The sequence below is a fragment of the Chiloscyllium plagiosum genome, unplaced genomic scaffold, assembly GCF_037043375.1.
Source record: "Chiloscyllium plagiosum isolate Xiang-an unplaced genomic scaffold, Cpla_swu_hap1 HiC_scaffold_34, whole genome shotgun sequence".
NCBI classification, from domain to species: domain Eukaryota; kingdom Metazoa; phylum Chordata; class Chondrichthyes; order Orectolobiformes; family Hemiscylliidae; genus Chiloscyllium; species Chiloscyllium plagiosum.
The window spans coordinates 50,866,368-51,010,546 of NW_028270172.1; the positions used below are offsets into that span (position 1 = coordinate 50,866,368).

Here is a 144,179-nt window from a genome sequence, read left to right on the forward strand (position 1 = left end):
GCATACAGGCGTCGATTCTGGACGCTCCGACCCCAGGCCTCATGAAAGTGAAGACAATGGGGTCAGGATGAAGATTCCGCCTGACGTCCACCAGGTTGAAGGACTTGACCAAGTCCCCCAACCTGCTCTCTGACCCCAAACCAAGACTGGGCACTCTGAGGATGCAGTTCAAGTCCCCCCCACCAAGGACAATGCACTGGCCTTCGTCAATGGAGGCAAGATGAGTGGACTCTTCACTGTAGAAATGCGTTTCCCTTGGTCCAACCACAGGAGCGTAGATGCTCAATAAGTGAAGCACCGCAGCCCCCCCAGCCAAACCGTCAGGTGAAGCAAATGGCCTGGCATAGGCTCCCTGACCCCCAAGATCTCCGGCTGAAAATGCAGGGCCAACAAGATAGCCACCCCGCCAGATCTGCGGGTGAGGTGGCTCATGTTGACACTCCTCTTGCCATTCCAGGAGCCAGGTGGCTTCATCTCCTGGGGTAGTGTGTGTTTCTTGCAGAAAGCACACTGCATACTTTCCATCCTGAAGGACCGAGAAGGTTTGGAATCTATGCTGTGGCTTCCTGCTGCCGTTGATGTTGAGGCTGGCTATAGTTGTCTTCATGTCAGCACTATTGTGCAACCACCACCAATATAATTAAATCATTTACATTTACTGGGAGGACAGGGGTGGGAGGGGGGGGGGGCACAGAGGTTCCTCGTCCTCACCAGCAGTGCACCTAGGAAGTTCCTGACTTGCTTTCACTCATTTGCGTCTAGCCTAGGTGCCTGGCGAGCAGGTGGGCCGGCCAGTACACTTGCTCAAAGGAGCTCCAGCGGTTGAATGCCTGTTGGGCTCTATCCCAACGACTTTGAGTTTCCTCAACAAATGCCTAGAGTTCCTCAAGGGGAATGAGGTGGAGCTCGGTGGGGAGGGGGGCACCTGGGATTCAAAAACCTCGAAGGAGATGTGTCTTCGCTTCATCCCCAGTGCCCACCATCAAACCCAAACCCTCCTCCAGGAAGTCACCCTCGGTTGCCAGTCCCTCCCCCACCAAGAATGGGGGCTGGTTTGCACCGCCAACTGGACTTAAAACCCCTACGATACCACCCCCAAGGTCACCGGTGGTAACTTCCTCAGTGCACCCCTTCCCAGAATGCCTGAGATTGGGTCCTCCCCCAAGGCCAAGGCACCTGGAAAAACAGTCTGGGAGAGGTGGGTGAGGATAACACCGTTCTCCCCTCCCTCGCTCGATGACCCAGCAGTATTGAAAATACTATGGTCTGTGCCGTGGCCCAAATTGGTTTCTAGTTCGTCCCCGGGGGATGGTGAAACGGGAGCAGAAGGACCTACTGCAGCCGCCAGGGGTTCAGGCAGGTTAGGCTGCAGTAGGGGGCAGGAGGGAGATGCCGTGGGCTCATTCCTTGGGGAGGGACAGCACCGTTGGAATGCTACCGGTAAGTCTCTCCCCTCCAGGGAGCAGCGCCTCTTCCCCAGAGAGTCATGGGTATTTTATGGGCTTTCCCCTCCCTGCCACCTTGGTGACCATGGACCCTGAGGCTCCTCCCCTCAGCCTCTCCAGGAACACTATTGTCTAGAGGAAAGCAGGGAGAGCCTGTTGTGTCACCTCTTGTCCTGCTCTTGGGATGTCATGTGGTGGTGAGTGGGGCAGGGGCCCCACTTTCTGCCCAGGAGCCAGAGAGACAGTAGTAGCAGCAGCAGCAGAGGCCCCAAGGTCAGAGCCAGGTTCCGGCTGAGTGGGGAATGGCTCGGGAACCTCTGGGGCCAGGTTCCCTTAGAGTTGTCATAGTGGGGCAGGTATTAATCACGTGGTCAGGGAGCAAAGATTCCCAGGGGATTGAAGCCATGGGGAAGGGTTCAGGGACTGGGTCAGGAGGTACGGATATTGCAGTGAGGGTGGTCATTGGGGCAAGGTATGGGCATAGAATCGGGGAGATGGGGTCAAGGATCCCATGCCAGGGTGATGCTGGCGTGGCCACAGAGGCATTTTCATGCTGGGTGGGGCAAGGTGAGGGTCCTATCCCAAGTGGTTCCATCCATGGTAATGGGCTTGGCACATTGTGTCTTCTTCCTTGCCTTTTGTCGAGCTGGATGCTAGTCCACTCTACCCGCCAGAGGCCAAGATACCAGCGGCCCCTGGCTTAGACCCTGCTGATGAGGCTTGTGGTGTTGCCCTGGGGGAGGGGGTGTGGGTGTAGCGGTGCCACCTGCGGCTTGGCTGGGCATACCTCTAGGTGGGGCAGTTCTTTCTGATGTGCCCCATCTCACGGCACAAGTGGCACCACATGCCGTTTACTGTCCAGAGGATGTGGTAGGCCATGCCCTCATGGAGGAGGGTAAATGAGACCTCAGTGACCTCCTCCCAGGCCAGGCAAATAAACACCTGGCATTGGAATGAGTATAAATGTCAGAGGATGGGGTCCTTCAGACCAAGCAGGAGCGGTTAGCCACCTGACCAGATATCCCCCAGTGTTTAAAGGTGGGGGAGAAGGGACTCGCTGGCAATGAAGGGAGTGATGTTGGATGTCACGACCCTCTGGGCAGTGACCTCCAATGCGTCGACAAGGAGGAAAGTCTGCCGATAGTGAGCCCCTTCTCCACAGTCAGGTGTATTGCCAGCTTGGTCCTAAGGAAAAATGCAGCCAATTGGGCTTAGCGACAATGGCCAGTGAGCCGATCACACTAACCATGGTCTTACTGCAAACCTTGATGGTCATGATGAGATGGGGATGGGCCTTAACCCCCCCCCCCCGGCATTTAGTCAGGTACCTGAAGGGTGTTGGGTTTGTAGCAGGGGCTGAAGCAGCCGAGCCTAAGGCAGCGGCTACCCCAGGATAGGTGCGGCTGGGGCCTGTTGTCTTGGAGCTCGCCATGCTGTGCTGCTGGATGGTATACTGGATGCCCAGGCAGCGGCAACAACAGTCTCCGGTGTTGTAGGGCCCCAAGCAGCCACAGCATTCTTAAGTCCGGGGGGGTGGGGGGGAGCGGGGAGCCCAAGGCAAATCCCAGGCAGCAGCAATGGAGGCAGGCCCCAGGTGTAGGCGAGACCCAGGTAGCAGCATGGGCAGGGTGGAGGGGGGCAGGTACAGGCAGCAGCAGCAGTGCTGAGGTGTAGGCAAGCCCCAGGCTGCAGCAGCAGCAGTGTTGGGGGTAGCTGCTTGTGCAGCTTAGCACAGCTCAAAAATAAAGGGAAAAAAACAAACAAAAGAAAAACAAAAGAAAACCAAAAAGGAACAAATATCTCTTTTTGGAAAAGGGGGAGTAGGGAGAAAAAGAATACTCTCCTCCTCCAAAACAGAGTATGGGCGGCACGGTGGCCCAGTGGTTAGCACTGCTGCCTCACAGCGCTAGAGACCCGGGTTCAATTCCCGACTCAGGCGACTGACTGTGTGGAGTTTGCACATTCTCCCCGTGTCTGCGTGGGTTTCCTCCGGGTGCTCCGGTTTCCTCCCACAGTCACAAAGATGTGCAGGTCAGGTGAATTGGCCATGCTAAATTGCCCGTAGTGTTACGTTAAAGGGGTAAATGTAGGGGTATGGGTGGGTTGCGCTTCGGCGGGTCGGTGTGGACTTGTTGGGCCGAAGGGCCTGTTTCCACACTGTAAGTAATCTAATCTTCATAAGTATCAACAGGAACACACTGACTGTGGCATCAGCCAGTATAGAGTCAGTCCCCGAAAACTGAGGAGACCCTAAATCTCCTGGTTATATCCTTTGGTTAAAATTTACTTTACCCCACACTACTGCCTAACAGCAATAGTGCTTATATTTTCCCCAGCACCTATGTCGTGTGTGTGCAGGTGTCACACAGTGAGAGACAACAGATGTACAAACCTTTATTCAATTTTTGCCATCAGGAAGAAAGGAAACACCAGGGCGGCCAGTGACACGCAGTGCCCTTCTCATGAGAAGGCAATACCTAAGTGTGCCCTGGTTATATTTTTTATATTTGCACAAACCTGGCTTGTATTCACTTGCCAAAAAAAGAGAATTTAAAATTGATCTGACTATGGTGATCAAAATGTTAAAAGAATTAAGTTTCTCCATATCCACCCTATTTTCTGTGGTGAGGAAATAGAGAACTGGAAACATCTGTTGGAATTTTATGTGGAGGTAGTGGCCATTCCTCATTCTGTAAAAGCCCACCACTGCTTATTCAAGTCACCCCACAACAACTTATTAGCCATAGGGTCAGTAATTGGCTTACGGCAAGATTTCTGCCTCTATCAGAGGGGAGTTCCTGCCTCCAAGAGGACTGATCAATCAAGTAAAAGTAAAACACTGCAGATACTGGAAACCTGAAACAAATATAGAGAATGCTGGAGAAATTTAGCAGATTTGGCAACATCCATAAAAAGGGAAACTGAGTTAACATTTTGAGTCTAGTATTGCTCTTCTTCAGGACTCATCATCATAAAAATAGAGGTAGTCCTTTCAGGAATGAAATGAGGAAGTATCTTCCACACAATCGGCAATGAAAGTCTGGAAACTCTGTCCAACAAGTTTGTGGCTATTTGTAAAATGTTAAGTTTTAAGAATGAGATACTTCAAATTTTTTACATCATGGAATTAAGGAATACAGAGCAGAAATGGGTAATTGGAATAACAATGGCAATTAACCATGAAACAGTGGCAGCAGATTCAAGGAACTAAATAACATAGCAGGGCTAAATTTTGTGATTTTTTTTGGCCGAGTTCAAATTACACTGAATTTTTTTCAAGGGATTTCCATCTCAAAGTTTCTCCACAGCCAATCGCAGAGACTGCCCTGCTATTGCTGCCATCTTAAAAACCAGTGCCACAGCCACTGTCTCAAGTGTTGCGCTGGCACCATAACTGAGTGGGTAGCACTGCTGCCTCGCAGCGCCAGGGACCCAGGTTTGATTCTACCATTGCCCATAATGTCCAGGGATGTACAGCCTAGGCTGGTAGGTCATGGGAAACAAAGGGTTACAAGGTGGGGAGTGCGTCTAGGTGGAATACTCTTCAGAGGTTCGGTGTGATCCAATAGGCCAAATGACCTGCTTCAACACTAGGGATTCTATGATGGTTCCCCACACTCCAGTGCCATTTCTCTCTGCTGGGCCAATACTCGCCGCTGTCGTGATCTCTCTGATGGGTCACTCTCCTCTGTGCTAGGCTTGCTCTTTCCAAGCAGATGACTCCTATCATAGCTGCTGCATATGCTAGGGAGGCCAGACCCACTCTCACTCTACTGAAGACAACAAAAGGCCTCCAAAGACAAAAAACACAGAAAGAGAGCAAAAGGAAAGCACAAAAGCAAAAAACAAAAGTAAAAAGAGAAAAAGAAAGCAGACAGAAGCAAAACGCCCCAAGCTAGGAACTTGGACTTAGCACCACTGCCCTGCTGCCATCTTGGACAGTTCATAAAATTGCATATCAATGAGGTGAGATGATGCAATGCTAAGGATGCTAATGCATACCAATATATACAAATCAGCCACTCACTGTTCATTAGTGAGAATTTAATCACGTCGTTCAACATCCGGTTGGAAAATGGGGCATTTTGTTCTTATAGAACATAGAACGTAGAACATTACAGCGCAGTACCGGCCCTTCGGCCCTCGATGTTGCGCCGCCCTGTCATACTAATCTGAAGCCCATCCCACCTACACTATTCCATGTACGTCCATATGCCTGTCCAAGGACGACTTAAATGCACTTAAACTTGGCGAATCTACTACCGATGCAGGCAAAGCATTCCATACCCTTACTACTCTCTGAGTAAAAATCTTTGAGGAGAAAGTGAGGTCTGCAGATGCTGGAGATCAGAGCTGAAAATGTGTTGCTGGAAAAGCGCAGCAGGTCAGGCAGCATCCAGGAAACAGGAGAATCGACGTTTCGGGCATAAGCCCTTCTTCAGGAATGAGGAAAGTTTGTCCAGCAGGCTAAGATAAAAGGTAGGGAGGAGGGACTTGGGGGAGGGGCGTCGGAAATGTGATAGGTGGAAAGAGGTCAAGGTGAGGGTGATAGGTCAGACTGGGGTGGGGGCGGAGAGGTCAGGAAGAAAATTGCAGGTTAGGAAGGCGGTGCTGAATTCGATGGATTTGACTGGCCCTCCAACCACAAGGGATGAACTCGGATTTCACCAGTTTCCTCATTTCCCCTCCCCCCACCTTGTCTCAGTCAAATCCATCGAATTCAGCACCGCCTTCCTAACCTGCAATCTTCTTCCTGACCTCTCCGCCCCCACCCCACCCTACTCTCTGAGTAAAGAAACTACCTCTGACATCTGTCTTATACCTATCTCCTCTCACTTTAAAGTTGTGTCCCCTCATGTTTGCCGTCCCCATACTTGGAAAAAGACTCTCCCTGTCTACCCTATCTAACCCTCTGATTATCTTGTATGTCTCTATTAAGATTAGATTAGATTAGATTAGATTATTTACAGTGTGGAAACAGGCCCTTCAGCCCAACAAGTCCACACCGCCCCGCCGAAGCGCAACCCACCCATACATGTACCCCTTACCTAACACTACGGGCAATTTAGCATGGCCAATTCACCTGACCTGCACATCTTTGGACTGTGGGAGGAAACCGGAGCACCCGGAGGAAACCCATGCAGACACGGGGAGAACGTGCAAACTCCACACAGTCAGTCGCCTGAGGTGGGAATTGAACCCGGGTCTCTGGCGCTGTGAGGCAGCAGTGCTAACCACTGTGCCACCGTGCCGCCCTAGGTCACCTCTCAACCTTCTTCTCTCTAATGAGAACAGCCTCAAGGCCCTCAGCCTTTCCTTGTAAGACATTCCTTCCATACCAGGCAACATCCTAGTAAATCTCCTCTGTACCCTTTCCAAAGCTTCCACATCCTTCTTATAATGCGGTGACCAGAGCTGTACACAATACTCCAAGTGTGGCCGTACCAGAGCTCTGTACAGCTGCAGCATAACCTCCTGGTTCCGGAACTCAATCCCTCCATTAATAAAGGCCAAAACACTGTATGCCTTCTTAACAACCCTGTCAATCTGGGTGGCAACTTTCAGGGATCTGTGTACATGGACACCGAGATCTCTCTGCTCATCTGCACTCCCAAGAATCCTACCATTAGCCCAGTACTTTGCATTCCGATTACTCCGTCCAAAGTGTATCAACTCACACTTGTCCACATTAAACTTCATTTGCCATCTCTCAGCCCAGCTCTGCATCCTATCTATATCTCTCTGCAGCCTACTACATCCTTCGTCACTATCCACAACTCCACCGACCTTAGTGTCGTCCGCAAATTTACTAAACCACCCTTCTAAGCCCTCATCCAGATCATTTATAAAAATGACAAACAGCAGTGGACCCAACACTGCTGTTGCGGTACTCCACTAGTAATTGGACACTAAGATGAACATGTTCCATCAACTACAACCCTCTGTTTTCTTTTAGCAAGCCAATTACTGATCCAAACTGCTATGTCTCCCACAATCCCATACCTCCGCATTTTGTATAATAGCCCACTGTGGGGAACCTTATCGAATGCCTTGCTGAAATCCATATACACCACATCAACCGGTTTACTCTCATCTACCTGTTTGGTCACTTTGTCAAAAAAGTCAATAAGATTCGTTAGGCACGACCTACCCTTCACAAAACCGTGCTGACTGTCCCTGATCAGATTATTATTTTCTAGATGGTTATAAATCATATCGCTAATAAACTTTTCCAACGCTTTACCAACAACTGAAGTGAGACACACTGTTCTGTAATTACCAGGGTTGTCTCTATTATCCTTTTTGAACAAGGGAACCACATTTGCTATCCTCCAGTCCTCAGGCACTATTCCTGTGACAATGATGATTTGAAGATCAATGCCAAAGGCTCAGCAATCTCTTCCCTTGCTTCCCAGAGGATCCTAAGATAGATCCCATCCAGCCCAGGGGACTTGTCTATTTTCACACTCTGCAGTATTTCTAATACCTCTTCCTTGTGAACCTCAATCTCTTCTAGTCTAGATGCAAGTATCTCTGTATCTTCCTCGCCAACATTTTCATTTTCTATAGTGAACACTGTCGAAAAATATTTATTTAGTGCTTCCCCTATCCCCACAACTTCCCACTATTATCCTTGATTGGCCCTAATTTAACTCTCGTCATTCTTTTATTCCTGACATACCTATGGAAAGCCTTAGGGTTAACCCTGATCCTATCCGCCAACAACTTCTCATGTCCCCTCCTGGCTCTTCTGAGCTCTCTTTTTAGGCCTTTCCTGACTTCCTTGTACCCTCAAGCACCCTGAGTTTTCACATTTTGTCCTAACATAAGCCTTCTTCTTCTTCTTGACCAGGATTCCACTTCCTTAGTAAACCATGGCTCACGCGTTCTATATCTTCCTCCCTGCCTGACAGGTACATACTTATCTAGGACACACAGGAGCTTTTCCTTGAATAAGCTCCACATTTTTAATGTGCTCATCCCCTGCAGTTTCCTTCCCCATTCTACACTTCCTAAGTCTTTCCTAATTGCATCGTAATTTCCCTTCCCCCAGCTGAAACTCTTGCTCGGTGGAGTACACCTATCCCTTTCCATCACTAAAGTAAACCTGACAGAATTGTGATCGCTGTCTCCAAAGTGCTCACCTACTTCCAAATCTAACACCTGGCCAGGCTCGTTACCCAGTACTAAATCTAAAGTGGCTTCGCCCCTTGTGGGCCTGTCTGCATACTGTGTCAGAAAGCCCTCCTGCACACACTGGACAAAAACTGACCCATCTATAGTACTCGTACTGTCGTGATCCCAGTCAATATTTGGATAGTTGTAGTCCCCCATGACAACTACCCTGCCTCTCTCACTCCTATCGAGAATCATCTTTGCTATCCTTTCCTCTACATCTCTGGGACTATTTGGAGGCCAATAGAAAACTCCCAGCATGGTGACATCTCCTTTCCTGTTTCTAACCTCAGTTAACGAGTCCCCAGACATCCTTTCTACAACTGTAATATTGTCCCTGATCAACAATGCCACACCTCCCCCTCTTTTCCCATCTTCTCTGTTCTTACTGAAACATCTGAATCCTGGAACCTGCAACAGCCATTCCTGTCCCTGCTCTATCCATGTCTCCGTAATGGCCACAACCTCGAAGTCCCAGGTACCAACCCACGCTGCCAGTTCACCCACTTTATTTCGGATGCTCCTTGCGTTGAAGTACACACACATCAAACCAGGTTCTCGTTTGCCAGTGTCTGATACTTGATTTGGGAACTCCCTATTCTCGTCCTCTTCTGTACCTGTTCTACAATTTTGGTTCCCATCCCCCTGCTGTATTAGTTTAAATCCACCTTAATAGCTTTAGCGAATTTCCCACCCAGGATATTGGTACCCCTCTGGTTTAGATGAAGACCATCCTGCTTGTAGAGGTCCCACCTACCCCAGAAAGAGCTCCAATTATCCAAAAACCTGAAACCCTCCCTCCTGCACCATTCCTGTAGCCCTGTGTTCAACTCCTTTCTCTCCCTATTCCTCACCTCACTAGCACGGGGCACGGGCAGGAAACCAGAGAAAACAACTCTGTTTGTCCTAGCTCTAAGCTTCCATCCTAGCTCCCTGAATTTCTGCCTCAAGTCCCCATCTCTCTTCCGACCTGTGTCGTTGGTGCCAATGTGGAGCATGACTTGTGGCTGCTCTCCCTCCCCCCAAAGGATCCCATAAACATGATCATAGACATCACGGACCCTGGCACCTGGGAGACAATACACCAACCGTGAGTCTCTCTCGTCCCCAGAGAACCTCCTATCTGTCCCCCTAACTATCAAGTCCCCAATGACTACTGCTCTGCTCCTCTTCCCCCTTCCCTTCTGAGCAGCAGGTGCCCCACTGCTTTCCACTGGTAAGGCATCCCCCCCAACAGTAACCAAAACAGGATACTTATTTGCAACCACACAAATATAAACTGTTCTACTTACCAGAGGTCCTTTGCTCGCTCCTCCCTCCGTAGCCTGAAGGTAAGAAGTTTAAATATACTTACTGGCCTTCCCGGCAAACACCTTGCACCAACGTCACCTCCTCCCCGCTCTTGCTGCTCTGAAGTGGACAGTTGGCCTGAAGGTAAGAAGTTTAAATATCAGTGGGAATTTCTTCACTCCCAGCCCTTATGGGTTTCTCTCAATTTTCTTGGCAATGCCCATATTTTTCAGGGTTCAGAAGATTCTGTACATGAAATTTTATTTTAATTAGTAACCTTTGTTCTGGCATCTAGTGAATTCTGGGTCTCATCTGAAATGATAACCGTAATCCAGGCACGAATTAGCTCTGCCTTCGATCTCTCGTATTCATAGGCTTCCATTACTGTAGAACATAGAACATAGAACATAGAACATAGAACATAGAAGAATACAGCGCAGTACAGGCCCTTGGGCCCTCGATGTTGCGCCGATCCAAGCCCACCTAAACTACACTAACCCACTATCCTCCATATACCTATCCAATGCCCTCTTAAATGCCCATAAAGAGGGAGAGTCCACCACTGTTACTGGCAGGGCATTCCATGAACTAACGACTCGCTGAGTGAAGAACCTACCCCTAACATCAGTCCTATATCTACCCCCCCTTAATTTAAAGCTATGCCCCCTTGTAATACCCGACTCAATACGCGGGAAAAGGTTCATACTGTCGACCCTATCTAACCCCCTAATCATCTTGTACACCTCAATCAAGTCACCCCTAAACCTTCTTTTCTCTAGTGAAAACAGCCCCAAGTGCCTCAGTCTTTCTTCATACGATTTTCCTTCCATACCAGGCAACATCCTGGTAAACCTCCTCTGCACCCGTTCCAATGCCTCCACATCCTTCCTATAGTATGGCGACCAAAACTGCACACAATATTCCAGATGCGGCCGTACCAGAGTCTTATACAACTGCATCATGACCTCAGGACTCCGGAACTCAATTCCTCTACCAATAAAAGCCAGTACGCCATATGCCTTCCTCACCGCACTATTTACCTGGGTGGCAACTTTCAGAGATCTGTGTACATGGACACCAAGATCCCTCTGCTCATCCACACTACCAAGTATCCGACCATTAGCCCAGTACCCCATCTTTTTGTTATTCTTCCCAAAGTGAATCACCTCGCACTTAGCTACATTGAATTCCATCTGCCACCTTTCTGCCCAGCTCTGCAGCTTCTCTATATCCTGCTGTAACCTGCCACATGCTTCCTCACTGTCAACAACTCCTCCGACTTTCGTATCATCCGCAAACTTGCTCACCCAACCTTCTAACCCCTCTTCCAGGTCATTTATAAAAATGACAAACAGCAATGGTCCCAAAACAGATCCTTGCGGAACACCGCTAGTGACGGCACTCCATGAAGAAACTTTGCCATCAACTACTACCCTCTGTCTTCTTCCATCCAGCCAATTCCTAATCCAAACCTCCAACTCACCCTCAATGCCATATCTCCGTATTTTCTGCAGTAGCCTACCATGGGGAACCTTATCAAACGCCTTACTAAAATCCATATATACCACATCTACCGCTTTCCCCTCATCAACCTCCTTCGTCACCTTTTCAAAGAATTCAATAAGGTTTGTGAGGCACGACTTGCCCTTCACAAAACCATGCTGGCTATCCTTGATCACATTATTCCTATCCAGATGTGCATATATCCTATCCCTTACAATTCTCTCTAAGACTTTGCCCACAACAGAAGTGAGACTCACCGGCCTATAGTTACTAGGGCTATCCCTACTCCCCTTTTTGAACAAGGGAACCACATTTGCTATCCTCCAGTCTTCTGGGACTACTCCTGTAGACAAAGAGGACATAAAAATCAAGGCCAATGGCTCTGCAATCTCCTCCCTTGCTTCCCAGAGAATCCTGGGATAAATACCATCAGGCCCAGGGGACTTATCTATTTTCACCTTTTCCAGGATTTCCAACACCTCTTCTCTACATACCTCAAAGCCATCCATTCTACTTATTTGTGCCTCAGTATTCTCATCGACAACAATGCCCTGTTCCTGAGTGAATACTGAAGAAAAGTATTCATTCAGTGTCTCCCCAATCTCTTCCGCCTCCACACGCAACTTCCCCCTACTATCCTTGACTGGACCTATTCCTACCCTAGTCATTCTTTTATTCCTAACATACCTATAGAAAGCCTTAGGGTTTTCCCTAATCCTATCTACTAAGGACCTTTCATGTCCCCTCCTTGCTGCTTTTAGCTCTCTCTTCAGGTCCTTCCTGGCTACCCTATAACTCTCAATCGCCCCAATTGAACCTTCACGTCTCATCTTGAGATAGGCCGCCCTCTTCCATTTAACAAGGGATTCCAATTCCTTATTAAACCACGGCTCCCTCGCACGACCCTTTCCTTCCTGCCTGACAGGTACATAATTATCAAGGACACTCAATAGTTGCCCCTTGAACAAGTTCCACATATCATTTACACTCTTGCCTTGGAGTCTACTTTTCCAAGCCACACATCCTAAGTCATGCCTCACCGCATCATAATTTCCCTTACCCCAGCTATAATTCTTGCCCTGTAGTACACACTTATCCCTCTCCATCACGAGTGTAAAAATCACCGAATTATGGTCACTATCCCCAAAGTGCTCACCTACCTCTAATTCTAACACCTGGCCTGGTTCGTTACCCAGAACCAAATCCAGTATGGCCTCACCTCTTGTTGGCCTGTCTACATATTGTGTCAGGAAACTCTCCTGCACACATTGAACAAACACTGACCCATCTAACGAACTTGAGCTATAGCTTTCCCAATCAATATCAGGAAAGTTAAAGTCCCCCATAACAACCACCCTATTACTGTCACTCATCTCCTGAATCACCTTCCCAATCCTTTCTTCAATGATTCTAGGACTATTAGGAGGCCTGTAAAAGACTCCTAACAGGGTGACCTCACCTTTCCTATTCCTAACCTCAGCCCAAACTACCTCAGATGGCAAGTCCTCATCCATCGTCCTTTCCACCGCTGTAATACTATCTTTGACAAGCAATGCCACACCTCCCCCTCTTTTACCCCCACCTCTGACCCGACTAAAACATTTAAATCCCGGAACCTGCAACAGCCAATCCTGTCCCTGTTCTAGCCATGTCTCCGTAATAGCCACAACATCGAAGTCCCAGGTACCAACCAACGCTGCAAGTTCACCTACCTTATTTCGTATACTTCTTGCATTGAAGTATACACACTTCAAGCCACTTCCCTGTTTACAGGCACCCTCCTTGGAAATTGATGCCATGTTCCTCACCTCCCTACACTCCAGGCCCTGCACCCTGAAGCTACAATCTGGGTTCCCATGCCCCTGCAGAGTTAGTTTAAACCCCCCTGTACTGTGTTCTGAATGTGACCAATTATGAACAAATTGATGCTTTCCACAGGTTTCTATTCTCTCTAATTAAGTTTCAAGAACTATTATTGTAGGAATTTTAAATTTCAAAACATATACTGGGACTGCCATAGTGTTAAGGGTTTATATGGAAAGGAATTTGTTAAGTGTATACAAGAAAATTTTCTGATTCAGTATGTGAATCTTCCTACTAAGAGAAGGTGCAAAACTTGGCCTTTTAGTAAGGCATTTGGTAAGGTTCCCCATGGTAGGCTTATGCGGAAGTCAGGAGGCATGGGATAGTAGGAAATTTGGCCAGTTGGATAGAGAACTGGCTAACCGGTCGAAGTCAGTGGTAGATGGTAAATATTCAGCCTGGAGCCCAGTTACAAGTGGAGTTCCGCAGGGATCAGTTCTGGGTCCTCTGCTGTTTGTAATTTTTATTAATGACTTGGAAGAGGGAGTCGAAGGGTGGGTCAGTAAATTTGCAGACGATACGAAGATTGGTGGAGTTGTGGATAGTGAGGAGGGCTGTTGTCGACTGCAAAGGGACTTAGATATGATGCAGAGCTAGGCTGAGGAGTGGCAGATGGAATTCAACCCTGTCAAGTGTGAGGTTGTCCATTTTGGGAGGACAAATAAGAATGCGGAATACAGGGTTAACGGTAGGCTTCTTAGTAAAGTGGAGGAGCAGAGGGATCTTGGGGTCTATGTTCATAGCTCTTTGAAAATTGCCACCCAGGTTGATAGAGCTTGTAAGAAGGCCTATGGTGTATTAGCGTTCATTAGCAGAGGGATTGAATTCAAGAGTCGTGAGGTGATGTTGCAACTGTACAGGACCTTGGTAAGGCCACATTTGGAGTACTGTGTGTAGTTCTGGTCGCCTCACTTTAGGAAAGGTGTGGAAGCTTTGGAGAGCGTGCAGAGGAGATTTACCAGGATGTTGCCTGGAATGGAGAATAGGTCATAAGAGGATAGGTTGAGAGTGCTAGGCCTTTTCTCATTGGAACGGCGAAGGATGAGGGGTGACTTGATAGAGGTTTATAAGATGATCAGGGGAATAGATAGAGTAGACAGTCAGAGACTTTTTCCCCGGGTACAACAGAGTGTTACAAGGGGACATAAATTTAAGGTGAAGTGTGGAAGGTATAGGAGGGATGTCAGGGATAGGTTCTTTACCCAGAGAATGGTGGGGGCATGGAATGTGGGAGTGGCAGAGTCAGAATCATTTAAGCGGCAATTGGATAGGTACATGGATGGGTGCTTAAGCTCGGACAAATGTTCGGCACAACATCGTGGGCCGAAGGGCCTGTTCTGTGCTGTATTGTTCTATGTTCTATGTACCTTTGGGAAATAAGGCAGGGCAGGTGACTGAGGTGTCAGCGGGGGAGCACTTTGGGGCCAGCGACCATAATTCTATTAGTTTTAAAAGTTGAAGTTCTAAATTGGAGGAAGGCTAATTTTGACGATATTAGGCAAGAACTTTCAAAAGCTGATTGGGGGGCAGATGTTTACAGATAAGGGGACTGCTGGAAAATGGGAAGCCTTCAGAAATGAGATAACGAGAATCCAGAGACAGTATATTCCTGTTAAGGTGAAAGGAAAAGTGCTGGGTCCACTACTTTTCATTATTTATATAAATGATTTGGATGTGAGCATAAGAGATATAGTTAGTAAGTTTGCAGATGATACCAAACTTGGAGGTGTAGTGGTCAGCAAAGAAGGTTACCTCAGAGTACAACAGGATCTTGATCAGATGGGCCAATGGGCTGAGGAGTGGCAGATGGAATTTAATTCAGATGAATGTGAGGTGCTGCATTTTGGAAAAGCAAATCAGAGCTTTGCTTAAATTCGACTTTAATGCAAGGAGTATAGTGTGTAAGGCAGATGAGCTTAGGGCTTGGATTGGTGCCTGGGAGTGTGATGTTATTGCAATCACAGAGACTTGGTTGAAGGAGGAGCATGATGATTGGCAACTAAATGTTCCAGGATATAGATGCTTCAGACAGGACAGGGAGGGAAGTAAAAGGGGCGGTGGAGTTGCATTGCTGATCAGGGATGATATCACGATTGTGTTAAAGGAGGACACTATGAGTAATGAGGCATTATGGGTGGAGCTGAGAAATAAGAAGGGTGCAGTTACATTTTTGGGGCTGTATTACAGGCCTCCCAACAGTGAGCGTGAGGTAGAAGAACAAATAGGTAAACAGATTATGAAAAGATGTAAAGACAATAGGGTAGTGGTGATGGGAGATTTTAATTTTCCCAACATTGACTGGGATACACTTAACATCAGAGGTCTGGATGGGGCAAAATTTGTAGGAAGCATCCAGGAGAATTTTCTACAGCAGTATGTCAATAGTCCGACGAGGGAAGGGGCCATATTGGGCCTGGTATTGGGGAATGACCTAGGCCAGGTGATAGAAGTTGCCGTGGGGGATTTCTTGGGGAACAGTGACCACAATTCTGTAAGATTTAGAATACTCGTAGACAAAGATGAGAATAGTCCTCAGGGACGAGTACTAAACTGGGCCAAGGCCAATTTTATCAAAATTTATCATCTTTCTCCATTTCAAAATTAGGCAGGAGCTCAGAAATGTGGATTGGACACAGCTATTTGAAGGGAAGTTCTCACTGAAGGGAGGCTTTCAAAGATAGGTTAACGAAAGTGCAGGATAGGCATGTCCCAATGAAGGCAAAGGATAGAAAAGGCAAGATTCGTGAACAGTGGATGACAGGAGAAATCGTACGATTAGCCAAGAGGAAAAGGGAAGCGTACATAAGGTCTAGGCAGCTAAGAACAGAATGGGCCCTGGAGGAATATCAGAAGAGTAGGACCAGTCTTAAACGAGGAATCAAGCAGGCTAAAAGAGGTCATGAAATAGCTTTAGCGAGCAGAATTAAGGAGAATCCCAAAGTGTTTTATTCTTATATAAGAAGCAAGCGGGTAACTATAGAAAGGATTGGTCCACTAAAGGATAATGAAGGAACCTGAGAGAATGGGTGAGATTCTGAATGATTACTTTGCATCAGTGTTCACTGAGGAGGGGAACATGATGAAAATTGAGATTAGAGATAGAAGTTTGATTAGTCTGGATCACATTGACATAAGTAGGGAAGATGTGTTGGTTAGGCTAAAGGTTATTAAGGCAGACAAATCCCCAGGACTGGATGGGATCTATCCCAGATTGCTGAGGGAGGCGAGAGAGGAAATAGCTGGAGCCCTGACAGATATCTTTGTGGCATCCTTAAACAGGTGAGGTGCCGCAGGACTGGAAGGTTGCTCATGTTGTCCTCCTGTACAAGAAGGGTAATAGGGACATTCTGGGTAACTACAAACCAGTGAGCCTGACGTCAGTGGTGGGAAAGTTGATGGAGAAGGTACTGAAAGATAGGATCTATTTATATTTAGAAAAGAATGGGCTTATCAGTGATAGGCAACATGGTTTTGTGCGGGGGAGATCGTGTCTTACCAACTTGATAGAGTTCTTTGTGGAAGTGACCAAGTTGATAGATGAAGGAAGGGCTGTTGATGTTATATACGTGGACTTTGGCAAGGTATTTGATAAGGTTCCCCATAGCAAACTAATAGAGAAAGTGAAGTCACGTAGTGTGCAGGGTGTTCTAGCTAGGTGGATAAAGAACTGGTTGAGCAACAGGAGACAGAGAGTAGTAGTTGAAGGGAGTTTCTCGAAATGGAGAAAGGTGACCACTGGTGTTCCACAGGGATCAGTGCTGGGGTCACGGCTGTTTGTGATATTTATAAATGATCTGAAAGAGGGCAATGTTGGTATGATTAGCAAGTTTGCAAATGACATGAAGATTGGTGGAGTAGCAGAAAGCATAGGAGTTTTTCAAATGATACAGGAGGATATACATAGACTGGAGAGTTGGGTGGAGAAGTGGCAGATGGAGCTCAATCCAGACAAATGTGAGGTGATGCATTTTGGGAAGTCTAATTCTAGAGCGAATTATACAATGAACAGAAGAGCCTTGGGAAAAGTTGATGGGCGGAGAGATCTGGGAGTGCATGTCCATTGTACCCTGAAGGTCGCTGCACAGGTAGATAGAGTGGTCAAGAAGGCATATGATACGCTTGCCTTCATTGGACGGGGTATTGAGTATAAGAGCTGACAGGTCATGTTAAAATTGTACAAGATTGTGTTTTGGCTGCATTTAGAATATTGTGTACAGTTCTGGTTGCCACATTACCAAAAGGATGTGGATGCTTTGGAGAGGGTGCAGAGAAGGTTTACAAGGATATTGCCTGGTTTGGAAGGTGCTAGCTATAAAGAGAGGTTGAGTAGGTTAGGTTTGTTTTCATTAGTAAAAAGGAGATTGAGGGGGGAGCTGATTGAGGTTTACAAAATCATGAAGGGTATAGACAGGGTGGAGAGAGATAAGCTTTTTCCCAGGGTGAGGGATTCAATAACGAAAGGTCACGCTTTCAAGGTGAGAGGTGAAAGGTTAAAGGGGGATACATGCGGCAAGTACTTTACACAGAGAGTGGTGGATGTCTGGAATGCGTAGATTCATTTAAGATGCGTCTGGACAGATGCATGAGTAGGTGGGGAGCAGAGGGATACAGATGCTTAGGAATTGGGTGACAGGTTTAGACAGTAGATTCGGATCAGCTCAGGCTTGGAGGGCTAAAGGGCCTGTTCCTGGGCTGTAAATTTTCTTTGTTCTTTATCCTAGGGAGTGTTGCTGAACAAAGAGACCTTGGAGTGCAGCTTCATACTTCCTTGAAAGTAGGGTCGCAGGTAGATAGGATAGTGAAGAAGGCATTTGGTATGCTTTCCCTTGTTGGTCACAGTATTGAGTTTAGGAATTGGGAGGTCATGTTGTGGATGTACAGGACATTGGTTAGGCCACTGTTGGAATATTGCATGCAATTCTCGTCTCCTTCCCATTGGAAGGATATTGTGAAACTTGAAAGGGTTGAGAAAAGATTTACAAGAATGTTGCCAAGGTTGGAGGATTTAAGCTATAGAGAGATGTTGAACAGTTTGAGGCTATTTTCCCTGGAGCATCGGAGGCTGTGGGGTGACCTAACAGAGGTTTATAAAACCAAGAGAAACATGGATAGGATTAAATAGACAGTTTTTTCCCTGGGATGCGGGAGTTCAGAACTCGAGGACGTAGGTTTAGGGTGAGAGGGGAATGACGTAAAAGGGGCCCAAGGGGCAACGTTTACACACAGGCGGTGGTATGTATATGGAATGAGCTGCCAGAGGAAGTGGTGGAGGCTGGTACAATTGCAGCATTTAAAAGGCATCTGGATGTGTATATGAATAGCGAGGGTTTAGAAGGATATGGGCCAAGAGGTGGGATTCGATTAGGTTAGGATATCTAGTCGGCATGGACGAGTTGAGCCAAAGGGTCTGTTTCCATGCTATACTTCTCTATGGCTCTCTATCACAGTATGCATTGAGTGCCCTCAATTCTTGTTCATTTCATGTCATTTTTACAAAAGCCCAGTTTTGCAGCTTCATAATTCTTGATGGTTCTCCCTGCACATACCAATTTACAGACCTGATCTTTTTGTCTCTTTTTTCGAAGCCTGAGCTATCCAGTACCATGTAAATATTTTGTTTCAAACCTCCCATCCCAGAATCTGGTGCAGAGCTTCAATCACTTTGAATGCCTTTCATATTAACCTCTTGAGTTCTGGAGCTGCTCCTTCAATGGTGTTTATTGTTGTCTCATTGCCTCCAGTTTCGGGTTGGTTCTCACTGCAGTCTGCTCTCCATGTCTGGTTTTCAGCTGCCTACTGTGCACACATTTCCACCAATGTCTTTGCGTATCGGGAAAAATTCTTTTTTTTAATTCTTGGCAACAAAGTTTACTTTAAAGCCTGCATTTCATACTTTGTTTACTTTTGAGTTTTTTTTCTGCTGCCACATGTTTTATCATGCGTCAGGGATCTAACTGCAATTAGTCTCCCAGGTACTAGTTCTTGAGCCCAAGGTACTTTCCATAAGAACTCTTTATTTTCAGCAAAGTAGGTACATGTGTTCTGTTTTGTCTCTTGGAGAGGTTCTGCTTTCTCCAGTTCTATCTACATAAACTGACATCATGATTATATATAACGTTAGCACAATATATTCGGCTGATGTCTTATTACATGAAGCTATTTAAAACATCCAGATTACGTAAAGGATACAAATTCAATGCAAATTATTTTTATCGCTGATGTTCAAATTAAAGAGTCCTTTCTCTACTTTATGATGGCAATCCAATTTGTTGTGTTAAATTATAAAATTGCCAATTGCACTCAGGACATGATATGGGAGTCAAAGTGATGTATTTGTCAAATAATAATAATACCTGACATCAATTAGAATTAAATATTTCGCTATGTCACACTTCATTCAATATCTTCATTCCAATATTGGATACAGAAAACATGCTTCACACCCTAGAACACATTATCTCCAAATTCCATGAGTAGTTCTCAAGGTATTAGCACACATGGTTGTGTCATTTTAGCCTCCAACTTTTTTGATACAATACGTTTAGAGACCTGGAACCGTATACATTGCACATTGCCCACCACAAATGAGCAAAGTAGATCTTGAACAGCTACTCTTGAGGAGCCAAATAAAAAGAAAAATGATGCAGAAACACACAGCAACATTCTAATTCATAATCAGACATCTTTTGGTTGTATGCATTTAACATCAAGTATAATAAGTTTATTGTCATATTTTATCCAAACATTCAGCTACGCACAAACTAAAAACTTTTGTAATGACAAGTACTGATTACGAACCATGAGTATAGAAATGTACAGGAGACAAAATAATGTTCATCTTTAATCTGTTAAGTTTTAGTGCTCTGAATTGCAGTTTTAAATCTGAACATAACATGTTTCAAGTTGCCCTTGAGTTAAAAGAAAGTTTTGAGGAAGTGGACCATAGATTTTCTAATTGTTCAGTCAAGTTTGAATGCACTGTAACTTTTTCCTGTGTTTCCGTTTTTGTGATTCCTTTTTAGGAGTATGAAATATTCAATGGCACTACATCACTTGCAAACTATACCTTGATTGGATTAAAGTTCCAAAGGATCATTGTGTACTTAAAAATAATTAAGGACCATGAGAGTAAAGTCGGAAAAGGTGAGTTCATTTTCAGTATTCTCCAGTATCGTATCTGAAAGGATGAGCTAATCGATTAGCGTAGGAATTTGCAGAATAACTTCCATATCTGTAGCTTTCCAGTCCTTCGGTCCGCTCCGTTTTAGAGGGCCCTTCCTGTTGATAGGGTGTTGCTGATTTGATCATGTTGTTATCTTCCTGGAACTTTGTCTCAGGATAAATAGTAGGAGATATGTTGTCTGCTAAGTGATTGCAGTTTGGAAGATTTTTGGCATCACAAATATTGTCATCAAACTTAGTCATGGGTTTGTAAGTTTGATAGGAAACTTTTGTAGTTGTAGTTATGATCGTTTGTAAAGCCGGAGGGTTTGACCCAGTGCCACCTAATCTGCAGGGGTATTCTCCATTGTAGTAATGACTTGAATTGGGTATGATATGGCTACACTCATTCCTATCTCCATATCCTCCTTTCAATATCTGCTTCCACCCATGATGTTTACTTGGCCCATCAAAGTTTCGATCATGGACATTCAGGGTGCCCATACCGTGATGGGATCCATTAAGTTGCACACACATCTTTCCTGAGTCAGTTTCAGACTCTATGTTACCAGAATCTTTATAAAGGGCGGAATAAGAGTTGGAGCCCATATAGCTAGGCACAGTAAAATCATAGCCACAGGAACCTCGGGGAACATAAATCCTTGGGTTGGAGACCTTCTGAAGTGGGGAGGTTGTTTCCACAAAACTGCTGCTGGGATCATAGGCAGGCTTGAAAGGTTCTGAATTTTGAAATGGTGAATAATGATGTGATGGAATAGGAAAGCTTGATTCTGCTATTATGCCAAATCTGTCTGGAGCTTCCATACAAGGCAAGTGGTGAAGGCTGCTGAAGGGGCCACCACTGTCATGGTATCTACTTGCCTGGAGAAAAGCAAATAACACAATATTAAACTATAATAAGCAGTCAAAGAAATCAAGAGCATTTGTGCTTCACATTTCAAAAGTTTTGCATGTTGAGAGATTGCTAGTAATGCTGCAATTCACTAGTGTATTATTTTTGTTTCTATATGAAGTACATACATTTCTTTCCAGAAATATTCTAGAAATAAATATGAATATGTACAAAACATTAACAGTTTTCTAGCTCATCAAAGCTTTATATTTTCAGTCTTCCTTACTCCCTTATCAATCTGGTGATATCACACTATTAACAAGGATTGCTGTACAACTTGAGAGATACTTTCTGCTATTCAACCATAGGGGTAGAGACAGGAATTAAGACTAACAACAAACTGCAGGATATGCTGAAATCCATCTGTATTTTCTGTTCTAAGTTACTTCCAAATTTCCAAACTCATAAATAGAATAGTCAACTCAATAATAATTGTTTGCAAAAAATTGCTCAATGAAGCTTGATGAAGTCAATTTCCTGTGGGAGAAAACCAAAATGAGCAGAAAGAACTGAAATAATACTTTGAACAGAAATAAATTTCATGATACAGGAGTCAAATTTATTCAACATGGAGTTTGCTTAAGGTTGTGTTTTAAGTTGCTCTTTGTTGCCAGTTATGAGAGAGACAGAGCTGTGCAGGACAATATCCATTGGTGACTAAGTGCCAAACAATAACAGAGCGAGTAAATGGTCCATTGCTCTGACCTATATTTTAGTCACACAAGTAGTGCTCATTTCAGAGGAATTTCAATGGATGAGTAACAAATTAATGCCAATATACTGCTCAGGTCTGTATTTAATTGTCATAGGAAGAGCTGATTTATGAACTTTTATGACAATGGGCATTAAGTACTTTCTGGACTCATGCGGACCCTTTGCACAACTCCAATCAAACCCAGTGCAAATATTATACACACATATCCCCTATTTACAACTCTTACAATAATCCCCCAATAGAAACTTGTGAACCAAAAAGAAAAATCTACAGCCTCATTATGAATACTTCAACATTAAACAACAAAAACAACCATTATGTCCAGTCATTCCATCTGAGCATTTATAAGCTCTAATTGTTTTGAAATTATAAATGTTATCAGTCATTCATTTTGAAAAACAAGTGGTTAGGGGTTAGAAAAGCTATCCAACAACTCCTGCTGCATAGTACTGCCATCTGACTGAACAATTGCTGGAATATCTTAGCCCACCGCAATATTAACACCAAAGTCTGAAAAAACTTTCTTCCGATGAGTCCCCTACCTCTGGTTCCATGTGCCTTTTCTTGTGTGAAAAGTGTGGAGAGGACATTCGTCTCTTAACAGCACTTCTCCTTGCTTCTGTTTCTGATTTACTCTCTGGTCTTGGATGATCATGGACGCCTTTAGCCTGTGTATTTAAGATATAAATTTGGTCAGTCAGGGCTTTACATAGCCCCTGAGCTATAGTATGAAAGAAAACTTTCTTTCCTATTAAAGAGAAACAATTTGTGTTTCAAGTTAGCCATTATTAAGCTGATCTAGTTTCACAGTTTTACTTCATAGTTTCACAGGATCATACATTGTTAAAATGTAGGTTACAACATTTATTGCCATTTTTCAATCTCAATAAATATTAAAAATGGACATGATGTAATGGCAGATCATATTTAACCACCCGATTCAATAAAATGAAACCTGGTCATATTGGGTAAAATTGTTAAATGCATGTTTCAGTTGGTACTTTTATCCAGCAGCAGTACATTTTAGGAAACCACACATATGCTTCCTGTGACTTTTCCAAAGATACGGGAAGTTTGAAAGTGTTGAAGGCAACAGAGTTGGAATGGGGCAATCAAACTAACTGGATTATTCTAGAGAACCAACTTGATCTCAATGAATCAAATGGACTCTGCTGTGCTGCAATGATTCCATGGGCTGACATCAGTCAGGATGACAGCCTGACAGCAGGCTGGAAAGTTGGGAGTAATCCCATTTCAGCCATTGCCTAGAGCCTCACTTCAATTTTGCAGCAACTGCCTAACATCAAGTCTCCCATCCCTTTCAGCGATGAAATGCCACCCTGAAAAATGTTGGTCGGTCACTTGCAGGTTTGGCTGCTCTTCAGTCCCAGCAGTGCCACTGGGAGTGGCTTTCATTGCTAGAACTGAATTTAGCTCTCAGCAGCATTTTGTACTCTCCTCTTGGACCAAGGTAATGTGTTTTGGGATTACTGAGGCTAGACAGGCATACCTTGGTGACAAGAGAGATGCATTGGTGAAGGCACTGGAGAGTTTTTCCATGGGAGGGGCCTTAGCCACTGAGGTGCCCTTGATGGTCCATAGAGTGGTAGAATATTAACAGTACTAGAAAGAGACCCTACTTTTAATCGGAATCCTATGATCCTCAAAATGATCTCTCAACAAAAAAAGCCAGCTTCAAATCTCCTCGCTACTAAGAGAATTCCACAGTATTGGGATTAGGGTAGCCCTCTATCCTCTATAAGATTTTCTTTTTATAGTGTTTTCTTGGTATTAGTTACAACCATTTTATAATTTTAATGCCTGTGATCTATAAAAAAACTGAAATGTGACCAGAAAATTTTGGAAATACTCAGCAGGCTAGTACATGTTTGTGGAGTACACAAATGCAGGTTGTTCTGCTATAACACGCATTTCCATTGATGCGAATCTGCTGTAATGCGATTGATGAACTGGGAACACTGGTTCTAAAGCACAAACCTTCAAAATATGTGTTGGCTGTCATGTGATTATATCGCCAATACTGTAAGTGCTGTTCCTAAAACGTGATTCTTCTATAATGCAGTGTTGCACAAGAACACAACCATTGTATTTTAGATGTGATGTGAAAATAATTTACACTTTTTGATTAAGTCTGAGTTGTGAAGCATTCTTTGGAGAGATTGCTGGTGCAAGACCTAATGGGCTTTCTCACAGTATCTTCGGAAAAGCACCACATTAATTATTTATCCTGTCCCTGTACCATTTATTTTACTATACTCTGTTCCCAGAACAACTCACCATTAAGCCAACATCTACTGAATGACCAGCATTCCTTGTGGCCATACCATCTTTAAAAGGTTCTGTGCACTCATTTAAGCACTGGCATTCTGAAGCTACCCTGCTCAGTCAAGCATGTGTCCAGAGGATGCCAGAAAAAGGGAAGTTGGCACTCTAATTCTGTGCTGCAAAGGAGGGAAGATCTCATCCCAGAGGATTGCTAGAGGAAACCACAGCACGACATGATATTTGTAAAAACATCCAAGGTTACCACCTAGATCAGTGCTATGTTAATGGTTCAGAAGAATGGATAGCAAACCGTAAGAAGGTCAATTACCTTCTCTGCTGAGCCAGGGTAAATGTCTCTCTGCCATCTTACATTCACTCCATATCATTGCTACTGCAGCCACCCCCCTCCAAGGCTCATGCTTCACTATCTCACTGTTGCCTATAACATTTTTCCTTCGTCACTTTCACCTTCTCAACCTCACACTATAAAAATCCTACATGGCCTCTGCACTGCCTTCTCACTAGCTTTGAACTCCTCAATACCTTTCACCCACCATCATCAAGACTAACAGCTGTGCCACCTACGTCCATCTTCCTGAATCCCTTTCTTTCTCTCATTGCAGAGAAGACAGTCAATAATAGAGCAGAGAGAGCCCATATGGGTGAACAGATGCCAGACAGTAGGCTCTTCCTATGAGAGAATTCTGGCCGTCACAGGAAAGGACATAGGACCACTCATTTGAGATGTTGCAAACAACAACCGGGTAAATACGACCATTCATTCTTCTGCAACTCTCTCAATAATCCCTCTGTCAGCCTTACTAATTGCACCACTATTTCCGAACACTGGCTATGATACCTTCTCTCTCTTGTATCTTGCAGATACCACTGGCACATCCATCTGTGGTGAAATGGTTAGCTTCCCCAGAAACTACCTCCTTGATCTCTCAGAACAGGAGTACTAAGACCTTGGAGGAATCACAGGCTAGGCTGCCTCCTGCAACATCCAGTTCCGATACTGATACCTCAGCTGGAACAGTAGCCTTAAAATTTGGGCAGCACAATCTGATGAGCACTTCATTGCGAATGATCAAGGAATCAACCTTCCAATGTCGTGGCACTTAAGAGAACTCTGGAGACCAGGTATCTGGTCAGCCCCAGGCAGTGGTGTTGACAATCAGGAGCTTTGAGCACATGCACAGTAAGGAGCAGAAGTTACTCACAAGTTTGAGATGCAATGGTCCTTATTTCCCAGAAACTGTAGTAGGGCAGTAATTTGTGTGATACAAAGCTATGTCCAGCGCTCTCTATTTGCTGAACAGGCACACACACCTGCACTCCATCATCCCAACCTTTATCTTCAGAGGCCTTTGAGCCCTCTACCTACACCCTGCCTGCCTCCTCCCAACTCTTCATGCTGCTCACGTTAATCAACTTGAATCTGGCAAGAAGACTTTCAATGTGATTGGCTTGCCCAGACACAAACATCCTCAGATCCACTTCACCAAACCTTGAGGTCCACTGGGCTGCACTGATGAACAGGCTCCCTTCACCCCAGATGCGGAACCTGGAAGTACATTGAGATGTTGCAGAAGGGAGAGGAAGAAGAAAACTTATTGAAGGCACTTCAGTGACATGGGTGACAATGCACTGTGTGTTATTTTTCACTTGTTTTATAAATGGGATTAAAATAGCACACTGCAATACAGCAAGATATACATCTACTTCACTGAGGAATGCCTGTCCTGCTGGTTAGCATGATTGTATGACTGTCAACTGGAAGTCAGGGCATGGAGGTAGACTCGAGGTAAGCAGGTACAAGCATAAAGGTAGACTCGAGGTAAGCAAGTGCCAAGAAAGTAAGTCAGCAGACCTCAGCTGCATTTGATTAAAATATTCAGCCGAGTGCCTGTTTTGCTTGCAAAATGTCCCTGCTGCAACGGTTCAATTCTAATTACCAACGCATCCTGTAACGGAAGTCTGAGCTTGCACAGACTCTGCCAGTACATCAGAGAGTTGTGAAGAGTAAGCAGATTCCAAACGTTAAACTCCATGGATGCGGGGTGCATGCAACTCTTACCCGTGGATTGTGCTGGGTGATTTAGTTTGGTCAAACACCAAATGCAAGTGGCAATTTTAATTCACCAGAGGTTAATTTGACATCCAGCTTGTTTGACAGGTTTGGTAAAATAGGTTCTAGAATCATTGAATCCCACAGTGTGGAAACAGGCCATTAGGCCCAACAAGTCCACATCAAGCCTCCAAAGAGTAATCTACCCAGACCCATTCCCCTATCCTATTATTCTACATTTACCCCTAACTAGTGCACCTAATGTACACATCCCTGAACATTATGGACAATTTAGCGTGGCCAATTCACCTAACCTGCACATCTTTGGATTGTGGGAGGAAACCGGAGCATCCGGAGGAAACCTACACAGACATGGGGAGAATGTACATACTCCATACAGACAGTTACCTGAGGTAGGAATCAAACCCAGGTCCTCGGCGCTTTGAGGCAGCAGTGCTAACCACTGAGCCACCGTGCTGCCTGTAGGTTCTAGCAAGGTAAGATTCTATATACAGTGCATGCAGGGAGAATGAGCATGGAAGTATCATGAGTTTGCATCAATGGTATGAAGGACCATTGCAGATTGGGTGCAATGCCATGGATGTCACAGTTGGGCCGATGCACGCATCGGACTATAAGGCCCCACGTGGCTGAGTGGATCTTGCATTGCGATGGGTAAGATCTTTGAACTTAGCTTTCAATAAGTTCCTCAATCTAAATTCCTCTCATTTTCATGAGCCATGGAGGTGCTGGCACAACTTCAATAAAAATTGGCGGCGGCTAACAGATGCCTTTCCCTGCAATGAAGCTGGCTCGGCGGAGAGTGGAAAATTGCAGACTCAATGCCTGAAAACCTATCCTGCAATAACCACAACTGTGGGCACCAAAAAAGTAGAATGGAATCCTGGAATTGGGTTCTGGGAACCATATTTAATTTCTGTACCCTTTATTCCGACACAGATGGAGATATGAAAATTGAAGTCTACATTTATTTATATCAGATGCACAATTTTGCTTTCTAATAAGGAGTCAACTATTAGCAATGAAGGTGGGTAGTTTATGACTTCAGATTTTCTGAATTTCCATGAATCCATTTCACAAGATTCAGAATTTTTATAAATTGGATTACTAGTAGTTTATGCAATTATATTCTTTGTAATTTGGTTACTCGGCGTCTGAGTGGAGTAGAATCACAAGAACATTGTCACTAATTGTTAAATTATTCATAAAATTGTCGACAGCACATTTTCTGCTGGTCAATGTTTTGCATCATAGTTTGTTAACAAAAAAACTGACAATTTTCTGCAGTAATGAAAAGGGAACAGTGCAGGCTTATAGTTCCTAAAAAGTGGAGCCCCAAGTAGACAGGATAGCAAAGAATGCGTTTGGTATGCTTTCCTTTATTGGTCAGTACATTGAGTATAGGAGTTGGGAGGTCATGCTGTGGCTGTACAAGACATTGGTTAGGCCACTTTTGGAATGTTGTGTGCAATCCTATTGGAAGGATACCATGAAACTTTAAAGGGTTCAGAAAAGATTTACAGGGATGTTGCCAAGGTTAGAAGATTTGAGCTATAGGGTGAGGCTTAACAGGCTGGGGCTGTTTTCTCTGGAGCATTGGAGGCTGAGGAGTGATCTTATAAAGGTTTATAAAATCATGAACATCGTTGATAGGGTAAATAGACAAGGTCTTTTCCCCAGGGTGGGGCAGACCAAAACTAGAGGCCATAGGGTTAAGGTTAGAGGGAAAAGATTTAAAAGGGACCTAAGGGGCAACTTTTTCATACAGAGTGCTGTGTATATGGAATAAGCTGCCAGAGGAAGTGGTGGGGGCTGCTACAATTGCAACATTTAAAAGGCATGTGTATGGGTATATCAATAGGAAGGATTTAAAGGGATATGGGCCAAATGTTGGCAAATAGGACTAGATTTATTGAGGATATCTGATCGGCATGAATTAGTTGGACCAAAGGGTCTGTTTCCACATCTCTCTATAACTCTATAATAATTATCAAATAAGAAACAACGTTTGAGGAATTTGATACAGCGATATAATAGACTGAAGCAACACCACAGGTGTTTATTATTGGACTGATATTTCTCATATCAGTCCAATGCTCCGCTGCGCTGACTAAAAATAAGGGGTAGGCCACTTAGAACAGAGTTGAGAAGAAACTTCTTCACCCAGAGAGTGGCGAGTGTATGGAATGCTCTGCCCCAGAAGGCTGTGGAGGCCAAGTCTCTGGATACTTTTAAGAAAGAGTTGGATAGAGCTCTTAAGGATAGTGGAATCAAGGGTTATGGGGATAAGGTGGGAACAGGATACTGATTGAGGATGATCAGCCATGATCATAATGAATGGTGGTGCTGGCTCGAAGGGCAGAATGGCCTACTCCTGCACCTATTGTCTATTGTCTATTGCTGTGGAGATGCCTGAAGCAGATAAAGGAAATTGTCAGGTGGTTTGACAGTCAGTGGCTTCCACAAATTTCTAGTAATCATTTTTAGTAAAATTGGGATACAGACAGATTCTAACTTCATACCTTTAATGCATTGTCCGAGCTGAGCTGTCACTTTTTTATATAACACCTTAAGTTATCTCAGAATGCGATTTGAAAGAAGTTCTGGGATTTACATATTAATGAACCGAAACCTGCAACCCATTCTAAAAGGTGAGAGACTTAACTGCAATCAGGTTTGTTCAATATATTGTATCAGTTGCGTGCATGACATTGTGATCTTTCTCTATAAATTCTGTGTCTTATGATTCTGCTCCACAGTTACCTGACAAAGGAGCAGTACTCTGAAAGCTAGTGCTTCCAAATAAACCTGTTGGACTATGACCTGGTGTTGTGTGATTTTTAATGTTGTCCATCCCAATCCAACACCAGCACCTCCATATTTTCATTGCCAAGGCATAGAATGTAGAAATAGGGAAGTCTCGCTGCAACTTTATAAAACATTGATTACTCCATAGATGGAATACTACGTGCTGTTCCATTGGTCGCACTGTTGGAAGAACATGTTTGCACTGGAGAAGCTGCAAAGCCAAGTCACCAGGATGTGGAGAAGTCTCAGCTGTGAGGAGAAACTCAAGAGGCTGGGTTTGTTTTCCTTGGAGCAGAGGAGGCTGAACGGGGAATCTGATTTGATGTATACAAAATTGAGAAACATAAACAGAATAGGCCGTGAGAATCTTTCTCTCTATGGCAGATGTGTCTAAGACTAGATGCAAAAGTTCAAAGTGAGGAGTAATGGTTTAGAGAATATCTGAGAAGGTTTTTTCATTCAGAGAGTGGTAGAAATATGGAACGTGCTGCTTGAGATGGTGGTGCATTCTGGTATTCCGGCAACATTTAAGAAGCATCTGGACAATTACTTAAAATGCCAGGGCATTGTAGGCAATGGACCAATTATAGATAAATGTAATTAGTGTGGTTTGGTATTTGTTGGTTGACATAGCCACGATGGGTTGAAGAACCTGTTTCTATGCTGTATGACTCTATCAAACTATAAATATCCTTTGAATTCCCTGATTCAAATGGATACTTTTAGAGATTTCCAGGTGGAGAGGAATTGCCCAATAGAATCTTTAGTTTCCTAGGCAATTTTTTGGAGACTATGATGAGGTTCTGTACAGTCCCCAAGCACAACTCCTACCTCTGCTCGAGTAACGACTGACCATCGTAAAATGCAGGCCCTAGTTTCTCCGCATTAAACTTAATCTGCCAAATGTCCAGCCATTCCATCACTCTGTTTACTTCTTCTTGAAGTCTGTCATTATTCTCATTAACAGTTCACAACATAATATTTTATTAATACATATGAAGAAAAGCACTAGGCAATTTCACTGCATGCAAAATCATTTCCTACCACTACCTGTTTTTTTTCTGTCATTCAGCCAAGTTTCATTCATAGGCTTCAATTCTGCATACAAAATCCAGCCAGGGTTGACAGGGTAGATTCAGGAAGGATGTTTTCCCCAGTTTAAGAGTTCTAGAACCAGGGTACACAATCTCAGAATACATTTGCCATTTAGGACTGGGATGAGGAGGACTTTTATCTCTCAGTGGTGGTGAATCTTTGGAATTGTCTACCACAGAGACTATGGAGTTCAGTCATTGACAATATTCAAGACAGAGATCTATAGATTTCTAGATAGTTAAGATGTCTAGGTGCATGGGAATAGGATTGGAAAAATGGCCACAAAAGCTGAGCCATATTACAGCTGAATATGGAGCAGGCTCGGTGATCTGAATGACCTAGTCCTGCTCCTGCTTTTTTTATTCCTGTGTCCACTGGAAACATTTTGAAGTGTTTTATCAGTCACCATTTGGAAATCCACGTACACCATATCAACGACATTATCCTGGTTAGGTCTTCTGTTACCTCATCAAAAAAATTCAAGTTAGTTACACACCATTTGCCTTTTAAAAGTAAATATAAAATATACTGGAAGAGATACTCCACAGATCTGACAGTTTTTTTCTGCAGAGAAAATCAAAGTTAACATTTCAAGTTGTAACCATTCATCAGAACTTAAAAAACTGATTTTGCTTCTTTCTCCACAGACAACTTTTCTGACTACATTTCAAGAAATCTGCATTCTCTAAACCCTTTATAGTATGATTATGCCAATTATGGGGAATCTGGGGAAAATGTAGAAGTTGAAATCCCCCTAATATAATTTCCCTATTATTAGTTTTACACACCTCGGTGAATTGTCTAAACACTTGGTCTTCAATTGCCCACTGATTGTTTGGGGGTCTTTAATACATTCCTATCAAGGTGACTGCTTTCTCTAAACCCTTTATACTGTTTATTAAGTGTGTCCAAGAAAATTTTCTGATTCAGCATGTGGATGTATCTACTAAAGAAAGAACAAAACCTATTCTTGGGAAATAAGGCAGGGCGGCAACTGAGTTGTCAGCGAGGGAGCACTTTGAGGCCAGTGATCATAATTCTATTAGTTTTTAAATAGTGATGGACAAAGTTCTAAATTGGAGGAAGACTAATTTTGACAGTATTAGGTAAGAAATTGCAAACATTGATTGGGACAGATGTTCCAATCCAGTTCAGCTGCAGACCATTCTGCTTGTAGAGGTCCCACCTTCCTTAGAAACAATCCCAGTGACCCAGGGATCTAAAACTTTCCCTCCTGCACCAGCAACTGAGTCATACATTCAATCTGTTATTTCTGTATTCATTAGCACATGGCACTGGGAATAACCCAAAGATTATAATCTTTGAGGTCCTGCTTTTTAATCTATTGCCAAGCTTCCTGAACTCTGGATGCAAGTCCTCATCCTTCACTTTACCAATATTGTGTACCTTGACCACTGTCTAATCATCATATCTGTTAAGGATATCCTACAGCTCCTCAGTGATATCCTTTAGCCCAGCACAAGGGAGGCACCACACCATATTGGAGTTCAATCTGCAGTTGCAGAAATGCCTGTGTATTCTCCAACTATTGAATTCCCTATCATCATCATAATACCTCCTTTTCTTTTCTTCCACTCCTGTATAGTCAGGCTGATTATAACACCAGAAAGTTGGCTGTGTTTACACTCCCTTGATGAACCAGCACCCTCATCAGATTGGAAAACCATTTTATTTCCCCAAGGGACTCCTGCACTATTGACCTGTTCCTCTTTGACTGCCTGCTGGTCACTTACTCCCTTCTTTCCCCCAGTAACCCTGGATTTCTTATCTTTCTCAATAACTAACTGCAACATTTTTGATCATTTTTTCATACAGAGGGTGGTGCGTGTATGGAATGAGCTGCCAGAGGAAGTGGTGGAGGCTGGTACAATTACAACATTTAAAAGGCATCTGGATGGGTATATGAATAGGAAGGGTTTAGAGGGATATGGGCCAAGTGCTGGTTAATGGGACTCGATTAATTTAGGTTTTCTGGATGACATGGACAATTTGCACTGAAGGGTCTGTTTCTGTGCTGTACAGCTTCCTGACTCGATGACTCCAAGATTACCTTTATCCATTGCATGTGCCTACTTGTCAAAGAACTCAATCAAATTTGTCAGATATGACCTGCCCTTGACAAAGCCATGTTGACTGTCAAGTATTAATTATTTTTCTGTAAGTGTACATTTACCTTATCTCATACAATGGCTTCCATCCCTTTAGTTGGGACTGCCTCCTACCCCATCCCAGTCTTTCCTTCCCTATCTTTACATAATACCTTGAATCCAGGAATATTTACCGACCAGTCACACTCATGTTTTTTGATCAGGTCTCGACAATCAATTCCCGTGCGTCCATTTGCGTCTGAACCGAAGCAATTTCATTTCCTATTTTGCATATTTACGTACAAGTACTGCAAACTAATTTATTGCATTCCCTCTTCATCTGCCCCTACCTAATATTATTTCTCACTCTTGTGTTACCATCTCACACAATCCTCTATGCATGTGGCTTCTCTCTTCTAATGCTCCTTTCCGGAAACTTACCCATCCCAAGTTAGTTTCAACTCACCAAGCAGATTTTCTCATGTTATCATCCCAAACTTGCATCATTAACTAGGCACAACATCACAATAAAGCACTTTCTTATCTGATGCTAATCAGATTCTCACATTACTGCTGGGACGCCTTGGGATTTCTGGCACCAGCACCATTTTTAAAAGGCTATTATGCACGCTTCAAGTGCTCGCAGTATGGAGCTGTTCTACATGATTCATGATACTAGCCCTGGACATGGCACATAAAGGAAAATTGATGTGCTGTTTAGCTGGCAGGGATCTGAGGGTCCTGGCGGATTGGACAGTGTAGAGGAGAGCCATCCTTTTTCGCAAGGGTTGGTCAAGGACGCTATGCCTCCAAATCTGGCCAGCAGTTCAGGCAGCATCCGAGGAGCAGAAAAATCGACGTTTCAGGCAAAAGCCCTTCATCAGGAATAGAGGCAGAGTGCCTGCAGGGTGGACCTGGGAGTTGCAATGGGAGAGGGACTCCCTGAGATTCTTGTAGAGAGAGGAGGAAAACTTCTTCAAGGCAGGCTTTTGCCCAAAACGTCGATTTTCCTGCTCCGTGGATGCTGCCTGAACTGCTATACTTTTCCAGCACCACTCTAATTTAGAATCTGGTTTCCAGCATCTGCAGTCCTTGTTTTTACCTATCGAAACCTGGCCAGCCTATTCCCAAATATCTCCCAGCAATGCAGCAGGAAGGTCAATCATGGTCTCTACTCTGCAAGGATAAGTACCACTATCTTCTCTCTGCTGCCTTGCTACATTTCTTCTCCTGCGTCCATCTCCTGAAAAGCTGATGTTCTTCCACTCTTTCTGTCACATGCTTTCTTCACTCATTCTCACCCACAAACCCCTCCCCCCCACCACCCCCCTCCCCCTCCAGACTACTAAACTTGCATGGCCGCTATGCTCTCTATTCACTCACAATCTTTCACCCATCTGCACCAGCAATACAAGCTACTATTGGTTACTGCCCTTGACTAAAGGGAGTAGCTGAGGACTACTGCCCTTAGATTTTGAGAGATGGCCATTTGCTTAAAGCCCATGAGGCGTTCTTGCTGTGTACACTTCTGGTACATGATGCCGGTGAGAGATTGACATAGCACTGTCCAATACTGCAAGATGTCCACCGTCTTAGCTGATCACTGCTGGTAATCATGATAAGCTGCCGGGCTTTCTGTCTGCACTGAACAGCAAGGCAGGATAGAGGTTCTGTGAGTCTTTAAGTCCTGACTGAGGCAGAAAAGCTCAAACAGGCAATTCTGTGAGCATTCAAGCAAGGGCAAAGTAAGTAAATGCTAAGCGAATGAGCAAGCAGTCCTGAGATGTACTCTGATCCAGTCTGTAAAATGGATGCCTGTCTCATGTGCAAAGTATCCTTACAGCAGCATTAAAGTTAAGGTGCTGGTGTATTCCAAATTGTACCACAGAAGTGCAGAATTGCACTCCACTTAGACTGGAGAAGAACTACAGTAATATTATGAGATTGATATGTATCAGATGCCAATGGCCATGGATAGGGGTGTGTGGGGCTGCTGCACATGGAGTCTATCCTAAGATGCTGCTACTGGGTATCCAAGGTGGAGGTCCAGTGGAGAAAATGGTTAGCTGGAGTCATTAGATATCTGCTGTAACTTTCAAGTCAGGAAGTCTCAATATCTACTTTCTATCAGGAAGTAAGTTCAGGGAATAATGAGGTTGATAATGGGTAATAATCCCATGCTATTACTCCTTCATTGTGAAAATCATGTCTCAAAGTTCTGAACTAAGATGTCAAATGACATTTTTTGGCCTCAATCTCAAGAAGAGCTTTGCTCAAAATGACACCCAACTTTCCTAAATTTCTTCTCACAACCTATGTTGTTTAGGGGCTGGGAAATATTCCATCCAATGTGTTTATGATTATTCGATTACTGAAAATTTTGTGTCTAAATATCACTCACCTGGAAAAATATGGCTTTGGTATCAAGTCTCCAAAAGTTTGTGACTGGATAGCCACTGTGACCTCGACAAGTTATCAGTTCCAGTGCTGAGTTGCAGTTCGGACATACTCTTTCTGTGAAGCATAAAACTATACATTAGGATTTTTTGTAATATAGGAATGTGAATTTGAGGGAACCACTACCTTATTTGTGTTTTTCACATTTTCTGGTTCCGTGTTCCTCGTTGAGAGCACTGGCAGCACATTTCCATCAGGTGAGGCTATACCCCAGAAGATTCCAAGATTATTTCCCATGAAATGGATATAAGAAAAAGATAATGTAGCTATTGTGGACTAAATCCCGTAGTGATTTCACTTCTGCACTAAAAATCAATTAAGATTTTAAAAATTAAACTAAGAACTACTTCACCCTATTCATATTCAAATACAGCATGTTGTGTGGCATGCTGTATTTGTTTATTGGTAGCCTTGTCTCTAAATCAGAAAATTTGAATTTTCACTTCCAAATTGGATCACGCAATCTCAATTGCCAATTCATTACAGCAACAACTACTGCAATGTCTTCTCAAACAGCCCCTAAATCAAGGATCCACCTGCTGCCTCATGTAGTGATTGAAGATTTTATGTTCACTTAGGTGAAGAACTGCAAGGGCATTAATTCATTTTGGAATACAATCAGAAATAATAATCATAAAACGGTAATAAAAATCCATATGGGTGCAGGTTCAACTGAAATTTTCAACATTGAAATTGTAATATTTTTATTCTGTAACAAGTATTAAGTAATCTTGATAAGACCAAAGGCAGATAAATTGGTTTGAAGCTCAGGTCTAACTGAATAGCAGAACATTCATAAGCATAAATGGCATAGATGTGTGCACAGGATATAATTCTAAAGTTTGCAGATGGTACAATACAATGAATTAAGTAATGAATGTGACAATAGCAGACTTGAGCAGGACAAGATCAGAAGAACTTAGAGATGCAAATTCACAAATCTTTCAAAGAGGCAGGGCAGACTGAGTAGATAATTAACAAAGAATGAATGGGCATTTGACTTTACAAATAAATGTGTTGAATACAAAAACAAAGAAGTTGTACCAAATTTTTACCATTGTTGAGCATTGTGTTCAATACAGGGCACAACATTTCAACCAAGATATCAAAGCCCTGGGTGGGGTATATATCAGGGCTCAGGGAGCTCTGTTCTGTTGAAGAAATTGGAGATGTTGAAATTGTTAAGGAGAGACTTAATAGAGGTATTCAAATTTATGAAGCTTTTTGATAGAACAAGTGGTGATTTCCTCTGATAAGTGGACCAGTAACCAAATGTTATGAATTTAAAGCCAAAGATCAAGAGGAAAAATAAGAAATTTCTCCACATATTGCATTCTAATTCTCAACAATCCTCTATCTAAATAAATGAAGGAATCAGATTCGACAGAAACACTTGCAAGATTAGTGGTCTATTTTGCAGGATTATGTAGAAAGCTAATGTAAGGTACTATTTTGGATGGCTGTCTCAAAAAAGACGGGGAGAGTCATGGAAGGCTAAGATACCACCATCTGTGCTGTATAGTTATTGATTATTACTTGTGACATGGTAGTGTCCGTATCTCTGGACCAAGAGGCCTGGGTTCAAGTGCTACAAGCTCCAGAGATGTATAATAACATCTCTGAACAGGTTGATTAAAAATATTTTTGAGGGGTGTCTGTCCTTCGCACGTTCTTATGTACCAGAACCAAAGTATATTCTTCAGCAAAACTGTACAAAACAGATTATTTTAGATTACTTACAGTGTGAAAGCAGGCCCTTCGGCCCAACAAGTCCACAACCCACCCAGACCCCTACATTTACCCCTTCACCTAACACTACAGGCATTTGAGCATGGTCAATTCACCTAACCTGCACATCTTTGGACTGTGGGAGGAAACCCACGCAGACACAGGGATAATGTGCAAATTCCACACAGTGAGTCGCCTGAAGTGGGAATTGAACCCAGGTCTCTAGTACTGTGAGGCAGCAGTGCTAACCACTGTGCCGCCCAGGTTATCTGATCATTCAGCTTGTTGTTGTCAGTAGAAATCAGCTATGCAAACCTTTATGCTATGTTTTCCTATATAACTGCAGTAACCACATTTCAAAACTAATTACTTGGCTGTGAGGTCATGTAAAATGCAATGCAAGACCAGGTTTAACCTCCAGCTACTTCATTAGACAGTCTGCTCATAAATGTTCGAGTTGCTGTGAAGTTGTTGCTGGATGTTTCCTTTGTTCTCCAAAGTTCAGTTGACACATTTGATAGCATCAACATCCTGGGGCTTACTATTGTCCAGAAACAGAACTATACTAGTCATATGTATCTATGGTAATAAGAGTAGGTCAGAGGCTATGTAGCTGCTTGTAACTCACCTCCTGATTCCCGAAAGCCTGCCCATCACCGACAACGCACAACCAACAGTGTAATTGAATACTTCCCACTACCTGGATGAATGCAACTCCTACAACACTCAAGACACCATCCAGGAAAAAGTAGCCCATTTGATTGATATGCATGCACAAACATCCATTCCCTCCACCACTGCTGCTCAGTAGCAGCACTCTGTATCAATTACACGATGCACGATTGAAATTCATCAAATCTCTGTAGACATCACCTTTTAAACCCATGACCATGACCATCAAGAAGATTTGGATTTAGATTTTAGTGTCATGTGTACTCAAGTACAGGGGTACAGTAGTACTGTGAAAAGTGTATGATGATCCATTCCTGGCACCATCTTAGGTACAAAGGTAACTAGGTGTCACATCTTAGGTACGAAAATAGAAAATCAATAAAAAAAGTTTAAAAATTCATCACTACAGTTCTTCTTAGTATAAAGCAGAAAAATTAAGAAATAAATTTAAATGTTAAACACTACAGTCCTTTCTTAAGCCATAGGCCTGCAGTCGCTCCATGCTGAACTTTCCCCATGAAGGCTCACTCTCCCCCATCTGGGCACGCATTCGCTTACACTGGGCAAAGTCCTGCCCAGGCTTGTCAACCGCTACGTGATCAATCCCCACTTTGCTCGCCAGTCATGTTGCCACCAACCACCACTTCACTCATCAGCTGCTTCACCGCCGACCACCACTTTACTCACCAGCCATTTCACCACCAACCACCACTTCACTCACCAGCTGCTCACCGCCAACCACCACTTCACTCACCAGCTGCTTCACCGCCGACCACCACTTCACTCACCAGCCATTTCACCACCAACCACCACTTCACTCACCAGCTGCTCACCGCCAACCACCACTTCACTCACCAGCTGCTTCACCACCGACCACCACTTCATACACAAGCTGATTCACCGCCGACCACCACTTCACTCACCAGCTGCTTCACCTCCAACCACCACTTCACTCACCAGCTGCTTCACCGCCGACACCACTTCATACACAAGCTGATTCACCGCTGACCACCACTTCACTCACTATCTGCTTCACCGCCGACCACTTCACTCACCATCTGCTTCACCGCCGACCACCACTTCACTCACCATCTGCTTCACCGCCGACCACCACTTCATACACAAGCCGATTCACCACCGACCACCACTTCATACACAAGCCGATTCACCACCGACCACCACTTCACTCACCAGCTGCTTCACTGCTGACCACCACTTCACTCACAGCTGCTTCACCGCCGACCACCACTTCATACACAAGCCGATTCACCACCGACCACCACTTCACTCACCAGCTGCTTCACCGCCGACCACCACTTCACTCACCAGCTGCTTCACCGCTGACCACCACTTCACACACCAGCTGCTTCACCGCTGACCACCACTTCACACACAAGCCACTTCGCCCCCAACATTGCTTTGCTTGCCAGATGCTTTGCTGCTGATTTCTTCTCGCTGCTGACTGCCAACTGGGCTCATGCTGGGCCCCAGCCACTGTCATGCTCCATCACTGCCACCACCTCCATTACTGAGCTCTCTCCAGAAGGTAAGCAAAAACAAAACACTAAATGCTTAAACAAGAAGAAGAACGTAAAAAAATGAGAAAAGAAGAAAAGCAAATGGAATGGATGCTGACAAGACCACGGAATGGACGCTTGGCACTGCCTACTCCACTGCTGCCATCTTAGATGTGTTTCAGGGCAGCGGATAAAATGGAACACTATCCTGCGCAAGTTCCCTCCTGAGTCACCATTCTGATTTGGAAATATATCAGCACTCCTTCAGTGTCACTGAGTCAAATTCCTGGAACTCTGTCCCCTGCAGCATTGTAGGTCAACCTTGTGGGTTCAAGAAAGTAGCTCAAGTGCAGCTAGGGTGGTTATTAAATGTTGATCTCGCCAACATTCTCCACATTAAAAAAAAGCAAAGTTGGCAATTTATCAATGCCAATGTAATTCAAGAAACAGATCTCAGTCCGGTTTTCCAGTTGAAGAAGATCAAGAAACATTTACATTGCTATTCATATGAATTGCACACCATGGCCTACCAGGAAATGTAATTGGAATCTCTAAAGTTCTGAAAAAAATGGTTAATCAATTGGTGGTCACCTCTGGGATGGATGCTCTGCACAACTGCCCAAACAGAAGAGAAAATTTTGTCTTTTGCTCACTTGATATATAGTAGTTCATCAGGACTATACCTAAATTCACAATCTCTGTTCCTGGTATAAAAACAATGCCATGGATTTTGAAGTAAAAAAATAATATTGAGACTATCAGTACTAATGTGTTTAATGTAAAACTCATATTGTCGATGGAAATTCGAAAGTGACTTTCAGTGGCCTTCCACATGCAGTTAAATATGGATATCAGGAAGTTGTTTTCCAATGTGGCCTCTAGAAAATTTTCTATGCTGGTATCTTACTGACCAACACATCACATAAACGCATGGCATGAAGTTATACTGACAGATTATAATATTAACTGACCTAAGTAGAAAAGTTAAGTTCTGTCCATTACAATATAAGTAATTTTATTACAAGCAAAAACTTCTCTGCCAATGAAAATATATTTTAAAGAAGTAAAATCTTATTCCTTTAAATTTTAGTAGTTGTTGTGGCTTTTAAAAAACTATAAAACTTTTCAATTTTTTTCTGTCGAAACACAGAATTTTGGAGTACAAAAAAAAGTCATTCAGACCATTGTGTACACAGCAGCCATTTTTTGAAAGAAGCACCAAAGAGCATGCTGATAGAATGGTGATGTGGCTAGTAATTCAGAGGCTACAGGTAATGAAATGTGGATTCAAATCCTCCCACAGCAACCAAGGGAATTTAACTTCAATGAATTAATAAATCTAGAATAAATTGCTAGTCTCATCAATATCCATTAATCTGTCAGATTGTCAGTATAAATGTAATTGACTCTTAAGTGCCCTATGAAATAACTTGTCAAGGCACTCAACTATTTCAAATTACTGCAGGAGAAAAGTGTTGTAGAGGCAGAATTGAGTACCTACATTAAAGCAGGTTTGGAGGTGATGGGAGCATTTAATTTGAATGAAGGCATGCAGCTTGGAGTCACTGCTATCTTTCTGCTACTTCCCAAAGTCCGTCTAGAGTGGGAAAGCTAGTGGATAGACGTCCAATCCTGGCACAAAGTAATGCCCAATTGACTTCTGCATCATCACTGGTATTCAACCAATGGTGGGAGGAGCAATCACCATGCAAGAAGCTTGAAAAGCAAATACTGTCAAGTTTGCTTGCTAGGGGTGGGGGACCTTATTCAAAGGGTCTCAGTTTCTAATCAGAGGAAGGCTGGATGGCCTCACTAAAAATCATCACCTAACCTTGCTGGAGACACCTCTACCCCATTACACCTCTACAATAGGTAAGCCACTTCCTCAATCCCCTGTTCCAAGATGGCAGGTTAGGCAGTGTTCGGTCTCTAGGTGGCTGCTCCTCCTTTCTTTCCTTACCTTTTTATCTTCTATCATTTTCTTTTACTTCATCTTCTTCTTGTTGGCAGCACAGAGAAGGTAACATTGCAGAGGAGAGCAACTGGAGCAGGACTCCTGGTTTTGGCAAGCCTAGAGCGGGGACTCCAGGTGTTGCCAAGGTGGAGACTGAAGCAGCAGCTGTGTGGTATGTTCAAAGTGGGAACTCCAGGTATTATCGAGGTAGTAGCAGCAGCAGATCCAGGGACCCTGGTTGTGGTAGGCCTGGAGCTGGGGTCTCTACATTATCGGCAAGGTGGCAGCAACAGCAGAGCCAAGGGCTCCTGGCTACTGGACAAGTGTGGCTCCAGCACAGGGATAAAGTGAGGGCTAGATTAGAATGGTGCTGGAAAAGCACAGCAGGTCATGAAGAATTGGAGGAGCCAGAATCAGGAATTCCTGATGAGGGGCTTTTGCCTGAAACATTGATTTTCCTGCTCCTCAGATGCTGCCTGACTGGCTGTGCTTTTCTAGCACCACTCTAACCTTGACTCTAATCTCCAGCATCTGCAGTACCCACTTCTGACTAGAAAGTGAGGACTGCAGATGCTGGAGATCAGAGTCAAAGAGTGTGGTGCTGGAAAAGCACAGCCAGTCAGGCAGCATCTGAGGAGCAGGAAAATCAATGTTTTGAGCATAAGCCCTTCATCAGGAATGAAGCTGGTAGCCCAAGGAAGCTGAGAGATAAATGGGAGAGGGGTGGCGCTGGGGGGAAGGTAGCTGTGAATATGCTAGGTAGATGAAGGTGAGGGGTGATAGTGATAGGTCGGAGTGGAGGGTGGAGCAAATAGGTGGGAAGGAAGATGGACATCTAGGACAGTTCAAGAGAGTGGTGCAAAGTTGGAAGATTGGATGTGGGATAAGGTAGGGGGAGGGGAACCTGGTGAAATCCACATTGATCCCGTGTGGTTGGAAGGTCCCAAGGCGGAAGATACGTCATCGGGGACACGTTGGCAAGATTGGCCCAGTGACGAAGAAGTGGTGCCAAAACAGTAGCAAATATGACATTGGTGGATACGGTGCAGGGCGGCAAAGGGGTGGAGGCATGGCTGTCATTGGTCAGCTGGCTCAGGACTTATGGTGGAGGCATTGGAACAATTAAGACAACTGTCAATTAAGACAGTGGGAGGAATTTTATGCTGGTTAGAAGGTAAGAAGGCTTGTAAAATGCATCAGGTAGCTTTCTCAGCACCTTTCTAACTTCTTGGACCGCCGTGTGTCATTTTACAATGGGATAGTACGGTGCTGCAGGAGTCAGGAGTCCCACCCAGCCTTGAGGACATTGAGGCTGTTGTGGCCAATTAACAGGCAGTAAAGTACCTCACCTCTCCATGTCACCATTTTACTTACAACAGGAAGAGGCCCATACTAAGTGGACATCTCACTGCTTTTCCTGGATGGGCGTGTGTTGGGTAACAGGATGAAATCCTTTGGCAGTCCCTATGCCCAGCGAGGGCATATTTCCCCCACTATCAAACTTCATAAACCCTCCCTTGACCCATTCTCCACACCTCACCCAGACTCTCAAATGTGACCACCAAAACCTGTCACTCCCCTCACTAAGACTTGCCAACCAGACTTTGCCAATATCCTGGTTTTCTGTTGCTGCTTTCCCTTGTGAACTGAAGCTACTGGCCATCCAACGTTGTAAGGCAGGACTTCCTCGCTAGATGGAGGCCCAAGCCTTGTGCTTAACAAGCCAATGTTAAATCAGTGTTGGCAGCTGGTATCTGCTTTCCCTGTTGACTTACTGAGATGGGAACTTGTCATTTAAAATCCTTCCTCATGTAAAACAAACTGTGTGATAAGTCTTGTCAAACAAAATCTCTGACAAAAACAATCTAATTGTAAAAGACTGAGCCTAATTTCTTAAGAATGAAATTATTGATTAAGATTTGAAAAGATTAACTCCTTCCATCTCTTTTATCTCCTTACCTCTTGCAATGTTATCTTTCTTTTGTTCCCTTTATTTTACTTATTTTGTGTTGAATTCAAATAATTCTGGTTCATACATCATGATTTCAACTTTCATGTCTCAGAGAGGATTCTCTAATCTAACTTATTGTAGGGATACATTTTGCTTGTCCTACTTAGCGTTACACTTCCCCAATGGAAGTGACATGCTAAAAGAGATCTCCAGTAACCATAGCCATTGAAAACCCTCCAAAAGTGTTTATAAGTAGCTGTAAGCATATTGAATGCTGATTGTCAGGTGCTAGTAAATATTTTCTTCAAATGATATTGTTTTAAGGCTCAATATTTATAATACAATACAATATAGTACAATACAGCACAGAAACAGGCCTTTCGGCCCACCAAGCCTGTTCCAATTCCATTCCTTATTGCCCAAGATATGCCGTAAACAACGTTAATGTTCCTGCTTCCACCACCTTCACTGGAAATGCATTCCAATGGAGGAATGCATTTCCACTCTCAGTCTGAAAGATTTTCACCACACACCTTCCCTAAACCTACTCCCGCTCACCTTGAACCTATTCCCTCCTGGTATTGACCTTTCCATCCTGGGAAAAAAGTCTCTGATTCTGATATTGGGCAGGATGCCAAGAATAACACCCCTCCCTGTTTTGAATAGCATCATGGGATATTTTATATTCATCTACAAGGGAAAACAATGCACTGTTTTAATTTATCATCTAAAAGGTGACCCTTTGAAATTCCCTCAATACTGCACTGCAATGTTTTCTCACTTTAAGCCACATACCTCTGATTGAGATTGCTGTTACTGAACTAACACTAATATTTGTTTCTGACCATTTTTCTTTAACCACTGTGAAATTTACTTTGAAACGTTATGATTGATTCAACCAAACTTAGCCCTTTTGGTAATAAAAACAGAAATTGCTGGCGAACTCAGCAAATCTGGCAGCATCTGCGGAGAGAAAACAAATAGAATGTTTTGAGTCTGACGATCCTTCATCAGGATGGGAATTGACTGATTAGGAAAGTAAACTGCATTGTGAGTGTGGGTGGTCACCACTTTGAAATGTTATCAGCATCCGTGACAAAGAGTGCATGTTGTTAACAGTCATAGGTTTTACGAGCATAGCCTGTATCACCTATTTAATAACATACACCGAGTTATAGATATTAGTAAGTAATACAGAGATTTGTGGGTTGGGAAATTGAGGCTGACTGGTCATGTAGGTATAGTATAGCTTGACATTAATGGGAGTGACCTATATGCTAAGTACATATCAAGTATATGCAAAATAATTTTTGGGGCCAGTGCAATGGTATCATCAGGAGTAACAGGATATCCCCAATGTCAAAGATGCAGGGGGTAAAAGTTTTGGCCCAGAGACCTGCCATACAGCAGAGGTTGGCAATTGTCCATTGTAAGCAGTGCCAACTAGGGTGGTGGTAGCTGTTCAGATTAGAGTGGTGCTGGAAAAGCACAGCAGGCCAGGCAGCATCCAAGGAGCAGGAAAATTGATGTTTTGGGCAGGAGTCCCTTCATCAGTGGTAGCTGTTGGCAGTGCACTTACCAGAGATGCAGTGAGAGAACCCAAGACACAGGTGAGTGAGGGCACAATTGAATGATGATTCACTTAAATGATGATTTATTGTCAGTTGAATTCTACAATGAACCACACAGTAAAATGCAGTCCGGCACCATTTGAATATTTTTAAGAATAAAAAGATAAAGCTGAAAGAGTCCTTTTGAAATGTAGTCAGTATTATAACTGCAGGAAACATGGGAGTCAAGCTGTACATAGCAAGCTCCCACAAGTAGCAAAGTGACAGTGATCAGATAACCTTTTTTTGTGATGTTGATTGAGAGATAAATATTGATCATAATGCCTGGGATAATTTGCCTCCTTTGCTTTGGAATCATGTTGTGGATTATTTTCATGTGAAATGGCAGTAAAGCCTCCATTTAGTATCTCACCTAAAAGAGGGCACATCCATAATGTGACATTAGTTACTTATGATTATACATTACCTGCAACCGCTACATAAATTGTTAGCTGATTAAAAAGTGTTTTCACAAGTGGCAAAATCTCTTTCTTACTGCAGTGAGAAAAGCTTGGGACTAGAATAGTTAAAAATGAACCATTTAAACACTAATATTAAACAACCTTACAAAAGGCTTAAGTCTGGTTTGTAAGTAAAATGTGACTCAGAATCAAGCTAGGCTGAAATTTCTATTAGCATTAATGCAAAATGGGCAGATTGGAAAGGATGCTACAACTTTGCAATTGCTCAGCTTGTACTCCTGCCTAAGGCAAATTTCTACCCAGTTTTAAATCAGATGCAAGACAAAGGTTGTAATTACAAACTATCCAAACTTGCATTGTTTTATAACTTTGCTGAAACTTTCATGTGAATGTAGCTGGAACCCATATCTGGGCTCAACAAGACATTGGAAAATTTCCTGGTGAAAGGAGTCTCATTCCACATTTCCATTCATCCCACTCCTTTAGAATCATTTTGGTTTGAACACTCAAACTACACTACACATCATTGGTACTTATATAAAGCCAAATTCAAAGTATACGTATTTGTAAACACATCTAATATGCAATTCTATAATCACTCTCTGAGCATTTTGATTTTTTTTAATAATTCACAACATTGCAAATATTCCCATCCTTTGCCAAATGTGCTTGAGGTAGTAACACAGTGGTATACTGTTGAGTGTGAAGGTTTCTGGGAATATTCAACATCAACTCTGAAACTTGAGATGTCTCATGACTTCAGGTCAAAAATATAAGTCAAAGCCCCTGTTGATCCTAATGTACTGATCATGTTAATTCATGAATCAGTCTATCTCTATGCTGAATGAAGTTAAAAATCACACGACACCAGGTTATAGTCCAACAGGTTTATTTGGAAGTACTAGCATTCGGAGCGCTGCTCTGTCATTAGGTAGCTGTGAAACAGGATGATAAGACACAGAATTAATAGCAAAAGATTACTCTGTCATGCAACTGAAATCATATACTATATTGAACAATCATGTTTACGCTGAATTGCATTTGCATACTAACCAGTCAAAACTGCAAAGGCAGAATTACTGATCCCAAGACTAACAGATCAGAACAACTTTTGAGTCCTGTTTAGTCAAGAATGATGGTTGCCTGACTGAGCACCAACAGGAAGAGACTTCATCAAAATTCCTATCTTCCCATTCCCATCTTCAATAATCATGGGACCCAGCACATATACGTCATTATTGTTTCTAACACCTTATCCACCACTGGTGTTAAACTGACCCGCTAGTAATTGTGAGGATTGTCCTTACATCCTTTCTTGAGAAAGAGTATTACATTTCCAATCTATAGCCCATTGGCTTCTTTATCCTGTCTGGGGAATATTAGGTTTTGTCGCCAAGTATGTCCAGGAAAGATTCCTGACTCAATCTATAGATAGGTTGGGCAGCATCCAGGGAGCAGGAAAATTGATGTTTTGGGCAGGAGCCCTTCATCAGGAATGAGGCTGGAAGCCTTGGACGTGGGGAGATAAATGGAAGAGGGTGGGGCTGGGGAGAAGGTAGTTCAGAGTGCAATAGGTGGATGGAGGAAGGGGTAAAGGTGATAGGTCGGAGAGGAGGGTGGAGCGGATAAGTGAGAAGGAAGATTGACAGGTGAGACAGGTCATGAGGACGGTGCTGAGCTGGAAGTTTGGAACTGGGGTAAGGTGGGAGCAGAGAAAATGAAGAATCTGGTGAAGTCCACGTTGATGCTCTGGGGTTGAAGGGTTCTGAGGTGGAAGATGAGGCGTTCTTTCTCCAGGCGTCAGGTGGTGAGGGAACGGCGGTGGAGGAGGCCCAGGACCTGATTGTCCTCGGAAGAGTGGGAGGGGGAGTTGAAATGCTTGGCCACGGGGCAGTGGGGTTGATTGGTGCGGGTGTCCCGAAGATGTTTCCTGAAGCTCTCTGTGAAAAGGCATCCAATCTCCCCAATGTAAAGGAGACTGCATCGAAGGCAACGGATAGAATAAATAACATTTATGGAAGTTCAGGAGAAACTTTGATGGATGTGGAAGGCTCCTTTGGGGCCTTGGATGGAGGTGAGGGGGGAGGTGTGGGAGCAGTTTTTGCAATTCCTGCAGTGACGGGGGTAGGTGCCAGGAGGGCAGGGTGGGTTGTTGGGGGGGGGCGTGGACCTGACGTGGTCACAGAGGGAATGGTCTTTGTGGAAAGCAGATAAAGTTGGGGAAGGAAATATATCCCTGCTGGTGGGGTCCGTTTGGAGTTGGCAGAAATGTCGGCGGATGATGCGGTTTATGCAGAGGTTGGTAGGGTGGAAGGTGAGGTCCAGGGTTCTGTCCTTTTTGCGGTTGGGGAGGTGGGGTTTGAGGGCAGAGGTGCGGGATCTGGATGAGATGCGTTAGAGGGCATCTTCAACCACATGGGAGGGGAAATTACAGTCTTTAAAGAAGGAGGCCAGCTGGTATGTTCGGTGGTGAAACTGGTCCTCCTGGGAGCAGATATGGCGGAGGCAGAGGAATTGGGAATACGGTATAGCATTTTTGGAGGAGGTAGGGTGGGAGGAAGTAGCTTTGGGAGTCGGTAGGTTTGTAAAAAATGTCGGTGTTGAGTCGGTCGTCATTGATGAAGATGGAGAGGACCAGGAAGGGGAGGGAGGTGTCAGAGATAGTCCAGGTGAATTTAAGGTCAGGGTGGAATGTGTTGGTGAAATTGATGAACTGCTCAACTTCCTCTTGGGAGCACGAGGTAGCACCGATGTAGTCATCAATGTAGCGGAGGAAAAGGTGGAGAATGGTGCTGGTGTAACTACAGAAGATGGACAGTTCTATATATCTGACAAAGAGACAGGCATGGCTATGCCTTTTGTCTGAAGGAAGTGGGAGAATTTGAAAGAGAAATTGTTGAGGGTGAGGACCAGTTCAGCCAAACGAATGAGAGTGTCAGTGGAAGGGTACTGTTGGGGAAGTCGGGAGAGGAGGAAACGGAGGGCTTGGAGACCCTGGTCATGGTGGATGGAGGTGTAGAGGGACTGGATGTCCATGGTGAAGATGAGGTGTTGGGGCCGGAGAAACGGAAGTCTTGGAGTAGGTGGAGGGTGTGGGTGTTGTCTCGAATGTATGTGGGGAGTTCCTGGACTGGGGGGATAGGACTGTATTGAGGTAGGCGGAGAGGAGTTTGGTGGGTCAGGAGCAGGCTGAGACAATGGGTCGGCCGGGGTGGTCAGGCTTGTGGATCTTGGGAAGGAGGTAGAACCGTCAGTGCAGGGTTCCCGGACTATTGAGGTTGGAAGCTGTGTGTGGGAGATCTCCTGAGGTGATGAGGTTCTGTATGGCCTGGGAGATGATGGTTTGGTGATGACGGGGTGGGGTCGGTAGGAGGATGTGTCTTTGAGTTGGCGTCTGGCTTCAGCGGTGTAGAGGTCAGTGCGCCAAACTACCACTGCACCCCCTTTATCCGCTGGCTTGATGGTGAGGTTGGGATTGGAGCAGAGAGAGTGGAGGGCTACGCGTTGTGAGGGTAAGAGGTTGGAGTGGGGGAAGGGAGGAGCTACTTGGAGCTACGATGTTGAGGCCATTACGGTGACTTGGATATTACGGGGTTGGTTGTTGGATGTTCCGGGATTTAGATATTTCAAAAGGAATAGAGAGGGAGGAAAAAAGGTGGGAGAGTGGCATTGCTAAGCAGGGATAGTATCACAGCTGCACAAAGGGAGGTCATCAAGGAGGGTTTATCTACTAAGTCAGAATGGGTGGAAGTTAGAAACAGGACAGGAGTAGGCACTTTATTTAGAGTTTTCAAGAGCAACAGACAGAGGGAGAAGCAGATTGAGAGGCGGATTTTGGAAAGGTGCAGAAGTAACAGGGTTGCTGTCATGGGTGACTTCAACTTCCCTAATATGATTAGATTAGATTACTTACAGTGTGGAAACAGGCCCTTCGGCCCAACAAGTCCACACCGACCCGCAGAAGCGCAACCCACCCAGACCCATTCCCCTACATTTACCCCTGCACCTAACACTACGTGCAATTTAGCATGGCCAATTCACCTGACCTGCACATTTTTGGACTGTGGGAGGAAACCGGAGCACGCGGAGGAAACCCACGCAGACACGGGGAGAATGTGAAAACTCCACACAGTCAGTCGCCTGAGGCGGGAATTGAACCCGGGTCTCTGGCGCTGTGAGGTAACAGTGCTAACCACTGTGCCACCGTGCCACCCACTGGATATGGATTGGAATCTCCTCAGTGCAAATAGTTTGGATGGATCAGATTCTGTTAGATGTGTCCAGGAAGGATTCCTGACTCAATATGTAGATAGGCAGGAGGCTGGAAGAACACAGCAAGCCAGGCAGCATCAGGAGGTGCAGAAGTCAATGTTTGAGATGTAACCCTTCTTCAGGAGTGGGTGTAGGGGGAGCTGCAGATAAAGGGGGTGGTGGGGCAGGTGGTGAAGTGGGGATAGGTGAAGACAAGTAGAGGGTACGACCTGGTTGGTCAATGGGAGGAATGAATCTAGTTGGTGGCAGGGAGCAGTGGAAGGGAGAGGGAGGGTCTGGGAAGGGATTCGGGAGATGAGAAGGGAGGTTATTTGAAATTGGAAAACTCAGTGTTGAATCCTCCAGGCAGTAGGGTGCCCAGGTGGAAGATAAGGTGCTGTACCTCCAATTGGCACTTTAGTTTGTTTTGGCAATGGAGGAGGCCAAGGATGATCATGTCGGAAAGGGAGTGGTTGAGGGAATTGAAATGAGCGGTGACTGGGAGGTCTGGTTGGCCTCTGTGGGCCCGGCTGAGATGCTCAGTGAACCATTCCCTAAGTTTACGTTCAGTGTCCCTGATGTAGAGAAGATCACATCGGGGACATCGGATGCCGTAAACTAAGTTAGAACAGAGGAGGGTGAACCTCTGTCTCACCTGGAAAGACTATTTTGGGCCTTGGATGAAGGTGACGGGGTGGTGTACTGACAGGTTTTTCATCTTTTCTGGTTGCAGGGGAAGGTACCTGGTGGTTCGGTGGTGAGGGTGGTGTAAATCAAGGACTGACAGAGGGAATGTTCCTTGCAGAAGGCAGAGAGGGATGGGGAGGGGAAGATGTTCTTGGTGGTGGGATCGATTTGGAGTTGGTTGAAGTGTTTGAGGATGATGCGTTGGATGCAGAGACCGGTGGGGTGGTGGGTGAGGACAAGGGGGAATATGTCTTTAGTGCATTGGGAGGGGGTAGGTTTAGAGCAGGGAACAGGGAATGGATAGCAGAGGCTGTCTGGATGATGGAGGGAGAAAAGCATGTTGTGGACATCTGGGAAAATAGGTGGTCATCTGGGAAGCTGGCAAGTGTCCTTGTCCGAGCAGATGCAGCGGAGGTGGAAGAATTGGGAGAATGGGATGGAGTTCTTGCAGAATACTGGGTGGGAAGAGACGTGGTCCAGGTGTATGGGAGTCCATATTTTCGTAGTAGACATTCATTTGGAGACTGTAGCCGGAGATGAAAATGGTGAGGACAAGAAAGGGGAGGCCGACGAGAACGGAAGCCGTATCGGATCTGATGCTTGGCAACAAACCAGACCAGGTGTCAGATCTCTTGTGGGAGAGCACTTTGATGATAGTGATCACAACTCCCTGACCTTTACTATAGTCATGGAGAGGGATAGGAGCAGACAGTATGGGAAAGTAATTGAGGGAGGGGGAATTACAATGCTATTTCGGCAGGAACTGTGGAGCATAAGTTGGGAATAGATGTCTCAGAGAAATGCACAACAGAAATATGGAGGTTGTTCAGGGAGCACTTGCTGCGAGTGCTGGATAGGTTTATCCCACTGAGGCAAGGAAGGGATGATAGAGCGAAGGAACTTTGGATGACAAGCGATGTGGAACACTTAGTGAAGAGGAAGAAGGAAGCTTACTTAAGGTTGAGGATGCAAGGATCAGACAGGGCTCTAGAGAGTTACAAGGTAGCCAGGAAGGAACTGAAGAATGGAGAGCTAGAAGGGGGCATGAAAAAGCCTTGGAGGGTAGTATTAATGGAAACCCAAGGCGTACTACACTTATGTAAGGAACAAGAGGATGTCCAGAGTGAGGATCAGGCTGATCACGGATCGTGGAGGGAACTTGTGCCAGGAGTCAGACAAGGTAGGGGAGGTCCTGAATGAATACTTTACTTCAGTATTCAGTAACAAAATGGACTTTGGAATTTGTAAGGACAGCATGATACAGGCTGATATGCTTGAACAGGTTGATGTTAAGAAGGAGGATATGCTGGAAATTTTGAAAAACATGAGGATAGGCAAGACCACTGGGACAGACACAATATGCCCAAGGTTTCTATGGGAAATGAGGAAAGAGACTGCTGCACCTTTGGCAATGACCTTTGCTTGGTCACTGCCCACTGAATTAGTGCCAGATGATTAGATGGTGGCAAATGTTATTCACTTGTTCAAGAAAGGGAATACGGATAACCCTGGGAATTACACACCAGTCAGTCTTACATCATTGGTGAGCAAATTATTGGAGAGGATTCTGAGATTTAGGACTTAAGATTATTTAGAAAAGCATAGTGTGATTAGAGATAGTCAGCATGTGAGGGGCGGATCATGCTTCACAAGCTTTATTGAATTCTTTCAGGATGTGATAAAACACATTGATGGAGGTAAAGCAGTGGATGTGGTGTATGTGGATTTTAGCAAGGTATTTGATAAGGTTCCCCATGGTAGGCTCATTCAGAAAGTAAGAAAGCATGGGATACAGGGAAGTTTAGCTATCTGGATACAGAATTGGCTGGCCCATAGAAGACAGAAGATGGTAGTAGATGGAAAGTATTCAGCCTGGGGTTCGGTGATCAGTGGTGTTCCTCAGGGATCTGTTCTGGGACCCCTGACCTTTATGATTTTGATAAATGAGTTAGATGAGGAAGTGGAAGGGTGGTAGACTTGTGAATAATGTAAAGGGCTGTTTGCAATGTGACATTGACAGGATGCAGAACTGGGCTAAGAAGTGGCAGATGGAGTTCAACCTGGAAAAGTGTGAAATGATTCATTTGGAAGTTTGAATTTGAATGCAGAATACAGGGTTAAAGGCAGGATTCTTGGCAGTGTGGAGGAACAGAAGGATCTTGGGATCCATATCCATAGATCCCTGAAAGTTGCCACCCAAGTTTATAGGAGAAAGTGAGGACTGCATATGCTGGAGATCAGAGTCAAGAGTGTAGTACTGGAAAAGCACAGCAGGTCAGGCAGCATCCAAGGAGCAGGAGAAGCGGCATTTCGGGCATAAGCCTTTCATCAGGAAGGGCTTTATAGGACTGTTAAGAACTCGGATGGTGCGTTAGCTTTCATTAGCAGGGAGATGGAGATTGAGATTAAGAGCTGCAAGGTTATGCTGCAACTCTATAAAGCCCCGAATAGACCACATTTGGAATATTGTGTTCAGTTCTGATCACCTCATTATCGGAAGGATATAGAAGCTTTAGACAGAGTGAAAAGGAGATTTACCAGGTTGCTGCCTGGACTGGTGGGTATGTCTTATGAAGTAAGGTTAAGAGAGCTAGGGTTTTTCTCATTGGAGCAAAGAAGAATGAGCGGTGATTTGATAGAGGTGTACAAGATGATGAGAGACATAGATAGAATGGATAGCCAGAGGCTTTTTCCCAGGGTGGAAATGATTTTCACAAGGTGGCATAATTTTAAGGTGATTGGAGGAAGATATAGGGGAGATATCAGAGGTAGGTCCTTTACACAGAGAGTGGTGTGTGCGTGGAATGCACTGGCAGCAGTGGTAGTGGAGTCAGATACATTTGGGACATTTAAGCAACTCTTGGCTAGGCACATGGATGATGGTAAAATGTAGGGTATATAGATTAGTTTGATCTTAGAGTCAGATAAAAGATTGGCATAACATCAAGGGCATGTACTGTTCTGTATTCTATGTTCTATAACATTTCTGTTATCTCCACCATCACTTCCTTTAGCAGCCTGGGATGAAAGCCATCTAGACTAGACTTATTATCCATTCTAAACATAGCCAGCTTTTCCAGTATATCCTGCTTATCAAATTTAGGTTATCAACACCCTAACTGTCTCAATTTTTTACTTTTATCTTAACTGCCATTCTGTTCTCATATTCTCCCTTTCCAAATCTTACTTCAATCTTCACTTCCCCTCTTGATCTATTGTACCCTGGTTATTGCTTGAAGAAATTACCTAAGGTGCATCATATACCATCTTTACTTAGAGTCAGAGATGTACAGCACAGAAACAAACTCTTTGGTCCAACTCGTCCATGTCAACTGGTTATCCCAACTTTATCTAGTCCTATTTGCCAGCACTTGGCCCATATCCCTCTAAACCCTTTCTATTCATTTACCCATTCAGATGCCTTTTAAAAGCTGTCATTGTACCAGCCTCCAGCATTTCCTCTGGTTCATTATATTCTCTATTGCCCTTATCATCCAATGACTTTGGTTCTCCCACCTTTCCTCTTTTTGGAATGTACCTAAATTATACTAGTAAGAACGTCTCCTTACAAATCACTGTTGTGTTTTTACTTCCCTTTCTCTAGTTCCATCTTACTCTGGCTGGAGCTTCTCTTATCACATTAAAGTTAGACATCTAACAATTCAGAGGTTCTACTTTGGATTATTCCTTCTTCTTCTCCATTACTGACATAAACCTTATGAGATAAAAAGTTCCCTTGTAGACCCTTGATCCACCTCATCTATCTCATACCATTGTACCAGAAATAGAAATATCTCCTTCGTAATTGAATCAAGAAAATACATTGAGTGAAGAGGGGCCTGTCAGAGGAGAGGTAACATTAATTTCCTTCAATGTCAAGCTACCAAAGAGACCACGCTAAACCAATTCAGAAGGAATCAAAGGAGATCTTCCAGTGGCTGGAATCATCCCTATTCTTGGTAATAACCAATCATCACAACCCCAGGATGACAGTGTAGAAATTCTCCAGTATCCTTGGCCCACTCATACTCAGTTACTTCATAAATGGTGACATTCCCTACATCACAATGTCAAGAATGAGTTATTCAAAGATGATGTTCAACTTCATCTGCAATCCTACTCAGGAAAACAACCATGTCAGCCTATGGCAGCACTTAAACATCATTCAGTAAGGCCTAGGATCATAAATGACAAGTAACATTCACAATAACTAAGTATCGGGCAATTGTATTCTCAAAGAAATGAAAGCTCATTCACAACCTGTAGAGTTGCACTGCATGTTAACCAAGTTTCTACCATTAATATTCTGTTGGGCAGATTATCATTGAACAGAACCGTAACTGGGCTAGCAAACTTAAAATCAGAGCTACGAGACCTGATTTGAAATTAGTTACTCATTAATAAGAAACCCTTCCTGGTTTCTCAAAACGTCTCCACTATCTCATTTGGCAACAGTGCAATAAATCAATAGCTATCCATTCAACAAATCGGGGTCTCAAAAGGAAATACAACTCACCAAGGTTTTTGAACAATACTTTCAAACACTATGGCTCTACTGGCAAGAAAGTTAAAAATAACAATAATATGGGAACACTACTTGCTCCACTCTAATCTGAATTTATATATTACAATTTCTTCAGTATTGATGGGCTAATATTCACCAGAATTTATCAGTGTAGTAAACAAAGACTGCAACCATTCAACAAAAACAGGCAGTACTTTTGCAGAACAGTTGTTGAGGTGTCATAAAAGAATTATTTTAAATTTTCTTCCCAAACTATTCACCACAACACTCACCATTTCTGAAAATACGACTGAAGAAAGATAACTGAATAAACAACGATATATATTAATCAAATTTGCAGTTTCAATATATCTCAAGAGATTGATATGAACAGTTTAGATTAAGTATGTTAGGAAAATCTACTTCCATGGATTGGTAATCAGAGGATATCAATTTTAGATTCCATCAGAAGTAATAAGAGATAACAATTGTTTTCATATAGCAGGTTGATTGGACATGGAATGAAATAGAAGGGAGGAAAATAGTTCAGTATTCAAAACAGAAATACTTAACATCATTTGGGAAAGGGCTTGGGAATGGATCTATGTTTGTAGCTGTTTCATTGGCACGCATAATGGATTGTACTTGAACCTATAAGCTCTTCAAACTACTCAGTTTTCTTTTATAATAACACCTGCTTGTCCTCTATGTACTAGCATTCTATCAACCATTTCTCCCTGGACTATTATAAGTCACAATGTATGTGTTGCATCAGTATTCACTAGTGAAAGGGATGATATGGGTAATGAAATTTGGAGAGGTCTGTGATACAATTTTAAAAATTAGTATAGACAGGGAGGAGGTTCCGAGTGGTCTGGCAGGCTTAAAAGTAAATAAACCTCCAAGGCTTGATGAAACTTGTTGACTGAAGCAAGGTAGGAAAAAGCAGGGCACTTGCAAATGTTTTCAATTCCAATCTGGCCACAGGAGAGATGCCAGAAGGCTCAAGGACAGCCAATGTGGTACTATTATTCAAGAAGGGAGCAAGGAATAAATCAGAAACCACAGGCTGATCAGTCTGATCTCAGTAGTAGGGAAACTATTGGAAACATTTCTGAGGTACAGAATTAATCTGCATTTGGAGAGGCAGGCATTAATCAAGTGCAGTCAACATGGCTTTGTTTTTTTAGGGGGAGGTCACATCTGACCTCTATTCCTGATGAAAGGCTTTTGCCCAAAATGTTGATTTTCCTGCTCCTCAGATGCTGCCTGACCTGCTGTGCTTTTCCAGCACCACTCTGAGCAACTTGATTGAATTTTTTGAAGAGATGACCAGGTGCAATGCTTTTGACATAGACTATTTGATGTTCAGCAATATTTATGGTAAGGTTCCACATGGGAGACTGATAGCAAAGAGATAAACTAGGAAACTACAGGCCAGTCAGTCTAACCTCAGTGGTAGGAAAATTACTGGAAGCATTTCTAGGATCCGAGAAAATTAAACAAATTAAATTAGCTGAGTTCACCAATGGCAGAGACCTAACAAATTAATTTCAGTGCAGAGAGATGTGAAGTAGTGCATTTTGATAGAAGAAAACAGAGAGACAATACAGGTTCAATGGTACAACAGGAGTAGAGAGACCTTGAGGTTCATACACATGACTCTCTAAAGGTGGAGAAAGTGAGGACTGCAGATGCTGGAGACCAGAGTTGAAAAATGTGATGCTGGAAAAACACAGCAGGCCAGGCAGCATCCGAGGAGCAGGAGAATCGATGTTTCGGGCATAAACCCTCCTTCAGGCCATTCCTCAGATGCTGCCTGGCCCGCTGTGTTTTTCCAGCATCACATTTTTCAACTTCATTCTCTAAAGGTGGCCAGGTAAGTAGAAAAAAGTTGTTGAAAAGGCTTATAGGGTTATTAATAGAGGCATAGAATGTAAAAGCAAGGAAGTGATGCCACACCTCTACAAATCATTGGTCAGACCACACTTGGAGTATTTTGTTTAGTTCTGGGTACCTTATTTAAGGGAGGATGTTAAAGCCCTGGTGAGAGTTCAAAGAAGATTTACTCAATTGTTACCAGAAATGAAAAAAAATAAATACAAGCATAGATTAGAGAGATTGTGATTATTCTCCTTGAAGCAGAGAAGATTAGAAGGTGATCTTATTGAGGTGTTCAAAATATGATAATTTTGACAGGGTAAGAAATGATATTCTGTTTCCATTAGTTAATATGTCAGAAACTAGTGGTCACAATTTCAAGACTGTCAGCAAGAGAGCTAATAGTGAGCTGAGGAGAAACTTCTTTACTCAGGGAGTTAATAAGATTTGGAATGCAATGTCTGAAAGGGTGGTAGAGGTGGATTCCAAAGGAGGTTTCAAAAGAAAGCTGGATATATATATATATATATATATATATATACCTGAAGTTAAAAATCACACAACACCAGGTTATAGTTCAACAGGTTTAATTGGAAGCACACTAGCTTTCAGAGTGCTGCTCCTTCATCAGGTAATAGTGGGGCAGGATTATAAAACACAGACTGTATAGCAAAAGATCACGGTCTCATAGTGTCAACCTGGTGTTGTGTGATTTTTAACTTTGTTCACCCCAGTCCAACACTAGCACCTCCACATCTAGGGGAGAATAATAATTACTTAAATTTCTTCTGATTCATTTAGTTTTAAGGAGAAGCTAATAATTTCACTGTGGCTATTATATGAGGGCAACTGTAATCCAAGGTATGGAAGGAGTATGATTAGAAAGTGAAGAAACATCTCAAAGCATAGAAAACTGAGCACCAAATCAAAAATCAGTCCAAGTCTATCTGCTGAGAGGATACAATTTTAGAGCAGAGAAAGAGATCTCTGAAAAAGCAACTTCTTCACATTATGTATTCTATTAAGATTAGAAGATCCTACTGCACCACATCTAGTAAGTTTTCTTTTTATTTAGTGGTTTCAGTCTATCTCCATCCCTTTCTTGATGTTGTATCTTTCCTTCCTCCCACCAAATCTTTGTTTTGTTTTCAAACAGCCCCCATTGCTCTTTGGTGAGTGGAATATTTGAGTAACATTCTACTAGCGAGAAGGGCAAAAGCAGCAGATGTGTGGGAGCGCCACCTTTCTCTTCTAAGCTACACACCATACTGGGTTAAACCTTTACATACTGGGTTAAACCTTTACCTTTACATCTGTTGGTCAAAATTCTGGAATTCTCATCCAAAAAGCAATATGGCTGGTCCTAAAGCCCACGGAGAGCAGTGGCTCAAGAAGTGAGCTCACCACCTTCTCTTGGGCAAATAGGGGATGAACAATAAATGATGACCTAGCCAGCTGCCCACAACCTTTGAACGAATATTTTAAAAGTACTTTCCAACAGGCATTCCCTTTCCTGATGCAAATCTAGTTCAGTCTGTTAGATACTTGAGCTCTCCTACAAATAATTTTATATTAATCCAACAATATACAATGCCAGACTGTGGGTTACTCACTCTGCTGTTTTTGACGAGCTTTGTCACAGATAGCCGGTCTGAGCTGTAATTTGCTGCCATTAGGCAAGGTGCAGTTTCTGGCGCAGATCACCACTCCAAGGCAGGACTTTTTCAGGATCTGGCAGTTGTGGTTGTTGGTGTTCCTCATGGCCCAGCCGCTAAGGTGCCTCTGCGCATTTTTATCATCTGCAGTGTAAATATATCGCACATAGCCATCTGTCCATTCCTGGAACGTATCAAACTGCTTTATGTCCTGTCAGTTACACACAAAAAAGGATTTATTTTCAACGATGGAAGGCAGCAGAGAACCAATATTATATGAGAAAAGCAAACGTGGACAGATCTTTTCTGAACTCCATACCACAGGCACACTTATTAGACCAAATTTAGACCATGACTTGATCAATTTTAGATCTATTTATTTATCAATCTGCGATCGCTCTAAACTAAATCTAAACGATCAAATTAAAACCGACTTACATGTGTTTTATAAAAGGATGTCTAAAATTTATTGCAAATTTTATTAAATTGCAATTGTTGCAGTTCAGAACATCCGGATCCAGTCCGAAATCATAGTCTTTCTTTTTAAACTACATTAGATTTCGAATTATTGAACATGTTCGAAGGGACGAACTGAATTACCCGCCAGTAAACAGCAAATGGACATTATTAAGGCGGAAGCCACCAGCTCTGGACCTTCTGATGAAGGGTCACTGGACCCGAGAAAATGTCACAGATGCTCCCAGACCTGCTGAGTTTCTCCAATTATTTCATCTCTGGAAAGATCGTACTTGTCTGAACTGAATTTTAGGACGAGTCTGATTCTGTCTCTACCCCAGAAGTTAACTATTTCAAAATGTTTCCAGTTTAACTTTTGAAATTGAACTGAAAAACATTCAGATAACGTCCTTTGAGATGAATACAACATGCACAATTATATATATTTTTAAAAGAAGCACAAAAAAGTAAAAGCAAGTATTTTCCAAATTGCTCTCCTCGACCAACTTCAGGGATTTCAAGATCCGTTTAAGGAACGATATTTCACTGTTAACTTCCACCAATCCAAGTAGAAATACCACATGTGAACGCGTTCTCTTACAAGACGAATATTTTACAAGAGTTACCTGGGGCAGTTTGGGGTCGTTAATGTCCCAGGTGATTTTCATCCCGTAAGAACACACACAGTCGGCATCTTGGTACTGACTCCCTTTGGACATTTTTTTCCTCTGGGCCAGGAATCAGCTCCACTCAACGACAGAAGGTGACATGGGCTGGCCTCGGACTCCACTCGCACTCCGGTTCATGTACTGCATAAAATAAACGGCAGGGTGAAGCAATCGTCAGAGATACTGGGGGTAGGAATTAACGGTGGCTAACTAAACACGGAATGAGAAAATAAAGTTTAAAAAAGTTTGACAGGAAGTGCTCGTGTTCACGGAAATTGGCAAAACGTAGGCATTTGAATTCCATTTGATGCCGTGTGGAGTGAAGAAGGTTTCGCTGTAGCGCACCCCGCTGTGCAGTTCTTTATCTGAAACCTTGGATCAATGAAGACGTTCTGAACAGTCACTAGAACCTCGCGCTGATACAGGATACACGCTCTTTCTGACACGGTTGGGTAGGAGTTGAACACCAGCACTAGCTTTCATGTCAGGTGAACCGTGTTGGTGACCTGCGAAAATAGCCTGTTCTAATCTACACGTAGACATTCAGTCAGTCACACAAGGCCCGCCTGCCTGCTAGTGTCTCAAACACTGCAGTCTATAGAGACATAATCAGCCGCAAAGCGAGCAGGAATTAACCACAAATTCAAGGTTAGATCCCACATCAAAATAGAATTAGCAGGGATCTTGAAATGGCAATGTAAAAACATTTGTAACTTACTGGAATTCTGATACGATACGATTATTTATTCCTTAACAGCCAAAGTAAAGCATTAATAGCACGGAAGTCACCATGCCCTTCCCAAACGGTCTGTTGACGTGGACTATACACAGATGTGGATAGAATATACGGTGAATTTTAGATAAATGTTTAAATATTGTGAAAGTACCAATGAAAATGAATGTCCGTTGGTTTCACAGTAGACCATAGTGTAATGTGAGGTATATAATTGATTGTTGGGGCGCTTCCGATTATTTTATAGGTTATTTTGAACTGGAGATGACACTGTACGTCTTAGTCATCGGGTGCTTGTGGTATTTTTGTTTCTTGTAAATCTGAGTTCATTGATATGGATAAGATACAAGATACAGGTTGTCACAAACTAAAAAGGCGAGAAATTGGATTTTTCCACAGTTAAACTTCTCCTTTAAAAGGTTAGATAGATATCGATTTTTATTTAAAACCGCACAATTGAAAAATAGAATCAATTAAATTTATTCAAGTTGTTTGTTAACTGGGAACTAGTACTTGAAAAATTAGTATGTATTAATTAGAATATTTAAATAACATCAAACGGGGTCAAGTGGAGATGAGGTGGAAAACATTCCTCATGCACAGAACGTTGTGCATTTTGAAAGTAAAGGGTGTTTTGCCCTTTCCCTTATTTATATAACAACATTGCTAAACACTGCTTCACTTTGTCTGATTAAGGTAGGAACCTTTCCGAGTGTAATGGATCAAACAGAGAAATAAGCAAACCCGTTGTCTAAATGTTTTGTGTAAACCTCAGATTTTTCAGTTTATGAATCAGAAAACCTGTTCTGACGCAGTAGCCAAACTTGTTCCTACATTTGAGTTTGGCAGAACATTTATGAGGTAGTCTGCATATCTAAGTGAAACTATGGACTATTCACGATTTCTTTAGCCACTAAATAGCATGGCTCGTCCGGTTAGATCAGTTGGCTGAACAACTGGTTTATAATAGACTGTGGGTTCGATTCCTCCACCAGCTGAGGTTACCATAAAGGACTGTCCTCTCTAATCTCTTCCCTTGCCTGAAGCATGGTGACCCTCAGGTCACATCACCATTAGTCGCCTTTCCCCAACGGGAGACTAATCCTATGGTCCGGCAGGACCACGGCAACTTTACTTTTGAAACAGAATGTCGAGGTTTTATTTAAAATAAATGAGGAAAATGTGACCAATGAGAGGAACATTGAATATTCTGCAGTTAGTCCTGAATTGGGTGATCATATTCCACGAAATCGTTGCAGACATTCGACACGAACATTGAACAACTCCGACCCAAGCTCACGCCCTACTGGCGCGAAAAGGTGACCAGGAAAGAGAAGTCAGAGCGTTAACTTCTGAATATTTCGTGATCTGAGTTATCTTCTGTATTAGTCTGCTCGCCGATCTCCTTCAAGGAATCTTCACAATTTACGTAAAAAATAAACAATTATTTGCCTCAAAAATACTGATCATTATTGAACAAAATACTAACCAGTACTCACACCAAATTGGATCAAAGTTGAACCCAGGATAAAACAATATTTTTGGCCAAGAAATTTTAACGGATACTGACCCCAAAATTAAATCAGAACCAAGTATATGAACGTACCCCGGATACTGAGGAAAAAAAAATCCTGAAAGGCAAGATCCTCTCTAATTTAACCAAACAATGGAACCGAGCTCACAACCTTAGCATACAACCACAACATTTTCATTTGCCAAATACCACAAACATCCAAGCTCTTCAGGATTCCAGCCATGTGTCTGACTCTAATTCGGGAGTACACTAGGTTGGGAAACATCGTTTTTGGTCTTCGTCTCATTAGTTAAATAGCATCGATTCAATTTGACGAAACAATAGCAAAACAAGGAAGCCTTCTTGAAACAGAGAAAAAAAATCCTTCAAGGAAATATACAAGGAAGTGATCTCAATTTTATGTACAGTAAACTGCCACCCTGCTCAAATCTAAGGTAGATGTTATAAATAAACCCATCTTGAAAAAAATAAATTGGCATCGCGCTGTTCTACAGCATCCTGAATTATTAACGATTTCTTGTAAATCGATGAGCTAATATTTCCAAGTATTTTAAATTCTGGAACAATCAAATTCGTCGAAGAAGGGAGAAAGCGATAAGCCTTTAAGATCTTATTGCAGTTACCGAAGAGGTAGGTGAAGGCAGTTCCAAACCGCGCAGTTAATAAGCACTCCTAAAAATACAAATTTAGGCACATCGCTTTCGCAGCGGTATCGCATCAAAAGAATAGGATAAGAGGAAAACAAAATTTTACCGAACGTGAAATGTTTAAAGCCTTCAATTATGGGATTGTCCTATGGCGGCAAAATCGTTAACTGGTGACATGAGCAAGGAAGCATAAGAATTCCATTAAACGCTTTCAAAATTATATTGAAAAATATATTTCGTTCTGTATTTAAGCTTTAACATAAAGTATTGAGTCACATCAGTTAGTTAATTGTCATATCTTTTGTTCTAAATAATTTAGAATTCTGGTGCCAAAACAGAGCTGTAAATTGTATGCAGATGACGATAATAATAAACAGCACAAAGTCGAATTGTTGAAATTATCAAAAGTAATTCAAAATGTTTCCTCACTGAGATAGATTAATATCAGTACAATGAAAGCAAATGTAAAACATATAAATTTTCAAATATTTGGAATTTTCTACAAAAAAACGAAAGTAGCTAAGATTAATTAAAGATTTGTGTATAATTATTTTTGCTAACATCATACATTTTAAACCTCATTGCTCTGTTGTTTTAAATGAAAGGAAATTATGAGCAACATGTTTTTGTATGCACCTTTCCAAATCAAACTAGTAATAATATAATACATTGAAGAGTTTACAACTGTGAGAATAAAACTTCAGCAAAGACCAAAGAACAATACTGCACAGGAACAGTTCTCTAAGCCTGCACTAATACACTTTGCCCTTCCATATTAAACCATGTTCATGTATAGGATCCTTATCCCTCTATTCCCTTCCTGTTCATGTATTATTCCAGTTGCTTCTTAAATGCTGCTATTGTGTCTGCAGCCATCACCTCCTCTGGCAGCACATTCCATGGACTCACTATTCTTGGAGTGAAAACTTTGCCTCACACATCTCTTTCAAACATCTCCCTGCACCTTGAGCCTGGGTCCCCTAGTAATTGTCCCCTCCAGCCTGGGGAAAACCCTTATACTTGCCACTCTATCCATGCCATTGACAATCTTACAAACTTCTATCAGGTTGCCCCTCAACCTCCTGCGTTCCAGTGAAAACAAACCCAGTATATGCAACCTTCATAGCTAGAACCCCCCATACCAGGCAGCACTCTGGTAAAACTTTTCTGTTATCTCTCCAAAGTATCCACTAACTTCTGGTACTGTGGTGACCAGAACTGTGTGCAATATTCAAGTGTGGCCTAATTAAAGTTCTTTAAAGCTGCAGCATAATTTGCTTATCCTTATACTCAACACCCCTTCCAATGAAGACAACCGTGTCATTGTCCTTTTTTACTTACTTATCTATCTATCTGTACTGCAACCTTCAGTGATTAGCCTGCACACCCAAATCCTTCTGCATAGCAATACTCCTAAGGGTTCCGTCATCCACTGTATAATTTCCATCTGTATTTAATCCTCAAAGATGCATCACCTCACATTTGTCCCAATTAAACTCCATCTGCCATTTTCTACCCATGCCTCCAGCTGATCTGTATCCTGCTGTATTCTCTGACAATCCTCCTCACTATCCGCAACTCCAGCAATCGTTGTGGGGTCAACAAACTTAATAATCATACCAGCTGCACTTTCCCCCAAATCATTTATGTAGACTGTGAACAGCAGAGGCCTTCATTCAGCACAAAGTATTCATTTAGGACCTCACCTACCTCTTCTGGCTCCACACAGATTCCTCCCACTCTTTCCACAGCTACCTCTTGTTTTATCTATTTATTTTATCTATTCTCCTCAATCCTATTTGTTAATGACTTTTCATGACCCCTTATAACCCTTCTAATTCCTTGTTTAAGTTCTTTCATGTACTTAAAGGGCTTCTTCAGTTCCCATCCTCCTAGATTTATGCTTCCTTTTTTATTTTTATGAATCTCATAACATGCCTGGTCATCCAAGGTTCACATAACTTGCCATACCTAGTCTACATTCTCGCAGGAAAGTGCAGCCCCTGAACTCTTCTCATCTGCCATCTGAAATATTCCCACATAGTCAATGTGGTACCCTCAAGCAGCCACCTCTGGTCAACATTCTCCAGTTCCTGCCTTACATTGTTGCAGCTCATCTTCCCCTAATTTAACACCCTTCACCCGAGGACTGCTTTTATCCCTATCCATGAATATCTTACTCATTATGATCAGTACTCCCAAAATGCTCCCGACTGAAAATTCACTTATCTGAATGGACTCATTTCACAAAACCAGGTCCAATATAACCCTGTGTCAAGAAAGCTGCCTGAAAGGTCCTTTCAAATTCTGCCCCATCCAAGCCCCGAGCACAAGTGAACCCAAGCAATGTAAGGGAAGTTAAAATCACTCTCCACAACAACGCTGTTAATTTTACCTTGTTCCAAAGTATGTCTACATATTCTCTCCTCTATCTCCTGCTGGCTATTGTAGTGTACCCCCAGCATTGTGATTTGACCTTTCCCATTCTTGAGTTTCACCCATACTGCCTCAGTGTTCGAGTTCTCTGATGCATCTTCCCTGGGTAGAGTTATGTGATGCACCTTTACCAATAATGCAACCCCTCCACTGCTTTTCCATTCCCTTCTATCACATCTGAAACATCTAAATTCTGAGACATTCAGCTCCCAGTCCTGTCCCTCTTTCAGCCAAATCTCCACGATTGCAATAATGTCACAGTTCCAAGTCGTAACCAAAGCTCTTATGTTACCCATCTTGCCTATCATGGCTCTTCCATTGAAACACATGCATTTGAGACCACCTCCCCTGCCCTTTCCAGCAGCATTTCCCTGTTTGTTCCTGTTCTTAGTCATATTTGCCTTGGTTTCTACCTCTCCCCCAATTTCTGTATCTCCTGCCTCCTCCTCTGGTTCAGCAGATTATCAGTCTAATCTGAACATTGAGATAAGTTACTTTTCAAAACATGCTCCAACATAATCTTTAAAGCATGCACAGATCAAAATATTTATCCTAGAGATCTGGAAACATAGGCATTTATTAACAAGTCACAATGCAGTAAAATGGAACTGCATGCATCTGCATGTTTGAAATAAAGAATTTCATCTTCTAAGTTTAGTGGTCTGAAGTCCAATATGAACAAAACTAATGCTAAGCTGTTGACTGTAAATCACAGTCAATTTGGGGTGGCATGATGGGCTCAGTGGTTAGCACTGCTACTTCACAGCATTGAGGACCTGGATTTGATTCCAGGCTTGGGTGACTGTTTATGTGGAGTTTACACATTCTCCCCATGTCTATGTGAGTTTCCTCAAAGTGCTCTAGTTTCCTCCCACAGTCCAAATATGTGTAGGTTAGGTGTCCATAATGTCCAGTGATGTGCAGGGTAGGTAGCTGTGGTAAATGTGGTGTTATGGGGAGAGGAAGGGGACTGGGTCTGGGTGGGATGCTCTTTGGAGGGTTGGTGCAGACTCGGGCTGAATCGCCTCTTACCACATTTTAGGGATTCTATGATTCCAAGTATGTTTAAATTTGAACAACATGCATTGTATTTTTGATTGAATGCTCATTTATATATCATTTAAATTTAAATGCTGAAGTCATGCATTCTCCCTGCAATGAGGAGACATGAATTTTGAGAAACCTTGCAGAACATCTTGACTTAATGATCAAATTCTTTTGTGAATGTCATGTTTCAAATATGACATATTTCAGTACACAGATTAGATTAATCAGCTTCTGAAGTTTTATTCTATCATCCTACGAGGTCATCTAAATATTTGGATATGCAACTCCACCAGTGTAAAGCACTGTTTACTGAATGTTGTTGACTGCTCCCATGGATATGCAGAAATCTGTTCAGGGCACTCTGTGTTCCTTGTATCTGTATTCCTTTTGTTATATCATAACAGAGAGTCTGCAGTTCTGTATGCTCTTATAACATTTAAACACTCAGTACAATGGTTGTCCAAAGCTTAACTGATCCAGTCTAAGACTTAACAATCTCTAAACTCTGTTTCACAATGAACCATGAATTGTACTGCATCCTGGAAACTGACTGTTGCCACTTGCCACAACTGCAATCAAGATTTGGATATCATTCCAAACATATAATAACCATTGAAAAGAATTTGTGCCTCACATCACTTATATTATATGAAATAATTTTTTTAAACATTCTTATGGAAGCAAAAGAAAGGACACTGAAATTTGTATTCATTATCCTTAATGTATATTCAGAGAAGTACTTCTCTTTCCACAGATGCTGCTTGATTTGCCCCATTACAAGAGATAAATTATTCGAGAGAGCAAATTTAATTTTCTTCAAAATAAGATAGCAGAAAGCGTTCAAACTTAGACTACAATCCTAATGTTTTCCAATGAAATGACATTGTTGAAACACCATGAGTCTTTACTATAACTGGGAGAATATATCATCTAAGTTTGAACTAAGAGACAACACCATTTATATGAAATAAATACAGAAATGATCGAGAAACTCAGTAGGTCTGAAAGCATCTGTGGAGAGAGAAACAGAGTTAATGTTTTGAATCTAGCATTTTATGTATTTGTTCCAGATTATCAACATCTGCAGTATTTTGCTTTAATATCTGACAAATGGCCCTGAATTAATACCTACAAATTGAAAAAGTTATTTATAAACTTCAGGAAGGGATTATCTTAATGTATACATAAAATGTATACCTAGGTAATACATTTTGATCCTTGGTCATACTTGTTCGTAAATATTGATTTGCACCACACTGAGTTAAATTGAAATTCAGCAAATGAATAGAAAGCCAAAACGAACACAATCAAATTTTTACACTACTTTTCCTATTCATCCCTAATGACTTATAGAGTCATATAGAGTATTACAACACAAAAGGAGGTCATTCATCTCATCAAACACATGTCAGCTCTTTGTAGAGCATCCTCTCAGTCCCATTACTCTAATTTATTGCTATCATGTGGTCTCACCAGTGATTTATAGAGGAGTAGGATCACTTTCTTGTTTTATACTCTATGCCTCTATTTATAAAGCGAAGGATTCTACAAGCCAGCTTAACAACTGTTTTAACTTGCCTGACCACCTTCAGATAATCATGCATGTGAGCATCGAGATCTCTCTGCTCTAACATTATCCTCAAAGACTGAGTCTGTATTGTCTCTGTGTTACTTCTATCAAAATGCATTATCTCATATTTCTGTACATTGAAATTAATCTGCCAGTTGTCTGTCTATTTGGCTGACTTGTCAACTTTCCTCTGAAGTGTCTCAGCATCGCCTCATAATTTATGATTCTTCTTAGCTTAGTATTAAAAAAAGTACAAATAAACCTTTCACAATTCTATGCTGACTGTCCTTAATTAACTCAAGACTCCAAATACTTGCAGATTTATTTCTTGGTTATTGTTTCTATCTTTGAATTCTTCTGCCCTATCTTTGGAACTCCCTGACCTAGAAGGATGTGGACGGGGAGGTTTAGATTACTTACAGTGTGGAAACAGGCCCTTCGGCCCAACAAGTCCACACCAACCCGCAACCCAAACAGACCCATTCCCCTACATTTACCCCTTCACCCAACATTACAGGCTATTTAGCATGGCCAATTCACCTAACTTGCACATTGTTGGATTGTGCGAGGAAACCGGAGCACCCGGAGGAAATCAACACAGAAACTCCACCCAGAGAGTCGTCTGAGGCGAGAATTGAACCCAGATCTCTGGCGCTGTGAGGCAGCAGTGCTAACCACTGAGGTATTGAACGTAATCAAAACTGAGATTGATAGACATGTTAAAAACATCAAGAGATACAAGGATTGTGCAGGAAACTTGTGTTAAAGTAGAGGATTATCTATGATTTAATTGAATGGTTGAGTGGGCTCAAAGGGCTGAATGGTTTACTCCTGCCCCTTTCTCTTATGTAAGCAGTTGTGGATGATAGATTTTAACCTGACCAGCCAGTAATTATTAGAAATGGTGTTTTACTATATCTTGGCTAAGGATACACATTTGCCTCTTTCTATGGTATTTCTTCAAAACCTCGGGAATATTGGAAGCCCTTGTATCATCTTCTTCATTTAGCACCTTCACACTCGAACGCCAGCCATCTGGACCAGATGTCTTATCTACTTTAAACATAATAAACCTTCCACTAAATCCTTCCAATTTTTTTCATCCCATTCAGTACCTCTAGTGTCTCTGCTTTTCATTCTTAATAAGTACCAATGGAAATTACTCATCAAAAATTCTAACCTTGCCCTGTGCCTCCCTATTTGCCCTTAATTGGCTCCCTATTACTTGCAATTTGAATGTTAATATAAAACTTTTGGCTCCCCTTTGAAGGTGACTGCCATCATATTCCCACATTGTCTTTTAATCATTCGTGTTTTTCTCCTCAGTGCCCTCATCAGTTTCATGTATTTGACCCTGATTCTTGCTTGAACAGTTCACCTGACATGCATCATATTCCCCTTCTTTCTGCTTACTAATTCTATGGCTTTGAATCCCTGGCTTTCTACCCTTGCTGGAACATTACACTTTGCACCTTAAACCTCTTCTTTCAAGATCATCCATTGTTCTATGAGAGCTTTTTTTTAAACCCCCTCTCAACCTTTGCTTCTGTTTTAATCTAAGATCCCCTCTTATCTCGTTCAATTATAAGTTCTGGTTTAGATCTTCCCTTCCTCTTCCCCATTACTAATCTAAACTTTATGCTGCAATGATCACTCTTACCCTCCGCAAGCCACTCCTTTAATGTAAGGAAACACATGCTGATTTTATATACTGCATTGAGCTTAACAAACAGTTAATATGTTTTACTGATATTGACTAGGTCACCTGAATAAACTCTCCAGCTCTTTATTGAGAGTTATTCAATTTTCTGTGTTCACATAATGCAGCAGGCAGGACACGACTTTAACATTTTGTCTGGTAGACTACAACATTGCACGCCCCCAGCGGTATACTCAAGAATCAAATCTCTGGAGTGGAACTTCAACCCAGAATGTATTGATGTACAGGATTGAACATGACCACTGACCAAGGTTAGTGATCTATGCAATATAAAAGCTGGCAATTGTTAGCTTAGAGTTACTGCTTCATTGAAGATTGTTGGCGTTACTTCAATATTTTTAAAACAGGTGATCGATTTAGGAAAAAAAAAGTCTTTACCTCGCTAAGTATGGCACATAGTAGCATCGATGACCGGAGGATTGGTCAAAGAGATTAGTTAAAATGAGGAATGCGAGGTAGGGTCTCAGAAGCCTGTAGGTAATTACGGAGGTTAGGGCCGAGCAGCTGAAGGCATCAGAGATGAAGCGATTATATTTAAACATCCGCAGGAAGCCTGAATTAGAGGGACGCAGCTATCATAGAGGGTTCGGGATTGGGGGAGTTGGGGAGAGTTGTATCGGATGTTTCTTTTGGATGGGACTTCACTCAAAGCTGCCACCTTCCGGAGCCCAAAGCTTTACAGGAATCTCGCTTCGGATGCTTTCGCTGAAATTCGAGAGGTTCCAATAACAACTCTTTGGTTCTTTCGTAATTTAGTTTTGTTCTAACATTGGGAACCAATTTTTGTGTGATCCAGTGGGAATAACGTCTTGTTTCAGATTGTATTCTCGACACGGAAAAGACGGAAATACATTAAGGGCGCTCATCGCCGATATGATCAGTTATATGTCAAAACGGGGTTATTGTCCCGAACCTTCCTCCCGCAAGAGAAGCTCACATTGAGACATGGACCGCAATTGTGTATTAGACGGAATCCGAATTCTCACACATTGCACCGTACTTACCCCGGGAATTTGAATAATATGGGGAAGAGTTATGCTGTTTTAAAAGGTTACTGGATCCAGTTAAGTCTGCCTTTCCCCCATACCTGTAAGTTTCGCCAGTAGTTTCTGTTTCAGATTTCTAATATCCATAGTGTTTTGTTTTAGTTTGGAAGAATTACGCTGCCCGTCCCCCACCCAGAATGTGACCCACATTGATCTCAGTGTTGGAGAGTTGGGCCCGATATTTTACAAACGTTTATCCCCAGACTCTCCCGCTGCTAATTACGGACTTAACATAATTGGAGCTGTGCCGAAAAGACGGAAAACAACATTTTAAAAAATCTGGGTAATTGAGATCCTCATAAGATATATCTGCAATTACATGTTTTAAGTGGGGAGATATAGGCAGGAACTCGGATATACTCTGCAGAACAATTGCCGAATTATAAAATTCTCTATTAACAAAATATCCCAACATAATATTAAAGATGTGGTAATACCAAACCTTACCTTGAAATGTTACATCCGCTTCTCCGTTAGATTTACTGAGGTATAACCGCAATTTGTGACGATTACCGGGAAAGGAAGCCATTGTTTTAGGAACACGAAGCAAAGTTACTGGTCCTCAGTGACTTGACGATTCTGATATTTCAATCGAGCTTTTGAAAGTGTTCAGTTTCTATCGTAACACTAAAATGGTTTGTAACCAAGCTGTAGCAGACCATAAAGAAAAACTGAAACTTTGGGGGGAAAAAATAACAGACGAATGCAACAAAATAAAACAAAGAGCGGCTGATACGAGGGACCTGGAACAAATCAACACAGACATTACTGGAGAGTGTCAGCAGCATCTGTGGGTAAAACAGTTAACCTTTCGAATCTAGTGATCCTTCTTCAGAAGTCTAAACATTAACTGTTTCTCTCTCCACAGTGCTGTCAGACCAGCTGAGTTTCTTCAATTTCTGCCTGTTTGTTACGAAGGAACGCAATATTAGCTTAAATTTTGACAAGTTTAGGGAGACAGAAAATAAAATTCATGCCTGAACCGGACTGCCCGGAGGAATAGTGTTGTCAGACTAACTTTCTAACAAGTTTGAGCACTGAGGCAATACTACATCGTAACGATAAATATCAGGATGCACAGCACATAGATCGTTTCCCGGTAAGCTAAATACAATGGGACTGACATAGAAAGGTAGGGAGGAAATAAAATGATTCGACCCAGGATCTGAAGGTAGGAAATATCCAGGTTCTTACTCTTGCGTTTCATTGAATTATATACTTTTAGAAAACTTTGATAGTTAATATGAATCGAGCTGAACTAAGATGATTTCTAGATATATAAGTAAACCTGAGAATGATCGAGCTTTTTTATGTAACCAAAAACATTACAGGGGCCGGCATTTCCAAATGTTAATCACTTTAAAAATGGAAAATATTGGGCAATTTGAACAGTAAAACTTTGAGCATTGCGCGTACGATATTAATCAGTGAAAGAGGTGTAAGTGAATGCTGGATGCTGGATGCTGCAAGCTAACTGGGTTGGGATTCCGATCAAAGAAGCGCCGAAATTATTCGCAGAAGAAGCAAAATCCATCACCGTCAAAAGTTCAAAGTAGCAGGTTATCGAATTCATAATGTTGGCATTGTTTTTTTTCATTTGATTCATGTTCACTTTCAAAGTCTCTAGTGCCCAGAGAATATTTAAACCTTTTGATAAATATTATATTTACAGAAGAGCTAAACTAGCGAAAATGGTGTGTGGTTTATCTCGTTTTTCACGCAAACGACTTTTCTTCATATCATTGTATTTTAAACCGTCGTTATTGAAACTAACCGAATACATTGGGGGGAGAATTGGAACACAAAATCAGCTATTAAAAACTCGTAACCATTTAGGACGAGAGAGGGTAAATTCAGGAAAGATGTTCGCAACGAGCCATAAGTCCAGAACCAGGGGTCACGGTTTAAGGCTGAGTAAGCCATTTAGGACTAACGTGAGGAGAAAGATTGAATGTTTTCAACACGGAATTAGACGTAGATCTTCAAGACAAAGGGATCAAAGGATATGGCGAGAAAATGGGAACAAGGTACTGAATTGGATGATCAGCAATGATCATACTGAATGGCCGAGTAGGCTTAAGGACTCACTAGCCGACTTCTGTTCCTATTTTCTAAGTTTCTCGGAAGCAGTGGTAGAAACAGCCACAATGCTGCTGGAAAGGGAGATATTCGATACATTGCCTAAAATCAAATAATATTTTAAGGAATCTCCAAATGGACGAAAGTGAGATAGAGGGAGAAAAATGTGTCATGCTCTAGATAAAGCTTAGAGCCCAGGGAAGGGAAAATAATTTCACCAATGGTAGAACAATTAAAATCAGGATCAGAGCGGAGATGCAGATAACCTACGGATTTCTTGAGCTAGGGGAGATTACAGAGTTGGGAGAGACATGAAGAGAGGAATTTGAAACAAGGATATGATTTCTAAATCAGGATGTTGTTTGACTGGGACCCAGAGTAGATCAGTAAGCACAGGGCTGATAGGTCTCTGTTAGGACCTGCAGGTAGCAGAGTTTCAGTTGCCCTCAAGTTTATAAAGGCTAGAATCTACAAGATTAACCAGGAGTCAGAAGTGTATTAGGATAACAGAGGACTGAATAAGGATTTCAGCAACAAATGAGTTGTGAAAGCGACAATTTTGGGCAATATTAGGTAGATGGAAAAAAGGGTTCATAAGTCAATCAAGAAGTGAAAGGGCAGACTCTCATTTATACCAGAAATGTTGGTAACAGCCACACCAGCACAAAAGACAGGAAATGTTAAATATAAAATGGAGCTGTGCCCAAAGCAACTAACTTCTATGTTTTCAGCAATCTTTTCCTTCAGCTCAAGATTTAATTAATGCAGTGGATTCAGTCATAAATTTGGCCATGCACCCAATATGAAATTGAGAGATGCTGCAGATTCCATGGCTTACCTTAGGGTATTTTATTATGTAAAAGGCAATATACAAATAGAAGTTCTTAATTCATCAAATTACACTCATCCTTTTAGTCACTTAGGCAGGTACCATTATAAAGCATTATCAAGTCAAAATGTGTTCAATTTCCCCCAATAAAATGACTGTTACATATTAATGAAACTATTAAATGGTCCAGCATATCTTTCTCAAGTCATTTTCAGTTACTCACAGGAGGAAGACCGGACACTCCAATCAAATACAAATATATATTTTGTGGTGAACCCAGTTTTGATAAAATTATATCAAATTAGCATTCTCAAATACAGCAGGTTTTTTTCAATAGAAAGAATAATTGAGACAAAGTCATTCCAATGTGTTACATGAATGCAATGTATCATTACAGCTACAGAGCACTGAGTAAAGCAGGCTCAGAGGGAAATAAGTGAGATGGAGAGACAAAGTGGGAAATTGAAATATCAGATGAGTAGATCTTAATAAAAAGATCAGTTGAGGTCAAGAGACCAGATTGTGGGATCCAGATAGAATTAAAATATTGAAGCTGGAAGAAAAGATCTGCAGTATAGGGAGACCAATAGCTCAAGAGATGTTAGAAATGAAGATGTTGGAAGAACAGCTCAGTGCTGTGTGACCTTGAAGTTTATTAAGGTGAGGCTGTACTGGGATAAAGCTGAAGTGTTCGCAGAAAATAAATTCCACTGGAATTGCTTAATTGTGCATGACTGACAGTTCTATTTCAACTCAGCTGACCATACAATATCCGAAGAGGTGGTGCAAGCAGGCAAATTGGCAACATTTAAGTGTAATATGTATGGTTACATGAATAGGGAGGGAGTAGAGGGATAAGACTGAATCCCTCTACTGCCCTTAGTAGGTTTGTTTTTTAGTTTAGTTAGGGCATGATGATCGGCACAGGCTTGGAGGGCCGAAGGTTCTGTTCCTGTGATATACTTCTCTTTGATCTGTTTGGTCTTTGACTTAGTTTAGCAAATCTTGGCAAATGCTTTTGAAGACATTAAAACAACTTCAGAATGTGTTCAGCTGTGTTAATTTATGTTAAGCTAAGTTAATTTAATGGGAATTAAATGAAGTAGGAATTTACAATCAGATAGGTTTCATGGCCTTTACTGTTAGAAAAGCTGCAAGAAATTAACACATATTACAATTTAGTAGATACATACGCATGCTTATTTTATGTTCTTGTTTTCATAGTTTATTTAAGAATGTTGATTAATTAATGTCTAAAACAAAGTCTAATATGATAGATTCATAGAGTCATAGAAATGTACAGCACAGAACTGATACTCTAAATTCGAAATTAATCTCGTCCCATTTGCCAACATTTGGCCCCTATCTCTCTAAACTCATCCAATTCTTATAGCCATCCAGATGCCTTTTAAAATGTTATAACTGCCATCTCCTCTGGCAGCTCATTCCATTCACACACTACCCTCTGCATGAAAACATTGCCCCTTAGGTCCCTTTAAAATCTTTCACCTTAAACCTACACCCTATAGTTTTGGACTCCCCTACCCTGGGGAAAAGACCTTGATTATTCACCCTATCAATGCCCCTCATGATTTTATAAACCTCTATAAAGTCACCCCTCCGCCTCGACACTCTGGGGAAAACAGCCCCAGCCTATTCAGCCTCTCCCTATGGCTCAAATCCTCCAACCCTGGCAGCATCCCTGTAAATCTTATCTGAACATTTCAAGTTTCACAACATCTTTCCTATAACAGGGAGACCAGAAATGAATGTAACATTCCAAAAGTAGCCTAACCTACATGTTCTACTGCCATAACATGACCTCCCAACCTCCATACTCAATGCTCTTACCAACTAAAGCAAGCATACCAAACACCTTCTTCACTACACTGTCCACCCATGACTCCACTTTCAAGGAACTATGAATCTGCACCCCACAGCCTCTTGTTTAGATTAGATTAGATTACTTACAGTGAGGAAACAGGCCCTTCGGCCCAACAAGTCCACACCGCCCCGCCGAAGCGCAACCCACCCATACCCCTACATTTACCCCTTACCTAACACTACGGGCAATTTAGCATGGCCAATTCACCTGACCTGCACATCTTTGGACTGTGGGAGGAAACTGGAGCACCCGGAGGAAACCCACGCAGACACGGGGAGAATGTGCAAACTCCACACAGTCAGTTGCCTGAGGCGGGAATTGAACCCGGGTCTCTGGCGCTGTGAGGCAGCAGTGCTAACCACTGTGCCACCGTGCCGCCCACTAAGTGTTCAGCATTGCCCCTTAGTGTTCAGCAACACTCCCCAGGAGCTTACCATTAGTGTATAAGTGCTGCCTTGATTGGCCTTTCCAAAATGCAGCACCTCACATTCATCTAAATTAAACTCCATCTGCCACTCCTTGGCCTATTTGTCCATCTGATCAAGGTCCCATTGTACTATGAGGTAACCTGCTTCGCTGTCCACTACACCACCAATTTTGGCGTCATCTGTAAACTTATTAACCATAACTCCTATATTCACATCCAAATCATTTATATAAATGACAAATAAAAACCTGTGTACCCAGCCTCAATTCTCGCAGCTGGTTACAGGCTTCCAGTCTGAAAAGCAACTCTCTACTGCCACCCTCAGTTTCCTCCTTTTGAGCCAATTTTGTATCTAACTGGCTAGTTCTCCCTGCATTCTATGTGATCTAATCTCGCCATATGGAACCTTGTTGAACATCTTGTTGAAGTCTCTCTACCGTCATCAATCTTCTTCGTCACTTATTCAAAAACTGAATCAAAAGTGAGATTAAGAGAGCCAATAGGCAGTGTGTTCCCATTAGGGTGAAAGGTAAGGTGAGTAAGGAATGCTGGATGAGTAAATAAATTGAGGTTTTGGTCAAGAAAAAGAAGGAAGTATATGTCAGTTATAGACAACAGAGAGCAAGTGAATCCATAGAAGAACATAAAGTCAGTAGGAGTATACTTAAGAGGGAAATCAGGAGGGCAAAAAGGAACATGAGATACCTTTGGCAAATAGCGCTAAGGAAAATCCAAGGGCAAAAGGGTAACTAGGGAGAAAGTAGAACCCCTCAAAGATCAGCAAGGCAGCCTACGTGTGGAACTACAAGAGATAGGAGAGATACTAAATGTGTATTTTGCATCAGTTTATATTGTGGAGAAGGACATGGAGGATATAGAATGTGGGGAAATAGATGGTGACATTTTGAAAAATGTCCATATTACAGAGGTGAAAGTACTGGATGTGTTGAAATGCATAAAAGTGGATAAATTCCCAGAACCTGATCAGGTGTACCCTAGAACTCTGTGGGAAGCTAGGGAACTGATTGCTAGGTCCCTTGCTGAGATATTTGGATCATTGGCAGTCACAATTGAGGTGCCAGAAGACTGGAGGTTGGCTAATGTGGTGCCACTATATAAGAAAGGTGGTAAGGAAAAGGGAGGAAACTGTATACCGGTGAGCCTGATATCAGTTGTGGGCAAGTTGTTAGAGGAAATTCTTAGAGAGAGGATGTACATGTATTTGGAAAGGTGAGAACTGATTAGTGATAATCAGCATGGCTTTATGCGTGGGAAATCATGTCTCGCTAACTTGATTGAGTTTTTTGAAGAAGTAACAAAAAGGATTGATGAGGGCAGAGCAGTGGATGTGACTTATATGGTCTTCAGTAATGCATTCAACAAGGTTCTTAATGGTAGACTGGTTAGATCACATGGAATACAGGGAGAACTGGCCATTTGGATATAGAACTGGCTCGAAGTTAGAAGGCAGAGGGGGTGGTGGAGGGTTGCTTTTCAGACTGGAGGCCTGTGTCCAGTGATGTGCCACAAGGATCACTGCTGGGTCCACTGTTTTTGTCATTTATATAGATGATTTGGATGTGAATATAGGAAGTATAGTTAGTAAGTTTGCAGATGACACCAAAATTGGAGGTGTAGTGGACAGTGAAGAAGGCTACCTCAGACTACAATGTGATCTTAATCAGATGTGTAAAAACAATGACTGCAGATGCTGGAAACCAGATTCTGGATTTGACTGGTGCTGGAAAAGCACAGCAGTTCAGGCAGCATCCGAGGAGCAGGAAAATCGACGTTTCGGGCAAAAGCCCTTCATCAGGAATACAGATGGGCCAAGGGCTGAGGAGTGTGTAATTTAGATGAATATGAGGTGCTGCATTTTGGAAAGGCAAATCACGGCAGGACTTATACACTTAATGATAAGGTCTTGGGCAGCATTGCTGAACAAAGAGACTTTGGATTACAGGTTAATTGTTCCTTGAAAGTGGAGTCACAGGTAGATAGGATAGTGAAGAAGGCATTTAGTATGCTTACCTTTATTGGTCAGAGTATTGAGTACAGGAGTTGGGAGGTCATGTTGTGGCTGTACAGGACATTGGTTAGGCCAGTTTTGGAAGATTGTGTGCAATTCTGGTTTCCCTCCTATTGGAAGGATGTTGCGAAACTTGAAAGAGTTCAAAAAATTTACAAAGATGTTGCCAGGGTTGGAGGGTTTGAGCTATAGGGAGAGGCTGAACAGGCTGGGGCTGTTTTTCCTGAAGTGCCGGAGGCTGAGGGGTGACCTTATCGAGGCTTATAAAATTACGAGGGGCCTGGATAGGATAAATAGACAAAGTCTCTTCCCTGGATTGGAGGAGTCCAGAACTAGAGGGTATAGATTTAGGGTGAGAGGGGAAAGATTTAAATGGGACCTAAGGGGCAACATTTTCACACAAAGGGTGGTGCAGATATGGAATGATCTGCCAGAGGCAGTGGTGGAAACTGATACAATTACAACATTTAAAGGCATCTGGATGGGGAAGGGTTTAGAGGGATATGGGCCAAGTGCTGGAAAATGGCAATGGATTAATTTAGGACATCTGGTCAGTATGGACGAGTTGGACTGAAGGGTCTGTTTCCATGATGTACATCTCCGTGACTCTAAAGTAGTGACATACAATTTCCCACACCCACAGTCATGTTGAATATCCCTGATGAGTCCTTGCCTTTCCAAATACATGTAAATCCTGTCCCTCAGAACCCATTCTACGAACTTACCACCACTGAAGTCAGGCTAACCAGTTTACAGTTCCTCAGGTTTTCTTTATCACCTTTCTTAAATAATGGTACCACCTTAGCCAACCTTCAGTCTTCTGGCACCTCACATGTGGCTATCGATGGTACAAATATCTATGTAAGGGGCCCAACAATCACTTCCCTAGCTTCCCACAAGCCCACAAGGTTCTAGAGTACACCTGATCAGGTCCCAGGGATTTATCCATCTTTATGCATTTTAAGACATCCAGCAACTCCAGCTCTGTAAAATGGACAATATTTAAGCTATGGCAATTATTTTGCCAAGTTCTCTAGCTTCCTTATCCTTCTCCACCATAATCACTGATGTGTAATACTCATTTAATGTCTCACCCATCTCATGCAGTTCCACACACAAGCGGCCTTGCTGATCTTTAGGGGGCTCTACTCTCTCCCTAGTTACTCTTTTGTCCTTAATGTCACTGTAGAATCTCGTCAGACTCCCCTGAATCCTACTTGCCAAAGCTATCTCATGTCCCCTTTTTGCCCTCCTGCCTTAATGCTCTTGTAGGAAGTTACTCGATCCCTCCTGTCTATACCTGACACATGCTTCCTTTCTTTTCATGACCAGAGCCTCAATTTCTCTAGTCATCTGGCATTCCCTACACCTACCAACCTTGCCCTTCACACTATTAGGAACAGGAGAAAGCGAGGACTGCAGATGCTGAAGAAGGGCTTATGCCCGAAACATCGATTCTCCTGCTCCTCGGATGCTGCCTGGCCTGCTGTGTTTTTCCAGCACCACATTTTTCAACACTATCAGGAACATACTATCGCTAGACTCTCGCTATTTCATTTTTGAAGGCTTCCCACTTTCCAGCCACTTGTGAATATCCACATCATCCCCATTAACTTATGAATGTTCTTGCCTCATACCATCAAAATTGGACCTCTTCCAATTTAGGATTTTAACTTTTAGATCAGGTCAATCCTTTTCCATCACTATTTTAAAATGAATAGAATTATGGTCGCTGGCCCCAAAGTGCTCCTCCAGTGACTCCTCAGTCACTTGCCCTGCCTTATTTCCCCATAGAATGTCAAGTTTTGCTCCTTGTCCAGTAGATACATCCATATACTAAATAAGAAAATTTTCTTGTACACACTTAACAGATTCCACTCCATAAAAGCCTTTAAATCTATGGCAGTCCCAGTCTATGCTTGGAACATTAAAATCTCCTTCCATTACAACCATATTATTGTTACAGACAACTGAGATCTCCTTACAAATTTGCTTCTCAATTTCACACTGACTATTGGGGGTCTATAGTACAATCCCAATAAGGAGAAAGTGAGGTCTGCAGACGCTGGAGATCAAAGCTGAAACTTTATTGCTGGAACAGCACAGCAGGTCAGGCAGCATCTAGGGAACAGAAGATTCGACGTTTCGGGCACATGCCCTTCTTCAGGAATCAGGGCCTGAAGAAGGGCATGTGCCCGAAACGTCGAATCTTCTGTTCCCTAGATGCTGCCTGACCTGCTGTGCTGTTCCAGCAATAAAGTTTCAGCTACAATCCCAATAAGGTGATCATCCCTTTCTTATTTCTTAGCTGCACACAAGTAATTTCACTGGATGTAGTCCCCAGAATATTCTACCTAAATACAGCCATAATGTTATCCCTAATCAAAAATGCCAGTAATCCTCCTTTTTTGCTCCCTTTCTATCTTTCCTATTTCATCTACACCCTGGAACATTATGCTGCCAGTCCTGGCCATCCCTGAGCCATGTCTCTGTAACTGCTATAACATTGCAGTCCCATGTTTCCCAACCATGCCCTGAGTTCATCTGCCTTCTCTGTTACACCTTTTGCATTGAAATAAATGCAGTTTATCAGTCCTACCTCATTCTTTGCTTTGTACCTGCTTGCGACTGTTTAGTTTGCTCCTTTTCCCAATTGTACCAGTTTCAGACTGATCTCCTTTCTCACTACATCCCTGGGTGTTCCCCAACCTCTCCACCATCACTCATCTAAATCTTCCCAAGTAGCTCTAGCAGATCTCCTTTACAGTATATTAATCCCCCTCCAATTCAGGTGCAGCTGTTCTTCTTATGCAGGTCACTTCTACTCCAAGAAGATTCTAATGATCTAAAAAAGGTGTATCCTTCTCCCCTGCACCAGCTCCTCGGCCACACATTCATCTGCTCTATCCTTCTATTCCTACCTTCACTAGCACGTGGGAATGGGAATAATCCAGATATTATTACCCTCGTAGATATACTTTTTAATCTCCTGCCTAATTTCCTACATCCTGTCCTCAGAACCTTGTCCTTTTCTCTTGCCTATGTCATTGGTACCAACATGAACAACAAATTCCTGCTGGTCACTCTCCCCTTTGAGAATATTTTTCATCCTCTCAGAGATATCCTTCACACTGGCACCAGAGAGACAACATAGCAGTCTGATATCTCACTGTTGGCGACAGAAACATCTGTCTGTGCCTCTGACTAAAGAATGCCCTCTCACAATAGATTGCTTGTACTCCTCATTACAGTAGAGCCAGTCTTGGTACCAGAAATCTGACTGTCAGTGCTACATTCCCCTGAAAGTCCATCACCCCATACATTTTCCAGAACAACACAATTGCTTGAGATGGCAATAGCCACAAGAGACTCTTGCGCTATCTGCCGACCTCTCATATCTTCCCTAGAGGGAACTCATCTACCTGACTGTATCTGTGGTTTTTCTACCTTCCTGAAATTGCCATCCATCACAGCCACTGGCTCCTGTATATTCCTCATTGCCTCTTACTGCTACATGAACCAATCCACGTGATCCCATAGGATGCACGACAGAACACACTTCCTGCAGACATAATCACTGGGAACAATAAATTTCTCCTTAATCTCCCACATTTGACAGGAATAACACGTCACTCTACTAAAGGCCATCTTTGCACCTTAACAATTTACAGACCCAGAAAATAGCACAGTTTTACTGCTCTAAAACATTGTTGTAGGATAACTTAGTCCCTACATTTTATATTTTTAAAAAAATGTTATTTATTTTTACAAATTACAGTACAATGGCTCGAATGATAGATATTGCTGCCTCACCGTGCCAGGGACTTGGGTTCAATTCCACCCTTGGGTGATTGTCAGTATGGAATTTGCACATTCTGCCTGTGTTACCGGATAGAGAAGGGGTGTATAGGTCTGGGAGAGAACGTTTTTCGGAGGGTTGGTGTGGACCCAATGGACTGAATGGCCAGCTTCCACACTGTCGGGATTCTGTGATTATATTCCATGATGCTTTGACATTATCACCATACTTGAAAGCACAGAACAGTGCTAATAGGAGTAATTATCAGTATTATGACAATACTATGGCTTTAGGAGGGGTATGTTGTCCTTTCTTTTGAAAATGAAGAGAGGCTAAGTCAGAGGTTGCGAGTGATTTTCTCCAAGCCAATAAAATAAGCAGCTTGTGAGGCCTTGGAGAGTTTTTATTTTAATTGGAATAATAGAAGCAGCATGAATGGGATGGGTTAAGCTCTCACAGAACTCAGATTTTAGTTTAACCTTCAGTAGCTGTTGGGGTTTGGAAACTGCTATACTTCTGTTCCTGCTACAGCAAAACACTTGAGTTTTCACCTGATACTCTTCCTGCCTGGACTGGAGGATTGCACATAAGACAACGTATTCCATTAAATTTGCCTTTACCAAGTGTGTGTTTCTGGAATGTTATTATATTGGAACAGTTGTTTGGTAGTTATTATTCTGTTAGTTTTTCAGTAGAGTTAAATTATTTCAATTCTTATTTCTTTTGTTTGTATTTTCACTATAGTGTAAGAATAAAGTGTGTTTTGCTTCAAACCTAGTAGTTTGACCAAATTGCATCTGGAATACATTGCCTTACACCTGCCTTTAAAAATTAAGAAAAAGTTGGTATCTAGTCTACCTTATTAATATATTGTGAGGGTGTTTGGTCTGGTCCATAACAGTCTGACTTTCTCTTTGCAATCTGAAATCAGGTCCAAGATGGCAACAAGGAGGAGCTGGTGCTTGTCTGCTCTATCAATTCTTGGTCTGTTTTTTTGTCTCCTCTTAGTTTTTTTTATTATTTCTTCTTCTCTATCAGTGATGAATCCTGACCTCTGGCGATGACTCCTGGCCTCCAATGACTGGCAACCAGTGTCTTGGCATCGCGGCCTCCTGACGTGGCATGACAATCTTCTGGCCTAGTGCAGTGCTCTCCCATAGTGGCCTAACAACGTGGCACCCTCCTGTCCTAAGACAGCAGCCTCCCAGAGTTGCATGGCAACCTCCTGGCCTGACACAGCAGACTTCCGGCATGGTGTAGTATGATGACCTAATAGCCTGGCGTAGCAGCCTCCTAGCGTGGCATCTTCCTGGCCTGACATGGCGGTCTGTAGTGATCTCCCAGTCTCATGACATTCAAAGTGAAGCCTGGTGCAGACTGGAGACTAGGTGCCAGTGTAGGCTGGGTTGGAAAACCATGGTTTAGAACTTTTATTTCTGCAATACTGCAAATATTTTTCTATTTTCTAAGATCTTGTAACTAAAGAAACTGTATCTCGGTACCTTTGTACCTAAGACGGTGCCATAAGTGGCGACATATAAACTTTTCACTATATTCATTGAGTATATGTGACAATAAAGGCTAATTGTAATTAATGTTTTCAGGAGTTGTGAGGGCCTCAGAAGCTGTGAGGGCAAAATGATATTCTAGTCATAGAGAGCAATGAAAGCAAGCGAAATGTAAAGCATCACAATCATGCAGCACAAAATGAGCGATTTCACTCATCAGAATGGTGTTGCCAGTTTGAAAGTGCTACCAATTTCCCCATTTTCTGTTGTCATTTTCCCTCATATGCTTGCAAATTTGTCTTCAGGTTTATATCTTTTTGAAAATGACTTCTGCATCTACTTAAATTACCATTCTAGGAAGTGGATTTTTGATCATAAAAGTCATAATAATCTTTTCTACTCGCTTTTCCTCCCCCCTGCATTTTTCCAATTATCCTAAATTTGTATTCTTTTACTACCGAGCTTAGTAACAGCAAAAAGTGGCCCTCCCAACTTATTCTAATAAATATTGCAATTTTTAACATCTCTACTCAACTTCCCCTTGAACTTTGCTGCTTTAAGAAGAATAATCATAGACCAATGTATGTTTCCTTTCAGTTTGTGTACCAAATGTTCATCACTACTCTTTTGCTTTTGGTGCCTTAGCCAATTTAGTATCACACTATTACTGCCTTTTAATCTTTTAATTCTAATCAAACTTCAATTTAACTAACACATTCATTATGTGAAACTTTTTCCAAGCACTTACTGAATGTTCATATCTATTAAATGTATTTAAATTTATGAAGATAGTGGGTATTAACTGGGGAATTACTTATGCTCCTCTTAATAAAAATAATCTGAAACTATGAATGTCATGTTAATGATGAGATTGTTTGTCATGTAGATCTCTGTGTATTAAATATTTATATGTCTGTGAATGATTGGAACCATTTAAATCTTTTCATAAATGGTTCTCTTGAGCATACCTTTGGTTTTTTACTCTTCGTTGAAGTACTCAGCTGGGTTTGTCAGACATCATCCAAGACATCAAATAAAATGTCCATACCTTTTTCACTGTCCAAATGATGAACATGTCTCATAAAATATTTAATTCTGATTTTAATTCACACATGTAGGGATAGGATCTTTTGACTATGGGGTCCTTGATTGGGGTTGTTAACCTGGGCCAATTACGAAGCCCTGGCTGACCAGTGTAAACCGGGGATTTAGAATCTCCTCAGCTCAGGGGACAGACTCCAAGCTGGCTGACCACAGTGTACCGTGCACATGTAAGTAAAGGATGGATTGGTGATAGGATACTGGCCTCAGTGCAGTTATTTTAGTGGCAACAGGAGAAAACAGTACGTGCCTGAAAAACATTCACTCACCACAGTCATCTTGGAGTTGGGTTAGCGTTTAGAGTCATACAGTCATAGAGATGTACAGCATGGAAACAGACCCTTCGGTCCAACCCGTCCATGCCGACCGGATATCCCAACCCAATCTAGTCCCACCGGCCAGGGCCCGGCCCATATCCCTCCAAACCCTTCCTATTCATATACCCATCCAAATGTCTCTTAAATGTTGCAATTGTACCAGCCTCCACCACATCCTCTGGTAGCTCATTCCATACACGTACCCCCACCCTCTGCGTGAAAAAGTTGTCCCATGGGTCTCTTTTATATCTTTCCCCTTTCACCCTAAACCTATACCCTCTAGTTCTGGACTCCCTGACACCAGGGAACTGACTTTGTCTATTTATCCTGTCCATGCCCCTCATAATTTTGTAATCCTCTATAAAGTCACCCCTCAGCCTCCGACGCTCCAGGGAAAACAGCCCCAGCCTGTTCAGTCTCTCCCTGTAGCTCAAATCCTCCAACCCTTGCAACATCCTTGTATATATTTTCTGAACCCTTTCAAGTTTCACAACATCTTTCCGATAGGAAGGAGACCAGAATTGCACACAATATTCCAACAGTGGCCTAACCAATGTCCCATACAGCCGCAGCATGACCTCCCAACTCCTGTATTCAATACTCTGACCAATAAAGTAAAGCATACCAAATGCCTTCTTCACTATCCTATCTACCTGCGCCTCCACTTTCAAGGTGCTATGAACCTGCACTCCAAGGTCTCTTTGTTCAGCAACACTCCCTCGGACCTTACCATTAAGTGTATAAATCCAGTTAAGATTTGCTTTCCCAAAATGCAGCACCTCACATTTATCTGAATTAAACTCCATCTGCCACTCCTCAGCCCATTGGCCCATCTGGTCCAGATCCTGTTGTAATCTGAGGTAACCTTCTTCGCTGTCCTCCAATTTTGGTGTCATCTGCAAACTTACTAACTGTACTTCTTATGCTCGCATCCAAATCATTTATGTAAATGACAAAAAGTAGAGGGCCCAGCACCGATCCTTAATTCAGTTGTGGGTAAAGAGTTGGTAAATGTTATAAGAGATAGGATTTATAATTATCTTGAGAATAATAAGTTGATTAAGGAAAGAAGACAGAGGATGGTGGTTGATGGGAAATGTTCATCTTGGAGTTCACTTACCTTCCCCTCAGCCCCACCCCCTCCCATTTATTGCTCCACCCCTCCCAGCCCACAAGCCTTATTCCTGATTAGGACTTTTGCCCAAAACGTCGATTCTCCTGTTCCTTGGATGCTGCCTGACCGGCTGTGCTTTTCCAGCACCACACTCTTCACAATACTATGTTGACTATCCTTAATCAACTTATTATTCTCAAGATAATTATAAATCCTATCTCTTATAACATTTACCAACTCTTTACCCACAACTGAATTAAGGCTCACTGCTCTATAATTATCAGTGTTGTCTCTATTCTCCTTTTTGAACAAAGGGACAACATTGCTATCCTCCAGTCTTCTGGCACTATTCCTGTAGACAATGACGACATAAAGATCAAAGCCAAAGGCTCTGCAATCTCCTCCCTGGTTTCCCAGAAAATCCTAGGATAAATCCCATCTGGCCCAGGGGACTTATCTATTTTCACACTTTCCAGATTTGCTGATACCTTCCTCTTTGTGGAATTCAATCCCACCTAGTTTAGTAGCCTGTATTTCAATATTCTCATCAACAACATTGCCTTTTTCCAGTGTGAATACTGACAAAAAATATTCATTTAGCACTTTGCCTAACTCCACGTACAACTTCCCACGACTGTCCTTGACTGGCCCTAATCTTTCTGTCGTCACTCTTTTATTCCTGATATATCTATAGAAAGCTTTAGGGTTTTCCTTGATCCTATCTTCCAACGACTTCTCATGTTCCCTCCTGGCTGTTCTTAGCTCTCTCTTTCGGTCTTTCCTGGCTAACTTGTAACTCTCAAGTGCCCTAACTGAGCCTTCACGTTTCATTCTAACATAAGCCTTCTTCTTCCTCTTGACAAGAGATTCAACTTCTTTAGTGGCCTGTTTCCACACTGTAGGGAATCTAATCTAATCTAAACCAAGGGTCCTTTACTCGACCACTTCCTCTCTGCCTGACAGGTGCATACTTAAAGCTTCACATTTCTATTGTGTCCATTCCCTGCAGTTTCCTCCCCTATCCTATGCATTCTAAATCTTATCTCATCGCATCATAATTGCCTTTTCCCCAGCAATAACTCTTGCCCTGCTGTATATACCTATCCCTTTCCATCGCTAAAGTAAACATAAACAAATTGTGGTCACTATTTTCAAAGTACTCACTTACCTCTAAATCTAACACCTGGCCAGGTGCATTACCCAGTACCAAATCCAATGTGGCCTCGCCCCTTGTTGGCCTGTCTACATACTGTGTCAGGAAACCCTCCTGCACACATTGGACAAAAACTGACCCATCTAAAGTACTCGAACTATCGTATTCACAGTCAATATTTGCAAAGTTTTTGCAAGGTTTGTGAAGGTTTGTAGCTCAGGTTGAGGTTTAGGGTGTAGCTTTGCTCGCTGAGCTGTAGGTTTGATATCCAGACATTTCATTACCTGGCTAGGTAACATCATCAGTGGTGACCTCCAAGTGAAGCGAAGCTGTTGTTTCCTGCTTTCGATTTATATGTTTGTCCTGGATGGAGTTTCAGGGGTTTGTGGTGATGTCATTTCCTGTTCATTTTCTGAGGGGTTGATAGATAGTATCTAGATCTATGTGTTTGTTTATGGCGTTGTGGTTGGAGTGCCAGGCCTCTAGGAATTCTCTGGCATATCTTTGCTTAGCCTGTCCCAGGATAGATGTGTTGTCCCAGTTGAAATGGTGTTTTTTTTTCTCCATGTGTAGGGCTACGAGGGAGAGAGGATCATGTCTTTTTGTGGCTAGCTGGCATTCGTGTATCCTGGTGGCTAACTTTCTTCCTGTTTGTCCTATGTAGTGTTTCTGGCAGTCCTTGCATGGAACTTCGCTTCACTTGGAGGTCGCCACTGATGATGTTACCTCGCCAGGTAATGAAACATCTGGATATCAAGCCTACAGCTCAGCAAGCAAACCTACACCCCATTTGGAGAGTTAAAGCCCCCATAACAACTACCCTGTCACCCTCACTCCTATCAACAATCGTCTTTGCTATCCCTTCATCTACATCTCTGGAAGTATTCAGAGGCCTTAGCAAGGTTTGAGAAGATTTGTAGCTCAGGTTGAGGTTTTGGATGTAGGTTTGCTCGCTGAGCTGGAATGTCCATTTCCAGATGTTTCATCACCATACTAGGTGACATCTTCAGTGGGCCTCAGGCAAATCACTGCTGAAAATTCCTGCTTTCTATTTATATGTTTGGGTTGCTTTAGGTTGGTGATGTAATTTCCTGTGATGATTTTAATTCCTGTGATGAAGTCACTTCCGGTTCCTTTTCTCAGGGGGGTGGTAGATGGGGGTCTAACTCGATGTGTTTGTTGATAGAGTTCCAGGTGCCTATTTGGATGCCTATAGATAACTCTATAGGGTGGCCTCTCCTTTTCTGTTTCTAACCTCAGCCCACACTACCTCAGTAGATGAGTTCTCAAACATCCTTTCTGCGATTGTAATATAATGACACATTGATTAACAGTGCCACACCACCCCCTCTTTTACCACCTTCCTTAATCTTACTGAAATATTTAAATCCTGGAACCTGCAACAACCATTCCTGTCCCTGCTCAGTGTCTCCAAAATGGTCACAACATCAAAATCCCAGGTAACAACCCATGCTGCATGTTGACCCACCTTATTCCGGATGTTCCTGGCATCGAAGTAGACACACTTCAAAGCACCTTCCTGCCTGCCAATACACTCCTGCGACCTTGAAACCTTATTTCTGACCTCACTACTCTCAACCTCCTGTACACTGGAGCTACAATTCAGGTTCCCATTCCCCTGCTGAATTAGTTTAAATCATCCCGAAGAGCATTAGCAAATGTTCCCACATCCCCCACTCCTCCTTCCGCCCCCCCCCCCCCCCGGATATTGATACCCCTCTGGTCCAGGTGTAGATCATCCTGTTTGTAGAGGTCTCACCTACCCCAGACTGAGCCCCAATTATCCAGGTATCCGAAACCTTCCTGTAGCCATGTGTTCAACTCCTCTCTCTCCCCATTCCTTGCCTTGCTAGCACGTGGCACAGATAACACAACAGAGATAACAACTCTGTTTGTTCTAGCACTAAGCTTCCACCCTAGCTCCATGAATTTCTGCCTTAAATCTTCATCCCTTTTCCTACCTACATTGTTAGTGCCTATGTGGATCAGGACTTGGGGCTGCTCCCCCTCCCCCTCAAGAATCCTAAAAACACGATCAGGGACATCACACAAACCCTGGCACCTGGGAGATTCCACACCAACTGTGAGTTTCTCTTGTTTCCATACAACCTCCTATCTGTCACCCTAACTACGGAGTCCCCAAAGACTAACGCTCTGGACCTCTCCCTTGTTTCCTTCTGAGCAACAGGGATAGGCTCTGTGCCAGAGACTTGTACCCCATGGCTTACCCCTGGTAAGTCATCTCCCACCCCACCAACTGTATCTAAAATAGTATCGTTGTTGTTGAGGGGAACGGCCATGGGGATTCCCTGCACCGTCTGCCGGTTCCCTTTCCGTCCCTGACTGTAACTCATCTGCCTTTTTCTTATACCTGGAGTGTGACTATCTCCCTGTAACTCCTCTCAATAACCCTCTCCGCTCCCGGATGATCCACACTTCATCCAGCTCCAGCTCCAATTCCCTAACGTGGTTTTCAAGGAGCTGGAGTTGGGTGCACTTCCTGCAGATGACATCAGCAGGGACACTAATGGTGACCCTTAATGGTGACATTCTGCAGGAGGAACATTCAACTGCCCCAACCTCCATTCTTACTATTCTAAATTCCTGAGGAGACTAGAAAAATAAAGAATATTTAAAAACTAGTCACTTCACCAATCCAGTGCCCAGAACCTTTTTTTGGTTAGAGGAGGAGGGTGGATGGGAGACTTTACCTAAGTAGTGTTTCGGGTAACGCACCCGCTCAAACATATTACTTCACTCACTAAGCAGTCCCATGTCAGCTCCTGCTCAGCGTGCACTTGCCTATTCACAAGCTAAGCTTTTAAAGCACTCACTGACATTCCCAGCAGCACCCTCATCAATGTTCCAGCTCTTCCTGCTGCTGAAACAAAAATAGGAATTTACTGCGTCTTACACCTGCACACAGAATAAAAAAAAGTAAACAGGAACCTCAGGGGTCATGCTCACTCTGAGAAAAAGAAAAAAAAAAGTATAAACAGGAATTTCACCCAGCATTGCCCTTGTTGAGAAGGACACTGCTTGTCACTGGCCACCTGGGTGTTTCCTTTCTTCCTGCTGGTGGAATATAAATGAAGATTTACACACTTGTTGTTCTTCACTGAGTAAAAAAACCAGGCTGAGGCAGTGGGCCATGGAGGGGTCATTATGACTGATTGCCTGCCCCCCTTCTGCGGTTACGTTCGGGCCCGGGTGTCCTTGGAGAAGGAACACATGGTGTCTCCCAACACCCTTGAGGTTTTCAGGGAGAGGTAGACACCTCAGGGTGTCGAGTGTTTTATTTCCTCCCCTGATTCTATTTGGTTTTGAACCTTGCCATCTCCTTCAGCTTTTACTTCTACTTCACCTTCACGTTTTAATCACTTAGGCACTGCTCTTGGTTAACGAGGGCACTGCTTGTCACTGGCCACTCCAGTGTTCCCTTTCTTCCTGGTGGTGGAATATGAATAAAGGTTTCTGCAGGAGTTGTTTTTTCACTGCATCCTACACTTGACACACACATGACATGGGGGCTGGGGAAAATACACACTGACGCTGTTTGGCGATAGTGTGGGGTTTTATAAAAAAAAAACAGGAATTTAGAATCTCCTCATTTCAGCAGACTGGCTCCAAGCTGGATGGCTGCAGTGCACAAGTAAATAAAAGGTGACAGGATACCAGTCTCTGGCAGTTATTTCAATGTAGGAATCAAAAATGCCAAGCACAGATGTGTTTTGCTTTGGATAGGAATGTAACCAATGTCTACATATGCACTTCATTTTTCCATTGGTGATTCAGATTCCAAAGAACATTGGAAGGTAATTACCGTGCGCTTCAACGATTTAAAGTTGCTTTATACCTGTTTTAACAATTGTCACACAAATTATATTTTTTTGTCTGAAACATGGTTTCCAACCTTCATTTTTTTTGCAACCATCTTTTCTGTCAAGTTTTATTCTAGAAATCAGGTAATGAAGTATATAATTGAAGCCAAAGTATACACATTTTTAGAAGAATGTACTTGTAGAAGTACATGTTGCTGCTGTACACCGCCTAATCCAACAGTCACAGTTTCCATTTGTTCCAATTTAAAGGATCACAGATGAAGTTTCAGATAATGCAATAAGATATAATTGGTATACAATTAACATGCACAACCTAACTGTCAGCCAATCACCACTGTCTTGGATTTGCACTTCTGTAGTTATCAGATCATAATTTTCCACACTCCTTAAAGTGAATGGACAGAACCCAGTGACCAAGTGGCCATGCACAGAAACTGAAACATTCAGCCCATCAGTTCTGCATTTCAATGAAGACAAAACAGGTGTTGTAAAAGATGTACCAGAATACATTGGATATTTTATATTTTACTTTTCAATGCAAATATACCAATAAGGAACAAATAAAGTATGTAAATTACTTGGAATCAGAGAATTAGTCTTTATTAATACCTGATTTAAATTGTACACAATCGCTGATTCATATGCATTTGAATTCCCTGTCATAATTACCCATTTTTATTAATCCATGTTATAGTGTCACAATGATAAAATACAGATCGTTATTCTTTCAAATTTCATCAACCAATTTAAAAGAATTTGGGATTGACAGAAAAAAAATGTTAGAATGAACTAGGATATTCTAAATAGTCAGTCACCTAAACTGAAGGTAGCCAAACTCACAGGAATAAATTGGAAAAGACTATGTAAGGGATAGCCACCCAGACATTAAATTTCATCATATGGAATGTATTGTTCACAACAAAGTCATCTTGGGGCTCAGATGTTTGCCCTATAGGTATTTTGGAAACAAAGAGTTAGATTTAAAACTTGTCATGCAAAGAGTAGAATGGATCATCATCTTCCATTTATATCCAAGGATAAAAGTGAAATAACAATTTACCACCAAACTGTCTTCTAAAATGGATTTTCCTCATTGTGGACCAACAGTCAGATTGTCATCTAATGATATATAGATATTGATAGACACATGAACTGGAGATAACAGAGTGATAGAAACCATATATAGGCATTATGTATAAATAAAGATTAGGAATTGTTCGAAGGCTTAGTGGGCTGAAGGACTTATTTCCGTGTGCATTGTATTTTACAGCCAGTTCTCCTATAATGCGCATTGATTAAATGCAATTTGTTTGTAATGCAATTTGTGAATTGCAGACTTTTTTTAAATAAAAAAATCTCCTATTCACTGTTACATGATTCCATCCCCTGTATCAGCTGAACAGCAAAATCCAGCCTCAGGACCCTCTGTATGCAAAATGCATATTCAGTGTGTTTAGCTATAACAGGAATGCAATCAGCTGTGTGAGCCTTGAAACTTAGCTTGAAACTGGGAATTGTAGTCTACATTGAGAAAGAACTTTATTTCAAACTGGGAGGAGAATCTTGAAGAGAACTAGACTGCTGTGTTAGTATCACTTGGTCAGGCAGCTGGTGCACTTTCTGGTGAAGAGCTGAATGGAAGGCATGGTGCTGTAGTCAGTGCTTTTAGTGTTAAAGTGTTAGATTTACTGTATTATTTCATTAAAATATAGGATTTAAAGATTACTTATACCCTGTTATAGTTTGTGTTAGACTAACTACTATTTTTGTTTTTGTTTCTGGTATTTTTCTGGTGGGCGGCACGGTGGCACAGTGGTTAGCACTGTTGCCTCACAGTGCCAGAGACCCGGGTTCAATTCCCGCCTCAGGCGACTGACTGTGTGGAGTTTGCACATTCTCCCCGTGTCTGCGTGGGTTTCCTCCAGGTGCTCCGGTTTCCTCCCACAGTCCAAAGATGTGCAGGTCAGGTGAATTGGCCATGCTAAATTGCCCGTAGTGTTAGGTATAGGAGTAAATGTAGGGGTATGGGTTGGTGTGGACTTGTTGGGCCGAAGGGCCTGTTTCCACACTGTAATCTAATCTAATCTAATTTTTGGTAGTTCACCCCAACCCTGTTTTTCGACAGGCCCCATTATTTACATTGCATGATTTTCTAAAGCAGGGTGTCACATGGGAATGCAACTACCGCATTATTGGAAAACTACCTGTGTTGTATAATGGTCTCGGGAAGACATTAACAAATGCAAAGTACTGGATATAGATACAATGGCTCAGATACTTACCCATGCAAAGAATTTCTTGAAAATACACACTGGAATGAATATTTCAAGGGAGACTCTTGACAGTATTTTTGGCAGACAGTTGAATAGAAGATACTGTCTCCATTTTCTGTCTCTGAAAATGTTGGCACCTGGATCCCACAGAAACAGATAAAAACAAAAACCATAAAGGTTTTTGCTGACTACATCCAAGAGACCAACTAATCATCATCAGCCCCAGGTTAAAATTCAATGGCGGAATTACAACTACAGAATTCTAAACCATATAATTCTTAATCTCCCCTTGTATTGGACTTGTGTGTGTGGCCAAGGGACAAACTTGTATCTTTCTCTTGAGTTCTGCAGTCAATACACTTGTTCTTTCTTTAACTTAAGAAAAGCTTGTTAGTTGGTTCCTTACTTTTCACAGAAAAAATAATTAAATGCATTTTTAATTTGAGAAAGTTATATCCAAACTCATACAAAAACAATTTGTTTTTGTATACTTGCTGTGACTTTGAAGAGATGGGAGTCAATTTACTTCTTCTAGCCTGGTAGTAAAAATATATATATATTCCCTTTTTTTTAATAAATATTGATAGCTGATTAATTTGTGGTGCTCTTTCCAAATGATCTGTTTTCTGAAGTTTTATTGTTGCTTTGTACATGTTATCATACAGACATTAAAAAATTAAAATTGTTTTACCATTTCTGTTTTTAAATTATTTATTTTTATATTTCAGGCTAGAGTTTTCTCATACTCTAATTATTCCTTCCATATTATTTGTTTTTCTCATTCTTTACTGTTTTTATATTCTGTCCAATCTTCTGACTTGTCACCTGTTTTTGCACACTGATATGCTTTGTCATTAAGATTCATAATACGTTTTAAACTCTTTGGTTCACATCCTCTCCTTGGAACTCTTCTTTCTCAATGAAATGATTCTGAAATATCTCCTTAAATATCTGGCACTGATTCTTTATTGATCCACCCCTTAACTATTGCTGATTCTAGTTTTGAACTCTAGATTTTGACCATTGAATTTAAATTCCACCAAACTACCGTGGTGGGATTTGCAGTCATATCCCCAGAGTGTTAACCTGATCCTCTGGACTACCAGTCAAGTAACATTATCACTATGTCATCACTCCTATGTTTATTCAATACTTACCTTTTTTATTACTCAATTAATCATTCAGTGCCATGTCTCCTAGTTCTCTGAGAAATCATTGCATACAAATTAAAATGCACTTCAAAAGAAATTAATTAACTATGAATACTTGATGCATCCTCAAAATAAACTCAGGTTTCTTTTTCAATACTAATGGAGATATTCAGAGTCGAGAGTGTGAGACAGCATCCAAGGAGCAGGAGAATGGACCAAAACGTCGATTCTCCTACTCCTTGGATGCTGCCTGACCAGCTGTGTTTTTCCAGCACCACACTCTCGACTCTGATCACCAGCATTTCCAGTCCTCACTTGCTACTAATGGAGATATTCACTTTGGCTGCCTGACACTCTTTAGCAAAGTTAGCTGCATGAGTGATCCTATCAATATCCACAGATGTGTAAGAATTTCTAATAAATGATGGATGGTGCAGGGCTTGGACTTCATAGCTGATATCAAGATCAGTAATACTATTGAAGCATGTAAGATCATTGAATATAGAACATAGGACCGTACAACACATGATGCCATATTAAACTAATTCTTTCTGCATGCACTTGGTACATATCTCTCCACTCCTTGCACGTGATTATCTAAAAGTCCCTTAAATGCCCCTATCCTAACCATTTCCAGCACCACCCCTGGCAGCATTGTGTTCCAGACTTCTAACACTATATAAAACAAAACCTGCCCCACACATCTCTTTTGAACTTTCCACCTCTCATCTTAAATGCATGTCCCCCAGTTTTACATTTCCGCTGGGGAAAATGATTCTGACCATCAGCCCATCTATGCATCTCATAATTTTATTGACTTCTGTTCACAGCCTTCACTGTTCCTTAGAAAATAACCTGGAGTTTTTCTCGCTCCTCCTTATAGCTCATACCCTCTAATCCAGGCAGCATCCTGGTAAACCTCTTGTGCACCCTCTCTGGGCCTCCACATCCATTCTGTAATGTGGTGACCAGAATTAGAATAACCAAAAAGTCTAATAAAGCTGCAACATGACATCCTGACTCTTGTACTCAATGCTCTAACCAATAAAGACCAGCATGCCAGATGCCTTCTTTACCACCCTACCTAGTTGTGTGGCCACTTTCAGGAAACTATGGACTTCAACTCCAAGATCCCTCTGTACATTAGTGCTGTTCAGGTTTCTACCATTAACCGTATATTTTTCCTTAACATTTGATTTCCTGAAGTGAATCCAGATTAAATTCCATTTGTCATTTCTCCACCCATATCTGCAAATTATCTATATCCTGCTGTATCACAATATCCACAACTCCACCAATCTTTGTATCATTTGCAAACTTACTAACCCATCCATCTACACTTTTATTCAAGTCAACAGCAGAGATCCCAGTATTAGTCCATGTGGAACACCACTAGTCAACCTCCAGCCAGAAAACAAGTCCCTTCCTTTTCTGATTTAATTATTTATTAATTGTTCCCCTATAAAAATGCTGAAAATGTGTTGCTGGAGAAGCGCAGCAGGTCAGGCAGCATCCAGGGAACAGGAGAATCGACGTTTCGGGCATAAGCCCTTCTTCGGCTTATGCCCGAAACGTCGATTCGCCTGTTCCCTGGATGCTGCCTGACCTGCTGCGCTTCTCCAGCAATACATTTTCAGCTCTGATCTCCAGCATCTGCAGACCTCACTTTCTCCCCCTATAAAAATGGGCTGGTTTGGTCACTTTAAAAAAAGTGTAAGACTTGGAGAGATTCCCAGTCTGTCATGCCAACATGCCAACTCAATGCCTGAGCATCTGATCAGTTATTAAAATTTCTATTGGTTGAAGTGCATTTGTGGAGCTTTCCTATAATGCACCTGTTGATTGAGCTCCTGAACAGCGTGGGCAATGGTGAGAAAGTTGGGAAAAGTACATGCGATCAGCAACAAGGAGCAAGCAGCAAACAATCCCATTTTCTAAACAAGTGTTGAACAGTGAGATTCTTGCTCGTGGGTGGTGAGCAGAATGTTTGGCTGTTATTATTATCTTCATCAAAATGTCATCTCACGTCACTGATGTGCAGTATCCCATTTTCCCACCTGCAGCATAGAAAGTGGACAGTAACAGTTCCCATTAAGAAACTCAAAGCGGTATCCTGCCGACTCCAGCTTTCTGCTTGGTCTTCTTGCCCTCCATTAATCACTGACGGCTCGGAGTATGCTCCACGCGCAGCCAACCCCACTCTGACACATCCACGACGGCCACCAGAAAGGGCTGTCAATGACATCTGCTGATAACTGTTCGAGACAGTTATCACTTGGCTGGACATAGTTGAGGTTTAAAGGTAGGCCCGTACGGAAATCCCAGCAGTTGCCACCTGTGGTAAGTGAGAGAGTCTGAGTGCGGTGCCATACATTATGCCTAATTAACCAGACGATTTGAGAAGATAGCACAAGAAAACACTAGGGCTAGTGAAGTGAAATCCTCCACGAATCTCGCCAAAAATGACACTTTTGGTAAGATTCGGCCGCACATAACTTTTAGTGATGTGGAATTCGTTGCTTTCAGGGGTCCTCTGAGCAGAGATGATCAATAATTTCAAAAGGAAATGAATTTGAAGAAACTTAATATGTAGGATTACGGGATGTGAATGGATATTGAACACTTATTGTGCTGAAATGACTAATTGACTAATCTCTTCCGACTTTATCGGCTGATGCACTACGACCGCAGAAGTGTCTATCCTTTCCTGCTGTATTGTGTTCACCCAAATCTCAGTACTGCCTTCATTTTACTCCTTAGATTTCTAAATCTCTCTTGACCTGATGCGTTCCTCACTCTGAAAGTTTAAAACACCAATTCCAGCCACCTACTTCTTTTCCCAATATCAGTGTCATTGTCCCATGAATCAAACATCACCCACACCGCTGTTTAAATTATGCATTCAATTCTTCAATCTGCTTGATTTTATGATAAATGGTGTGTATTTCAGGTAACAATGCAGAGATTATGTAAACGAATTTGGTCCTTCACTCCCCAGACTCTCAGCAGAGCATTCTTCCTAGCTCTATCTAATAACGTGATTCTGAAATAGACTTTGAGAACTGGATCTTCTCTCTTCCACTCAAGGTTCGCATTCAGAATTTGCGGGGGATTAGCAGAGCATGATTTGGAAAGTTGGTACTCCTTTAGTCTGGAAGAAAGTAGTATCAATATGCTGAAGACGAGTTCGAAGTTATTATAGCGGACGGAGTCAAAAAGCAGACTGAGGCTCAGACAAAAGCGCCTCCATGTCCGATAGTTAACCTGCTTACGAGTGAGTGAGGAGCGAACCATTTTATCAAAATATAAGCTGCATTTATTGTAGTTCACTAACGTTTGGGTTGTGTAAGACCGATTCGGCACTATTCTGTTTGTTGGAGGGATGGTGTCACGGAGTAGTCTGGAATTTGCCTGTTTTTGGAAGCAACTGCAATCTAAATTTCCCGAATGTTGTTTTGAAATTATTGCTTTCTGTCGTACCTTCTAGATATTGTTGACTAATGTTTGAAATGATCGAACTTGTTCGTTTTATTATAGTAAAAATATTTGTCAGAATACTTTCCACGACAGTTCAGCTTTTAATTTTGTTTTAGGGGTGATCCAGTTTTGGCCAATTTATTTTGGATGGGGTATGTTGATGGTTTTAGTTTTAGTTTTAAAGTAAAAATAAGTTTAGATATCAAAGTATATGTGAGAATTGTAGGACGTTGTTTAGAAAACACTCATCTCCAACTTCAAATTCATTTATTAGACTGTTGAAACGTGGCTGAGAGTCAAAACTATTTAATTATAAAGAACCCTGTAATTTTGTTCAATCTGGACGACAGTTGAATTTTAAAATCACCTATTTTGATGGATTGGATAATTGGATTTCTTCCTGGTGTCCCACTTGCACACGTGCAGCTTGTTTCCGTCTGATTAATCATTAACCATCTTCAGAAAGCCAGGTGTCAAGCATTCAGTGCAATAATTTTCTCTTTAAAGGGATTTGTCTAAATCGACTTGTTCTTCAATGGCTTTCTGGTTTAAACTTGAAATGTATTTTATTTTCAAATTAAATATTGTGGAGAAGATTAGTCTATTTCTTGTCAGTGGATCGATCTAGAGTAAGATTTTGTAGCTAATGCCTGTTCAGTACAATGGACCATGTATGATCATTATGTTCCAAACCAGCCTTGCTGCCGCCTTATTTATCCAACCAAAGCGCGACTTTATTCGTTTCTCCCTCCATTTTTACCAGTTTCCCCTGAAATCTGACTATGCTATTTCTTTCAATACTTCCTGTGACAAGTTTCATATTGCAACGGCAGATTTCTAGTTGAAGAGAATTTACATGAATGTATTGTTAGACTACACAACCTTCGTTTTAGGCTTATCCACTGATAAAAGTATTTTCTTTACATCAACCTTCGTAGTTTAGAATTCTATTCCTTCAATTTCCTCTGAAGGTAAGAATTCTACTTGAAATTAATATTTATTAATATTTATTAGCTTAGTCCTGGTATAATTCCTTCGATTTGCTAAATTGTCCAAAGTGTCTGGGGAATGTGCAGGCAAGATAATTTAACACGAGTTATGGGGGTGGGGTTTGGGTGAGATGTTCTTCAGAGGATTAGTGTGGACCCGATGGGCCGAATTCTTTCGCAATGATGCTATAATTTTTTTTTAATGGAGCCAAAACTGTGGTGTACTATGATTTTTGGGTTGTTTATCTGTGAGGGGAGGCACCTGAACACAATTGTAACGTCAATAGGGGAAAGATGTTTTAAATTGTAGGGGCGATGATTCTCTGGCATGTAACTAGGCATCCCGTATTACGTCTTGAAATGCAAATTGAAACCTGACATTATTAAGGAGTAAATTAAACAAATCATGGTAGGATAGATCCCCAAATTCTCTATTTGAAAATATTCATGGATGTATTTTTTTTGCAATGGACGTTTTACAAATTGCACTTGAAAAGAACGATGTGGATATTTGGATACGCCACACTTTCTAACAGTGCACATTTCGTTTTTCCGTTGAACAAAATTTGAAAGAATCAAAATATTTACTCCATTTTGCGTTTTCAACACTTACTACGTTGTGTTTATTAAAACATTCTTTTGTTTATCCTCAATCAAAAATCAATACCAGCTGTTAGTGACAAGATAATAGAAGCGATCAATGTACTCGTTAATCATCAGAATAATTCTAAACGAATCCAGCTACACTAGAGATTTAACAATAAAATAGGCATTGCTGATTACACTTTGGAGATTTTCATGTTGCATTGATCAGAACAAATTCTCAAGAAGTATCAATGTATGAGGCTTTCATCAAGCCTAAACATGTTCTGCTTATCACACAGTGAAGCAAGACTGACAGATAGTAAGCATGTACCTTTCAGCCGCTTGTAACAAGCAAAATGTTGGCTATGCCCAACTAGTATTTGCTTGCAAAACTCAAAGGTTAACATTAGGTATGATTCAATGATTGACAATCCTAAATTGGTTGAGTGTAATTCTTCAATTAGATTTGCATACACTGCTCTTTTTTCAAATCTAGAAAATACATGCCCGTATTCTGTGGTTCGTTTCTGCCCCCAGTGGCAACAATGCCTCTACCATCTGAATCAATTTGACTGGTTAAAAATTTAAAGATTGAAAAATACATCAGTTACCTGCCGTATAGCTAACAACCAGCACTGTCCTCTCCTACAACGTGTGTTCCTTATTACTTGCAAATTGGCCTGATTATTGCAAGATGAAATGTTTTGACTGTTTTTCACAATATACAGATTCTATACTACCAAATGACAATGAGTGACATAAATAGATGAGGTGGTGGTTGCGAAATCATCATTGTATCCCATCGTCCTGTGTTTAAGATCTTTTTTTCTCTTGTAATAGAACTCATTTGCTGTAATGAGTTGTGTACAGCATTGTAAATTGAGAATGTGTCAATAATTGTTCACACTGTAGTTGATTTTACGTACTGTTTTCATTCACTGGATTGTTACTGCTTGCATTTATTCTAATTTAATGTTTTATGTCCTAATGCTACACAATATATATTTGAATATTATTTAATGCTCATATACAGTATTGAATGTGGAGCAGCATTTAAATGCTTAAATGCAAATCACAGCATAGATCAAATCCTAACTCTTATGCTGAAGTCTCATCATAGATATTCTCTAACCAACTGTTTAGAGATGTTGCACACAACTGGAACAGGTGAGATTTGAACTCTGGCCTCCAGGCTCAGATAGGAATACTGTCACTGTATTAAATATCATTGCTGGTTGGTGCAGTACTGGGCTCTCTTGTTAAAGAAACTGTCTAAGCAGAAATGCTCAGTCAAGGTCATCTGCCTTGCCAGTTGGTACTAGACTAAAACCCAAGGCATTTCACAAAGTTAAAAACAGACTTTGCAATAATACAAACACAAATTTCTGGCAAAACTCAACGTTTGTTGAGAATCTGAGGAGGGAAAGCAGAGTCATTATTTCAAGTCACTCAACTTGAAACATTGTCTGCTTTCTCTCTTGATGCTGCCAGATTAGCAATTTTTCCAGAAATTTCTGATCTTGATTTTCAGCATCTACAGTTCTTTGGTTCATTTGTTTATTATCCTGGTCAAGTAGTCAACTTTCAATATGCTATTGTGTTTAAGGCTGACTTTATTATAATGGGCACTTGTATCAGTTATTTAGAGTCCAGCAGTGCAATTGTCTTGCTATGCAGTTTTTTGGTCATTTAGTTGTATAGAGATGTGCAACAAATGGTGACTTTGATTTCCCTACCATTCTCATTTGGGGGCTGGGGGAAGATTCCATTATTCAATTGTTACCACCAGTACTCTCCTGCATTTAATTCCACCTTTTCACCTCTTCAAAATGGCTGACTAATCTCTTTAAAAGGGGATGGAGCACCGTTTGTAGAAACGGAGAGTCCATTGAATCCCCTGATATCGCACCTTCAGGTGTTTTAAATGGTTTCAACCAGGTCTGATTTCTAAGAATGAATCTTTGCATGTTGCCTGTCTTTAATAAAGTTCACTAGTATTTTTTGAATGTAAACTTTTTCTAATCCTTCCAGGAAGAAGAATTGTACTGGGCAAGTAAAGGAGTGACTGAAATTATGCCAGTTAAAAAGGAATTAATGGTAAGATTTCTCATCACTGGTTCATAATTGTTGTTAACTTTTAAAAGGTACAATCAAGATTAACAGTAGATATGTAGGGGAATCTGGTTAAGAAACTGAAGCAACAAGAAGCTTGGAGTTAATTACAATCAAGAGTAATTTTATTATCTTCAAGATCAAGTTGAAGCGTAAATACTGAACAATAGATAACTTCTTCACGGAACTCTTGGTAGTGTTATGACACGATGGTGAGCCCCTCTGTTAATTAAAACCAAACACTCTCTAAAGCTCACCTCCCCTCAACCTGTTAAAATGAGTGACAGAGAACTCCCAAATTCCACTATTTAAAGAAAATAATATTAATTTATTTTTAAATTTCTAAAAGCGAACATTGAACAACAAGTATTCACAACACTAAGCCACCTTTTCTCTGAACTGCTTACTATCTGCCTCCAACTCTATAACAGTTTGCTGTTCCAATAAGACACACTTATTAAAATTACATCAATTTAATTTCAAAACAATACAGTCTGTCTTCTATGTCTTCTGGCTACAGATCTACCTATGTGTTGTCTGTCTTTTTTATTGTGTATATGCTTCACATGAAAAGGTACCTTTTGGTTGTGTTTTCTAATTTCTTTGAGAGCAAGATGTTTGACGATTAGGTCGACAGGAACATGGCAGTTGCTTTTTGACCAATTTTCAAAATGTCCACATTCTTATATTCCCCCACATCAGATCATCTCATTAATTTGATGTTGGCAAAACAATAAATTCATACTTGATTGTGTTTTAATATCCTGGGGCATAATTTAAACTGGTAACATTGGAATTGATGTCAAAACAGCAACCAAAACTCTTCCCTTGCCACTATCTGAGCCCCTCATTTTGTACATCTCAAATCATCTCTCAGTCCCCTCTTCTAAGGAACACTTTTCAAACCTTTTAAATATCCTCTGCACTCAGGAATTATATTCTTCCTGTCATGTCTTAACCAGGATTGCATGCAACCCCAGGTATAGACGAACCAGTATCATTTATCGTCTCAATCATTACATCCCTGCTTTTGCATTTGTATCTTGCCCAATGAAGGAATGCATACTGCTTACCTTGCTTGCTTTTTTTCCTACCACTTCAGAGACCTGTGAATGTGTCCAAGCTCTCTTCCTTCACCCTCCTGCTTATTATGTGTTTGTTTGCTTTATTTACTTTTCTAAATGCTTAACGTCTCTGTTCAGGAGTGAATTCCATTTGTTACTTTTCTGTCTCAAACTGTTGAAAGCATCCTCCAGTTGACAGCAGTCTTCATACTAGCAATTATCAGCCTATCTTTTGTGATTTGCACATTTCCAAATCATGCTTCTCAATTTCCGTTTCATTTTTTAAATATACAATTAGATTAGATTCCCTACAGTGTGAAACAGGCCCTTTGGCCCAACAAGTCTACACAGACCCTCCAAAGAGTAACCCACCCAATCCCGTTTCCCTCTGACTAATGTACCTAACACTATGGGGCAATTTAGCATGGTCAATTCACCTGACCTGCACATCTTTGGATTGTGGGAGGAAACCGGAGCACCCGGAGGAAACCCACGTAGACACAGGGAGTATGTGCAAACTCCACACACAGTTGCCTGAGGCTGGAATTGAACCTGGGACCCTGGTGCTGTGGGGCAGCAGTGCTAACCACTAAGCCACCATGCCGCCCCAATGGTGAGCAAGCAATTCAAAATGGAGCCCTATCGAACATACTGGAAAGTACTTTCAACTTGCAAAATCATCTGCTAACCATTGGTTTATGGTGAGAAACCACAGGCCATTTTGGATCCAATTTGCTAAATACCCCTATATTCCATGAGCTTTGTGCTCAGACTAGTCTGCCATGAGACCCTGTTTAAATACCTTATTAGAATCCATGTAGACAACATTCACTGCACTATCTCACTAACCATCCTTGTTACCACTCTATTAGTAAGACCCACCCTTCCTTTAACAAAACCATGCTTACTATCCCTGATTAATCTGTGCCTCTCCGAGTAGCACTTAATCCTATCTCAATACTGTAATTTGTCCACCACTACTGTCAGGCTGACTGACATAAATTCTTAGCCCATGCCTTGCAATTTTATTTTTAGGTAATGATATAATATTTGCAGACCTCTAACACTCTGGCACTTCTCCTGTATTTAGTGAGTATAGGATGATATTGTTTGAAATATCTATTTTCTCCTAGGCTGGATTTCCTACCTTGGATACAATTCATTTAGCCCATTTTCAAGGTGGTTATTTCTTTTGGTATGTTCCATCTCATTATTCTTTAACTAAAATGTCAGCATCATTCCTTCACTTTGTAAAGACAAAGTATTTAAGAACACCCCCAACATTTTCTGTATCCATACACCAGTCACCAAGCACATCTAATACGTCTAACTTTTTCCTCAGTTGTCACCTTGTTCTTTTAGGTAAGTAACTTTTGGTTTCCCTCCATTGTTACCAATCAATATGTTTTCATATCTTCTTTGCTTTTCTAATTTTCTTTTTACCTGTGAAACCTTCTATACTTCAGGAAACTTAATTTTTTTTTAGATCACTTCCAGCCTTGTTTTTTGTTTGTTGCTTTATCTTGCCCCGTATACTACTGGATAGCTAGAGAGTTCTAGAGCTGACAGTATCACTTTTTTTTTCTTTGTGGGGACTAGCTATACAGTACTATAGAATTTTGATTTTGAAGCCTTCCATTGATTTTCTGCTGACTTTTTCCTTCAAGGAACTATAACCAGCTCACATTTGCAAGATCATCTCAGCAATTGTAAAGTTTGCCTTCTCCCAGTTGAGGGCCTCTATTCCTGTTCTTTCTTTCACTTTCTCTCCAGAGTGATGCTAAATTTTAACTCTATTACGATCACTGTCACAACAAGTTATCCACCTGAGAAACTTCATTTCCTAAAACTGCCTCCTATCATTGGGCTTATGTACTAGGTAAAGATTTTTTTGTGCCCTATGCCTTTTGTGATGTTGGTATCAAAGTTGATTATTTGAATAGTTGAAGTCCCCAAGTAGTTCTACCCAATTAGTTGAAACTTTATTGCTGGAACAGCACAGCAGGTCAGGCAGCATCCAGGGAACAGGAGATTCGACGTTTCGGGCACAGGCCCTTCTTCAGGAATGAGCAGAGAGTGTTCAGCAGGAGAAGATAAAAGGTAGGGAGGAGGGACTTGGAGGAGGGGCGTTGGAAATGTGATAGGTGGAAAGAGGTCAAGGTGAGGGTGATAGGTCGGAGTAGGATGGAGGCGGAGAGGTCAAGAAGAAGACTGCAGGTCAGGAAGGCGGTGCCGGGCTGGAGGGATCCGGCTGAGACAAGGTGGGGGGAGGGGGGATGAAGAAACTGGTGAAGTCCAAGTTCATCCCCTGCGGTTGGAGGGTTCCCAGTCGGAAGATAAGACGCTCCTCCTCCGACCGTCGGGTTGTTGTGGTTTGGCGGTGGATGAGTCCAATGACCTGCATATCCTCGGTGGAGTGGGAGGAGGAGTTGAAATGCTGTGCTACAGGTTGGTTGGGTTGGTTCGTCCGGGTGGCCCAGAGGTGCTCTCTGAATCGCTCCGCAAGTAGGCGGCCTGTCTCCCCAATATAGAGGAGGCCACACCGGATGCAGTAGATGATGTGGGTGGAGGTGCAGGTGAATCTGTGGCGGATATGGAAGTTTCCTTTGGGGCCTTGGAGAGAAGTGAGGGGGGAGGTGTGGGCGCAAGTGTTGCACCTCCTGCGGTTGCAAGGGAAGGTGCCGGGAGTGGAGGTTGGGTCGGTGGGGGGTGCGGATCTGACAAGGGAGTCGCAGAGGGAGTGGTCTCTACGGAAAGCTGATAGGGGAGGGGAGGGAAATATATCCTTGGTGCTGGGGTCTGTTTGGAGGTGGCGGAAGTGACGGCGGATGATGCGCTGTACATGGAGATTGGTGGGGTGGTAGGTGAGGACCAGTGGGGTTCTGTCCTGGTGGCGGTTGGAGGGGCGAGGCTCAAGGGCGGAGGAGCGGGAAGTGGAGGAGATGCGGTGGAGGGCACCGTCGACCACGTCGGGTTCTACCCAATTAGTTTGCACTCAGAAGTCTTTTGCTCTTCTCCCCCACTATATGGGATATATACACATCTGGAGGTGTGACTGCCCTTTTGTTTTGTTTGAGCGCAACCCTTATGGACTTCATTTAGTATATGATGCCCCCTCATCTGTATTTGATACTTTAATCAATAATCCTGCCTGAAAACTTTCTTTTAAGGGATGTTGAGTTATGATTTCTGTCCTCCTATGGAAGAGATGACATCTAGGTCATATTTTTAAAATTGGTCATTCCATTTCAAATGGATCTTTGTTTAAAGGTTGGGTATCTTTGGTACTGCTTTTAATGGTGCAAGTAGATTCATTAATTTTGAAAGACAAAAATAGTAGATCCATTCTGACCTTGACTCCACTTTCCTGCCTACCTCCAATAATCCAAGATCCATTTACATGTCAAGAACCTGAATTATTTGAATTGTGCAGCAAGTTTGATGGATTGAGCTTCCATGCTGGTTCCATGATTCCTCCTTACTTCTACCTCACCCCAGCCACACTAGGAAAAGTTTTCCCACATTCATTAGAAACAGGGGGTGGTGATGTGGTGGTATTGTTACTGAGTAATCCAGAGGCCCAGGCTAATGCACTGAGGTTCATAAGTGGAAATTGCATCTTGGCTGAAATTTCAATTCACTCTGGATAGAACTGAGTTGGAAATATGTTTGGTTCACTAATGCCCTTGAAGGAAGGAAAATCTGCTGCTCTCCCCTGGTCTGGCCTACATGTGATACCAGATCCACAGCAATGTGGTTGATTTTTCTGAGAGCCAAGCAAGCCATTCTTTTATGTAAGTGCTACAAATAGAATAAAACTAGACAGGCAACTTTGCATCAATCAAGGCATCTGAAATGAGGATGGTACGTTTGACATTGTGAAGTCCTCCATATGAGTATGTGGAGGCTTGTGTCAGAATCAGGAAAGCTGTTTCTGTAGAGTAGGCAAAGCAGTGAATGTTTTTAAGGAGTTAGTTATCGTTCTTGCGGTTAAAGGGTATGCAAAGAAAGGAGGAATCTGGTATTGGATTGAATAATTATCAATTATCATATTGAATGTCCTCCCACTTTGTTTCCTATGTTTTTATGATTAGCAGGCAGCAGCCTAAGAGTGCCACACTTGGCAGACTGTACTACAGTCACCGCTAACATTATCCTTGGGTATACCCTGTCCCACTGCCATAGTGATATGCACTTGGGGAGGAGTAGCCCTAGGAGTCCTCAACATTGACTCGGGGCCATGTGAAATCTCACTACACCAGAGCCAACCTGGCCAAGGGAATCGCCTCCTTGATTATTTCTCCTCCATGATGAACACTATTTGAAGGCTGCAGCAAGGCTGCCAACAGTACAGAATGGACTGTGTGAGACTTCAGCGTCTTTTGGTAAAATTACCAAGAGTGACTTGAGGGTTTGCCTTTGCTTTGCTCGTCTTCTGTTTTTGTTTATTCCTTACTTTGTTTGCTATTAGTTTTGCTTTTATCTGAGTTTCCTAGTTTAAACCCTCTCCAACAGTGCTAGCACCTCACCCTACCAGTACCAGTCCTGCTAGGATACAGTCCATTCATTTTGTACAGGCTCCCCCTAGCCCAATGCCTGACAAATGTGATGCATTCCTTCACACACCAAGTGCTCTTTTTGCCATGTGTTTGTAGTGATTGGAACAATATTAATTAGGTGGATCTCATAAAATGAGTTCACTGGTTGGGATTATTAAATTGGTCCAATCAAGGGTTCCTGGCTGACAGATATCATCAAATATTCTGCTCAGCCCAGTTTACAGAAGAGGCAGCACTGGTTGCACCAGTTGTGAAGCTAACAGGTTGGTTTGTCTTTGTGGGAATTTCAAAGAAATGAAGTGCTTTTAACAGTTGAATATATACCAATCCCTCACAGAGGAGTTGTATGCAAATCTGGCAGGGTGAGTTGACCTTCAGTAAGTTGGACATGCACCATGCCTATGTGAAATTGTGAATTAGATGAGGATTCCAGAGGTAATGCTACAGTTTACACCCATAAGTGTTTGTACCAATATATGAGACTGCCTTTTGGGGATCACCTACCTGTGATGTTGTCCATCATCCACAAGAAAATATTTCACAATGTCTACCCCAGGTTGCCATATATCTGGATGACTTGCCAATAACTGGGATGATCATTAAAGAGCGTTGAGAGAACTTGACAAAGTGCTTAAACTTTTCTTGAAGGTGAGGGGAAGCCTTAGGAGAACAAATGTATTCCAGGCACCCCAAGTGACCTACTTGAGCCACAGAGTTGACAATACCACGTTACACCTGTAGAAGATCAAATGAGGGCCATCATAGGTGTCCAAACTCTCATGTCTGTGCCAGAGCTTGAGTCTTTCATTGGGTTGATGAATTCTCACACAATGTTCAATGTACCCTGGCGCCCTTACTTTTGCGATTGATAAAGGGTCTGCCTCGGAAATGATTTGGTGGCCAAGATTTAGCCATCACGGAAGTGAACAAACAGCTTTTGTCTAAGGTGTTAGCACACTAAGATCCCAAATAAGATGCCTTCCCATACAGTATTGTCATGTTGGCTCACTGGTGGCCCAATGGCGAGGAACACTCTATGCTTCCCTGACATTTGGCTAATGTTAAAAGCAAATATGCTCAGGTAGCAAAGGAAGATTTGGCAGTCATCTTTGTGAGAAAATTCCACTAATGCTTTTTACAGATATAAATTTGTAATAGTAATGGGCCACAAGCCCATGCTAGGGCTACTTGGAGGACAGGGCCGTGCCGTCCATAGTCAAATTCAGTTTTTATTCTTTCCTGAAGTTGGAAATCTCTCTGGGAGACTAAGTGGCAAATGCAGATATCTTGAGCCTCCTCCCTCTGGCAGATATATCAATGGCAGCACCACACTGTAAGAGTCCATTCTTGTTTACAGCTGACAATATCTGACTATGGACACAAAAAGATCCAGTCCTGCAAAACTAAAACAGCTGGTGATGGGGGAAACAAAAGGGCTATTATAACCAGAATCGAAACCCTTCTGACCCTGGTGAGACCAGATCACCAGAGAGGACTGTATATTATTATGGGGAGCAAGTGATTGTTCCAGGCAAAAGTCCTCACCAGATACTGGCTGAACTTTAAGGTCATCTAGGGGTTTCCACTGTGAAGATGTTGGAAAGAAGTTGTCTGGTGGTCAAGATTGGATGCTGACATAGCTGAATTGGTAGACAGCAACCAGAGTGCCAACAAGGACAAAAATTACCGTTGGCAGTTCCCCACATTTGTGGGAATGGCCGGGTAAATCCTGGATTCGGTTACAAGCTGACAATGCCAGTCCTTTTTGTGGGTTCTATTTTTAGTCTTTGTGGACATCCATTCAAAGTTGTTGAATGTACATGAGAGTTCATTCATCAAACATTGGAACAATGATTGAAAAGTTGCGCATTTTGCAATACACTGATCAAATATACATTGGTCACAGATAACAGGGCATCATTTGTCTGCAGAGAATTTGAGCATTTCCTAAAGTCAAATTGCATTCAGCACGCAGATAATGGATGGTGTGGAGCTGTCCTTAATTATCTGGCGGAAAGAGCAGTCCAAACTTTGAAGGCAGGGTTAAAGAAATAGCCTACAGCTTCACCTGATTACAAACTGTCCTGGTTCCTGTTTGATTATAGGACCAACCCTCTCCACTACAGGGATACCTCCAGCAAAGTTGCTCATGGGAAGATGATGTCACATCCAGGTTAAATTTGAATTTTCTGGATCTTGGGGTGAGGTTGAAGGTGAAACTGTATCAGGTGCATGTACACCAGATTCCTCTAAGCAAGAAAGGCAGTTTACTTCAGTTGATCAAAGCCATGGGAAAGGTCCCGCACAGGTAAGAAGCATGGTTGATGTGAGGTCAGGTCCTACAAGGATAACATACAAGGTTTGAGGATGAGACCATTCTGTTAAGCACATGGACCACATGAAAGCTGCAACCTTGGAAGTGGGGTAGAAACAGAGCATACCGGACCCTCGCAACATCCGACAAGGCTGTTAGAACCAGTGGGTTCTCCCCCTCTGTCTAACATCAAATAAACCTCTGAAGGTGAGATGGACATGATAAATGTTGCAGCCTCTGGCATTGCTGCCTGAAGATTTTTGGTTGAGATGCTCTTGGCGCAAGAGGCGGGCTATGATTGAGTACATGCCGCTGGTATAAGACCATAAGACATAGGAGTGGAAGTAAGGCCATTCGGCCCATCGAGTCCACTCCGCCATTCAATCGTGGCTGATGGGCATTTCAACTCCACTTACCTGCATTCTCCCTTAATTCCTTGTGACATCAAGAATTTATCATTCAAAGGCAGAATCAGTATCTGAGGCAGAATCAAAGGAAGTGCCCCAGGAGAAACTATAGGAAAAAGAACAGGCCTATATCCCAGGGCTTAGAGGGGGAAGGAGCTAATTTGGGGGTTGGAATGGTATCAGCCAGGTGGATCTCATAGAATGAGTTCCCTGACTGGGGCTGTTAATCTGGGTGAGTCACTCAACACACAGGTGGTGTGGACAAAAATAGGCACTACAGGTCATTCTGCTGTAATGTGACGGTTGTTTCTCTACAACCTCTCACTATGACAAACCGCTGTAGAAGATCACTAATATAAAATTGCTATACCCATTCAATGGAATGCTTGTTATCCAAACAACATCTGCAATTTGACAATCATGTTAGAGCTAATTTGTGCTGGAGAAATACTTGGAACAATCTATGCTGCCCCATATTAGTAGTGTGGGGGATGAGGAGAAAATAATTTAAACAGGAGATTCAGAACTTTCTCTCTCCAGTGACTGATGCTAAGCTGTCTGTGCCCAGGTAAATAAAGGGTGACTCGGTAACTGGATACCGGCCTCGGAGCAATTATTTCAATGGGGTCCGGAGAAAACAATAATGACTGAAGAACATTCACTCATTAGTCAATTTTCTTTATTTTTAAATAATAAAACCTGCACATGGCTCAGTGGTTAGTATTGCTGCCTCAGCACGAGGGACCCAGAAAATAGAATTCTGATCGTAAATAATTTTAGCAAATAAAAATGCTGGCCTATTGATGACCACATAAAATTATCACTGTTTTCTTAACAAGCATTTGGTTCACTCATGTCCAAGGGGGAAGAAAAAAAGTTACTTGGCTAGTTTCTGTGTCAGTCCAGACCCAGAGTGGTGTCATTCTAAAATGTCTTCTGGATAGTTCTAGAAGAGCCAATGACATCAATGTCTCCTATACGATTGAGTTTTTTTTTAAAAATCCCTGCAGGCAGGGATCACTGGTCTTCCCAATCCTTACCTCTGCCCAGAAAGTTCTTTTTATTTTTCTCTCCTAAATCAGTTTGCATATATGTGTAAGGAGATTAGTGTTTTAACTAGTTAGGTAGTGACAGTTCACTATTGTTTACCTGTTGTTAAAATCTATTTACTTTGTGTTATGACATTGGGTAAAAAGCCCTGCTAATTTAAGCTTGCAACGCAGAAATGATTTAACCCATGTTTAAAATTAGAGAGACCAAGAACTATCCCAAAGTCACTATTTAAAGTAAAAAAATAGCAACTTTTATTTCTTTTTAAAAGTCTAACAGAGAATAATTAACTAAAACTATTTACAACTCCTTTCTCTAACCTATCTTTTACTTTCCCTTGTATAATTCCCGCCTCAGGCGACTCTGTGTGGAGTTTGCACGTTCTCCACGTGTCTGCGTGGGTTTCCTCTGGGTGCTCCGGTTTCCTCCCATAGTCCAAAAATGTGCAGATTAGGTGAATTGGCCAAGTTAAATTGCCCGTAGTGTTAGGTGAAGGGGTAAATGTAGGGGAATGGGTCTGGGTGGGTTGCGCTTCGGCGGGTCGGTGTGGACTTGTTGGGCCGAAGGGCCTGTTTCCACACTGTAAGTAATCTAATCTAATCATAATACTGGTTGGATAAAGCCCCCAATTAAGATTTACCAAACAAATGTCAATTTCAAAGCCAGGCAGTTGTCAAATCTTCTCTTTGTATCATTCTCTGTCATCTTTTTTCTTCTTGGGGTTTCTGTTTCACAGGTCGTTGATAGGTAAAGGTACCTTTTAAGCGTTAATCTGTGGACAGTCTACAGATATTGGTAGCTTGGCAGTTCTTCCCCCAAATGTTTAATTTGTTTAATATTTATACTCCAAAGCATTGGATCATTTTATTGGTTTTAATATTGTCAAAATACCAAATTCAAACTTGATTGGCATTTAGTATCTTGGGGCATAATTTAAAGTAGTCTAATAGCAACCCAGGTACTGCAAGCTGCTGGACCAAATGTTATGTTCTAGATTTTCCAGTACATTCTGTGCCTCTAAGTCCTTGCTAGCTTTCAACTCTCTGTAAGGTACAGTACCCCTTACACCTTCATACATTTGTTATAAATAGCAATTGTTGCTCAGTACAGAAGCCTGGTCTGTGTGTTGCAATGATTATCACTCCTTTCCAGAGGATAAGTAATTACCACTTTGAGTACCTTCCCCACAAATGGGTAATACTATATTCTTTCTTCCTTGATTTTAATTTATTCATTAAAAAGTGACCTCCTATTCTTTTGTTAATTCCTTAATGATTTCAACTGGTACTTTAAAGTTCAGGACATTTGTTTCAGAGCAGATTGAAGCACTTGTGCTGCTGGTTAAGTAGCTGTATCAGTTGTTGAAATGTTGATTGAGTGTATCATGAAACTGCTTCTTATGGATTAAATAAATATTACTACTTTTTTTTAAATTTGAGTTTTGAGTAACATGATTGTGGTTATGATTTGGAGATGTTGGTGTTGGACTGGGCTGTGTGAAGTTAAAAATCATAACACCAGGTTGAGTCCAACAGGTTTTAATGCAAGGAGTATTAGAAGTAAGAGTGAAGAAGTAAGAGTGAAGAACTTAGAGTGTGGATCAGTACTTGGGACTATGATGTTGTGGTCAAAACGGAAACATGGGTTTCACAGGGGCAGGAATGGTTGCGAGATGTTCCAGGGTTCAGAACATTTAAAAAGAACAGGGAGGGTGGAAAAAGAAGAGGGGGTGTAGCATTGGGCGGCACGGTGGCACAGTGGTTAGCACTGCTGCCTCACAACGCCAGAGACCCGGGTTCAATTCCCGACTCAGACTGTGTGGAGTTTGCACGTTCTCCCTGTGTCTGCGTGGGTTTCCTCCGGGTGCTCCGGTTTCCTCCCACAGTCCAAAGATGTGCGGGTCAGGTGACAAGGCCATGCTAAATTGCCCGTAGTGTTAGCTAAGGGGTAAATGTAGGGGTATGGGTGGGTTGCGCTTCGGCGGGTCGGTGTGGACTTGTTGGGCCAAAGGACCTGTTTCCACACTGTAATCTAATCTAATCTAATTGCTAATCAAGGAACCTAGAAATATAGTACTACACATTTGTGGGGAGGGTTCTCAAAGTGGTAATTACTTATCCTCTGGAAAGGAGTGATAATCATTGCTAATCAGAGAGAGTGAAGAGTTGTCTACTGACAGTATGGGTGGAAGTTAGGAACAGCAAGGGAGTAGTCGCCTCATGGGACATTTCTCCAGACCCCCTAATAGTAGTAGAGAGATTGAAGAACTCATAGGCCGGCAGATTTTGGAAAAATGCAGATGTAGCAGGGTTGATGTTATGGGTGACTTCAACTTTCTCAATATCAATTGGAATCTCCTTAGTGCAGATGCTTTGGATGGAGCTGTTTTCTGTCAGATGTGTTCAAGAGGGTTTCCTTAGTATGTAGACTGACTAATGAGGGGAGAAGCCATTTTGGATTTGGTTCTCGGCAATTAGCCAGGACAGGTGTCAGATCTCGCGGTGGGAGAGCACTTTGGTGACAGTGATCACAACTGCCTCCCCTTTACCATAGCCTTGGAGAGGGAAAGGAGCAGTTACCCAGGGAAGGGAAAGGGAAAATATGATGCTATCAGACAGGAGTTGGGAAGTACAGACTGGGAGCAACTGTTCCACAGAGAGGGTACAACAGACATGTGGAGACTATTTAAGGAGCAATTGTTGCGAGTGACTCTCAGATTTGTTCCTCTGAGACAGGCAAGAAGGGGTAAAAATAAGGAACGTTGGACGTGAAGAACAGAGGAGCTTCTCATCAAAAGGAAGAAAGCAGCTTGCATAAGGTGGAGGAAGCAAGGATCTAGCACAGCTTTAGAGGATTACAGGCTTGCTCGAAAGGAGCTCGGAAACTTGTTGAGGAGAGCCAGGAGCGGGCACGAAAAAGGCGTGGCAAGAAGGATTAGGGAGAACCCAAAAGCATTTTACTCATACGTGAGGGATAAGAGAATGGTCAGGGAAAAGGTAGGGCTGGTCAGGGGTAGTGTAGGGAACTTGTGCGTGAACTCTGAGCAGATAGGGGAAGCCCTAAATGAGTTTTTTGCTTCAGTTTTTACGAAGGAAAGGAACCTTATTGTGAATTAGAAATTTGAGGAGCTGGGAAACAGGCTTGAACAGATCAAGATTGAAGTTGATGTGATGGAAATTTTGGCAAACATTAAGACTGATAAGTGCCCAGACCAGATTTATTCTAAGCTGCTTAGCCTTTGACGAAGATCTTTGCTTCCTCACTCTCCACGGGAGTTTGAGGGAGGTGAATGTTGTTCCTCTTTTCAAGAAGGGGAATAGGTAAATCCCTGGCAATTACAGACCAGTCAGTCTTACATCTGTGGTCAGCAAGGTTTTGGAAAGAATTCTGAGGGATAGGATTTATGACTTTGAGAAAGCATAGAGTCAGCATGGCTTTGTGAGGGGCAGGTCGTGCCTCACAAACTTTACTGAGTTCTTTGAGGAGGTGACGAGACAGGTCAAGCAGTGGACTTGGTATATGTGGACTTCAGCAAGGCATTTGATAAGGTTTCCCATGGTAGGCTCATTCATAAAGTCAGAAAGTATGGGATACAGGGAGATTTGGCTATCTGGATTCAGAATTGGCTGGCTGACAGAAGGCAGAGAGTGGTTGTAGATGGAAAGTATTCTGCCTGGAGGTCTGTGGTGAATGGTATCCCACAGAACTCTGTGTTCTTGGGCCTCTACTCTTTGTAGTTTTTACAAATGACTTGGATGAGGAGGTTGCGGGGTGGGTTAGATAAATGTTGCCGATGACACAAATGTTGGAGGTTCTGTCGATAGTATAGAGAGCTGCTGCAGTGCGACATAGACAGGATACAGAGCTGGGCTGAGAAATGGCAGATGGAGTTCAACCTGGATAAATGCGAGGTGATGCAATTTAGAAGGTTGAATTTGAAAGCTGAGTACAGGATTAAGGATAGGATTCTTGGCAGTGTGGAGGAATAGAGGGATCTTGGGGTGCAGGTACATAGATCCCTTAAAATGGCCACCCAAGTGGACAGGGTTGTTAAGAAGGCATATGGTGTTTTGGCTTTCATTAACAGAGGGATTGAGTTTGAGTCGTGAGATCTTGTTGCAGCTCTATAAAACTTTGGTTAGACCGCACTTAGAATACTGCGTCCAGTTCTGGTCGCCCTATTATAAGAAAGATGTGGATGCTTTGGAGAGGGTTCAGAGGAGGTTTACCAAGATGCTGCCTGGACTGGAGGGCTTATCTTATGAGGAGAAGTTGACTGAGCTTGGACTTTTTTCATTGGTGAAAAGGAGGAGAAGAGGGGACCTAATTGAGGTATACAAGGTAATGAGAGGCATAGATAGAGTCGATAGCCAGAGACTATTTCCCAGGGCAGAAATGACTAACACGAGGGGTCATAGTTTTAAGCTGGTTGGAGGAAAGTATAGAGGAGATGTCAGAGGTTGGTTCTTTACACAGTTGTGAGAGCGTGGAATGCATTTCCAGCAGCAGTTGTGGAGGCAGTGTCATTGGGGACATTTAAGAGACTCCTGGACATGCATATGGTCACAGAAATAGAAGGGTGCATACATGAGGATCAGTGGTCGGCACAACATCGTGGGCTGAAGGGCCTATTCTGTGCTGTACTGTTCTATGTTCTAAGTCCCTGGTGAGACCACACTTTGGAATATTATGTCCAGTTCTGGTCGCCCTATGTGGTGAAACGGTTAAAAATTATGTCCCAATACATGTGTGAATCTAACCGGAATGGAGGTGTTGCTTAGTCCCGTGTGAATCTTATTACACACCTCCCCGTGTGAATCTTCTTATCTGTATGTAACCAGAACGGAATGTGTTTTTTAGCCTTGCTCTGCTGTTCACATGAATGTTTATATCTGGAAAAGAGTATATCAGCTGGAAAAGTCTCCAGTTCGGTGAGTCTGCTCCGGGGTTACGTTTAACCGCCGAGCGTGGGTTGTTGGCAACCGCTCTACGAGAACTGACGGCTCCCAGTTCCGGTAACATGTAGAGTGAGTATAAGCCAGACCCGTTGTAAGTATGAGACCTGGTTGTGGCGACGCTGCGGGGAATAAAATGCTCATATTCTAGCAGACTCGCCTCTTGGTCGTTTGTTCTGTGTCAGACTACTCTCCTACGAACCTGACCTTGAGAATTTTTTAAAACACCCTACTATAGGAAAGATACGGAGAGGGGGCAAAGAAGGTTTACCAGGATGCTGCCTGGACTTGGAGTGTTTGCCTTATGATGAGAGGTTGAATAAGCTCAGACTTTTCTCTCTGGAGAGGAGGTGGAAGAGAGGTGACCTGATCGAGGTAATGAGAGGCATGGATAGAGTCAATAGCCAGAGACATTTTCCCAGGGCAGGATTGACTGGTCCGAGGGGTCATAGTTTGAAGATATTAGGAGAAAGTTATAGAGGAGACGTCAGAGGAAGGTTCTTTACGCAGAGAGTTGTGAATGCATGGAATGCGTTGCCAGCGGTGGTGGTGGAAGCAGAGTCATTGGGGACATTTAAGCAACTGCTGGACATGCACATGGGCAACAGTGAATTGAGGGGTGCGTAGGTTAGGTTATTTTATTTTAGATTAGGAATAATCCTTGGTACAACATAATTGGCCGAAGGACCTGTTCTGTGCTGTACTGTTCTATGTTTACTTGGAAGCACTAGCTTTTGGAGCGCTGCTCCTTCAGGTGATTGTGGTGTATAAGATTGTAAGAATTCACTAAGTTTAACATCTTAAATGATTCCTCCTTCAGGTTACTAGACTAAAATGTTGTATCTCTTTTATTGCAGCTTTGTTCGCTCATTGAAGGTGCCTTTAATATCAATGGATTTCAAGCCTTGGAGGAATTTCTGTCAAATGAAGCTGAATATCCACCTCAGAAATGCAATAAGCCATTTGTAAACAAGCTCGATAAACTAGCTCACAAGGTATGCACCTTTTCTTACAGTGCCATTATTTATTAATAACACAGTTCTCCAGCTAACTCAGATTACTTGTTGCAGCTTAACGTTCTGTTTTTCAGGAAATGGACAAAAATCAGTTCACAAATGTCTCATTACTGTTGAAAGCCTTGCAGAGGTTCTGTAAAGAGGATATGGAGGATGGTCTCTGTTGTCTAATTAAACATGGACTTATTCAGAAGATAAGTATTTATAAGAAACAAAACCTGCCTTCTCAATTTAAATGTAGTTGGTAGAATTTTTATTCTGGAGTGGCAAAAATGTTTTGAAAAAATGGCTGAATGCATGCGTTTCATATTTAGGACAGTGGGGTAGCTGATTTTTATCATAGTGGCAGAAAATATAAGTCGATTGAGTCCTTAACTGAAAATAAAAATGTACTCACGGAGAGAATTTAGCAAATGGCAGTCAATTTGCTTGAAGGCATGTACACAAAGTGAAGCGCAAGCATAAATTGATCACTTATCATTCTTCTATTCATAAGACATTGACATAAGAGTGGAAGGAAGGCCATTCGGCCCATCGAGTCCTCTCGGCAAATTGCTGTGTTCAGCGATTCAGTTAAATTTTACATATGCATTTGTAATTTACTGGCTATCTTTTCGTGCCTTTTGCTATTTGAAATTCTTTACTCTCACTGACCATGCTAACCTCAGCAGGACTATTGGTGAGTAAACAGACGCCGATGAAAGTATTAGTAAGATATCAAAACTTTTTAATAGACCAAAGACCTACTTATTTATCATTGTTGCTGAATTGGATTGGGGGGAAACAAAGAAAATTTGCACCAGGAGAGCTATAAAATGATCAAACCTATTAAGGCAACAAGCAGGATGTGTGGGGATAAGAGAACCTGCAAAGGAAATCACAGCTAACATTGGAATAACTTCTTGGGAGGGGGTGGGGAGAATGGAATGGTTAAAAAGAAACAAAACCATTGAAGACCGATGTGGGTGACACCATGATCAAGATTTCCCTTTTAAAAAATTGAATGACCTATTACATTTTGAAAGAAGTTAAAAATCTCACAACACCAGGTTATAGTCCAACAGGTTTAATTGGAAGCACACTAGCTTTCGGAGCGACGCTCCTTCATCAGGTGATTTTGAAAGAAGAACAAGTGAATCACTGCTTCACCTGGAAGGTGAGTTTAAGCTTTGGAAAGAGAAAGCTGGTGAGTGGACAAGTGTTGCATCTTCTGTAATTGAAAGAAGGTGCCATAGGGGAATGAGAGAGTGTAAGGAGCGAACCAAAGCACTTCTTCTGGAATAATGACTGTGGAGAGGTGGTGAAGACGCTTGGTGTGAAAATGGTAGAGAATAAATCTTTTGAATTCAGAGATTGCTGTAATGAAGACAAGGTGAACACTCACTGTTATGGGACTGAGGGGAAAGGAAAAGGGCAGAAATGGGAAGATAGATCTCTCGACTGTGTCCAGCCTATCAACCACAGAGTGGGTGGGGCTAATCGTTAGTTGAGGAAACAATTGTGATAGTGGAACTTGGCATCATTGGAGGAAATTGGGACAATGGGATGGAATTATTAAAAGGAGCAAGTGTGAGAAATGTTTGAGGTAACTGTAGGAGTTAATGGGTTTGTAATGTATTTTAGTGGGTAGTCTAACCCAGAAATGAAAACAGAATTAGAGGAAGGGAGAGAAGGTGTTAGAAATGGACCATGTCGAAGATGGAAATTGGAAGCAAAATTGATAAACTTCTCTAATTCTGGCTGAGAGTAGAATGCCGCACTAATGACATCATTGTAGGCAGAAATAATTATGGGTGGGGACTGCTAAGAATGGAATAGAAAATACCCTGGGAGGTGCCAAACAAAGCCGCGCATGGGAATTCCTAGAGACCTGGCATTCAAATCAGAATTCCATTAACAAACTTAATTTGGACTCCATTTGCCAACCTCACTGAAACAGAACTGGAAATGATATCACCCACCCCAACAAACCAAAACACACAAATAGGAAGTGGGGCAAAACACATGCTTCACCAGAGGATCACTGATGATGTTACCTAGGATGGTGACAATGTCTGAAAACAAACCAATCAAGCTTAGCAAGCAAACCCACAACCTGACAGAGGGATAAACTAAGTCCTTTGCTGATTAGAGAGCATTGAGAATCAGGCAAGGGACAGTGAATACCTGACCAAAATGGGGTTAGAACAAGGGATAGAGTCAGGGGAGGGTAGAAAGATTGAGGGTTGTGGACACCTGCCGAATTTGTTATAGCTGGAATTCCGTGTTTGAAAGGAAGAGAGGAAGTTTCCTGTTTGACTGTCGAACAAGCCAACTCAAAAGTGGAACTCCAAAGGTCGGAGAGCTCTGTAATAGCGTGAGGCAGTGATGCAGAGCATCATCAATAATGTGCACATTGTAGTGCATGGCACTGTGTGGGTCTTGGGTTGTGGCTAAAACAGCTGTATGAGCAGTGTTTTACATCATGGTGATAGCTTTAAATCTTGACTGGATTTGAAAAATGAAGGATGAAACTTCAGTTGGAATCCGAGTCCAAACTAGAGTCCGTCACTAAGGAATGAATTGCTTCTGTGGCAATGTGTTTTGGCAAATACATTGTCAGAGCTAAAACAGAAGTATTAATGGTAAAAATGAAAGATTAGAGCAGTTGTAGAGTAATAGCAGAACAACTTCAATGTCGGAATCGGGAAGAAACTTCTGTCCTTATCATCTAGTCTGGCCCATAGTGACTCCAGACCCACAGCAAAATAGTTGACTTTTCATTGCCTTCTGAACAATTGGAGACGAACAATGAATGCTGGTCTAGACAGTAGCACCCACAAACACATGAATGAGAGTTTCATTTCAAACTTTCTAAAAGCAAAAGCTTATAGATGCTGGAAATTTAGGGGGTGGGGGAATGTGCAGGGAAACAAAATTGCTGGACAAAGTCAGCAAGTATGGCAGCAATTTGAGTCAGATTATATCGAATTGAGCATTTTGGCTGAATTATCAGCCTATATTTTTAATGTCAAAAGAACTGAGATTAATTCTCCAAGTACTTCTGGGATGGTCAACCAAAAAAGTTTAAATTTTTACAACTACTGAACGTATATACACAACGTATGATAGTAAGTTGCTAATTAAGAATTAATCACCTAAGGACTACCTTTTACAAAGTATTTCCTATTATGTAGAAATGATCAAAGGCCCAATTTATGCCACTTTACTAAGAACTGCAGCTAAATGTACCCAGAATTGTTGTTTGCTTTGAGAATAATTACCAGGAAATAAAATATTTTGGAAACAAATTTTATTTGTTTTACATGCTCCTCTGGTTTGAACGAGCAACTGAATTTATGAAAACTACAGAATTAAAATCTAGCGAAGCACTTATGACTCTTATTGAAGACATGTTTGATGCTGTTTTGGTAGGTTTGATTCTGTTACTAAAAGTTCAGTTTTCTGTATTACATATTGGAATTTGTGCAATCATTGCATTTTCTTTTTGGTTTCTCAGGCAATATGCAAATGCAGTAGTGAAGGTAAGATTGCTACCCTTCAGATCAAAATTATTTACTTACAGAAATAATGCAAACAGTCTGAAATATCAATAGACAATACTGAAAGTGCTCTGATTTACAACATCTGGGAAGAGTAAGAGTTAATTTTTCAGGAGAACAGTCTTGTTTTGGAAACCATGAAGTCAATGTGAAACATCAATTCTGTCTGCAATGCTGAGAGATCTGTTGAGTATTTTCAGTTTTTGTTTTCTTTGGGCCATTTACTTGGTTTGTGGCAATCTATATCAGAACCACTTACGGCATTTTAGCATTCTATTGTATGAAATGTATCCCTGTGATGGAAAAGAGCTAAAATTTCAGAAAATGTATTCGATTTATTCTTTTATGTTGGGCTTGAATATTGTCATATACTTGAAATACATTTTACCAGCCTTAGTCCAGTGCTTATCAGTCTTCTAAAGCAGAAAGATGTTGACTCCTGTAATGTTTCAATTGTGAGCAAATAATCCAAAGTAGCACTTTGGAGTACAGTTTTAAAGGAATAATCCTGTACTGCATCGCCTTTTGGATGAGGTGTTAAAGCTTTGATCCCATTGGCTGCAAAAGGATCCATAAAAAGATCATGGGATTTCCTAGAATCCTGGTGAAAATATAGCTCTCAATGGACGTCACAATGAACTAATCATTTGTTTCCTTCACATTTTCATATAGGAAGCTCCTAGGTCCAAATTACCAATCAGCATGTCTGCATAACAGCACCACGTCAAAATTGTTTTTAGTTACAAATTGCTTTAGGATATCTTGTGACTGTTGAACAAAGCTATATAAATGTTTTAAATATATAAAATGCAACAAGATCAAGACAATATCTAGGCTTGAGCTGACAAGTGGCAAGTAACATTCATGCCAGACAAATGCCAGATTATGACCATCACCAATTAGACTCCATCTAAACACTGGTCCTTGACATTGAATGGTGTCATCACTGAATCGCCCCATACCTCTCTATCAATATTTTGGGTGTTATCATGGACCAGAAACTCAACTGAACTCACCATATTGAGGCTGATGGGTGACCTTAACAGAGGTTTATAAAATCATAAGGGGTGTGGATTGGATAAATAGAGAAAGACTTTTCCTTGGGGTGGGGGAAGAGAACTAGAGGGCATAAGTTTAGGGTGAGAGGGGAAAGATATAAAAGAGGCCCAAGAGGCGATGTTTTTGTGTGGAGGGTGCTACGTGTATGGAATGAGCTGCCAGAGGAAGTGGTGGAGGCTAGTACAATTGCAACATTTAAAAGGCAATTGGATGGGTATATGAATAGGAAGGGTTTGAAGGTATATGGGCCGGGTGCTGGCAGGTGGGACTAGATTGGGTTGGGATATTCAAAGTTTGTGAGAAGATTTGTAGCTCGGGTGCTCGTTGTTGTGGTTCTGTTCGCCGAGCTGGGAATTTGTGTTGCAGACGTTTCGTCCCCTGTCTAGGTGACATCCTCAGTGCTTGGGAGCCTCCTGTGAAGCGCTTCTGTGATGTTTCCTCCGGCATTTATAGTGATGTGTATCTGCCGCTTCAGGTTGTCAGTTCCAGCTGTCCGCTGTAGTGGCCGGTATATTGGGTCCAGGTTGATGTGCTTATTAATTGAATCTGTGGATGAATGCCATGCCTCTAGGAATTCCTGGCAGTTCTCTGTTTGGCTTGACCTATAATAGCCACAAAAGTATACAGGAAAGCCACACACACAGACCAAGTCCAGAACCAAGAAGGCAACCACCCCAACACACACACAAGAAGTTGCATCAAGACACTATTCAAAAGGGCCACAACAACACTGCAGTACACCAGAACTGCAAAAAGAGGAAGAACACCTATACAATGTATTCGCTAAAAACGGATACCCACGCAATTTCATCAACAGATGCCTAAGGGAAAGACAATGGAACGAGGACATGCCGCAACCCAAAGGACTAGCCACACTACCATACATCAGGAGCATTTCAGAACTGACAGCCAGACTACTGCAACCACTAGGACTCCTAACAGCACACAAACCAACAGCCACTCTCAGACAACAACTCACCAGGACAAAGGACCCAATACCCAGCACGAGCAAAACCAATGTAGTGTACAAAATCCCATGCAAGGACTGCACAAAATACTACATAGGACAAACAGGAAGACAGCGAACGATCCGCATCCATGAACACCAACTAGCCACGAAATGACACGACCAGCTATTCTTAGTAGCCACACACGCAGATGACAAGCAACATGAATTCGACTGGGATAACACTATAGGACAAGCCAAACAGAGAACAGCCAGGGAATTCCTAGAGGCATGGCATTCATCCACAGATTCAATCAATAAGCACATCGACCTGGACCCAATATACCGGCCACTGCATCGGACAGCTGGAACTGACAACCGGAAGCGGCAGATACAAATCACTATAAATGCTGGAGGAACCATCACAGAAGCACTTCACAGGAGGCTCCCAAGCACTGAGGATGTCACCGAGACAGGGGACGAAACGTTTGCAACACAAATTCCCAGCTCGGCGAACAGAACCACAACTGGGTTGGGATATCTGGTCGGCATGGATGAGTTGGACCGAAGGGTCTGTTTCTGTGCTGTACATCGGACTCTATATAAACACTGTGGATACAACAGCAGGTCCAAGGCTTGGAATACTGGGGTGAGTTACTCACCACCTGACTCCCCAAAGCCTGTCCACTATAAGGCACAAGTCAGGAGTGTGATGGAATATTCCCCACTTGCCTGGATGAGTGCAGCTCTAGCAACATTCGAACCTTGACACCATCCAGGGCAAAGAAGCCTGCAAGATTTGGAGATGCCAGTGTTGGACTGGCGTGTACAAAGTTAAAAATCACACAACACCAGGTTATAGTCCAACAGATTTAATTGGAAGAGCTAGCTTTCGGAGCGACGCTCCTTCTGGTGGTTGTGGAGTGCCACTATCACCTGATCAAGGAGAGATGCTTCGAAAGCTAGTGTGCTTCCAATTAAACCTGTTGGACTATAACCTGGTGTTGTGAGATTTTTAACTTTGCATGATTGGCATTATTTCATAAGCAACCACTCCCTCCACTTCCGATGCTCAGTAGCAGCAGTATGTACTATCTACAAGATGTACTGCAGAAACTTACCAAAGAGTCTCAGACAGCACCTTTCATACCTATGACCACTTCCGTCTAGAAGGACAAGGGCAGCCGTAAGTTCCCCTCCGAATGATTCACCGTTCCTTCACTGCCACTGGGTCAAAATCTTGGAATTCCCTCTCAAATGGCATTGTGGCTCAACTCTCAGAAAATGGACTGTAACAGTTCAAGAAGGCAGCTCCCCACCACCTTCTCAAGGGAAACTAGGGATGGGCAATAAATGCTAGCCAACAATGTTTTCAAAAGTTTCCCTTTATAATTACAAGTCTCCTGCTTCAAACAGAACATAAATCTGTACCACTTTTGCAATGGAGTTTGCATCATGTGATCTGTTTGCATCTGTTGGTACTGAGATACATTTTGCACAGCTAATTTCTGTTGCATGCTTTCTACACTTGTGTAATGCTTCAATAACTTATTTTCTAATCTAACAAAGCTTGCTGTCCAACCTTTATTGAAAAGTAATTGCGTTGTTTTATAGAAGAATGTTTTTTCTTAACAACTTCTCATTTTACTTGAGGTTCAAAGTAAAATAAAAGGAGCTCTCCATAAATCTAGCTTTCTGATATGTGGGATAGATTTTTATCTGAGTGGAGATGTTATTTTTGGTGTTTCAAAGCAGACCGTGTCTGACACTAGTGAAGATAGTGATGTTTACGTAAGATGGTTGAATGTCAACTAAATTATTCATCTTGTTCCTATCTGTCAACACTGAAGTCACTGTCATGATCAGGCAGGCAAAGTGCCTTAGATTTGGTGACAAAATATTGGATGGGAATACTGTGGATTTTGGTCAGTAAATGAATGCTACAATGATTGGGTAAAATTGATGTGTATGACCATGACACACGAGCTATTGATAATTGAAACTTTCTCCAATGTACAGATAACTAGAAATTGGAAGTGACACTTAAAACTTTGGCAACTTGTTACCTGCTTTTGTTCTAATAGGCAGGACTCAACTGATGGACACATTTGTGTTGCAATTAGGACATGGGGTGACTGATTTTCGTCTTAAAATCTCTGTACGCCTAGAGGTAGGTATCATATTTTTCAGGTAATTATTTTCCCATAAACTATTAAGCAAATAACATTTTTTTTGTTTCTCTGTAACCCTATTTAGGCCATAAGAACCTTTAACTCCATGCTTGACTTAATCTCCCGTGAAGGGAAAATAAAATTTCACCTATCTGAGGAAGCAAAAAGTCTAATGTAAGTACATTTAAGAGATCATGCTAGGTTTATTTCTGTGTGTCATGTACAATTATTAAATGTCCTCATTTGGAAGGGCCCTCGTTTGTTAAGACTTTAAATTCAAACCCTAAACTGAATCTATGATACTGATGTGATCTCTTAAACGTGACCATGCAACCACATGTGTCAATTTGAAGAGATTTCTTGGCACTAATTATCAAATCATGTTCTATCTGATATTTACCCTCTGTCTGTGGCCACAAAGATGGCATTCAGTTCTTATTTACGAGCTTGCTCTAAGCTAGGAATAATGATTAGTAGTTGGGAGCATCACCAATGCATGTTTTATATGTTCCCTGCAGGATGGTGTTCCCATCTGAATGCAGCTTTTGTCCTTGTAGACGATAAAGGTTACTGTTTTGGAATATGCTCTTACTGGAACCTTAGTGCATTGCAGTTTATCTTGTATAGAGTATATCTGCTCCTGGTGTAACTAGATGAAGGAGTGAATGTTTGAAATGTTGGATGGGCTGTTGATCAAGTTAACAGCTCTGTCCTGGATGGTGTTGGAGCTGCATTCATTTCATTTTTAATCAAGTGGAGGTATTCCATCACACTCCTGTTTTGTGCCTTGTAGATGACAGGTTTTGGGGAGTCAAGAGGTGAATTACCCCCCTCAGGATTCCCAATCTCTTAGCTGCTGTTTGGCTACCTAAAATTATGTGAGCACATCTAGTTGAATTTCTAGTTGGGTTAATACTCAGAATATTGGGAGTGAGGGAATTGGTGATGCTATTCTTGATGAATGTTAAGTAGTGATGGTCATTGCCTATCACTAGTTTGCATGAACGTTACTTGCTACTTCCAAATCAAACAGGTACTGTTTTATATGAACATGGGACAGCTTCAGTATCTGAGGAGTTGCAAATAGTACTGGCCATAGTGCAAACACAAATCCAATACTTCGCTTTTGACTTCAGAGGAAAAATGGATCCGTTTAGGGTAGTTGGCCTGAAGTCGCCACCCTGAGCAACTTCAGTGATGTCGTGGGACTGCAATGAGTTGAATGGCTTCCAAAAATCATACCTATTACAAAAGGAAGATGGTTATGATTCCAACCAGTGATGATTTTTCTCTTCCTGCATTATATAATTCTATTTTGTTTGTGCCCATTAAAGTCATGTTGAAATGCTGCCATAATGTCAAGGCTATCACCTCCCCTTATCTGAAGTTGAGCTATTTTGACCATCTTTATACAAAGACTGTCATGACATCAGGAGCTGAATGGCCCTGACACAACCCAATCTAAGCTTTAGTGAACATATTATTGGTGTCTAAGTACCACTTGATAGCATAAGCCACGTACATCTTGCTTATAGTCAAGAAGAGACTAGGGGGATAATTTGCAGATTTTATTGCTTTTTGTGGACAGGACATGCCTGGATAATTCTCCAAATTGTAAGGTAAATGTTCCTGCTTCAGCTGTACTCGAAGAGCTTGGCTGGGGGTATGGCTGGTTTTGGAGTGCAGTTCTAATCTTAAGTATAATTACTGGGATGTTGTGAAGGCCCATAGCCTTTGCAGTATCCAATGCCTTTAGTCATTTTTTGATGTCATTGTGGAGTAAATTGAATTGACTAAAGATTGGTATCTGGTATCTGTGATGCTGGGGACCTTTGGGAGGAAACTGAAATGAATCATCCATTGGCATATATGGCTGCAGACGACTGGAATATGCTTAATCCTTTTGCACTGAGCACCACCTTGTTGTTTGGCAGATATTTCTGGAGCTGGAGATTTAGGAAAGAAACTGAATCATAAAAATGGGATTTTTCAAGGAGTTGTAACTTGCATGTTTAATTTCGTACCATCTAGTACATCAGTAATAGGAACAGAAGTTGCATGTTTGGCCTATTTCTCTATTCAGGAAGACCATGAATGATTCTTTAAAGTGTTGTTCTGTTCTTTTCCACTTCCACTACACCATTCCCCAGCCCCCTACCCATAAACTCTTGACTCCTTTATTAATCAAAAGAAAAACAAATCCCACCATTTTTTCAATGACCACCATCTCCATTGCTCTCTCTGAAGAATTCCAAAGATTAATGATGCTCGAAGAGGAAAAAGTTCCAAACTTTAAAACTCTATCCCCAAGTTAGGATTTCCTGATGTGTAGACCTCCTCTCATCATCTATCTTGCCAAACTCTTTAAAAGGATCCTCATTTAAGGTTGTTATCCTTAACTCCAGTTAGTATAGACCCAACCTGTTCATTGCTTCCACATTGACCAATACCTGCCTTCCTGCAACCAGTTTTCTGAGCTTTCTCTGACCAAAAACTGCACACAACTCATGATATTGCCAATGTCCTATATAGTTCTAGCCAGACTTCCCCACTTTTTTTTCCATTGTCCCTTATAATATGAGCCAATATTCTATTTGTGTCCTTAATTACTTCCTGTACCTTTTATATGGCAAAAGTGAGGACTGCAGATGCTGGAGATTAGAGACGCAAGTGTGGTGCTAGAAAAGCACAGCTGGTCAGGCAGCATCTGAGGAGCTGCAAAATCGACATTTTTAGGCAATAGCCCTTCATCAGGAAATTCGTGATGAAGTGCTTTTGCCCAAATAGTTTTCTGCCAAAGTGGTCAATCTCACTTTTCCACAGTATACTTCATCTGCCAAATTTTTGTCCACCCAACTGATGTACTCTTCACAGTTTTTTATACTATCACAAATTTGGCTAAAGTTCCTTTGTCCAGTTCATTAACAAATTGTAACAGATTGTTAATCATTGAGGGCACAGCATTGACCTTGTACACTCAGGCTTACAGTTGCCAAACTAAAATTGACCGATTTACCCTGATCTTTGCTAGCTGTTCTTGTATATCACTCCACTACTATGAGCTCTTCTGTCTTGTACCGTAATAACTTCATGTGACACTTTGTGTCTTTTGGAAATCCAAATGCTATCTACTAATTAAATAGGATGAAGAGCTGTGAATGCTGGAGAGCTAAAACAAATTTCTAGAGAAACTCAGGTCTGGGAGCATCCATAGGGAGAAAGTAGAGTTAATATTTTGACTCTGGTGGTTCTTCATCAGAACTATTCACAAATTTCCTTTTTTTTATCCATGCTGCTTATTATATTCTCAAAAGATCTGAATAAATTTGTGAAGCCATTTGGATGAGTACATGAACTGTTTAGAGGGTTGTGGGCCCAACATCAGATTGTGTTCCCAAGTGTCTGTTTCTCATTAATTCTAAACCGACTAAATACTGCTCCTTGTGGTGTTGTCATCACTAATTCCCCCCACTATCAATATCCTGGGGGTTACCATTGACCAGAAGTTCAACTGAATTCACCACATGAGCACTGTTGCTACAAGAGCAGTTCGTACGTTAGGGATGCTGTGGTGAGTAACTCCTCAACCTATCCACCAGCTACAAGGTACAAGTCAGGAGTGTGATGGAATGCTCCCCACTTGCCTGGATGAGAGCAGTTCCAGCAACACTCTAAAAGCTTGGCACCATCCAGAGCAAAGCAGCCCGCATGACTGACATTGCTGTTGGGTCAAAAGTCTTGGTTGCATCCCAAATGGCATTGTGGGTCAACCCACCGCAGAAGACTGTAGTGGTTCAAGAAGGTGGCTCACCACTACCACCGCCTCAAGGACAAATAAGGATGGACAATGAATGCTGACTAGCCAGCAATGCTCACATCCCAGAAAAGAGTAATCAAAATGTTGAATTTTGATCTGACATTACTCTAGCTTTTTTTTTGTGTGATTTGCATGTTCTGATTGTTGATGCATGAATCCCCTGACACCCTCTTGTGTTGTTGCTGTCTTTGTGGGTCATAATAATTTTCTACCTCCCTCCAACTCCCCTAAATTCTTTTGAGCCCCTTTAAATAATAATGAATATACCTAGTTTACTCTCTTGAGCTCATGAGATTCCCATGCTTCCCATAGCCCTACATCCTCTACAGAGACTGAAGTTCAGGTGTTACTGTAATCTGTTTGAACCCCCCCCCCCCCTTTACAGAGTTGCCTGGCTACTACTGAGGTCCCACTCCACTGTCTACAGTTGTCCCCATTGCTGCCATCCTTCCTTCACAGCCAATATAATGAAACCAAAACACAAGTTGCTGCTTTCCCCAGGACTCCATGCACCATGCCCTTGATAACTCCTGCTGTAGACCATACCCCAGGACTGACCGTGCCAACCCCACGCCCACCTGTATCGATTATGGCCCACCTTCCCCAGAGAGATGGCTGAGCAGCACCTAACCCACCTACCTGTAATCTCTACATTGACCTGCAGAAGGGCTTATGCCCGAAACGTCAATTCTCCTGTTCCCTGGATGCTGCCTGACCTGCGCTTTTCCAGCAACACATTTCCAGCATTGACCTGCAGGACTAAGTTCTGGACTGCATGTGACCAAGCTTCTTGTCTGACTGTAGTTCTCCTTCACTGCACTAAGGACAGCTTTTTACAACTTTCATGTATTGCATTTTGCATGACATGTGTGCAGTGTTTGTACTACAAGATGCTAGCATATGCTGTTGGTGTGACATTGATATAGTATGATATCTTCACGTAGAAACACCACACACAGACACGCGTGCACTGTTCAGAGGCTTTAATCCAAGCTCTTGGCCATTCCCTCTGTGTGCTAAGGAAGAAGTGCAAGCAACACAAAGCCTGTGAGTTGATGCTTGCTTAGTGCACTCTCACTTCAATGTGAAGTAAAGAGGCTAACTGCCACCAAGTATGCAGTAAAATGAATGCTATGTGATTCCTCTTCACCCAAACTAATTTATCCCAGGGGATATTAACAAAAGAAATACTTCTGCTAATTATTCCAGATTAATTTTGAAGGGAGTTCAATAAATACATGATGTGAGATCTGGTTGGATTAAATGAAGAGAAATTGTCGAGTGGAAGTGATTAATGCCATAGGCCACTTGCATCAAAGGCCTCTTTCTATTCAATCATAACTTGTCTTGGTTTGATGATTTTATGATTGCAGCTGCTTGTAGGTCTGAACAAGTCAAATTGGATAATGAAATAATTGGATAATGAAATCTAGCTTGGCTGACCATTTGGGTTTTTTCTAGCAACTACTGCCTCTTTTTTTTGTTTTGCTGTAGTATTGAGATGAACTCTGGTAAATATTTGAAATGTGATATCAATGTGGTCTCCACAAGTTAAACATAGCTGTTCTGGTTTTATTTTTTCACTTTAGAAATGATTTTTAAAACAATTGCCCTGATCTCTAATGTATATTCCAAAACAGCATAAATGGTTCGGATAGGGAAGTCTCATCAGAACCTGTGTAGCTGCAATGAGACCACATCTGAAGTTCTGTGAACAGTTTTGGTCCCCTTCAGGAAGGTTAATTTGATTGGAGGCAGTTCAGAGAAGGTTCACTTGGTTGACCTGTGGTATGGAAAGATTATCCATAAGCAAAGGTTAAACAGGTTAGGACTCTACTCAGTAGAGTTTAGAAGAATGAGAGGTGATCTCATTGGAACGTACAGGATTCTTAAGTGACTTGACCGAGCAAATGCTGGGAAGATGTTTACACTCATGGGCCAGCCTAGGACCAAAGAGCACACTCTGATGAAAGCCAATTTAAGACTCTGATGGGGAGGAATTTCTTCTCTGGGTTGAGATTCTTTGAAACTCCTCCTCATGGAAGGCTGTGGTGGCAGAGTCCTTCTGTATATTGAAGATGCAGAGCTGTAAATGTTTGACTGGGATGGACAAAGTTTAAAAATCCCAGAGCACATGATTATAGACCAACAGGTTAATTTGAAAGCACAAGCTCTTGGAGTGCTGCTCCTTTGTCAGGTAACTAGCAGGGCAGGTTCACAGGACACAGAATTTATAGTGAAAGATCAAAGTGTCAGACAACTGATGCGATGTATTGAATAAACGTAGATTGCTGTTAATTCTTTAATCACTTAGAAAGCGGACGCAGGTTTTGATTGATTAATATGTAAATCACAGAACTTCTCTCAAGTCACAGTCCTGAAATAACAAGGTTTTATCAATATACTAAAAGTTGCATCTCAGCTCAGTGTATTCAAGGTGTGAGGTTAGAGACGATAACTGTCTGTATTCCAACCTTGAGTCAGACTGGTTCCATTTCCAAAGTAGGAATTTATAAATATCAAATTCACTGCCAACAGATTGTATGCTTTTTGAAAAAAATAGGATGCACCTACAAATGCAAATTCACCTCATAGACTTATGCATGTGTGCCTGTCAACGTGAGTGTGCAGGTGGGTGTGTGCACACAAGTGTGATGGAGTATATGCCTGTGATGGGGGTGGTGCAAGTGCATGTATCTGAGAGACTGTGTACACTTATGAGAGAGAGTGTGGAAGTGTGTTTGTTTGTCTGAGTGAGTGTATAGTGCAGTGGGGCCAGCTGCAGTATGACATGAACCCAAAGGCCATCCTCAACTGGGATTTTGGGTTCATGTCATGCTACAGGTGACCCCACTGCATTATACACACATTCTGTCACGTACACATGTCTATGGGGTGAATCTATACTGATAAAACCATAAGCTATCTTAGAACTGTCTCCTTGAGAGAAGTTCTGGGATTTACATGTTAATCAATCAGAGAATGGAGATGCAGGTTAAGTGTTTAAAAAATTAACAGCAATCTAGGTATGTTCAATACATCTCATCAGTTGTATAACTCATTTTGATCTTTTAGTATAAGTTCTGTGTCCTATGATCCTGTCCAGCTAGCTTCCTGATGAAGGAACAGTGCTCCAAAAGCTTGTACTTTCAAATAAGCCTGTTGTGATTTTTTTTAAACCGTGTATATTGAAGGCTAAGATAGGTCCTTGAGTAGAGGAATTGACGGTTATGAAAAAAGGCAGGAAAGTGGATGTGAGGCGAGACGGATTAGCCATGATCCTATTGAATGTTAGAGTCGGCTCGACCAGCTCAACCTGCTCCAGTTCCTAGTTCTTGTGTTCTTGCAAATAAACTTGATTTAAGTCATTTTAAACATATTTTGGTGACCAGATTTGAAACTCTTCAGAGTTTTATGGTGCACCATTTGATCCTAATTTGGGGCAAAGCTTTCAAATGGAATCCAAATTGAGATGAGTTTTCATCAGCTAGTTTTAAAAAAATTGGTGTAGTTCATCAAATAGACCCTCTTGGTGTCCAAGTCAATATTTAAAGAAAGTTGTCCAGCTCACATGATACTGAGGTGTGCGTTTTGAGGACACAAGTGCAAGTTGAGGCAAATTGAAGGTGTCCAACTGTGTAGTCTTAACTACTTTCAGATGTAAAAATACTTTGAGTATGAGATGCATCTTGCCTTTAATTTAAAAAGAAACCTGATTTTCATTTTTACAGGCTTGACTTGGCAACAACCATTCTGGAGGTTGGGGGTAAGAAAATGTATTAACTGTCGATTTTTTTGTCCAATGTATGTCTTTTATCTCCGTATAGTGGAGGATTGTGACCAATTTTAAAAACATTGAAGGAAGTCTGGAAACAAAATGCCAAACAGCAGCCAAGTGCAATTTTTCTGATTACCCTCTAACCTCTGTCCTGTTTCCTTTTTTAATCTCTGTTCTCTTCCTGATGTGATTAATATTTGGACGCATCATCCAGAAATGAAATAACCTGAACATTTTCAGATTTTGCCTATATGAATCTCTCTCCTACCATTGTGGCACCAAAATACCTCCATTTAAAGTTCTAAAAGCACATAACCCTCACCTCCCCTCCATTGCTCTCCTGTTGTTACCATTTCATTTGAAGGTAACAATGCTGCGCTCCTTCATTGCTGGCCTTTTGTTGTTCCTCAATGCAGCTGACTTGGCTTCGTTCAACTATTGCGTATTGGACAGTGTGTGCATCAATTGTTTCACCTCTGCTCAGATTAAAGTAGCTGAATTCACTCAAAGATTCATTCTTGAGCGACGACCTCCTCTTTTACCTGTTTGGAAATAGCTTTCTCAAATGGTCTGATTCCAATTTTTTTACACATTACCCCATTGTACTTCTGGTAAATATGCACAATATCAGAATAAGTTACAAGGTATCAATAAGCTTTGCTGCTTCCTGCTGTCGGGTTTCAATTTTGTTCCTTGAAAGTCAGTCCACTCAGACTGGATATCTTAAACCTCTCTTCTCCTGGCAAGGCCCATCTTTGGCAGCATCTTGTTAAATCTTTAAGACCTGCCATGTTCTCTTTCCTTTTATTGATCCAAAAAAGAATTTACCAACATCCTCCTTCCACATTGCAGTGTCTGTTCTATCTCATGCATGCTGTTCCAGGCTGTGCCTTTTTCACTAATGAGATGCAAGGGCTGCCTCTCAATCTTCACTTGGCTTTTCCCAGCTTGTTTCTGGCACAGGTTTAGTCAGAGCACCATCCCCCTGTTTTCTGGTTTGCCTTGGTTAAAGGAGATAAATTTAACAAATTTCTAACAATAGCGAATGTATTTAAGACCATAAGACATAGGAGCGGAAGTAAGACCATTCAGCCCATCGAGTCCACTCCGCCATTCAATCATGGCTGATGGGCATTTCAACTCCACTTACCCGCATTCTCCCCGTAGCCCTTAATTCCTTGTGACATCAATAATTTATCAATCTCTGCCTTGAAGACATTTAGCGTCCTGGCCTCCACGGCAATGAATTCCACAGGCCCACCACTCTCTGGCTGAAGAAATGTCTCCGCATTTCTGTTCTGAATTTACCCCCTCTAATTCTAAGGCTGTGTCCACGGGTCCTCGTCTCCTCGCCTAACGGAAACAATTTCTTAGCGTCCACCCTTTCCAAGCCATGTATTATCTTGTAAGTTTCTATTAGATCTCCCCTTAATCTTTTAAACTCCAATGAATACAATCCCAGGATCCTCAGCCGTTCCTCATCTGTTAGACCTACCATTCCAGGGATCATCCGTGTGAATCTCCGCTGGACACGCTCCAGTGCTAGTATGTCCTTTGAGGTGTGGGGACCAAAACTGGACACAGTACTCCAAATGGGGCCCTAACCAGAGCTTTATAAAGTCTCAGTAGCACAACAGTGCTTTTATATTCCAACCCTCTTGAGATAATTGACAACATTGCATTCGCTTTCTTAATCATGGACTCAACCTGCATGTTTACCTTTAGAGAATCCTCGACTAGCACTCCCAGATCCCTCTGTACTTTGGCTTTACGAATTTTCACACCGTTTAGAAAGTAATCCATGCTTCTATTCTTTTTTCCTAAGTGCAAGACCTCGCATTTGCTCACATTGAATTCCATCAGCCATTTCCTGGACCTCTCCTCCAAACTGTCTAGATCCTTCTGCAGCCTCCCCACTTACTCAGTACTACCTGCCTGTCCACCTAACCTTGTATCATCGGCAAACTTCGCTAGAATGCCCCCAGTCCCTTCATCCAGATCATTAATATATAATGACCTTGCTCCACTTCATAGAGTCTGGCCATTTTTGAGCCCAGGGAGCAACTCCAGTTCCTTTACAATTGTGTGGAATGTGTGTATTGTGAAGACCTGTGTCCTTTGCCCATCGCTAATTGCCCTTGAACTGAGTGGCCTGCCAGAATTTCAGAGGAAAGTCAAGAGTCAACAACTTTGTGTTATAGTCGAGACAGTTCAAGGATGTCAGATTAGGTTCCTAGTAAGTGGGTTTTTGCAACAATCTGAGCTTTCATGGTCACGTGACTGACACTAGCAGTAACGTCAAAGCATCCTAGAATCCCTAGAGTGTAGAAAGAGGCCATTCAATCCATCAAAGTCTGCACTGACCCTCCAAAGAGCATCCCACCCAGACTCCCTTCCCTACTCTATCCCTGTAATCCTGTATTTCATATGACTAATGCACGTTGCCTGCACATTAAGGCTTTTTATTTAGCATTACCAAACCACCACCTAACCTGCACATCTCTGGACTGTGGGAAGAAACTGATGCACCTGTTTGAAACCACCACAAACACTGGAAAATTGTGAATATTCCTGGTAGACAGTTTCCCAAGGATGGAATCGAATCAGCATCCTTAGCACTGAGACAGCAGTGCTAACCATGCTGCCATCGTATCACTGGACTAGTAATGATTAGATTAGACTAGATTCACTACAGTGTGGAAACAGGCCCTTCGGCCCAACGAGTCCACACCGACCCTCCGAAGAGCAACCCACCCAAACCCATTCCCTTACATTTACCCCTGACTAATGCACCTAACACTATGGGCAATTTAGCATGGCCAATTCACCTAACCTGCACACCATGGACTGTGTGAGGAAACCGGAGCACCCGGAGGAAACCCACGCAGACATGGGGAGAATGTGCATGCACCACACAGACAGTTGCCCAAGTTGGGAATTGAATGCGGGTCCCTGGCGCTATGAGGCAGCGGTGCTAACCACTGAGCCACCGTGCCACCCCAATGTAGAGTCAGTTAGCTCATTTGGCGAATGGCTGATCCGTAATGGAATGATGCCATCAGCGTGGGTTCAATTCTCTCACCAGCTGATATCATCATGAAGGACTCTCTGGAAGTCTTTTTTTTCATGTTCCAGAAATTTGAATTTCACCAGTGCCTATGGTGAGATTTTAACCCATGTCTCAGTAATAATCTACAATTCTGGTAAAGATGTAGAGTATAAATGACCTGTACTAGAAGGTTGGATTGCATCTAAATTGGAAGGGGACTAATATACTGGCAGGGAGACTTGCTAGAGCTGCTTGGGAGGATTTAAACTGGTAAGGTGGGGGGTTGGGACCCAGGGAGATAGTGAGGAAAGAGATTAATTTGAGACTAGTACAGTTGAGAACAGAAGTAAGCCAAACGGACAAAGCAGAGAACAAGGTAGGACTGATAAATTAAACTGCATTTATTTCAATGCAAGGGACCTAACCGGGAAGGCAGATGAACTCAGGGCATGGTTAGGAACATGGGACTGGGATATCATAGCAATTACAGAAACATGGCTCAAGGATGGGCAGGACTGGCAGCTTAATCTTCAAGGATACAAATGTGACAGGAAGGACAGAAAGGGAGGCAAGAGAGGAGGGGGAGTGGCCTTTTTGATAAGGGATAACATTATAGCCGTACTGAGGGAGGATATTCCTGAAAATACATCCAGGGAAATTATTTGGGTGGAACTGAGAAATAAGAAAGGGATGATCACCTTATTGGGATTGTATTATAGACTTCCTAGTAGTCCGAGGGAAATTAAGAAACAAATTTGTAAGGAGATCTCCATTATCTGTAAGACTAATAGGGTGGTTATGGTAGGGGACTGCCATAGTGTTAAAGATTTAAATGGAAAGGAATTTGTGTGTACAAAAAAAATTCTGATTCTGTATGTGGATGTACTAACTAGAGTGTGCAAAACTTGACCTATTCTTGGGAAATAAAGCAGGGCAGATGACGGAGGTGTCACTGGGGGAGCACTTTGAGGCCAGCGACCATAATTTTAAAATAGTGATGGAAAAAATAGACCAGATCTAAAAGTTGAAGTTCTAAATTAGAGAAAGGCCAATTTTGACAATATTAGGCAAGAACTTTCAAAAGCTGGTTGGGGGCAGATGTTTGCAGTTAAAGGGACGGTTGGAAAATGGGAAGCCTTCAGAAATGAGATAACGAGAATCCAGAGAAAGTATATTCCTGTTAGGGGGGGGGGGAAGGAAAGGTTGGTATAGAGAATGCTGGATGACTAGAGAAATTGAGGGTTGAATTAAGAAAAAGAAGGAAGCATATGTAAGGTATAGACAGGATAGATCGAGTGAGTCCTGAGTGTAAAGGCAGTAGGAGTGTACTGAAGAGGGAATTCAGGAAGGGACATGAGAGCTCTGGCAGATAGTTAAGGAGAATCCAAAGGGTTTTTACAAATACATGAAGGATGAAGGGTAACTAGGGAGGGTAAATAGGGCCTCTCCAAAGATCAGCAAGGTTGCATTTGTGTGGAGCTGCAGGAGATAGGGGAGGTACTAAATGAGTATTTTGCATCAGTGTTTAACTATGGAAAAGGACGCACAAGGTATAGAATGTAGGGAGGTAGATGGTGGTGTCTTGAAAAATGTCCATATTATAGAGGAGGAAGTGCTGAATGTCTTGAAACACACAAAAGTGGATAAATCCCCAGAATCTGATTACTTGTACCCAAGAACTGTGGGAAGCTAGGGAAGTGATTGCTGGGCCTCTTGCTGAGACATTTGTATTATCGATAGTCACAGGTAAGGTGCCGGAAGACTGGAGGTTGGCTATCATGGTGCCACTGTTTAAGAAAGGTGGTAAGGACAAGCCTGGGAACTATAGACCAGTGAGCCTGACGTCAGTGGTGGGCACGTTGTTGGAGGGAATCCTGAGGGACAGGATTTACACATGCTTGGAAAGGCAAGGACTGATTAGGGATAGTCAAGATGGCTTTGTGCGTGGGAAATCATGTCTCTCAAATTTGATTCAGTTTTTTTGAAGTAACAAAGAGGATTGATGAGGGCAGAGCAGTAGACATGATCTATATGGACCTCAGTAAGGCGTTCGACAAGGTTCCCCATGGGAGACTGGTTAGCAAGGTTAGATCTCATGGCATACAGGGAGAATTAGCCATTTGGATACAGAACTGGCAAAGACTGAGGATGGTGGTGGCGTGTTGTTTTTCAGATTGGAGGCCTGTGACCAGTGGAGAGCCACAAGGATTGGTGCTGGGTCCACACTTTTTGTCATTTACATAAATGATCTGCATGTGAGCATAAGAGGTTTAGTTATTAAGTTTGCAGATGACACCAAAATTGGAGGTGTAGTGGACAGCAAAGCGGGTTACCTCTGATTATGATCAGATGAGCCAATGGGCTGAGTGGCAGATGGAGTTTACTTAGGTAAATGTGAGGTGCTGCATTTTGGAAAAGCAAATCTTAGCAGGACTTATACATGTAATGATAAGGTCCGAGGGAGTGTTGCTGAATAAAGAGACCTTGGAATGTGGGTTCATAGCTCCTTGAAAGTGGAGTCGCAGGTAGATAGGATAGTGAAGAAGGCAGTTAGTATGCTTTCCTTTATTGGTCACAGTATTGAGTACAGGAGTTGGGATGTCATGTTGTGGTTGTCCAGGACATTGGTTAGGCCACTTTTGGAATACTGCATGCAATTCTGGTCTCTTTTCTATCGGAAGGATGTTGTGAAATTTGAAAGGGTTCAGAAAAGATTTACAAGCATGTTGCTAGGATTAGAGGATTTGAGTTATAGGGAGAAGTTGAATAAGCTAGGGCTGTTTTCCCTGGAGCATCAGAGGCTGAGAGGTGACGTTATAGAAGTTGATAAAATCATGAGAAATGTGGATAGGATAAATAGACAGTCTTTTCCCTGGGGTGGGGGAGTCCAGAACTAGAAGGCGCAGGTTTAAGGTGAGAGGGAAAGATATAAAGGAGACCTAAGGTGCTGCATGTATGGAATGAGCTGCCAGAGGAAGTGGTGGAGGCTGGTACAATTGCAACATTTTAAAAAGCATCTGGATGGGTATATGAATAGGAAGGGTTTGGAGGGGTATTGGCCTGGTGCTGGCAGGTGGGACTAGACTGGGTTGGGATATCTGGTCAGCATGGATGGGTTGGACCGAAGGATCTGTTTCCATGCTGTACATCTGTGATTCTTGATTAGTCATTAGTCCCAGCAGACCACAGGGCTGCGCTCTCTCCTTAAAACCAAGAAAGTTAGTGGTAATTTATCATGAGGGTCACCACACCTTAGGCAAGTGAAGAAATTAATAGGAGAGTGCTTCATAATAATTTCTTTATTTACCCATTCTCCCAGTGTCTGTGGATTTCCACTCGGTGCTCCTGTTTCCTCCCTCAGTCCACAGATGTACAGGTTAGGTGGATTGTCTGTGCTAAAGTTACCATGGTGTCCAGGATGTGTCGGCTCGGTGGATTAGGCAGGGAAAATGCAGGGTCTGAGTGGGATGCACTTTAGTGGGTCAATGCAGACTGGATGGGCCGAATGGAGACTCTCTGCGCTATGGGGATTGTTTGATCTTACTACAGCACCACATCTCTAGACTTGTTTTCAAACCTCTTCCATTCACTATTGAAGATCAAATCGAAAAACAAATTAAAATTAATCATTACTCGATATTGTATTGTTGAACATGTGTAAAAGGTTATACATATTGCAAATGTGTCCACTGGAGCTAACTCTGTGCTGGGAACTTGATGTGTCCTGGATTTACAATATACTATGTGATTTGGTTATCACATGAGAGATTCTCCCCCCAAAATCAAATGATTTGAATAGTAATTCTTATTGCATCTATTGTTGCTGCCATCCTAGCTATTCAAAAATTGTTAGTATCTCTTATAAAGCTGCTGGACGGTTTCTTGATGGCAACTAACTAAAAAAGAATTAAATGTTGCACATTCCTTAATCGTAAAGCAACATTTTGCATGCAACATAAAATTGTAAGGCTTGGAAGCTAATCCTGATATGTGACTTGACAATCTCTTACAGATAGAAACACAAATGAGATCTGAGTGTTAGAATAAATTCTGTTCTTTCTTTCTCTCCCTGCCCTCACCACCCAGCCAAACAATATCAAGTCTGTTTTATTATTCCACTGGTCCTTAACATGACTGATTCTCAACTTTGAACAAGATAGGTAAAATTGAAAAAGTAGCATTCAATATAGAACATAGAACATAGAAGAATACAGCGCAGTACAGGCCCTTTGGCCCTCGATGTTGCGCCGATCCAAGCCCACCTAACCTATACTAACCCACTATCCTCCATATACCTATCCAATGCCCGCTTAAATGCCCATAAAGAGGGAGAGTCCACCACTGCTGCTGGCAGGGCATTCCATGAACTTACGACTCGCTGAGTGAAGAACCTACCCCTAACTTCAGTCCTATATCTACCCCCCCTTAATTTAAAGCTATGCCCCCTTGTAATACCCGACTCCATACGCGGGAAAAGGTTCACACTGTCAACCCTATCTAACCCCCTAATCATCTTGTACACCTCAATCAAGTCACCCCTAAACCTTCTTTTCTCTAATGAAAACAGCCCCAAGTGTCTCAGTCTTTCCTCATACGATCTTCCTTCCATACCAGGCAACATCCTGGTAAACCTCCTCTGCACTCGTTCCAGTGCCTCCACATCCTTCCTATAGTATGGCGACCAAAACTGCACACAATATTCCAGATGCGGCCACACCAGAGTCTTATACAACTGCATCATGACCTCAGGACTCCGGAACTCAATTCCTCTACCAATAAAAGCCAGTACGCCATATGCCTTCCTCACCGCACTATTTACCTGGGTGGCAACTTTCAGAGATCTGTGTACATGGACACCAAGATCCCTCTGCTCATCCACACTACCAAGTATCCGACCATTAGCCCAGTACCCCATCTTTTTGTTATTCTTCCCAAAGTGAATCACCTCACACTTAGCTACATTGAATTCCATTTGCCACCTTTCTGCCCAGCTCTGCAGCTTGTCTATATCCTGCTGTAACCTGCCACATCCTTCCTCACTGTCAACAACTCCTCCGACTTTAGTATCATCCGCAAACTTGCTCACCCAACCTTCTAACCCCTCTTCCAGGTCATTTATAAAAATGACAAACAGCAATGGTCCCAAAACAGATCCTTGCGGAACACCGCTAGTGACGGCACTCCATGAAGAAACTTTGCCATCAACTACTACCCTCTGTCTTCTTCCATCCAGCCAATTCCTAATCCAAACCTCCAACTCACCCTCAATGCCATATCTCCGTATTTTCTGCAGTAGCCTACCATGGGGAACCTTATCAAACGCCTTACTAAAATCCATATATACCACATCTACCGCTTTCCCCTCATCAACCTCCTTCGTCACCTTCTCAAAGAATTCAATAAGGTTTGTGAGGCACGACCTGCCCTTCACAAAACCATGCTGACTATCCTTGATCGCATTATTCCTATCCAGATGCGCATAAATCCTATCCCTTACAATTCTCTCTAAGACTTTGCCCACAACAGAAGTGAGACTCACCGGCCTATAGTTACTAGGGTTATCCCTACTCCCCTTTTTGAACAAGGGAACCACATTTGCTATCCTCCAGTCTTCTGGCACTACTCCTGTAGACAAAGAGGACATAAAAATCAAGGCCAATGGCTCTGCAATCTCCTCCCTTGCTTCCCAGAGAATCCTAGGATAAATGCCATCAGGCCCAGGGGACTTATCTATTTTCACCTTTTCCAGGATTTCCAACACCTCTTCTCTACATACCTCAAAGCCATCCATTCTACTTATTTGTGACTCAGTATTCACATCGACGACAATGCCCTGTTCCTGAGTAAATACTGAAGAAAAGTATTCATTCAGTGTCTCCCCAATCTCTTCCGCCTCCACACGCAACTTCCCACTACTATCCTTGACTGGACCTATTCCTACCCTAGTCATTCTTTTATTCCTAACATACCTATAGAAAGCCTTAGGGTTTTCCCTAATCCTACCGACTAAGGACCTTTCATGTCCCCTCCTTGCTGCTCTTAGCTCTCTCTTCAGGTCCTTCCTGGCTACCCGAAAACTCTCAATCGCCCCAATTGAACCTTCACGTCTCATCTTGAGATAGGCCGCCCTCTTCCATTTAACAAGGGATTCCAATTCCTTATTAAACCACGGCTCCCTCGCACGACCCTTTCCTCCCTGCCTGACAGGTACATAATTATCAAGGACACTCAATAGTTGCTCCTTGAACAAGCTCCACATATCATTTACACTCTTGCCTTGGAGTCTACTTTTCCAAGCCACACATCCTAAGTCATGTCTCACCGCATCATAATTTCCCTGACCCCAGCTATAACTCTTGCCCTGTAGTACCTCTCCATCACAAGAGTAAAAATCACCGAATTATGGTCACTATCCCCAAAGTGCTCACCTACCTCTAATTCTAACACCTGGCCTGGTTCGTTCCCCAGAACCAAATCCAGTATGGCCTCACCTCTTGTTGGCCTGTCTACATCTTGTCAGGAAACTCTCCTGCACACATTGAACAAACACTGACCCATCTAACGAACTTGAGCTATAGCTTTCCCAATCAATATCAGGAAAGTTAAAGTCCCCCATCACAACCACCATATTACTGTCACTCATCTCCTGAATCACCTTCCCTATCCTTTCTTCTACGTTTCTAGGACTATTGGGAGGCCTGTAAAAGACTCCTAACAGGGTGACCTCACCTTTCCTATTCCGAACCTCAGCCCAAACTACCTCAGATGGCAAGTCCTCATCCATCGTCCTTTCCACCACTGTAATACTATCTTTGACAAGCAATGCCACACCTCCCCCTCTTTTACCCCCACCTCTGACCCTACTAAAACATTTAAATCCTGGAACCTGCAACAGCCAATCCTGTCCCTGTTCTACCCATGTCTCCGTAATCACGTGGCACGGGTAACAAACCAGAGACAACAACTCTGTTCGTTCTAACTCTGAGCTTCCAACCTAGCTCCCTGAAAGCCTGTCTAACATCCTCGGCACTCCTCCTACCTATGTCGTTGGTGCCAATATGGACCACGACTTCGGGCTGCTCCCCCTCCCCCTCCAGGACCCGGAAAACACGATCAGAGACGATCATATCTATACTTTGATATCTAGTTGGATGTTGAACTTTGATCTTGGTAAAATTACATCCCTAAAGATGGTAGGGAAAAATATTTCAAAAAGAATGGCCTCATTTTAAATTACCAGCCTTTTTTCTTGATTTGTGATTTTGTGAGACTTTTTTTTTTGTTTCTCAATATTAATTCATGAGGGTGACTTCTTTAAAATTTTGGATGAGATGTAGGTGTTGATGGTAAAGCATTTGTTGCCCTTGGACACTTTAAGACTCAATCACGTTATACGTGAATCTCATGTGGAATATAGAGGAAGAAGAAGCAAAGAATGATCAAAAATTTAAGGAGAGAAGAATTGGGGTGAGAGCTTGTCAGAATTATGTAAACATTAAGTTTCTACAGATCCCTAAGGAAGAAAAATGTTGATGAGCGTTGCTCCTGTACAAAGTGAGTCAGAAGTAATAATGAAAGTAAGGAGACAGTGGATAATTCAGTTATTTAGTATTGGACTTTACCAGAGAGGCTATAACTAAATCCCAGAAGTAGTGGTAAGTTTAGAAATAGGACACATAAATAGTACAGCACAAGAACAGGCTCTTGGGCCCACCATATGTGCATTGACCATGATGCCATTCTAAATGAATCCCATTTGCTTGCACATTGTCCATTTTCCCCTCTTTTCTGCCTGTTTGTCTAAATATCTCTTGGACATTTCTATCGAATCTGCTTCTGATACCTATCCTTTCCAAAACTCCCTTGATTTTGATGCGGTCCCATTTTGATTTTAAGATGGTATAAATGGTTTAATCAAAAAAAGGGTGAGGTGGTGGGCAGAGAGAAAGCAGGATTCCACAATCCTCCTAGATTAGCATCTGTAATGGGAAAATTTTGAAAGACCTTATTTAAGACAAGGCTGGAAACTTGAATATATTTCAGGTAATCTGGCAGAGTCAATGTGATTTTATGGATATCAGGCTTGACTATTGGAATTTTGTTGTGGATAAAAAGATGCTGGAACTGTACTAAGATTTCCAGAAGACATTTGATAAACTTTATAGCTCAGTGCATTGAGTATAGGAGTTGGGAGATCATGTTGCAGCTGTATAGGGCATTGGTTAGACCAGTTTTGGAATACTGTGTGAAATTCCGCTCTCCCTCCTATAGGAAGGATGTTGTGAAACGTGAAAGGGTTCAGAAAAGTTTTACAAGGATGTTGCCAGGGTTGGAGGATTTGAGCTATAGGGAGAGGCTGAATAGACTGGTGTTATTTTCCCTGGAACATTGGAGGCTGAGGGGTGACCTAATACAGGCTTATAAAATCATGAGGGGCAAGAATAGGGTAAATAGGCAAAGTCTTTTCTCCAGGGTGGGGATGTCTAGAACTAGAGGGCGTAGGTTTAAGACGGGAGACTTAAAAGGGACCCAGGGGCGACATTTTCATGCCGAGAGTGATGTGTGTATGGAATGAACTGCCAGAGGAAGTGTTGGAGGCTGGTACAATTAAAACATTGAAAAGGTATCTGGGTGGGTATATGAATAGAAAGGGTTTAGAGAGGTATGGGCCAAATGCTTGCAAAAAGGGACTAGATTAATTTAGAATATCTGGCTGGCATGGATGAGTTGGACCCAAGGGTCTGTTTCTGTGCTGTATACCTCTGACTCTAAGTGCTACATGAAAAGCTATTGCAGAAAATAAAGGGCATGCTGTAAAGGATAGCATATTTGCATTCAGCCATGGCATATTGCGCATTGAATATTGGACTTCTCCTAATTTCTCAGTTTTCATTTTAAGCTGTTCAATTTTAACATGTCATTTCTGCCTGTGAGACTGAATTCTGGTATTAAAGTGTTCAATGCTAGGCATTGGTTCTTATAGATACGGACTTCCACCTCCATGGAAACCAGCTGTGTTTTCCAATGACATTTGATGTGTTCTCTGATTCTTGGAACTGTGCCACATTGTACCTATCGTTTTGAGATCTGTAGCATGCAAAAATATATCTGTTTTGATTGTGATTCTTTTTTCTTAGAAAACACAAGTCATGAGACTGCTTTGTTGCAGTCTCCAAGAGTCATCATGAAAGTATCATCAAAAATTGTAGAATACTCTCATGAAAGTTCCCATGAGCTCTTGTGAAAGATCACAGACCTGAAACTGTGCTCATATGTATTGCCATAAACTAAGTGCTTCCACTATTTTCTAGTTGTTTTATATTTCCAAGGGTCACATCAAATGCAGTTAAGCTTAACTTGGCTGGCAAAATTACTGTTTTGCTCTTCAGCTGATCTCTAATCAGAATCCAGTTTTATCAGTTCAACAATATAAAACTTTCCATGTAATCTTTCATTTCTGAACATATTGACCAAAAACGATGTGATCTTTATATGTAACAGTATAGATTCGTCTGTTGTGTCTCTTCACCAGGATATATTGTCTTGTGATGATTGATTTCAATCTTTTTTAAATAGATTATGAAATTCAGGTTGCCATTTCTGAAGCACTGTGCAGAATGACTGATAGGAAGACAAGAGAGACCCTGGTTTATAAATGGTTTGATGAGCCTAACGCAAATGCTTTCAAAGAGATCAGAGATTCTGAATTTGAAACTGTGAGTGCATTTAAAAAATTAAATGGTTAAGGATCTTGACTGCGACAACAACACAATAAAAGTCTGCTGCGAATTGGTGCTGAGACCATTTTAAAATGAATGATATAATGTAATCAATTAGCTCAGTTGGCTGGACAGCTAGTCTGTGATGCAGAGTAATGCTAAAGGCATGGGTTCAATTCCCACTCTGGACCATGAAAGTCCTGCCGCCTTCAGCATGACCCTCAGGTCAAATTTAATGCTGGTGTCGTCCTCCCTGCCATCTTCCTTCATTGCAGTTTGAAATATTTAATTTGTGTATCCGAGCAGGATGTGCAGAGATTCTACTTCTATTAAAACAGAACAGATACAATTAAGTTTTCATGCAAGTGGAATTTTGAAGCTCCAGGTTTATGTATTTGGATATTTTTTGAAATGATAGTGGTTTGAAGCCTTTACAAAGAG

General features: G+C 42.2%; 1 protein-coding gene and 1 long non-coding RNA gene across 4 annotated transcripts; one reads left to right on the plus strand and one right to left on the minus strand.

Annotated features, from left to right (window-relative positions):
* Positions 1-19,271: 19,271 nt before the first annotated feature.
* Positions 19,272-70,376, minus strand: gcm2 (GCM transcription factor 2). Of its 3 annotated transcripts, none has more exons than XM_043719021.2 (6): positions 70,049-70,376; positions 58,827-59,009; positions 57,703-57,955; positions 34,857-34,969; positions 22,609-22,734; positions 19,272-21,320 (listed from the first exon to the last, which is right to left on the minus strand). In XM_043719021.2, the coding sequence occupies exons 2-6, from the start codon at positions 58,917-58,919 to the stop codon at positions 20,433-20,435; spliced, it is 1,473 nt and encodes a 490-aa protein (XP_043574956.1). In that variant the 5' UTR covers positions 58,920-59,009; positions 70,049-70,376; the 3' UTR covers positions 19,272-20,432. The 3 variants fall into 3 exon arrangements, with proteins under 3 accessions (XP_043574956.1, XP_043574955.1, XP_043574954.1); XM_043719020.2 differs by lacking the exon at positions 70,049-70,376 and adding an exon at positions 68,934-69,024; XM_043719019.2 differs by lacking the exon at positions 70,049-70,376 and adding an exon at positions 59,587-59,684.
* Positions 68,308-83,124, plus strand: LOC148141166 (uncharacterized). The gene is made up of 2 exons (XR_015752906.1): positions 68,308-68,806; positions 81,688-83,124. It is a non-coding gene; the product is annotated as an uncharacterized LOC148141166 (long non-coding RNA).
* Positions 83,125-144,179: the final 61,055 nt, after the last annotated feature.

Excerpts from the sequence above, each read along its gene's own strand:
- gcm2 (XM_043719021.2), bottom strand. The coding sequence starts at position 58,919 with ATGTCCAAAGGGAGTCAGTACCAAGATGCCGACTGTGTGTGTTCTTAC. Across the intron at positions 57,956-58,826 it reads ACGACCCCAAACTGCCCCAG|GACATAAAGCAGTTTGATAC; the intron begins GTAACTCTTGTA and ends TGTAACTGACAG. Across the intron at positions 21,321-22,608 it reads AAAGGCACATGGAACCAGAG|GCAAGTAGATACCATGACAG; the intron begins GTAGGGGACTCA and ends GCTTTTCTCCAG.